The sequence below is a fragment of the Phragmites australis genome, chromosome 2 (genome assembly GCF_958298935.1).
Source record: "Phragmites australis chromosome 2, lpPhrAust1.1, whole genome shotgun sequence".
NCBI classification, from domain to species: domain Eukaryota; kingdom Viridiplantae; phylum Streptophyta; class Magnoliopsida; order Poales; family Poaceae; genus Phragmites; species Phragmites australis.
Window position 1 is genome coordinate 26510689 of NC_084922.1, and position 141707 is coordinate 26652395.

The 141707-nt window shown below is 42.2% G+C and overlaps 13 protein-coding genes and 3 pseudogenes across 18 annotated transcripts; 8 read left to right on the forward strand and 8 right to left on the reverse strand.

Moving 5' to 3' along the window:
- Positions 1 to 1778: 1778 nt before the first annotated feature.
- Positions 1779 to 5720, forward strand: LOC133905815 (uncharacterized). Of its 2 annotated transcripts, none has more exons than XM_062347583.1 (10): positions 1779 to 2123; positions 2218 to 2279; positions 2376 to 2519; positions 2888 to 2998; positions 3076 to 3271; positions 3948 to 4006; positions 4110 to 4162; positions 4226 to 4451; positions 5004 to 5112; positions 5203 to 5720. In XM_062347583.1, exons 1-10 carry the CDS (start codon positions 1856 to 1858, stop codon positions 5463 to 5465), a joined length of 1491 nt encoding a protein of 496 aa, XP_062203567.1. In that variant the 5' UTR covers positions 1779 to 1855; the 3' UTR covers positions 5466 to 5720. The 2 variants fall into 2 exon arrangements, with proteins under 2 accessions (XP_062203567.1, XP_062203576.1); XM_062347592.1 differs by having other exon boundaries at positions 1780 to 2123; positions 4229 to 4451.
- An 8307-nt stretch (positions 5721 to 14027) lies between these two features.
- Positions 14028 to 18365, reverse strand: LOC133905836 (cytokinin riboside 5'-monophosphate phosphoribohydrolase LOG-like). The gene is made up of 7 exons (XM_062347613.1): positions 17977 to 18365; positions 17381 to 17478; positions 16779 to 16809; positions 16048 to 16147; positions 15891 to 15961; positions 14974 to 15117; positions 14028 to 14881 (listed from the first exon to the last, which is right to left on the reverse strand). The coding sequence occupies exons 1-7, from the start codon at positions 18172 to 18174 to the stop codon at positions 14759 to 14761; spliced, it is 765 nt and encodes a 254-aa protein (XP_062203597.1). The 5' UTR covers positions 18175 to 18365; the 3' UTR covers positions 14028 to 14758.
- Positions 18366 to 38438: 20073 nt separating this feature from the next.
- Positions 38439 to 41515, reverse strand: LOC133905860 (protein PIGMENT DEFECTIVE 338, chloroplastic-like). Of its 4 annotated transcripts, none has more exons than XM_062347652.1 (8): positions 40822 to 41515; positions 40630 to 40704; positions 40482 to 40553; positions 40240 to 40320; positions 39650 to 39747; positions 39379 to 39504; positions 39182 to 39230; positions 38439 to 39066 (listed from the first exon to the last, which is right to left on the reverse strand). In XM_062347652.1, exons 1-8 carry the CDS (start codon positions 41428 to 41430, stop codon positions 38872 to 38874), a joined length of 1305 nt encoding a protein of 434 aa, XP_062203636.1. In that variant the 5' UTR covers positions 41431 to 41515; the 3' UTR covers positions 38439 to 38871. The 4 variants fall into 4 exon arrangements, with proteins under 4 accessions (XP_062203636.1, XP_062203629.1, XP_062203651.1 ...); XM_062347645.1 differs by having other exon boundaries at positions 38439 to 39069; XM_062347667.1 differs by having other exon boundaries at positions 38439 to 39069; positions 40630 to 40708; positions 40822 to 41360.
- A 202-nt stretch (positions 41516 to 41717) lies between these two features.
- On the forward strand, positions 41718 to 43467 carry LOC133905886 (uncharacterized). The gene is made up of 2 exons (XM_062347679.1): positions 41718 to 41936; positions 43119 to 43467. Exons 1-2 carry the CDS (start codon positions 41814 to 41816, stop codon positions 43227 to 43229), a joined length of 234 nt encoding a protein of 77 aa, XP_062203663.1. The 5' UTR covers positions 41718 to 41813; the 3' UTR covers positions 43230 to 43467.
- A 417-nt stretch (positions 43468 to 43884) lies between these two features.
- LOC133904481 (uncharacterized) lies at positions 43885 to 45191 on the forward strand (annotated as a pseudogene).
- A 496-nt stretch (positions 45192 to 45687) lies between these two features.
- On the reverse strand, positions 45688 to 46293 carry LOC133905895 (uncharacterized). Its single transcript, XM_062347690.1, has 3 exons — positions 46087 to 46293; positions 45889 to 46007; positions 45688 to 45799 (listed from the first exon to the last, which is right to left on the reverse strand). The coding sequence occupies exons 1-3, from the start codon at positions 46205 to 46207 to the stop codon at positions 45707 to 45709; spliced, it is 333 nt and encodes a 110-aa protein (XP_062203674.1). The 5' UTR covers positions 46208 to 46293; the 3' UTR covers positions 45688 to 45706.
- LOC133904489 (uncharacterized) lies at positions 46237 to 48279 on the reverse strand. The gene is made up of 3 exons (XM_062346001.1): positions 48172 to 48279; positions 46439 to 47938; positions 46237 to 46287 (listed from the first exon to the last, which is right to left on the reverse strand). The coding sequence occupies exons 1-3, from the start codon at positions 48277 to 48279 to the stop codon at positions 46237 to 46239; spliced, it is 1659 nt and encodes a 552-aa protein (XP_062201985.1).
- Positions 48280 to 48839: 560 nt separating this feature from the next.
- On the forward strand, positions 48840 to 53104 carry LOC133905902 (single myb histone 1-like). The gene is made up of 6 exons (XM_062347702.1): positions 48840 to 49283; positions 50122 to 50348; positions 51799 to 51883; positions 52037 to 52120; positions 52210 to 52539; positions 52635 to 53104. The coding sequence occupies exons 1-6, from the start codon at positions 49134 to 49136 to the stop codon at positions 52650 to 52652; spliced, it is 894 nt and encodes a 297-aa protein (XP_062203686.1). The 5' UTR covers positions 48840 to 49133; the 3' UTR covers positions 52653 to 53104.
- A 1963-nt stretch (positions 53105 to 55067) lies between these two features.
- LOC133904506 (uncharacterized) lies at positions 55068 to 56144 on the reverse strand (annotated as a pseudogene).
- Positions 56145 to 57095: 951 nt separating this feature from the next.
- On the reverse strand, positions 57096 to 59460 carry LOC133905917 (pentatricopeptide repeat-containing protein At4g16835, mitochondrial-like). Its single transcript, XM_062347729.1, has one exon. The coding sequence runs from the start codon at positions 59218 to 59220 to the stop codon at positions 57610 to 57612; it is 1611 nt and encodes a 536-aa protein (XP_062203713.1). The 5' UTR covers positions 59221 to 59460; the 3' UTR covers positions 57096 to 57609.
- A 1862-nt stretch (positions 59461 to 61322) lies between these two features.
- On the reverse strand, positions 61323 to 63673 carry LOC133905934 (uncharacterized). Its single transcript, XM_062347747.1, has 3 exons — positions 63404 to 63673; positions 62465 to 62545; positions 61323 to 62046 (listed from the first exon to the last, which is right to left on the reverse strand). Exons 1-3 carry the CDS (start codon positions 63563 to 63565, stop codon positions 61678 to 61680), a joined length of 612 nt encoding a protein of 203 aa, XP_062203731.1. The 5' UTR covers positions 63566 to 63673; the 3' UTR covers positions 61323 to 61677.
- Positions 63674 to 89444: 25771 nt separating this feature from the next.
- LOC133905946 (uncharacterized) lies at positions 89445 to 91934 on the forward strand. 2 transcript variants are annotated; one of them, XM_062347768.1, is made up of 3 exons: positions 89445 to 89682; positions 89916 to 90549; positions 91457 to 91934. In XM_062347768.1, the coding sequence occupies exons 2-3, from the start codon at positions 89996 to 89998 to the stop codon at positions 91524 to 91526; spliced, it is 624 nt and encodes a 207-aa protein (XP_062203752.1). In that variant the 5' UTR covers positions 89445 to 89682; positions 89916 to 89995; the 3' UTR covers positions 91527 to 91934. The 2 variants fall into 2 exon arrangements, with proteins under 2 accessions (XP_062203752.1, XP_062203758.1); XM_062347774.1 differs by having other exon boundaries at positions 89921 to 90549.
- Positions 91935 to 92911: 977 nt separating this feature from the next.
- LOC133905959 (light-harvesting complex-like protein OHP2, chloroplastic) lies at positions 92912 to 94432 on the forward strand. Its single transcript, XM_062347782.1, has 2 exons — positions 92912 to 93580; positions 94138 to 94432. Exons 1-2 carry the CDS (start codon positions 93144 to 93146, stop codon positions 94250 to 94252), a joined length of 552 nt encoding a protein of 183 aa, XP_062203766.1. The 5' UTR covers positions 92912 to 93143; the 3' UTR covers positions 94253 to 94432.
- An 11175-nt stretch (positions 94433 to 105607) lies between these two features.
- Positions 105608 to 110385, forward strand: LOC133904514 (acid phosphatase 1-like). The gene is made up of 4 exons (XM_062346012.1): positions 105608 to 105830; positions 108124 to 108490; positions 108719 to 108883; positions 110370 to 110385. Exons 1-4 carry the CDS (start codon positions 105608 to 105610, stop codon positions 110383 to 110385), a joined length of 771 nt encoding a protein of 256 aa, XP_062201996.1.
- An 18683-nt stretch (positions 110386 to 129068) lies between these two features.
- Positions 129069 to 131574, reverse strand: LOC133909965 (uncharacterized; annotated as a pseudogene).
- Positions 131575 to 136077: 4503 nt separating this feature from the next.
- LOC133905975 (serine/threonine-protein kinase AFC3-like) lies at positions 136078 to 140852 on the forward strand. Its single transcript, XM_062347795.1, has 12 exons — positions 136078 to 136252; positions 136329 to 136419; positions 136859 to 136885; positions 136977 to 137130; positions 137213 to 137261; positions 137551 to 137665; positions 137791 to 137882; positions 137983 to 138130; positions 138668 to 138732; positions 138808 to 138905; positions 139500 to 139605; positions 140392 to 140852. Exons 1-12 carry the CDS (start codon positions 136178 to 136180, stop codon positions 140527 to 140529), a joined length of 1158 nt encoding a protein of 385 aa, XP_062203779.1. The 5' UTR covers positions 136078 to 136177; the 3' UTR covers positions 140530 to 140852.
- The last annotated feature ends 855 nt before the right edge of the window (positions 140853 to 141707 follow it).

Sequence of the window (141707 nt, forward strand, 5' to 3'; positions counted from 1 at the left end):
ACATCGGACGACAGCGCGACCGCGTCATCATCGGCGGTTGGCCACGAATCCCTCATGGCCACCATGACCGCCAACCTCCTAGTCGTGGCCGGCTGTGGCGGTGTCCAGGGCCACACCCTCTTCTTTGACGCCCTTGTGCAGCTCATCCTGTCGCGCTTCTACCTCCAGGCCACCGACGAGGACTGCCCTAGTACCAGGGTCTCTCCAAGTTTGCCAAGGCGGCCATGAAGACCCAGTCCCGCACCAACCTCAAGGCCGCCTGCCGCGAACGCCTCGAGGTAAGACGGCTCGGGGTAGGCTCGCGGGTACCGGATCCATGAGGTCAAGGAGACCGTGGTAATTCGCCGCCTCTGGTGAGCTTCTCTTCTCTTTTTTCACTCCAGCAGCATTAGCAAGCTCTCCTCTCACCCCTCACAACAGCTCAAGACCCTTGGGAAGGCACTCAGCATACAGCTCCGCCATTGTCACTGCCACCTGAGCTCCACCTAACCGTCGCCAGCTCAACTCCGACCACCCCAAATACCCCAGAGAGCACGGTGAGCATCCTCAGTGTCTTCTCTAGCTTTCCCGGCCCTCTTGTTACCCTCTCCGAACCCCCAATGGTATGACGCCGTGTATAGCACCTTCGTCACCCATCTTCTCCATCACCGGCCACTAGCAGAGCTACACTAACCGAGCCATACCCCCGGACAGCTTCCCCACACCTTACTAAACCTCCCCGATAGCACCAAGTCCAGGAACAACGGCTCCCAACGCATTCTCATGGAGAATCGCTGCCACATCCAACTCTGATGAGCTTGTCCCTCCACTCTGGTCAACACCCACGAAGATGGAGCCACAATGGAGACAAGGACGAGGTGCCCACCACTCCCACGATGGAGACGAGGACGAGGTACCGTACCATGTGTCGTCGCCCACTCACCGCAGAGCACCTGCCGGAGCCGTCCCCTAAGGAGCTGCTCATGGTGGACGTGTACCTGACCCCGTCGAGCGGCGGGGGACCGGAGGAGGTGGTGGAGTGGTGAATCGTGGCATGCGAGCCCTTGCCCTTGCCCTTGCTATCGGACGAGGAGCTCGACGTCGAGGGGGAGCTCCACGCAGAATGGAGCCCGGCGAGGAGCATCAATGCAGCACCTGCACACTTGTCGTTGGGGGCATCACCGGTGTGGAGAGGTTGGCGGTAGAGGGTGTACTCGTCGTGGACAGGAGCTCGGCGCGCGGGGGAGATCGAGAGCGGAGGGGAGCTTGGCATGGAGGGCGACCTTACCACGGAGGGGAGCTCAGAGCTGAGGGCGGGCTCACCGCGGAAGGGAGCTGGGTGTGGAGGGCGACCTCACCGTGGATGGGATCTCAACACGGAGGGTGAGCTCGCCACGAACGGGATCTCACAGACGGGGAGCTAGACGTTGAGGGGGAGCTCCGCGCAGAATGGAGCTCGACGAGGAGTACCCGCGTACTCGCCGTCACCCCCAACCTTTTCTTATCTCACCGTTGGAACAAAGGGAAAGGGGAACATGGAAGGTGATGAGTGTGTTGTCTATGTGGATGTCATATTAAAAAAATTAAAACGCTTGGATGCCATATCAGCGCCACCTAAGACAAAATTGGATTCAAAACCACGCGGGGAAAAAAAATCCGGTTTAGATAGTTGAGGGAGCAACAATATTTGGTTTTACAATTGAGAGGTGAAAAACGAACTCGTGCTGATCTTTCTTTCTGGGCCAGACCAATTGGGCCGTTCACTGGCCCGAACAAAACCCACGCATCCTTCTCCTCCTTCGCCTCCCGCTCCGGCCCAATCCGCTCACACTACACCTCTCTCGGTGTCTCTATCTCTCACCTCACCGCCGTCGAGATGCTTCGGAGCCCAGCCGCCGCCCTGCTCCGCCGCCTCGCCCCTCGCATCTCGGGCGGCGGAGCCACTCGCCGGCGCCTCCCTCCTCCCATCGCCCCGTTCCTTCTCGCCCGCTTCTCGTCCGCCCCGACCACCTCCTCTTCCTCGTCGCCTCCGTCCTCCGCGGCTGACCGCGACGAGGAGGCGCAGGACGGCGAGCTCGCCAAAGGAGATTCCGGTGCCCGACTCAGCATCTCCGTCGATCGCTCCGGCCTCTACAACCCCCTAGGTCCGCTCCCCATCTGTCTCTTTCACACCCACGACACGCGCACAAGTGTCTGGGTTTAGGGTTTCTGATGGTCGGAGTTGCGTCTATGCGGCAGAGCACTCGCACGAACCGTCGTCGGACTCGGAGCTCGTCAAGCACCTCAAGAGTATCATAAAGGTGTGTGCTTGACTGCTTTTATTTCTCTGTTACTATCTGTTGCTCACAATGCGGAAATGTGACTTGGCCATTTTGATGTGATTGTGGTGGTCTTAGTTTCGGAGTGGGCCGATCAGCATAGCCGAGTACATGGAGGAGGTGCTAACGAACCCACAGTCTGGGTTCTACATCAATCGCGACGTGTTTGGCGAATCGGGGGATTTCATCACCTCGCCGGAGGTCAGCCAGATGTTCGGAGAGGTAACTGGCGCTCACTAACCGATTGCTCTGTCAACAGGAATATCGCAGTGTGCTGTATTTGGCAACTTAATCACAATGTAGTAACTCATTATGTGTTTCAAGTAATAACAATGCAACCATAAGATGTATGCTATTTTTAAGTCAACAAGATGCTGGTGGGATCAATGAACTGATTGTGCTGCTATTGCATTTTTTGTTTATTGTATTACTTGAATTACCGACATTGATAGTCTTATATAGTGTATTGTTCTTCTAAACTCTACAGTAGATGTTGTAAAAACACTGAATCGTTTACATGATTATTCGTCTTGTGCTACAAAGTGCTAGATGAGAGCAAGTGAGCAACTAATGATGTTTATTCATCTCAGATGATTGGTGTATGGGCGATGTGCCTCTGGCAGCAAATGGGAGAGCCCGAGAAGGTGAATTTGATCGAGCTTGGCCCAGGACGAGGAACCCTCTTGGCTGATTTGCTTCGTGTATGGTTTCTTGCTTGCTTCTATCATCTATTAAATTTCCACTGTCTTGTTCTTAGTGGATGTCTCCATTTCAACAGGGCTCAGCAAAGTTTGTTAATTTCACTAAGGCACTCGACATTAACTTGGTTGAGTGCAGCCCTACATTGCAAAAGGTGCAGTATAATACTCTGAAATGTGAAGATAAACCTATTGGTGATAGCAAAAGAACAGTTAGCAAGCTTTGTGGAGCCCCAGTTTGTTGGCATGCTTCCCTCGAACAGGTTCCTTCAGGATGTATGATGTTCTTTTCATTTAGAACTTTCATTTTTTAAATTAATAATATCTATACTAGAATTCTGATTATTATCGTAAGCACTTGTATAATCAAATTTTACATTGCCATTCATCTTAAAGTATATTAGGTGAAAGCTTTGAGGCCATTAACCACATCAGATTAGGGAAAATTGTATGATTTGATTATTTCATTGAGGTACAGAATGTGCCATCATATATAGCATGGAGCGAGAATATGGGTTTATGGATCTGCAGTTTGCTTTTCTGGGGATTCATTGGCCACAATAGTTATTGGCATCAACTACTCAACTTACTGTGAAACTTTGTAGGGGTGAAAGGGAATAAGACTTAAAACCCCACACCTGTAATTAAGGTAGAGTTGAGATTCAAATCCAGGTGTTGGTACACCCTGGGACTGGTGACTGGTCTCAAAGCACCTATCTTGACATTGCTTATCTGCTGGTTTAGTTACTTTATGCATGGAAAAAGGAAAATGCATAATATTTAACCTGCTGATATAAGCTCCTTAATTTAAGTATTGGACACTTTTCCATATTTTTTTGCAGTTTTGAAACTGTTTACCTTCATTTATTTGGCTTTCTTTGAGTTCATTTGTTTTAAAACTTTTTATCGGGGTTTATTATGTTTCTCTTAACTGTAGCTGTCTTCTCTGCAGCACCAACCATAATTATTGCACATGAATTCTATGATGCCTTGCCAATCCATCAATTTCAGGTTTGTTTCGTGGTTATTTATACTTAAGATCTTATGGCACTTGTCCACTCACCAAACTGAGTATTTTGCAGTCATTCCACTGAATAATCATTTTTCTATGCAGAAAGCATCACGTGGCTGGTGTGAAAAGATGGTGGATCTTGCAGAAGATTCCTCGTAAGTTTTACCAATTGTGTTTGTGTTCTAACCTTAAGGAAATGTGTAATGCTTACTTTGCAGCAGGTTTCGCTTTGTTCTATCTCCACAGCCTACAGCTTCTTTAATTTTCCTCTCCAAGCGTTGTGGATGGGCTAGTTCTGAGGAACTTGAGAAGGTTGAACATATTGAAGTCTGCCCCAAAGCAATGGAGCTTACTGAACAAATCGCAGATAGAATTAGTTCAGATGGTGGAGGCGCTCTTATTATTGACTATGGCAAAAACGGAATAGTCTCTGATAGTCTCCAGGTTTGGATTTTAAAATCATTTCACTATACCTGACGTGAACTCGAAATGATGTTGACTGTTTAGTGCCTCTGTAACATAAATTCCTGAAGTACAAATGTACAATAGCTAGTCTTTGTTGATTTCATAGACACATACTCTCTAGAGTCACAAAAGAGTGATGTTTTGGTATACGTGCAGTAAGTTAAGTTTTGCTACAATATCTCTCTGAATATTTATATTGGATACATGAAAACTGATATTTTGAAGATTTTTCTTGAAACGTACTCCCACAATACTATAATTTTATTAGGTTTTGTAAATATAATACATTAGCAATTAATGATCAGAGTTGTGCTTTGGGGTGTCGATGCCCAAAACCCCACTCATTTGTGACAGGAAGGAGTGGTACAAAAAATCACATCCTTATTGTGTTCATTATTTGGTTAACATGTGACATGCTACACAGGGAGTTACATTCATTGAGAGTTTCTTTTTGCCGTATCTTATATGATAACAATAGCCTACTATCCTGGATGCATAGCTTGGGCACTAAGCTAACTATAATGCATGCAGGCAATCCGCAAACACAAGTTTGTCCACATATTAGATGACCCTGGCTCTGCTGATCTGAGTGCCTATGTTGATTTTGCTTCAATCAGGCACTCTGCTCTGGAAGCTTCAGGTTTGCACTAGCATTATTAACTCCTACTGCTTATACTTTTCATGGTAAGACTAACATTTCTTACATACGATTTTATTGCGATTTGTGCAGATGATATCTCGGTCCATGGGCCAATAACTCAATCCCAGTTACTGGGTTCTCTTGGTATCAACTTCAGGGTGGAAGCTCTTTTGCAGAATTCCACCGAGGAGCAGGCTGAATCTCTGAGAACCGGCTACTGGCGTCTAGTTGGCGATGGGGAAGCCCCATTCTGGGAAGGTCCTGATGACCAGATCCCTATTGGCATGGGCACTAGGTACTTGGCCATGGCCATTGTCAACAAGAAGCAGGGTGCCCCTGTTCCGTTCGAGTGAAAAACAGTAATATCTTTCCTTGGGTAGTCTATTCACTAGTAAAAATAACTGGACTGTCTTGTAACTCTTGTTGCATTGTTGAGGAATTTTGACGACAGTCCAGAGAAGGGCGATTTTTGGCTCAACTTTGTTGTAATACACACGATATATTGACTCATCAACTCGTGTCTTACTTTTTTTAAGTGAAGATGTGTTCTACCTACTGGATGGAAAGAATTCGTTGTGTTGACCTCTAATCATTATAATGTTTTCTCTTGGCAAAATGTGTAGCTGTACGTCAGCTTCTGTGCAGCCTTGAGAGAGAAACGTTGTTCATTGTAACGCCTGCAGAGTCAGCCCGTTTAGATGGTATGGTGACCTTTGTTTTGTTACTTTCCTGTTGCTTGTTCTCCTGGTCTCCAAAGGGGATATATATTAGCATTGATTGACCATTTTACCAGTGCAACGCGGCAGCTTAGCTTGCCTTATACTATCAGTTTTTTTAGGACTGACTTATACTATCATTTGAGTAAAGCATCCAGCATCTGTCAATGCATATCACCAACCAGTTCAAGCCATCAAGTCAAAACATGTATCTGTGTTCACTTCAAAGTCAGAATTTTTCCAGTCAATTTAGTACTGTATTTATTCGATACTAACTATGCATACTCTTTGACATTCTGAAACGAAAGCTGCCGTAAAATAAAAAATTACATGTAGACCTTTATTGTCACTGGATAGTCCACCAACTATTACCGAACGATTACTGACTGATACATGCAGTTGATCTCTTCAACCAGCAGGCAGCAGCGGTCGGAATCCATCTACACGGAGCTTGTCGCCGGTAAGATGGAAAGTGGACACGGCAATAATTTGACAACGCAGATAAAGGGAAAGAGAACTGAACGTCCACGGGCGAAAAGAGCGTCCACTGAACCATCACCAGAAATGATATTTTGTGCAGCACGTCGTGAGGCATGACTTCAGTGACCATTGTTCGCTTAAACAACGTCCTCCACCCCCGTGTGAGGCCGGCCCCGCGAAACCGCCACATTCCTTCCTTTCACATCCCTAACTAGACTAATGTCATAATTGGTAATATCGTCATCCTGACAGGTGTAGCCCGATACATTTATATATATATATTGCGATTATATATATATATAAACTAGTCTGTACTCTCGGAGTACGTACTTCCTACTATGATATACTACATAAATAAATTGTATATACTCTTTTGTCACTATATGTATATTTATATACGTATTTTAAGATACTCAAATATGAACTACATAAAAAAAATAGAAAAGAAGTCCATCAATTTTATTAGATTTTGATAATACCTTTGTATTTGTACATAAAATGCAATACACTCAAAAAAATATGTGCAAACTATCTAAAAACTATACATACCACTTGTATGATGTTATATACTCACATGCTCCATGTACATACCATTTATCACACGAGATACTCCCTATATAATGAAATACGTATGTGAAAGTATATACACCCAAGAGTACCAAATATGCTTCATATACATGTGTGTGTGTGTGTGTGTGTGTGTGTGTGTGTGTGTGTGTGTGTGTGTTTGTGTGTGTGTGCGCGCGCGTGCGTGTGCAAGCTACTGGACCTGATTTCGGCAGACCATTCACACAGGTGTTGTGCATCTACGCCCCAGCCACGACGAGACGAGGCGAGCTAGCACGCGCATGTTCTCTTAGTCCTCTCATTCACACATGCTAAATAGATGGAGGAGACAATTTCTTATAGTTGGTCTACCTCCACCTCAACTAGTAAGATGGGACTAAAAGATACACCCCCACCTTTACATAGTTGGGTATTTAAGATTTATTTGAAATTTTCTCAAATATATTAGGCTAAGCCCATATATCTAACAATGAATACCCCACTGGAGACCAGACGGAAATTCGAGATTGAAAATCTCTTCATAGGGCGTGCATGTGCATCAAACTTGTAATTAAAAAAAGTAAGTCAAAAAATGTTGGGAAAAATGCAACCCCCCCAAAGTCAATCTGGTTTTAAGATTCTCCCCCAGAAGTTGTTTTGTTGCAAAGGGCCACCCACAAATTCGGCCCGTTCTGAATTGTACCCCTGCGAGAACGTGTTTTGCTTCTCTGGCCCATTTCCGATGACGTCGACGTGGGGCTTGCCATAGCAGCCGGGCTCGGTCCGACGTGGAGCTGGTTAAGTCACACCTCCTTTTGAGCTTGACGTGCTTGGTTGCTTTATTCGTCGAGCCCGTCTCTGTCCGTCGAGTGCGAGAGGCAAACAGCAGGAGGAAGCGAAGGGATGGCATCGGCGACATCGGCTCCAATTGAGGTTTCCAGTGAGAAGTGACTTAAGGTTCAAGCCAGGTAAGCTGCCATTGTTGCTCGGTTCCTTGCTGCTTATGTCTTGTAGGGTTAATTGAACATGATGAGTTACCTTGTTCTGGGTATATATTCAGGTACACTTGCAAGTGATGGTCACATGAACCAAAAAAGCATGGATATGGTTAATTGAACATGATGACTTACCTTGTTCTGGGTATATGTTCAGGTACATGAGTAGCAGAATTGCATGTGATGGTCACATGAACCAAAAAAAGCATGTTCGGTACAAATTCATACATATACATATCCATCTTGGTGCAAACATATACTATAGGACATAGAACAAAAGAAGGCCAGCCAATGTCGTCCCTTCGCTTCCTCCTGTTGTTCGCCTCTCGCACTCAACGGACGGAGACGAGCTCGACGAACAAAGCGACCGAGTGTGTCGAGCTCGAAAGGAGATGCAACTTAACCAGCTCCACGCTGGATCGAGCCCGGCTAGGCTGCCATGGCGAGCCCCACATCCACGTTGGCAGAAATGGGTCGGAGAAGCAAAACACGTGCGCACAGGGGTGCAGTTGTAGCGAACATGGTCCTTTTAGAGCATGTATGTGATTTTGGTGATTAATGACACCATAGTCAATAAAACTAACGTGTTTGCCAAGTATATGCCATAGTATGTCGCATGGATGCAATACATGAAGAAGTCACTGCAGCCGGGACAAAGATTGATTGAATTGGAGAAGTTCTAGGAAAAATGTACACACTAGATGATCCGGTGTAGAGGTAATTATACACTCAGGAGTGTTTTCCCGGGTATTTTGTACACGTCAGATGGTCTGGCAATATGAAGTTGTGCACGCTGGAGCATTTTAGAAGAAGGAGTTCAAGTGTTCCACACGCTGGATGGTTCGGCGCATAAAATTGTACACACCGGAGGTTTCACAGGAGCATTTTACAAAAGATTTTCCTTCGTCCCAATAGAGACCGAATTACACATGCCGGATGGTCCGATGATGGCATCGGAGAAATTGCCGGAGGATTAATGACTAGTGACAGCTGGCATCGATAGGCTGCGAGGGTGGACCACACACCAAATGGTCCGGTGTTCAGAGAAGCTACACGCCAGAACATCTGGCGTTAAGAAATAAATGAGTTTGAGTGGGTTTCAACGGCTAGTTTTTGTTGCTGTACACACCAGATGGTCCGGTGTTTGTACTGCTGTTGACACCAAATTATCTAGTGTGCACAGTCTTTTGTGATCATTGGAGCAACGACTAGTTCACGAGTTCAAAGCTCTAAATACCCCCACTCGGCCATTTGAGTGTGCTGGAGTCCAAAGAAACTCACAACACTTGAGAAAACATCCAAGCCACTAAAGTGCTAAAAGTGATCATCCAAGGTAATTAAGTACAAGATTAGGGAGTGATTAGTGCTAATAAGTCTAGAAAGAGTTGTGTCTAAGCATTGCTGCCTATAAAGGTGATCAAGAAGTGATCCTAACTTGTACCAAGTAGTACGCCGGCACCTTGGAGTCTTGGTGACTCGCCGGCACCGTGAGCCTTGGTGGCTCATACTTGTTGACCCTCTGACTTGGTGTGGAGCGGCGGTAAGACTCTTATACGGGGACGCGGAGACCCTTTCCTTGGTAGCTCAAGCTCCAAAGTGAAGACGACGGCAATTCAATGCTTTAGCAAAGAATATCTTTTTATCATCTCTAAGCATCGATGCATTCAATCGAGTATATTATCTCACCAATGCACATGATATTTGGACTAACCTCATTGAAATACATGAAGGCACAAAGGATGTGCCTAATGAGAAATATCATGTGCTAGTCTCTAAACTCAATAGCATTAAACAACTTGCTCATGAAAGTGCTAATGACATGTACTTACATTTGAATATTCTTGTCAATGAGATCAATAGGTTAGGTTTAACGTCAATTAGAGATGTTCAAGTAGTGAGAAAAATATTTCAAGCTCTTCTTTCAAAGTACAAGTTAATTATCTCCATCATCTATGACAACAACGACATTTGCAAGATGACTCCAAACTAAGTTCTCGGTAAAAGTACCGCACATGAGATGATCATGAACATGGAGATTGAAGTTTCGTCCTCATCTAGTGCTAAGAACATTGCCCTCACAAGCAAGAAAGCTCCATGTCTACACATGCAAGAGAACATGAGAAGGCAAGAGTAAGAGTCAAGCTCAAACGAAGATGAGGGAGATGAAGATGAAGAGAGCGATGAAAAAGATGAGAAAAACACCTCAAGTGAGAAAGAAATAGATCCTAAGATCACCAAGTTTATCTCAAGATTAGAGAAGGACCTCAAGAGAATCAACACCAAGATTAATTATCTGATCTCCACGAAAGATTTGGTCAACACAATTGATCATATCAAGAAGGAGAAGAAGACCAAGAACAAGAGGAAAACAAGGGGAAGAGGCAAAATATTTGCAAGAATATGAAGATAGGTGAGTGAAGATAAAGATTCAAGCTTAAGTGATGAGAGCTTCATCATCCGCTCCTTTAAGAGAAGCTCTTCCTCAAGATCGTCATCACGCAAGCCATCATCACACAAGTCTCTTATGGCCAAAGGTATAGAAAACGATGAAAGTGATGATGAATCCGATGAGGACTTCTTGAATTGATCAATGAGCAACAAATGACCTTAAAGAAACAAGCTAAAGAACTTAAGAACTTCAATGCCCTTAATGACATTCATGCTTCTTTTATTTCTAATTATAAATAATTATTGAGCGAATTTGGATTACTAAACAAGGAGCATGAAGAGCTTAAGGCAAAATTTGAGGACATCGAATCTCAATCTAAGGTCCTTTTGAAGCAATCCACCTCTCTCTTTAATTTCAATTCTAATGTAAATGCTTCCACTTTTCGTGATGATTTGAATGATCTATCGAGCTCACCCCTTTGCAATGAGACATATGTTGAGAATATTGTTGTAGAATTATGTAATGATCTCATTGCACAAGAAAATAATGAGCTCAAACAAGAAGTGGAGAAGCTCAAGACTTAGCAAGATTAAAGAGTAGGAATCATGTCTAACATCCTCAAGATAATCATGACAATATAGTGAACAAGCTTGTGGAGGGGTCCACCATGACATACTTCAAGTGTCATCAAGAATGCCACAAGTCCATCCAATACAAAAAAGTCAAGAAGGAGGCTAAGGAGAAAAAGAAGATGATAAACTTCTGAAACAAGACCTTCAACATCTACACTAAGCCTAACTACAAGATCAAGACCAAGAATAACCACTACAAGCTCAAGAAGAAGGACAATAGCAAAGTTATTGCACACATGGTTGGGATAAAGGAACAGAGGTGAAATTAACCTATTTGGGTGCCTAAGGAAGTCATCACTAACATGAAGGGGCTCCAATCAATTTGGGTTCAAAATAAGACTTAAGTTCACAGGTTGACTCGGGGGATTTGGAGATTTGGCGCACAAAATAAAGTGAGGGTTCATGCAAAGAAGCCAAATATACAAGATTGGGCATATTGATAAATACCCCCATCCAAAGGTAAAAGAGGTAATGATAGCTACAATTTTTTTCATGCATTTTGTGTTGCATCTAGTACTTTTGTCTTATTTAGGATTGCATATGCATATTTCATATATTTGCAATATATGGTGTAGGTTTTTCATATAGCAGGTTGCTTGTATTTCTCTCTAACCCATGAGCAACCTACATGGTTTATTAGTTGTAGGTTTTTTACATGGCATATTTCTACAATTGATATTTTTTATGTGTCATGAGTCCAATCTATAAGATAAATTTACTATTGTTATCAATAACATGTGCATTTCTCTCACAAGTATTTGACACTTGTATGCACACATTTAGGGGAGCATATCTTATGGGTTATGATTTTAAGACTAACATGTATTGCAAGTGATATCTTTTATAGTCTCATAAAATAATATACAAGTTCCCGGGTGTATGCACTGCTTATTTGTCATTTGGTATAATTGTCGTTTCATTCGTATATTTAAGCTATTTCTATGCATAATATGGCTTAAACTTCCTATCTCTACATATTGTCTAGTTGTGCATATGTTTTACTCTCATCATATGTATGCATATACATAGGGCGAGTGCAAACCATATTATGTGATTTTCTTGAATTGTGATCCATATGTTTTCATTTTAAATTATATCCGCATTGCTTATTTCAATTGCATTCCTATAGTTGGTATGCATACTTATGGTTGGTATCATTCTTTTCAATTGGATTCCTGCAAGTGGTATCATCTTATTGGATCATGGTTCATGAAGATCTCTCCCGTATGCTCTAATATTTCCCTTGAGTTCAATATGTGTTTATAGCCTTTTTTTTATATTGTTCACAAAGGGAGAGAATTTTAATGACTAAAGCAAGTTCAAGTTGCATGATGCAAGATTGTTGACAAAGTGAAGGGAGAAACATAATACAAAAAGCACGTTTTGAAGGATTACAAGTGATATCAAGGCAAGAAGCGCGCAAAGCAAATAGTTCTTGCATGGGTCGATCAAAGGAGATAGTAACGATGGAGAAAGGAGAGGAATTTTCTCCATGACGTTCATAACATGTTTGTCAAGTATATATTTGTCAAATACATGAAGAAGCCACCGCAGCCGAGATAAAGATTGATTGAATTGGAGAACTCCTATGAAAAATGTACACACCGAATGGTCCGGTGTAGAGGCAATTGGACATGTTCGGAGTGTTTTCCCGGGTGTTTTGTACACATCGGATGGTCTGACAATATAAAGTTGTGCACGCCAAAGCATTCCAGAAGGAGTTCAAGTGTTCCACATGCCGGATGGTCCAGCGAATGAAGTTGTGCACACCGGAAGTTTCGCCGGAGTATTTTCCAAAAAGTTTTCCTTCGGCCCAATAGAGATCAAATAACACACGCCATATGGTCCGGCGATGGCATTGGAGGAATCGTCAGAGGATTAACAGCTAGTAACAGCTGGCATCAATAGGCTGCGAGGGTGGACCACACACCGGATGGTCCGGTGTTCACTAGGTTCCAATGGCTAGTTTTTGCTGCTGTACATGCTGGATGGTCCGGTGTTTGTACTGCTGTTGATGTTGGATCATCCGGTGTTCAGAGTCTTTTGTGACCGTTGGAGCAACTACAGTTCGCGGGTTTGGGACTATAAATACCCCCTACTCGGTCATTTAAGTGTACTGGAGTCCAAAGAAACTCATATACACTTGAGAAGACATGGAAGCCACCAAAGTACTAAAAGTGATCATCCAAAGTAATTAAGTACAAGATTAGGGAGTGATTAGTGTTAATAGGCCTAGAGAGAATTGTGTCGTGTTGTTGCTACTTAGAGAGGGGATTAAGAAGTGATCCTACCCTATACCAAGTGCTACGCCAGCATCTTAGAGTCTTGGTGATTCTACCTTGTACCAAGTTGTACCAAGTGCTAAAGTGATCCTACTTGATCTTAGTACCGTGAGCCTTGGTGGCTCATACTTGTTGACCCTCTGACTTGGTGTGGATGTGTGGTAAGACTCTTGTACAGGGACGCGGATACCCTTGTCTTGGTGGCTCAAGCTTCAAAGTGAAGACGACGATAAGTGACCGGAGGAGAGGCCTGTAGTGAGGCATTGACTTAGTGGCTCGGTGGCTCAACCTACTTGAGGCCTAGGTGGCTCAAGGGCTGTGACCGGGAGCTATAGCCTAGATGGCTGCTCCAACGTGAACTATGAGTGACGTTTATACCATAGATACCACGGGATAAAAATCTATTATGCTGAATTTGCTCTCTCTACTTTAGTCATGTTTCTGCATTTACATAGCTGCAATCTTCTTTTGCATGTTTACCTTTTTAAGTAGTTTGCTAGGATTGACTATAAATTGTAAAAAAAATTAACGGTGAAGAAGACACACTAGATTAACTTAGAGCACATTTAGATAGAAATCGATATAGGTTTATCTTGTGAAGTTTTTGGAGCCGATTAATTTTAAGTGTCCTAATTCACCTCCGTTTTTAGGATGTCATCGATCCCTTTAGCAGTTCAACTGAGCTGAATTTGTGAGTGATCATTTGTATCGATCCCTTCAGCGGTTCAACTGAGCCGAATTTGTGAGTGATCATTTGTAAAAAAATAACTTCGGGGAGAATCTCAAAACCAGTCTAACTTTTAAGGGGTTTTGTATTTTTCAAAAAAAAAAAGTTTCTCATGGGTGCGTGAGATGCTACTCGTTGTTGATGGGATTTGATCCCACGATACCTACCTAATGTACCCACTCTAACCAGCTCTGCATCTCACTAATAGGAGGGTGGGCCCACATATAGAGATCCAAATTCATCACATTCCTTTCCATTGCGCTCTTTTGATTTCCCCTCGTTCGGGGAACACCGGACCGGCAATCTCGCCTTTGGAAGACCGCAGCCGGGGTCCAAATCCAGGGTGCCATCTTTGTCGCCGTGGCGAGACCCACCCGTGTCCTCCTGCTGACACCCCTGGACGTCAGATTCCAATCCCATCCATTGCCCGCGACAGGGACGCTCAAACCGCACCCAGAAACACAGGCAAGGAAGGGAGCAGATCAAGCCCTACTCGTACATCATGCTGCATAGAGCTCAGCACAGGTTTGAGATTGAACCCATCCGTCCATTGATCCACGTTTCATCCACACGTGCGAGCAATCTACTCCAACAATTCAGAAACATGGCCCTGCTGCTAGACTACAGGCGTCCTAATACGACATACCCTGAATATACATCCCTTCTGCTTCTAGAAGCAAAAGAACAGCATGACAGAGAAAGGCACTGCTAGGTAAGTGCTAACAGTGTTGCACCAAAAGAACAGCTGACAGGCGGAGCAATGAGTACAACAGATCAGCACGGGCGAGCTAGGTGTCCCATCCTTCGCTCAATTTGTTAGATGCTACTACTTGAGCTGGCTGTCGGTCAGAATCTGGTTAAGGTAGGCGAGGCGACGGATCAGGACGAAGCGATCCCGGGCTCGAGCTCAGGCGCAAAGCTGTGCTGCTGCTGCTGCGGCTGCGGCGGCGGCGGCACCTGATCCTCCCACACCAAACCGACCTCGTACTCTGGAACACACTCCTGCGAATCACACATGTAGGTTCGATCTAAGCAGTGACAAACTGCGAACCGCATGGGTCAGTCAGAATAGGAACCAAAGGCTGGGATTTTACCTCAAGCTTCCGGACAAGCTCCTTTGCTGTAGGAGCTGAAATGATGATGCGCCGCGCGTCCTCTTTTATGAAGCCTTCATTGACAGCCATGTCGATGAAGGACAGGAACGGATCGTAGAACCCATCCACGTTCAGGAGACCAACCTGGTAAATATTTACAGTTAGTTAGGCACAAAATTCCTCGAGGTACATAGTTAATAGTTAAAGAAAAATAATTTCCTATAATTTTTCCACGACAACGCGTGGAAATATTATAAGAATATAGAATTCGAAATCGTCGATGCTTAGAAACTTATTCCTTAACAAAAAAAGATCCATGTACGAACAATAATCCCAGTTCATATAATACTTGCAACACTTTATCAATGTGGTTGGGGCCATCAAGCTCCAATAATAAAGGGTGACGTATCAAAGTAGATAACTACTGGATCAATGTTCAAATCTTATCTATTTATCATTTCTGGATCGCTGAGCAGTTATTTAGAAAAGTTGCCAACTACACATTCCTTTACGAATGCGAACTTGCGAAGTTTGACTGGTACAAGATCCTCCAGAGATCACCCTATTAGCTGTGTTGGAATATTCATAAGGTATTAAGTGTTTCTTATTCACGCAGCGTATAAACAACAGAGAGCGCAGATTGCATGCCCCCCAAAATATGTTCTAATTAACAGCTGTGGATGGTAATTCAATAGTTATTATTTGCACATCCGAAACCCCAGCCATTCACATGGGTGCACCGTGCACAAGATCACAATATCTCTAATCTAACGACTTTGTGATAAACAAGCTGGCTACAGAATTGCTACGACAAAAAGAATTCTGAAATTGGAGGCACTACACATGATCCTAAATTATTGCGCGCGCGTGAGTAAGCTCTGACTTTGATCCAACAAGGTATCAGAATTAGTTGTTACCGGTTTCTTATGGATTCCTAGTTGAGCCCAGGTGATGACCTCAAGCAATTCCTCCAGAGTCCCATAGCCGCCTGTAACGCAAGGGAGCGTGTCAAAATTTGCATCCTAGAACTGTTGGTTCACGAGAAATATTTGTGGAGTAACTAAATAATCATACCAGGTAATGCTATGAAAGCATCAGCAAATCGAGCCATCTCGGCCTTCCTCTCATGCATGCCGGAGACAGCTCTTACTTCCCCAACAGGCTCACCAGTTACCTGCAGAAGCAGAAACTTGGATACTAAGCATCTGACACTATCTCACATACTTAAATACTCTACTGAAATTAGAAATGCGTTACTAATCGATGGATAGATATGAATAAATGGATGTTCAGGTAAGTCAATGTATGAGACGAAGAATGGTGATCGATGAGCTCATCCTTCTTATTAGAACACAACAAAGACCAGTTCCATGTAATGCACTAGTCAAAGCCAACCGATAAAGACGATTCACGCAGGACTAAATCTACTTTCAACATAAAAAAGTACAAGTGAAATGCAAGAAGTAATGATCATAACCAATTACTACGTGCAAATCCAGTAAAACTTCAGAACAAGCGAGTGCAATACTAGTACAATTAAACCTCAAGCATTCAATCTATTTAAGGGGAGCATGCACTGTTGTTGGAACAGAGGCCTTAGATTCATGTGATGGATGTAAATGCGTCGTGTCCCGCTACGCAACATGTTACATGTCATCTTGTTATTTATTGGTGCTTCTCTGTTGTTCAATCAGATGCAAGCCATGAACAAAGACAACACGAAAGGAGCTAGACATGCATTCCAAAGACAGCAGTAGTAGTACACAGCAGCAATCAAATGCAAGTTTCCAGCACAAGAGGCTCACTTCTCTGGGCATCAAGGATATTGGGATGACCCTGTCAAGAAGAGGGGAAACAGAAAGAAACATCAGTTTCTAGCATGAAGCAGTCAAACAGGTAGAAGCACCAGGCCATGGCCTTTCCCATGCCTGGAAACTGGCAAGCCAGGGCAAGCTCAGGCTAGGCACAGCACAGCTAGAGTCTAGAGAGGGGGGGGGGGGAGACTGGACTGGACTGGACCAAATAACCACTGCACAATAATTGAGGCGGAGAAGAGAGAAGCATTGGTCTCTTGCAACTCAATGCACATTTGGAGCATGCAAACAAGTAGCCTTTTTGAAACAAGGCCGAAGGTACTTCCACTCCTGTGAAGAAGGCCAAATGCATTCAAAATGCCTCCCGCTGAGAGATGAAATGATACAACAGGAGATTCACTCAACGCCTACCCAGGGGCCAGGGCCACTGCTGCGGCAATCAAAAGCTGTCATTTTCATACAAGAAGGTGCAGGAAGCATGCACTCACTGAAAGAGCACCCATCAAAGCGGAGAGCACCTGGCATGCATTGCACACAACAAGTTGTCTAGAGAGAGAGAGGGAGAGATAGAGAGAGGATGCGCAGTTGCTCACCCAATCACATGGCGCCCTCCATCATGAACTGCATGAGAGACCAGCCCCATGAGGCCAATGGATCCTCCCCCGTAGACCAGGTCTATGCCCCTCTCCACCTGCACCAGAAGAATGAAAAGCTCATCGCCAACATTTTCATCAAAAACCACAGAAAATGCGAGGATTTGTTTTAAAAATGAGATTTTAGTACAAGAAAGACGCAAAGATTGTTCATTTGGGGAGGCAAGTGAGGTCACGTTAGGAAAGTCCAAAACGGCAAAGAATCCCGGCCCCTTTCGGCTCCCCGGCTGGCGAGCAGCCGAGCCAGGCTTGCCGCGTGCCAGCCGTGAGCCGTATGCATGATCACGCAAGGACGCAGCGTGCGCCACGGGCGCAGCTCTCAGCAGCAGCAGCAAGCGGCGGCGGCAGACGCAACGCGAAGGCACAATCATGCGGAGCAAGAGAAACAAAAGGGGTAGCAGAAAGGCGCGAGATTGATCTGGAACCACACCGGGCGGCCACTCCCCCAAAAAGATTGGAATTTTACGGGGTTCCGGGCTTCCGGCGCGTAAAGGCGGGATTTTTTTTTGTTGGGGGGAGGGGGTCCGGTCACGTACGAGCTCCTTGCCGAGCTCGACGGCGGCGTCCTGGTAGCTCGGCTTCCGGCCCTTGGCGCTGCCGCAGTACACGCAGATCCGGCGGAACCGGGACCGCCTCTCGCCGCCGCTCCCCGCCTGCACGGCGGCAGCTTCTCCCGCCTCGGCCGCTCTGGCGCCGCCACCGCTCTTCTCCGCCACAGCCGCCTCCATTGCCATCGCCGCGGCCGCTGTCGACCTGGGGTGTGGAGCTAGCTGGCAACTGCCGACGTCCAACGAGGTGGCGCCGGGAGAGGAGTGCGATGCTGGGGTTCTTTTGGGTAGGTGGGCGCGTGGGCTAGCGAGAGGGAGGGTAGGAGGGGAAATCGCGAGTGCTTCGACGACTGAGATTGGAGGGAGCAAGTGCAAGGGAGGCTTGGCGTCAATTTATAGTGTGCTTCGGAGTTGAACGGCAGGGGGCTGGGTTGGCGGGTCCAACATTTCCGTGGGGCCCGAGGGGTGTTTTCCCCCTTTATTTATTTTTCTGAACCAAGATTTTCCTTTTCTTTATTTATTTATCTACCTGCGTGTATAAATTGTACGGTCGTGTTTGGAATAGCGGATTTCCAAAGGATCTTGGAATAATTTGTACAGCTTTTCTGCAAAATTTCTACGGTGATTTTTGTGATCCGAACAGACCTAAAGTATGATTTTTTTTAAAGTCACTAAAGCTTTTCAAAGCCACAAAGCGGTTGGTTATATTAAAAGAGTAGTTGAGTTGACTTAGTTTATATGAAAAAAACATATTAAAAACCATACAAAGTGCACGGTTTTTTAAAGAAAAACGTTAAAAACCTTGACGACAAAAGAAGACGACCAACTATGACGACTCATCATTATACACCCATAACCCACAAACGGCGGAATCCGACATGAGTCATCGTTGTCAGGCTTATCACAAAAGCGACAAAGCAACTCCGACATCTCAGAACGGACATCAGCCTCAAACACCACGAGAACACACCCGGACACATAGCAAGCACTAAGATACTCACGAGAAAGAGCTTGTTGCATGTCATCGTTGTCAAGCTTTGCCGCATCCCACGACGAAGTAGCTCCGAAATCGCATAACAAACACCTCCAACCCGTGCCAGACGTCCACTGTGAAGCAAGATGCAGCTTCGAGGGGGCAAAGGCCTCGTCAAACATCGTAGCTGTCGGTGACATGGGAACCGGGGGTCCTCGAGTCCCGAGACCAGGACAGCAGAATGCCACGTGGCGCCTTCCCTCGGGGACCATCTCCCCGAGGCCTGAAAAGACCTAGTTCCGGGAGGGGTACTCGGGGCCATAAACAGTGGTCCCCGAGTACCTGTAGTTCCTCGAGGACCCGAGAAGACACAGTTCTAAGAGGGGTGCTCGGAGCCATGAACAGTGGTCCCCGAATACCCGTAGTTCCCCAAGGACCCGAGAAGAGTTAGTTCCGGGAGGGGTGCTCGGGGTCATGAACAGTGATCCCCGAGTACCTGGAGTTCCCCAAGGACCGAGAAGAGGCATATCCGGGAAAGGGCGCTTGGGGCTATGAATAATAGTCCCCGAGGACCCAGAGTTCCTCGAGGACCTGAGAAACCCCTTTGCCGGTGAACCCCACATGAGCTCAACGATGATGTGTCAATTGGTAAGAGACCCGATGCTGCATTTAAGAGGGAGCGTGGTCCGTCACTTCCAACCACTCCCCCCACACCTATCGTACTGAGTACGTCAGTCCCTGCCACCGCCTAGCAGGAAGGCGTGGGGACATTTAATGCGACGGGTCCCTTCGCACGTCACCCTGCGGGGCCCATAAAAGAAACGGCTTGGAGATATCGTTGCTGGGCTCGAGGCATATCGCCTGCCCCCTGCTGTGTCAGACCTGCTCTGACCGAACAGGCATGCAGGGTTGTTCGGTGGCTGCCTGGTGGGCCCCCCTGCACTTGCTAAAATTGGCGTAATGAGCGACAGGACCGGTCGAAGGCGCATTTTCAACCCCCTGTAATATCAAACTGCAATCTCATGATGGTTGCTTTCCATTTATGGCTCAGGGGAACTTGTGCCCTCCTTTTTGGGCACGCCAAGCCTCCCCTGATAGGATAAAATGGGGTGCATTCCGGAGAAGGACAAGTTTTTTAGACGGCAGAACAAGTCTGAAGCCCGACGAACAAGTCTCAGAAGTTATAGCTCACAGCTGAAGGTCGGAGAGATTGGCACTTGAAGACCGAAGCTCTAGACTTAGACAAAAAAAACCTTGTAACACAAGAGATCCAGAGAGAGGCATTCCAAGAGCATTAATAGCATACACACGAGTAGGGTATTACGCTCCGTGCGACCCGAACCTGTCTAAAATCCCTTGAGCATTTATTCTCACTAGCAGACGATCATCCGTCCCGCCTACATCTCACATATTCGCATTAAATCCACGTACAAGATAGATTCAGAATCACCCCCGGCCGAATCTCAAAGGGGGTCCCTTAAGATCCCCGCTTGCGGTGTTCACCCACCGACAGTAGCCCTACAACAGCCCAGCTATCAAAAGCAATGCGGATCTCCAAGGCGATGCCTTCAGGAAGGAAGTGACGTTGAAGACGCCACCATCATCCATCTAGAAAATGGACAGGATTTTCACCCAGAGAAAAAAAAGCATAGGAAGAGTGGTGGAGGCACCAGGACAGCGCCCCTACGAGGGAGAGCGACGCCTGCGTCGCCGCTGTCAACAACAGCGAAAAATAGGGTTAGGCTCTCGCTCGTATCCTTCCCATCCTCCTACAGACCTCGCAGCGACGAGTACCCCACATGGCTGTACAGCCACGGCAATGGCGCCATAGAGAGCGATACATAGGCTTGCGACACATCTTCACACCCTGCATCGCCACCCGAAGCCCACTACGCAGGGCCCTACCCCCAAGAAGCTCAGAGAGCCAATCGCACACTTCATCATCGCCGTCACAACTCTGTCGACTCGCTCGATGTCGTCTCATCATGCAGAGAGCGCTACGCAGCAAGAGCCATCGCCGCCGTGCCCCCACGAGGCCGCCGCGGCACATATCAGCGTGCCTCTGTCACAACGGCCATCATGTCGCACCTCTGCAGCTTCCGTGCCGCCGCACCACTTCATCTCATTGGCCGCGCCCGCCGCGACGCGTCGAGCCTCCATGCCCAAATGCGCTGCTCATGTAAGAGGCGATTTGGAGTATTTGATTCTGGGATTTGGAGCAAGAGGGGATTTTGCATTTATAAATTTCTTGATAATATTTTGGATGTGCTTAGAAGCGAAATCTAGACCGCCTCAAAAGAGAAAAGGTGAACTCTAGACGAATTGTTTCTTTTGTACACATGAATCGGTAGGATTTCTGAGGGGGGGGGGGGGACACGACTTGGAAGATTCCTTCAATATGACAGGACATTTCATCCATGTGCTAAAAAAAATCTCTCTCATCTGTCTCTGGATGCGCGGTCAAATCAGTATCTTTGGGGTCAAAATCGAGCCGTCACGGACATTAACCGTGAGATAACGGGTGCCACGTCAGCGACAACAGAATAGGAGCATACTAGTGTGCAATATTCCCCCTACTGGCAAGCAAGCTGGTCTGCTGGTGAACATAGCTAGGATGAACGTTCAAACACGCGTTGCACATGGAAAAACACACTGGAAAATTAAATGGAATTCCAGCGGTAGCTAAGGCAAAAAATTACACGGATGTCAAAATTTAGAGCAGCAGCGAATCAGCGGTGGCAAAATTCTTGCCACAGGGAAGCTAAAAATACAACATCGTTCACAAGAGGAGATTGAATAGAGAAACGTAGGAATGAAAATATCATGACATTTGGAATTGCAAGGACTTGAGTCGTTTGGTATGTATTCGGATCCTCCATTGTTTAAGCAGGTCAAATCTGGTTTTAAGAAATCTAGGATGAATCGTAGATTGATTAAGAATATTTAGTCGATTGATCTATTTTTAATTTTAAATAAAAAATAAATATTTAAACTACTTTATTTTAATATATAAATTTCAGATTTAATATGTAGAGATACTGAAACCGTTAACAAATCTCGTGCTAATAGTGAAAGTACTGGATAATTTATCTCGTACTTATAACACTATTGCAATATGTTGAAATTTTCTTGTTCATAGCCTATAACATCGCTGTCGATGAAGGTAATTAGCTCTCATTCGGATGTTAGAATTACAACACTCGTAGTCGTAGACGATGGTGACGAAGATTCTAAACTTATTGATGAAGAAACTCGACCAAATTTTTTCCCCCATATTATCTTCTTATTAGTTGTGGTGCTAATGGAGACCGTTACAAGCCAACTCCGACATACCAGTGTGCAATAGAGTAGGAGATACCGGATGTCACGTCAGCAACAACAGAATAGGAGCATACTAGTGTGCAATATTTCCCCTACTGGCAAGCAAGCTCGTCTGCTGGTGAACATAGCTAGGATGAACGTTCAAACACGCATCGCACATGGAAAAACACACTGGAAATTTAAATGGAATTCCACTGCTTTCTTAGTTTAGCTCAGGAGAATACGTTCATCCAAAGGAAATTGGCGCTATCTCTTCATCGGCAGCTACGGCAAAAAATTACACGGATGTCAAATTTTACAGCAGCAGCGAATCAGCGGTGGCAAATTTCTTGCCACAGGGAAGCTAAAAATGCAACATCGTTCACAAGAGGAGCTTGAACAGAGAAACGTAGGAATGAAATATCATGACATTTGGAATTGCAAGGACTTGGGTAATTTGGTATGGATTTGGATCCTCGATTCTTTTAGAGCCGGTCATATTCAGTTTTAAGAAATCCATATTAATTGGAGATGGATCGAGGATATTTGATTGAGTTATCTATTTTTTATTTTAAATATTTAAACTGCTTTATTTTATTATACAAACTTTATATTTAATATAGATCTTTGGATCTGAAGCTATATCAAATGAGGCCCTAACATTGCGATAAGTATAAAAAACTTACAGCAAGTCTCCTTTCGGTCACATCCTCCGCGGAAAAACTGAATCGATAGAAGCTATAAGGTCTTGAGAACCATTCCTTTTCTCTGGATTCCTTCCCTCCTTTCGGATCCAAAAGTCCCTAGGCCCTTTTCCAAACAGAGGATTTTTGGACTATGGAAATTTTTCTACAGGGTCATTTTCAGAACAAAGGAATGCTAAGCAAAAATTCATTTGAGATATTACAAGAACTGCTGGGGCGAGGCCTAATGGACAAGGTTTGCACGACATGCTTCTTTTCACGGCACTAATTAAGAAAAAATTGCTGGTGTTATCATAATTCCATCCAGATGGGTGGCTGCATGGAACATGATAATCCAAAAATTACAAGAATAGAAAAAGGCTTTGAATAGAATATCATGTCATTTGGAATCATGTTTACGAGTCTTTAAATGTCACACGCAAGAAGCTCAAGAACCCCATAGGTAAAAGGAGAGAAAATTGTAAGTTAAGACATTCTGTTTGTTTTTGTATTTCCTCCTAGTTCTCCATGGAAGAACCCAACTCACTGCATAAATATTTACGAGAGTTTTTAAGTGCCCGAGTTTTTGAAATTTATTTTCATAAATGGCTTCCTAGATTTCTTTGCTTTAGGATTGAGATCCTCCAAAATTCCGATGCTTTCCGTTTGTCCCAAATTAAAGGCGGTGGACGAACAAAAGGGTATATACTGGAGTATATCATTGCTTGGTTTTGATACGGCAATTGCCATATCTTGTTTAATCTGGTATAAGCTCAGCTGAGTTGTCACCAGACGGTATGCACTTAGTTATAACTGATTACGAGGCAGAGCTGCTGTTTACGTGTCGCGCTACACGCTTATGACACGGCCCCTGATAAAATTTCTCCCAGAGTTTACTTGCGAATTATATATTTGGCTTGATGACAAATTGTTAAATTTCCTCGAGGATCATCAGCACAAATTAAATATTAATCTGTTTGCTCCCCACCTTCGATCCGTCATCACCGGAAAGTCTTACCTATCTCACCTGACATACAAGATCTGTACTAAGATGCAAGTTGATAATCAATAGATAATTTTATATCACTATTTAGTTTATTTTTTCTTAACTTAGCTAGCGGGAGTGAATTTTCAATTTATTTATTTTTCAGTTTTGAGTCGATCCAGTGACTAAAAATACAAAACTTACCTCCCTAATCAGTACTCCTCGATTAATTTAGCATCATTTCTTAATTGGTGCCCAGGTTTATCTAATTGGAGATCACAAGGTACCTGTATGCACACTAGCTACCGCCGATTGGCTGGTTGATAACATCAGCAATTCGGAACACTTGACCGTTGTTGCATTAGAATAAGCTGCTCATGAATCTTCTTCCTTGTGCAACACTTGTCGTCTGATTGAGAAGGCAACTGGGGCACACGACGTCACCTATTACGATCGAATCCAAGAGATGAGCTCACACAAGTATTAGTAGTAAAACTAGCTAGGAGGGATACGAATGCCCCGGTTAAAAGTAAGTGATGTTTTACACATCGACAAGGCCCGCGATTAAGATGCAAATTTGACCACTGGTTTCTATTTCAATGTATTTATACCAACCAGTAAATCGTAATATTACGAGCAAATTTCTCTAGACAAATAGATTAAAAATCATCTGATCACTTAAAAAAGGAGCTTTAATTTTTGCCACTGCCTTAGCTTTTATTGGAGGTCAGATGAAGACTAGCTCCATCTTCAAAGCACAACCGGTAAAGTTACAAGAGCTAGGTATCTAACCCTCGACTCGTTGGCTCGCAGTTTCGCACCCCTTAAGCTTACCAAACGAACATTCGCTCATTTATGGTGACAATTAGTAAGTAACTACGTATCCACAAGGCAGTTGAATAAGGCATGTGCACATTATACAAAAGGGCATGTTGTTGCACTAGTCCACTGCTGCTACTAATCTAAAGTTGCATACCACATAGGTTGCAAGTACACATATGCTTAATACTCTATAGTGTGGCATTACCTTCGAGTTGGTAGCATCCATGACCGGGTGCTTTCAGCTATGCTCCACCACAGCCTCTTCCATTTTTTTTCGCTCTTCCAAATCGTTTGCTTCTCCATTTGAGGCAAAGATTCCCAACAGATGTGTATAAGTAGAAATATTTGTTTGTTGTTTGGAGGCTTCCAACTCCACCGACTAAATCCATGTAGAGATATGGGATTATGCTCCTCTGTTCTTCACGGGTCAAAAGGGCACAGCACAGGTCTGCAGATCTTTGCATCCAACTGGTGCAATCTGTGGCTAATCAAGAGGCGACGTGTGGATAGGAGCGAGCAAATCTTGCTTCGAACAAGTCCATGCAATTAAGTAATCATTGCTTGATTGAATCCTTTAGCCCTTTAGTTAATGTTGATATACAGGTGGAATTTAGAGCTTGATGAAGCAACACTTTTGTACAGATTTCAAGCGGAATGACGTTTCTCTGAGAATGGCTATAATTTCTGTATAAAACTTGGTGATTTTTGTTTTCGTGCTCCTAACGAGCTACGTGTACGGCACAAGAAATGCAAGGCCACGCGCACTTGTACGCACATAACTTAGCACAGCAACTACTAGATTTGAATGGGTTGTAGTTTCCTCCCCTCAAGTGAATTCTCTAGAGAAAAGAATCAGATGGATCGATGCGGAGAAACGGTAGTACAAGATGGGGTAGAGGCCGACTCCAGCGGACACCGTATCGAGTGCTATAAAGACGGATGCAGATCAGAGATGACTCAAAACGTGTCCTAGTAGATACCGTATCGAGTGCTATAGGGATACGAAGATGACTGTGGAGGCCGTAGCTAGAGGAGGCCGTATCACTATACGATGGAGTGAGGCCGTATCACTATACAATGGAGTGAACAGAGAATGATTGAGGGTTCGATAAAAGATGAAAAATAATTGAAGCTAAGAAATATAGCAGTTGTTGAAGATAAAAAAAATAAATAGTACTATAATAATATTGCATGATACTATAATAGTATTATAAAAAATAATTTTTTTAAGTATCTGCTGGGATGGCCTGAGCTCTCTAGCTATTTGTTATTTTTCTACAATGATGACGGTTCTTAGGCGTGGCCTAAACTCTAAATTCTAAACAGCACGAGCTCACATGCTTTTGACCGGGAAGAGAACGAATGAAATTCCACAGAGCTTTGTTAATTGTATATGCAAATGGCATGGCAAGAGATGGATCGATCGATCCATCGTTTTCTTGTTATGTGCATGCTTGTTGGCACGTTCATTCCCATCGAAACCACGCAAAAAATGTGACTCCTTCCTCGAGGGCAAAGGGCATGAATTTCCCCCGTTTAATACGGGACAAGAAAAATCCCCCAATCAACTAACGGACGCATGAATTTCACAGGAAACAGACATTGTGATTAACAGCTCGAAGGAACTTCCAAACCGTGAGGACTCAACGATTGGCTCCCGGAGCTGCTACTTGGATCTTTCTAGACCGGCTACTAGATTATATCATCGTTGCGAATAAATATAAAGCTCGGTGACAACGCTTCTAATTAAAGCCAAGCTAACAATATTTAAGCGTCCATTCTAGATCTCTAGTAAAATCGCGCCGTGAGAAAATACGGTTAAAAAAAAAGAATATACATAGCCGCATCGCGTGGCATCACCCTTGCCCCCACCGTGTTGACGAAACCACTTTTTTCTCGGCGGCGACAGCCTCGTTCATTCGTCCCGTCGTTTTCTTCCGAGAGCCACTGCTCTCCCCTGTGCCCGTGTTAGTTTTCGGTGTGAACCTAAGCGCCATTTACTTCTGTCGATCGGGAGAGCTCGGAGGATGACACAGCAGTTATTAAGTCCATCTGAAACTTTAAAAAATAAACTAAATATTTACTCCATCTAATTACGTTAAAGAAGAAAATGACTATGTAATGATCTAAAATTACCAATTAGAACCGATCGGTTTGTTTCCAGAGGAGGAGAGGAGTGGGTGAAGTCCGCGTCACGCCGAGCCCCGACCGAGCGCCGTCGCGTTGGAGGCGGCCCCAGTCAGCTGCTCCCTTCCTTTCACACCCATGGCCACGACGTCCCGGTGAGGGCCTCCCGAGTCCCGACCGACTTACGTCACCCGGGGCACGTGCCTCGACGAGGGGCGCCGAGACGTGAAGGCGACGCCGCTCGCGCGCTTTGTTTACACGGGGCCGTGACAGCCGACAACGACACATCGCCGATGTGTCTACCGGGAGGCGAACTCTCGAGGGCGGCGCGCGCGGCGGCCTGCGAGCTGCATGCGCGTGTGCTGGTAGATGGCGCCCGGGATGGAGGAGCAGACGGATCAACGTCGTGCCCTGCGATCTCTGCAGTCTGCACCAGGACTTTCTTCGTGCGCTTTTGTCCTCTCTCTCCATTTGGTTTGCCGAACTGACCGATGCAGTACGTACTACTCGACTCAGGTCTTGTTTGGGCTTCAGTTTTTAAGTTTTTTTAAAAACTATGTTTTTAGTTTGTTTAAAAAGTTGTTTTTGAAAATAATTTATTGATTTTTATAATAATTTTTTAGCTTCTTAGACATAATTTATCAAAAAAACGTCTCTCAACGAGCTTCTTAACTTTAGTTTATTTTTCTCAAAAACAGACTTCTGATTTCTCCAAAACTCACATATACCAAATTCCGTTTTTTTGACTTCTAATTTCTAGTTTTTGATAGTTATAGAAGCAGAAGAATCATAATCGGAAACAGAAAATTAAATTGGCCTCAGGAACGTGCAGGAGCTGGGCACAGTGGGCTGGCTAGTACTATGCTCTGCGTCCATGTCGTCGTACCCACAACGGAATGAGCTCACTTGTTGCAGCAGTACATGCTCATGTGAGTGCTACTGTTTGTTGGCGGCTGTAATCACTGCTTATTTAGTGGCCAACGCTACGGCACATTGATTGATGTAAGTTAGCTAGAGCCTCCTCTCTTCTCCCCGGTACCCCTTATTTCACATGTCTAGGATGTAAAACTTCCATCCAATTGTAATGGTATACGTTTGACCAAAACCTTCATGTTTGACAAAAAAAAGAAAGTAAGGTCTTAATCTCACCCTTTCCTCATTAGTCTACCCTAATCATATTCCTTTCATTTCATTTTCTTTCCGATTCCTTTCTCTGTTCTCATTCCTTTTATTTCCTCTCATCTCCAACAGCTTCCCTTCGAGGGGAATCGCGAAGGGAACGGAGAGAGAATTCCGTCCTGAAGGGAATGACCCTGGGAATCTCGTCCTGAAAGGAATAATCCTGGGAATCCCGTCGTGAAGAAAACCGTAAAGGGAAACCGTTGAAAGCGCTGAAGGGAACAGGAATCCCTTCACGACGAAAATCTGAGCCGCGAAAGGAACCTATTGAGTTTGGTCTTAAAACATAATTCGCCTAACAAAAACGGCTTGACTGTAGAGGAAAATTTAATTCACTTCCCCTGCCCGTGCCTTCGATCCGAAGTACATGAGGTCTGCAAATTTGAGGAGGATGCAGCATTAGAGAAACTCTAGGCCTCTTGGGCTTGTTCAGTCACAAACTGTCCACTAACAAGTGTCAGAGCAGGGCGGTCATGTTATGCATCAGACGAGATGTAATGAAAAGGCAAAAAAAAGCATCAGATGTGATCGAAAGCCATCGATCATTCTCTCCTGAGTACTCCTAGCAGAGACGGTACCACTGATAACTGTTTGGACAGGAACGTTGCTCCTCTGATGAAAGAACGGATACTCACTGTCTCACTCCACCAAGCAGGGACGAGACGAGCCATGCATGATCTTGTCTCATTAAACCGCCGCGCAACTGCCGAATAGCAGCGTCACTACGTACGTGCATGCGTGTTTCCAAGAACACCAGCAGTGCAAAGGCAAGATTCAGCCGAAGTTGTAATCTTTAGATTTGCTTTGGGAAGAGAGAAACGAAATAACTTGTCAGTGTACACCAGTACTACTGCACTCTTGCTTTGCTTCACTCCTTGCCTTCCCAAATCTGAACTCAGCAGTAGGAAATGAATTCTCGTGGTCGGGAAACGCCTCCGGGAATGCGATTATTTAGAGATTTGAGGTCCTGTTTGGTAGAGCTCTGGAGTTGATTCTGTTTCGGAATCACTCTCAGTGTTGCCAAACGGATTGGTCGGGGAGTGATTCCGCTCGGGAATCACTTCCCGTTTTATATGGCGAGATGAGAGCTGAAAGAACTAGCTTCCACCTGATTTCCGACTGATTCTTCTTAATTTCAACATAATATCCTCTCAGAAATCACTTCCACCACTAGCATACCAAACAATTTTATAAACAGAATCACTCTCACCCTATTTCTACTACAGAATCACTCTCACCACAGAATCAGAACTCTATCAAACGACCCTTGAATGCAAGGTCTAAGTTTCAAAATAATTTTTTTACTAGCAGTACAAAGTTTCACAAGCGATAAAGCTCATCTCCCATTAAATAAATATCCATCTATTCATGTGAAGTACTAGTTACATAAGTACGAATATCACATGGATTCTCTGGAATTTCCCTCGTACGCATCCCAGATTGAAAATGGGTGCCGCATGATTTCTTTATTTTTTTTTAAGCCAAGCCATCTAAAACTCTGAGGAGATCCGTTTCCATTTCTCCATGCTCAGTGATCACAGGCTTGCCTGCCAGAGACACGAGCCCTCTTCCTCTCTGGTCCTATGAATGAAACTGTTAGCACACGCTAAGGATGAAGGTGATAGCAGGAGATAGTCTAGGAGGGAGGAGGTTCCATTCAGCTCTTCGGCGACCGAAGCCGTGGACAAGTAGCTTGCAGAGGAGGAAGGAGGAGTCAGTACAATATTCTTACAGCCTCTTTCCTCTCTGGTTCATCTCACGCTCAAATGGCGTCTCGTTTGCTCACCCGTGCCCTCACTCATGGGTTGAGCCTACACACACATTACATAGTCACTTAGGCCCATAGACTCTTGGGTTGGCCCGGCTGATCCTCTTGCTTGTTTGATGCCGCGTCTCAGTCATCTATGTTCCCTCGTCAGCTGTTGGCAGATGGGTAATAGGGTGGCTGACACTTCCCTGATCTTGACGGCCTGCTTGTCCCCAAGCATGTGCGTAGGGGAAGAAGAGCTTCTGTGTCCTCCCACTAGAGATTGGGACACTGATTTATCGTCCCGTCGAATAATGTGACGCTGCAGCACCACCTTAGGAACCTAAAACTGCACAAATTTGTCAGGTGATGTAGTATGTACCTTGTGATTGCCGATAACCTTATTGAGCTACGATATATGGAACACTAGATGTATTGAGGATGAAGATGACAGCTCTAATTTGTAAACAACGACACCTATTTTCTCTAGAATCCGAAAATGTCCATAATATTTAAAGGATAATTTTTGACAAGCTTTGATCAAAGAGACTGAATATATGGATGTAATTTGAGGAACACCAAATCATCCACCTCAAAGACAAGATCAATTCTCTTCTTATCGGCTTGCTTTTCATTCTCTCCTAGGCTCTAGCTAGATATTGTTGAATAACAAATTGCATGCTTTGTCTGTGAGATAAACACTGATTGAGTTCTAGTCAGGTACAAACCAGGGAGGCATCAATACCAAAATGTCTAGGCTTATGGCCATGTAACACCTCAAATGGGGAGTGATTGATAGCAGAATGATGACTTGTGTTATACCAATATTTAGAGAGACGAAACCATTACTCCAATGAGAAGGGTATGTGTGCACAAAACATCACATAAATGTCTCAATGCATTGATTCACACTCTCAGTTTGGCTACCAGACTGAGGATGGTAGGAAGAGCTCATGTGCAGTTGGACATCAGCCAATTTAAAGAGTTCTCATCAAAATTTTCTTGTAAAATTTGGTCTCTATCAGATATTATAGCACAAAGCAGGCCATGTAGTTTGTAAACATTGTTGATAAATGCATGAGCAACAGTAGAAACTGTGATGGGATGCAGCAATGGAATGAAATGATCATATTTGGAAAAATTATCAACTATTACCATAATGCAATTTGTTGAACCAGAATGAGGTAAACCCTCAATAACATCCATTGATATTGTGTGCTAAGCACCTGCAGGTACTAGTAAAGGCTCCAACAGACCAGGATATTTAGACCTATCTGATTTGGCTTGTGGCATGTAAGACAAGATTGTACAAAAGTGTGAGTAGTTGTTTTCATACCTTTCCAAGCAAAGAGATGCTTCAATTTCCTATAAGTGACAGGAAATCCTAAATGCCATCCCACTGCAGAATTATGCATGGCTGACAGGATTTGGTTCTACAGCTAAGTGTTGTTTCCAAGCCAAATTCTGTTCTAATACCTCAAGAGGTCATCCTTATAAGTGAAATGAGGCACACCATTAGTATCTAGAGCTAATGAAGCTATCAACTGTTGTGCTTTAGGATCCTAGTCATATCCAGCAGCTACCATAGTTAACCAAGTTGGATGGCAAGAAGATATACTCATGAGTTGTACTGCAAGCCAATCGGCTTCGTAAAGACCTTATGCTACCAATGAGTATGGAGCCTTTGATATGTGAGGTGTGTGTATGAAGCCTTTGATATATGAGGTGTGTTAAATTTTTTCTGATCAGTGAAAATTGTGAACTCAGCTAGCTGCAAGTTTGATCTCCATTGTTCAACTGCTACAAAATGGCCAAATATGCTTTCTCATAAGTTGAGTCCACTTATTTTTAGCTCCAATGCTTTGCTAATGAAAGCCACTGGGTGCCCAGCTTGCAGCAAAACAGCTTCTATCCCTTTATCACTGGCATCAAATTCGATTTCGAACTGCTTGCTGAAATCTGGAAGAATTAGTACAAGAGCATCTACCAATGCTTGTTTGAGTGTACTAAAGGCTATCTGATGAACAGATGTCCAGTGAAATAAAGAGTTCTTTTTTGAGTAATTCAGTAAGATATTTACTAATAATGGAAAAGTGTTTGACAAACTTTCTATAGTAACCTGCTAACCCTAGAAAACTTCTTAACTGTTTAACATTGCAAAGAGTGGCCTAGTGCTTGATTGCATCAATTTTGCAGGAATATGTTGTCACACCATTTTCAGAGATAACATAGCCTAGATATGCAATGCTTCTCTGAGCAAAAGAGCATTAGAGAGTTTCACTTGCCACTGGTCTTTAGATAATAGCTGGAAGACTAGTTTGAGGTGGGTAATGTGATCCTCTAAAGTTCTACTGTAAATCAAGATGTCATCAAAGAAAACAATGACACATTTTCTGAGTAATGGTGCTAGAGTGGTGTTCATAGGTCCTTGAAAGGTGTTTGGTGTTCCAGAAAGTCCAAATGCTATTACTCTAAATTCAAAATGGCCTGAATGTGTCTGAAAAGTAGTTTTATATTCCTCACCTGATGCCAACCTGACTAGGTGATAGCCTGCCCTATGATCTAGCTTAGAAAACCAACTGATAATGCTAATTCGTCCAATAATTCATCTATCATTGGAATTGGATATTTTCCTTTGATGGTTAGAGCATTGAGATGCCTATAATCCATACAAAAGCACCATGATTCATCTTTTTTCTTGACTAATAAGACAGATGAAGAGAAGGCACTAGTGCTAGGTTGAATTATGCCAGACTGAAGCATTTCTAAAACCTGCTTCTCTATCTCATCTTTCAAGGCAGGGCATATCTATAAGGTCTTACATTTACAGGTATTGCACCAGGAATTAATGGTATGCGATGATCACACTGCCTACTTGGAGGTAATGTAGATAAGTTAGCAAAGACTGAAGAAAATTCAGGCAATTGTCTAGGTTGGTTGGTTGGGCAGAAGTGTCTTGGTCACTTGATATGTGAAATAGCTCAATTAATGTGCATTCTGGAACATAAAGTAATAAGCCTTGCAGAATAATAAAAGAGCCATGGTAAGGAATAGACATCCATTTCTGCCTACAATTCACTTTCATGGGAGAGAATGCTTCCGACCAATCCATGCCTACTATTAGGTCATATGTATGCAATGGTATTGCTTTCAATGTGGAATGAAACTTGTATCCTTGCAGGAACCAGTCAACATGTTGCAATTTAGAGATGCACTCGATAACCCCACAATTAGCAGCTTGCACTTGTATTAGACAAGAAACAGGAGATACCCGTTGAGAAGAGATGTTATGATAGTACTAATGAAGGAATGAGAACTTCCAGAATCAATTAAGACTAACATGTTAGAATTCTAAATGGTGCCTCTTAGCTTCAGAATACAGGAGGCTTCCTTACCGGACAGTGCTGCATCAGAAATGGCCATAACCCGATGCTGTTCACTATCAGTAATCACATGTACTTCTGAATGTGCATCTTTATATGTAGGAAAAAGCTCTAGAATATCCTATAGAGCATGGAGTTGGATAGTAGGATAACATTTATGCTCCCTATTCCATCTCTCCCCACATGTGTGACAAAGACCCTTGGCCTTGCAGTAGGCTCTAAGATTGGCTATCTTCTCCTCAACTGATAAGTTTCTTGTGTATTCAGAGGCCTTCTTGTCTTCATATAGTCCTGAACACCGTGACAGGTTGCTACTCAGCGGTAGAGGTAACGGATGCGGACCTCTCTGTATAGCCTTGGGTGTAGAGAAATCCGGCTTGTGATAATCCTTCTTGCGTACAGTATTGACCACTTCTTCCTACAGAGATGCAAGCACACAAGCAGTATCGAGGTTGCTTGGACACTGAACTAACACAATGGATTTAATATCATCCCTCAACCCATCTATGAATCTCATAGTGTAATTGTCGGTGACATAGGAACCAGGGGTCTCCAAGTCCCGAGGCCAGGACAGCAGTCTGCCACGTGGCGCCCTTCCTCGGGGATTATCTTCCCGAGGTTCGAGAAGACCAAGTTCCGGGAGAGGGTGCTCGGGGCCATGAACAGTGGTTCCTGAGTACCCGAGTTCCCCGATGACCCGAGAAGACCCAATTCTGGGAGAGGGTGCTCGGGGCCATGAGCAGTGGTCCCCAAGCACCCAAGTTCCCCGATGACAAAAGAAGATAAAGTCCCGGGAGAGAGTGCTCGGGGTCATGAACAGTGGTCCCCGAGCACCTGAGTTCCCCGATGGCAAGTGAAGTCACAGTACCGGAAGAGGGTGCTCGGGGCCATGAACAATGGTCCCCGAGCACCCAAGTTCCCCGAGGACCTGAGCAGTACAATACCGGGAGAGGGTGCTCGGGACCGCGAGCTGTGGACCCCGAGCACCCAAGTTCCCCGAGGACCAAGAGAAGGGCATATCCGGGAGAGTGCTCGGGTCTGCGAACAGTAGCCCCCGAGCACTCACAGTTCCCCGAGGGCCTGAGAAGTCCTTCGCCGGTGGTCCCCACAAGGGCTCAGCGGTGAGGTGTCAGTTGGTGAAAGGCCCGATACTGCATTTAAGAGGGCGCGTGGCCTGTCATTTCTAACCACTCTCCCCACGCCTGTTGTCAGTCCCTGCCATAGACTGGCAGGGAGGCGTGGGGGCATTTAATGCACGGGTCCCATCGTGCGTCATCTGGCACGTATCGGGATAACGTCGCAAAGCTCGAGGCACACCGCCTGCCGCCCTGCTGTGTCAGGCCTGCTCTGACCGGGCGGGCACGCGGGGCTGCTCGGTGGCTGCCCGGTGGGCCTGCCCCGCAGCGCCCGTTGAAAAGCGGAATGATGACGAACAAGACCGAACGGGGGCGCGTTTTCAACCCTCCACGTCACCTCACGCAGCAGCCCATGATGGTTGCTTTCCATTTATGGCGCCTTGGAACTCGCGTCATACTTTCTGGGCACGCTACCACCTCGACGGGTTTATAAGCGGGGCGGGCTCCCCGGAGAAGGAGGACCAAGTCTGGACATCGGATACACCCGCAGAATCGACGACAAACATCGAAGCACGGAACACATCGGCGAGTCTCGAAGAACAAGGAGCACGAAGCTCTAGACTTAGACAGATATTCTTGTAACCCAGCAGATCCTGAGAGAGACATTCTCAGAGCATTTATAGCATACACACAGGAGTAGGGTGTTACGCTCAGTGCGGCCCGAACCTGTCTAAAAATCCCAGAGCATTTACTCCTTCCTGTATCCGATCATTTCACCTCCACCTGCATCTCATTTACTCCCATTTATTTCACCTATGAAGCGGATTCAGAATCATCCCCCCGGCCGAATCTCAAAGGGGGTCCCTCCCGATCCCCGCTTGAGGAGTTCACCCTCCGACAGTAATATCAAGGATCAGTGATAGATTCATAAGCGGTGAGCTGATCAACAAGTTCATAAAACTGTTCAATGTATTCTGCAACTGAACTCACTTGCTTAATGTGAAATAATTGTCTAATCAAACTATCATGTTGATCCCTATCGAATCGTTCAAGCATCATGTTACAAAATTAATCCCACCAATATGACGAATGCGGCGTTCTACTAACTGAAGCCAACGTGCTGCCGCACCCGTGAAATGCATGGAGGACACTTTGATCCAAATATCCGGTGTGACAGTGTATAGTTCGAAATAATCCTCCCAACACGACTTCCAAAGTTCAGGATTACTACCATCAAACGCAAGAAGGTGGATCTTAGGGATTTTGCTAGGATTATGTGGTGAGCTGATCTAAGGGATGTGTGAGGAGCGACTACCCATGCAACCAACCAAATGCAACTCATCACAATAATGCTTAGGATGAGGGAGATCATGCATACCTTTGATCGGGAGATGAGAGAGGGTGGTAACACACCCAAACCCACACTCCTGGTGTTGTGCATCACAGCGGTGCCCACCGGGGCTGATGGTTGTGAACTCGATAGGTGGTGACGCCGTAGCCGCCTTTGGTGTTGCAAGCAGGCTCAGTGAAGGCGAATCATGCTCGAGCAGCACCTGTTCCATATGCTTGCGAAGCACGCTGATCTCCATCTTTAGATTGCTGACTATCGTGTTGATCTAAGGCTTCCAAGCCCTCCATTGAGTCTAGATTCTCCTCCAATTGCTTGAATCTGTCCTCATGCTTCTGATCGGAGTCTGTGATATGTTTCTCTAGCGATTGCTTGAGGGCCTTCAGCTCGTCAATGATGAGCTTGGTGTTAGGATCAATGGCGCCTAATTTCCGTTGGAATCTCGTGCAGTGATCGTGCGGATCTAGATCGGCCACAGGACGGTGTCTCTGATACTAGGATGTTATCACACTCTAAGGATGAAGGAGATAGGAGGAGATAGTCTAGGAGGGAGGTTCCATTCAGCTCTCCGGTGTCCGGAGCTGTGGACGAGTAGCTTGCAGAGGAGGAAGAAGGAGTCAGTACAATATTCTTACATCCTGTCTCTTCTCCGGTTCATCTCGCACTCAAATACCATCTCGCTTGCTCACTTGTGGCCTTTGAGCCCACACACACATTACACAACCACTTAGGACTATAGACTCTTGGGTTGGCCCGACTGGTCCTCTTGCTCGCCTGATGCCGTGCCTTAGGGTGTGTTTGGTTGGATGGATGAACCTAAATGGGATATGGTGATCTAGCTTTTTGTGGTGTTTGGTTAGGTGGATGGGGTGGATGAGGTGCCATTGAGGATTATTCCCTAATATATTGGATGAGCTGATTCGAGCGAAATAGTCGGACAGAGCCATCCAGGTTCGCATGCTCGTTCGTGGTTGCTTGTTCGTGCTTGTCTATTATGTATTCCTTGTTTTTATTTAATTCTTGATTTTATTTGGAAGTATAAAAGTGATCTAAAAATTCTAAACATTTTCATGAGCAAACTAGAGCTTACTAGAAACACATTTTAATTGGTTTAATACAAAAATTCTGATCCAATATTTAATTAAAATACTCCAAAGAAGCCTACTTTTATAACTTCTAGTAATTTTTAATGCCTTAAATAAATTCTTAAAAATATGTAAAAAATCACTAATATTCTTTTCATGTGATGCACTAATTTATAAAAAATATTTCCAATCCTAGATTATTTGGTGAAAAAGTAAGTTCTTTTGTAATGCTCTATTTATATGTATTTTTTTCATGGGATATTCTCTTTTTAATTGAATTTAAATTTAAATTTTTTTAAACATACACAAATTCATCCAAATATTTATACAATGTATATAAATATGAATGACTCATCATATCTACCCTAATCTCACTAACCAAACAAAAATCTGACTCATCATATCTACTCTAATCTCACTAACCAAACAAAAATCTGACTCATCTATTCACTCTAATCTTATCACAAAACAGAAAATTAGCTTATCTCATTTATCCCAACTAAATAAAAAATTTAATCATTCTAAAAAAACATAGATGGTACTATTCCATATAACCTCGCTCTCCTCTCGTCAGCTGTTGGCGGATGGGTAACAGGGTGCTGACAGAAATGGCCAGCATGCATTGCATTGCATTGCACCCTGGTAGGCTACGCCTTGTCCTAGGCTACTCCGATCCGTGCTTGTTGGAAGTCGACTAGAAGAGGGTGAACTGTGAAGAAAGAGAACGATCATTCCCAGGTAGAGAGAGGTAGCCCGTAGCCTAGCTGCGCATGCATGCAGGGGAGCGCTGCCTGCGTAAATGCTTGGGGTCGGATTTGACCGCACGCAAGCCGCGAATCCATGATTGATTTTTCCCGAGTTGACTCTGCTCTAGGCTCCAGCAGGGACGGAGTGCAGTGGCAGACTGGCAGTCCACTCGCACTCGCCTCTGCAGACTGCAGCATCCTTCTCGGCTTCTCCTAGGAGCTCAAGTCTAAAAATACCCCTATTGCGAAAAACCTGCGAAATCTTGCGTTCCAAACGAACGCAAAGCGTAGAACGATAACCATGTTGAGAGATGGAAATTCACGGTAGTAGCTGCAAAGACACCGAAGGCGGTATTCATCAGGGATAGTGTATGTTTACAGTCGTAACTTGGGAATTCAGGCACTATTCTACATGTTTCTGCACATAGCCACATGTTGTAGCGCTCAGAAGGCAGGAGCAAACGCATCTGCAATCTGCAGTGATTTCATCTCCCTCCTCGAGGGACAAGTACGAAAATCCGCAGGCGCAGAGGGCAGCAAGTACCCACGCACAAGGAGACATTCCCTCACTCACGACTCCAATTACTCTCTACTGACTCACTACTGTAATCTCACGAAAGATACTCTGCACCAGGGTTTACTCGGACCTGACGTCGTGACTGGCCTGGCTGGCACAACGTTCAGATACTCCCTCGAGCCTTCAACTCCTGCAAGACGGTTGCTACTGCGACTCGACTCGGGTCATCACACTACTTCCGAATTCGGAAACAAGTTGATGGCTTGATGGCTTGATGCTACCTTACATATTTCAGCAAAATTCATGGATTATATTTGTACACTTGTGTTGTAGTTGGCTTGCTTACTTCAAGCAGAGTTTTGACCCATTTATAGAAATGAGAGGGTGATGAAGCTACGACCAAATAGTACATTCTCTCCAGGAAGCTACAAGTAATGCATTTTAATTTAGAGATCAACATTTTTGCAGCTGCAGTGCAATTTAGCAGCAAGACAATTCTTTTCATGACAGGTCACCGGTGGGATAAGTATGCCGACCTGAATAACTAAGATCAAGCGTCTATCTCCCGTTTCCAGGATACAGTGATCAGGTACATGAGCATGCAGCCCTAGCAGAAAGAGAGGGAACAACACAGATTACAACAGCATCACAAGAGAGCACAACAGAAACTGGGAAAGCGAGACAATTCTGTTTGCCGAGATTTCCTTTTTCTTGTCATCGGTCTGGGTTATGGGAGCTGCCACTGCAATCACCACGAACTGCTGCTTCTTCAGGTCGTCTAGCGATGGTTCCGCTACATATGCTTAATATATAGATGCTGTCACCTGTTTTGTAACCTTTGTTGTCGCATTTTTCAACAGGATGCAAATTTTTGTCACAATATGCAGTGGGTGAGATGTACAGAAGCTGCATCTATGTTCCATTGCTGTCGTCACCAGGTTTGCTATGCTGCAGAAATTTGAACCATTTCCAGTTTGCATATAGTGTAGCTTCGTCATCAAATGGAATTGTTCCTCCTGGAAGGCCATCATCTAACTTAGTGTTCTGAGAAATAACTGGAAGTTGCTCCCTGTATCTCTTTGCCATCTCCTCAGCTTCTGAGAACACCTTCTGCATCAGCATAATACAAATCGTGCTAAGAAAAAAATTCATTGAAGGAGACAAATTTGTCAAAGAAGAGGCGAAATATATAACTAGACTAGAGTGCAACTCAGCATCTCACCGCTTTGTCAGAAAGAAACAAACCAGGTGCACTCTCGAGGTATCCTATGCTGTTGATAAAGTAGCAAGATAAAAGTTCAGTACTCTACCATATCTGGTGTATAAAGAATTTTTTCAGTCAATTCGGAACCATTTTATAACAGCTTCAACAGTTAGTTCACATCTGAATAGAGCCAATGATAGTGAGGTCAGGTGTACCTGAGGGCAATTTTGTCCGGGACATTTGACTTGATCACGAGAACTTTCACCTCATCATCTATCTTCAGGATGTCACATGCTGACAAAACACGGCCTCGACTAATGTTGGAGATGTGCAATAATCCACTGCAAATTAGTATTGCGTAGACTATTACTTGCTATCCTTCGTGAAATAAAGACACTTTTTATCTTATGCATGATTGAACATTCTACGAAAAATATGAATGAATCAAAATCAACAACTGAAAAGCTTGCGGGTTCCGACTCGTACCATCTGTTTGTCCCAGCTATCCTAACTTGTGCACCATATGGAAAAATCTTGCGAACAGTCCCTTGTAGGAGAGTTCCTTCTTTAAGATAAGTCATTTCCTGATGATCAGGAGTTCAATAAATCAGTACACTCATTGTTTTGAAATTTTCGGCAGTGTTAGTAGCTTGCAGTCAAATAGCAATTTCTTTTGAAGAAGCAGTAAAATGGAAATGAACTTGCTATGTCTACTCATACATCACATGTAATCTAAGGAAAAGTAACTAATATCGTGGGGGGCAAGAAGGAATAGACTGTGCTATTGATTTATAGTACAGAAAATGCAATGTCAAGAAACGAAAATATCGTTGACGTTTTGTTCAAGCCTGATGGCGTTCAGTACACAGCCTCAACCGATAAAGCGCAACAAATAAATGACAAATTTCCATGTATAGAATTTAATGCGTCTCACCATCCTTGATGACAAATTTCGATTGGTATATTTGGTACTTGATCGTTGCAATGTGTAAATACATGTAATCTGTAAATTTATAAACAAAGTGTAGTTATAGGATTATAGCTTATGAACACAAGTCAGTGTGCTAACTGCTAACCCATGCTTTCTTTTCACTTATTATCAGGTCATTAGTTTCTTCATTGAGCCTTGTAATGCACACACCTATGCTGCGGCCAACCTGTATGCCAAGAAGCGACAAAATGACGTCAGCCAACATAATCACGAGATGTAACTAAATATAAATGTCACAATCTCTTTCAATTCTTATAACCATGTAAAAATAATGGAACGATGTTCTGGGTATGAACAGAACTAATAACCCAACCCAATGTTCCTTACTTTGTTTTTCAAGTCTGCAAACGTACTTATCCTATCCATGAGCTCAAATTTAGGAAGGAATCCTCTCAGCCCCTGAAATGAAGTTAGCCTAAATGTTACTGATCATTGGATTCACCAACAAAAAAGATGGGGGGAAATTCTTCCTTGCCTCAATTCTTGTGAGTAGACCCCCGGTGTTCCACTGGTAAATTTTAACCTCAATTGGCTCGTCATGTTGCATAATCTGTCTGACAAAATTAAACAAACGAATCATTGCATTAACGCCTGGAATCTCTCAACATATCTTCTCGGCCACAGCAATGACAGGTGGGAGGGCAAAAGGAAACTGCGAGGACTAAACCTGCCTGGCGCGGTGCCACGCGAGGCGCCGGAAGAGCCGCCGCGCCGACAGCAGCGGCCTCCCGCTGAGCGTCCGGCCAAGCACCTCCGCGAACACCACCGTACCGGGCGCCACCAGCGCCCTGCTCCCGCGCTTCTGCTTCCGGACCGCCTCCTCCTCGTCCACGTCGGGGCTCGCCACGACGCCCACGCTCCCCGGCCGAGGCGCAGCCGCTCCCGCCGCCGGTTCAGCGCCGGCGCGGTGGAGCGGGAGGAGCTCCTTGGCGAGGAGCGTGGCGAGGCGGTCGGCGCCGACGGCGACGTCGAGACGCGCCTCGGTGCCGGAGACCACGACCCCGACCACGAAATCCCCCGGCTTGGGGTCGTAGCGCTCGCCTCCTCCTCCGCCGGAGGCATCCTCGCCCTGTCCGGGGGTAGCGTTAAGGAGGCGGACGAAGCCAGCGGCGAGCGTGTCGTCGAGGCGCTTGGACCTGGCGAGCGCGACAGGCTGTGCCCGCGCTCGGGCCTGGACCGGGGTCTGCATTGGAACCACGGCTCTGGCCACGGGGAGGATGGGCTGCGGCCTGGAGGGGGGAGAGAGGAGGCCGCGCGGCGTCGCCGGCGCCGGCATCTCGTCAGCGGCAGGCGGTGCGGCCGTCGCGTTGGGGCGGGTCACTTTATCCGCGTAATATTTTCGACGTCTTTATCTCGAAACGGAAAACATTTTCGGCTGGGAAGGAGATCCTCTGACCTAACGTCATGGTGACGTGATCGCTGACATGTGGACCAACTGTTGATGGGCCCATATGTCAGTGACGACGTCACCTTTGGGCTGGGCCGAATGCTCTAGGGCCCATGTGAGCTCCACTTCGTACGAGCTCATTAAGAGGGCAGGTGCGCTGCTCGCCAAGCCCAGATAGATACCCAGGAGCGAATCGTGGGCTGTGAAAACTGTCGTCGTCTTCGTCTCCGACGAGCAACGCGGCGAGGAGAGGGAGGGAGAGGGAGAGCGGGATGGGGTATCTGTGGCGGGTGCGGCTGTCGTCGTTCGCGGCCGGCGCAGCGACGGCGTCGGCGGCGGGGTCCTTCCTCCTCTACAAGGACCACCTCCTCGCCCGCTCCACCATCGCCCGACAGGTGCGTCCCCAATCCATCCCCCGGTCCTCCATCTAGCCATTTTTGTTGCATGCGATTGTCTCCGCTAATCTGGCTAAAATCGCCCCGGTTTCCTTCGCATCCGGTTCTAGTTTCGCTAGTTTACTCGCCTCGGGTTGGCTCCCTAGGGCGTTCTCACGCACCGTGATCTGGTCCGCCCGTGGCGTCCCGGGGTAACCACCAATTAGGTGATGTTGAGTTTTCTCCCTTGTCTAATCCTTGATCAAAATGCTGCATTTTTGCTTCCCACAATCGAAACAAACGAACTGCGGGCCACGGCCTCGTGAAGGGAAATGTGGGTTGTGATTGATTTCCTGTATGGGCTTATCCACGAGCTGGAGCCTGGAGCTCTTCGCACTGATATCTTCTTGCGGGAAAATTAATTTGAAGTTACTGAAAAAGATTCCTCTCAATGAACATGTTATAGAACTGTACATTTCCGTGCTTGATTACGCAGTTGGAACGATATCCACAATTCGCCCTGATGCATTGAGAGGTTGTATAAATTGGGTTATTCCCTTTCTATTGTGATATAGCTATTTCGTGCAACGTGTATGACGCAATACTTTCCACTTCATTAGTCTCATCGAGGCATTCTGTCGTCCGTATCTCCTTAAACTGCATATCGTTTCCTGCTAAATAAGACTAACTATTTATGAATCCCAGTTCAGAGATATCAAATTATGAATCCCGTTTCAGAGATAGCATGGTAGCCTCAGCATAACACTGTGTGTATCTTGAATCTGACCATTGCACTCGCTAATGAGATTAATTGGACTCCGTCTACATTCTTTACACCCTGGTGCATTGCATAAGTTGGGTAAACTGGGTACCTATGATTTCAGAATGGCAGTTGAACTTGAACTTACTTTTGCTCTTATAGTCTTATCTATGTATAAATACATAAAAGTAAAATTAACCAATCTATTTATAATTTTGTGAAATTGATTCTGTTATGGAGTAGTTCTTGTTCCTGTGATGTTTCTGCTTGGTTCATGATATTGCGACCTCATGATGAACTAGCCATTTGTATCTATGTTGTGGATTTTGAGACATAGGATTGAACCATTATGAGGGTACTTCAACATAATGTTTTGAAAAGGACTACTTGTTGATTTTGTTTGCATTCGACTAGTGGCTAAGGTTTGATGTGCTTACTTCCAGGTGGAGGACATTAAGGAAACTTCTAAAAAGCATTTTGAAGCCCTAAACCAGAGGATATCAGCACTGGAAAGTAGACAAGAATCAGGATCTACTAAAGAAGCATCAGATTAGTTCAGAGTTGGGCTTACATTATGGTTACATCTGCCCATGTGTTCTTTATTGCTGCATGTGGTATAATTGCAGCATATTAAGCTGTACTATTGTAATGTTGAAATTTCTGTGAACCCTCAATTTGAGTTGCTTTACACTTTTGTATGGCCATGTCATCTTCTTGAGATGGACAAAGATCAAATAAATACATTTTTCTCATTACAATAAGTTATGAGACATGTGGGAACTATCTTCCATTATATGTTATCATTTGATATAGCAAAATTGCGGACAGTTATTCATTTGTGCATTTCTTTTGAGCGTTTCAGCGATTTTCTTGTGGATGTTACTCAAACATTGGTTACTGATGCGCATGTGTTGAGGTGATTCCATGAACTTCTATACAATTGTATTCAATGTGACTGGTGAGATTATATCTTCTAAGTCCTGTTTATAGGTCATAGAGGAAATCATGTCATACTATTTCTTGTAATAACTCTTTAAACTTGTGCTGATATTCAACTTTCAGTGGCTGTTGTGAATTGAAGAGGATTATAAGCTCACACCATCCGTTGTGCAGTGTCATCCTGCGGACTGAGGGTTCTCTTACCAATTGCGGCATGGGTGAGAAGATGATAAGGGAGTGATCTGGCATCTTCATTGGGATGGTGCGGAAATGGCCGCTGGTCAGCCATGTTTGCTGCTGCAATGGGAGAGAAATTGGTTTCTAAAGTATGGTGAGAACATATCTGCAGCACCGGAGGCATTCGCAGATCATTTTGGAGGATGGTAGCAGACTAGTTGGTGGATAACTATGTTTTCAAGGGCTTCAAAGGTATGCCCTACCCTGGAAAACACTTTTGTCAGTCAGCGAAATGCCATCCATTGTGCATATCTACCGGTAAGTCTCCATCGTGACATTCACAGCTGTAGTTTGAATGGAACTCTCCTTTTCCCTACCTTATCAGCTTTTGTAGTGTTTGATTATTGATTACTAATTCATATACATCATCCACCCTGTCAAGGCATAATTTTCAACCATCTTCAGAAGCACTAGTAGTAGTAAGAAATTAGTTCATACTGCATAGACTATTAGACTTAGGAAGCAAGGAACTATGACAAGCAGAATGAAGTCAGCAGTGTCGTTATTCCAACACAGCATGATCTATTATTCTTAGACGGTTGCAGTTAATGGGACGCCATGGTGAGGTTGCCATCTTGTTCACGTCACTACCTTCACCAGCACTGCTACTTTTTCAGATCTAACAGCCACAAGGACTCAGGGTGGACAGTGGTCCATTCCTCCCTGATAGAGATTCTCCAAGCTCGCGGTGCTCACCGCTCACCACCGTCTCGCCTGGGATGTCAGCACCGGCAATGGCCAGGCCACGATCGGTGTAAGCGCTCCAAGTCTCCAACTCATTCTTCTCCTGTAAACCAGTACCTACAGCTCCAAGTCTCCAACTCCTCCTCCTGTAAACCAGTACCTACAGTGCGGCAGTGACATGGTTAGCGCGTCGTGCAGGTCGCAGAGCACTACGACAGTGTGCTGGCCACGGACGCGACGTGAACGCGGAGCAGCTGTGGTGTGCCGCGCCGCACCCGAGAGTTCAGTACCTGCACACCCCCGACGCCACGCCACGCCCCGCCCCGCCCGGGGATGACCTCGTCGTGGCGTTTGGCGGCGATAGCTGCGTCGACCTCATCTCAGTGGCCGAGGCAGTGCACTGGTTCGACCTCCCGGCGTTCTACGGTGTCGCCCACCAGGTCCTGCAGCGGCCCGGCGGGGTGATGGCGGTCTGGGGCTGCAAGTACAGCATCAGCCCCGTGGAGGACATGATGGCGCGCTTCCTCCACACCACCCTGCCTCACTGGGACTCCCGGGCTCGGTAGAACACCGTGACAACCATAGTTGTTACGGCGGCGTGGCGTGGCGCGGCGATCCACCACCTTCACAACTTTACAGCGATATGACGCGTGGCGTGACGAATAGCAATATAAATGTAGCACAAAAGATAAATAGCAATATAAATATAGCACAAAAGACATAGCACTCTCTCATCAATCATCATTCAAAGTTTCAAATATCTCATCTCTCAAAAGTCATCTAATGCAAACTCATCGAAATCGTTTGAAGCATCCATATTCTCCGCATCATCTTCAATAACATCCATTGGTTTGTCACCAAAATCATCAACATCAACATCAACATCATCCACAATGATGTCTTCTTCCTCTCCATCCTCCTCATCATCTTCAACCACTCTTGCTTCTTCAACAACTCTTGATATATGTCTTGCACGACGAGTGTAGGTCCTAGGAAGGTTACGACATCGAAGCTCATGTGATGCACCAATTGCTTCATCAACTTGGTCCCATGTGATGTCCAAAGCACTAGAACATTAAGGTTGAGCCGTTAGATCAACCCATTCATTTTTCCAATCAAAGTCTTCCATAACCAAAGGATCATAGTTTTTACCCGCTTCCTCACGGCATTTTTAGAACCTACTAGTCATTTTCCGGTTGTAGGCAACATAAACCAAATTATTCAACCTTTTATGCTCTAGCCGGTTTCTCTTCTTTGTATGAATCTACAAGCAACCATAAAAGCAAGCAAAGTTAACAAAAATGTATTATTAATTTTGCTAATTGAAATGTGAAACTTGAGTACTTCACTTACAAATTCAAAAGTGCTCCAATTACTCTCACAACCAGATGATGAAGCACAAAGACTAACAATACGCTTAGCAAATCTTTGTAAGTCAATAGATCGACCACCATACGCACGCCACCAATCAACTAAATTAACAATAAACATGCATATATTACGGGTTAAGCTGTAAATAATATGCTGTAATTAAAATTTCAAATCACTTACGAGCGTTCTTTGACTTCATAGTTTGGAGGGCCATACAATTCTTGAAGATGCCTCCACGTTGATCTTCGTAGAGTATGGATTGTTCTTCAATTTTGTTTCGAATGGTCTCATCTTCCATCATTCGTGCAAGCACATCATTGAAACAACCCCTTAGGTGCCCAACATATTCATCATTCTCCTTTTGGATGGTATAGAATTTTCCTGGGTTCAAAAAGCCATAGAGTGGGATGTCCATTTGCCTATCCCAACGACCCTCAATAATTTGTAAGATATTATTGAGCAAGCTTCTCTTGTTTTCAGTACAGAAGGCAGCCTTTATCCTCTCTTTTGCATGATTCATGAGAGAAGCAACCTCTGGCATGGCAGGCCTCTCATCACCATCAACCACCCTCAACACAATGATAAGTGGTAGAGAAGCTCTAAGGCAATCCTCAACAGAGTTCCAAAATTCCCTAGAAAGCACAATATCATACACTTTTTTCCCGGCCTCTGTCTTTGCTAGTTTGCAACTCGTCCAATCATCAGAGGGATATCTCAGTGCATCTCTATGCTTGTGCAAACTTTGTAAGGTGAGAAATGTGGTAGCAAACCGAGTTGCTGCTGGTCTCACAAGATCCCTACCACCTGTCTTCTCCCTCATTGCACTAAGAAGTCTTCCATACCTATAGATGAAAGTAGTGACATGACGGGCACGTGAGATAGGCTTCTTGAATGCCTTCAACTTTCCAACATCTTCCAACATAAGATCCAAGCAATGTGCAGCACAAGGTGTCCAATAAAGCGTAGGAAACCTCTCCATGAGAAGCTTGCCCGCTGCCTTATAGTTAGCCCCATTGTCAGTGACAACTTGCACAACTTTATCAACGCTAATGTCGCTTATTCTCTTCTCTAACAAATCAGCTAGCATCACTTGATCATGAACTTCACTTGATGCATCAATCGACTCTAAGAAGAAAGTCCCATTTGGACTATTGACTAGAAAATTGATCAAATGGTGCCCTCTCCTATCCATCCATCTATCTGATATTAATGTGCAACCATATTGCTTCCATGCATCCTCATGCCTCTTCCTCAAATCATCTGTTTCCTTAACAACCTTCTCGAGTAATGGCTTCCTAAGCTCATGGTAGGATGGAGGCTTGTACCCAGAACCATATTGTGCAGTGGCCTCTATAGCAATCTCAAATTGCCTAGAATTTGCGGCATTGAATGGTATGCCACACTCATAAAAGAACCTGGCCCACTCCAAGTTGACAGCATCTCTTTCTTCTTTTGTCCTTATGCTAGCTTGGATACTGATCTGAGAAGGACCCTTCGAATGTCTTTCTTCCACAACCTCTTTTGGAGTTCTCCTAAGCATTGAACCGACTGACTTTGTGTTGGGCTCTTTTGGTGCTATGAACTTCAAAAAGCTAGATTGTTTCCTTTTGGCAGCTGTCCCTGAACTAAGATGCACAATACTTCTAGAAGCATCTTGGGACTCCTCTGTCACATCAAGCACATCATCATCTTCTCTTTGAAGCTCTCCACCATCATCAAGCAGAAGTGGTCTCTTCTTGCCCTTCAAAGCAGCTTGCATCTCCTGAGCAATAGCTGGTGTGGTTTTAGCACACTTCAGAATATCTCCATAACCACCTACAAGATGCTCCTTGAGCCTTGTAATTCCTCCATTTACAGTTCTATCACATAAGCAACACTGCAAGAGATCTCTATTACCAATAGTCGGCCAAAATGCATATTTCCATCCAGGATCATTTGACCTTCCCGGCTTGCGCTTTGGATCAGTCTTTGGATCATAATTTGATGCGGCGTCCGAGGCCTCCGCACTTCTAGTCCCTTGAGTAGCCATATTCTGAAAAAAAGTGACAACAACTTAGTTTGATTGTTTTTTCCTAATTAAATTGGTATTTAACTTTGAATCTTGATTGTTTTTTTCTAATTACATTGGTATTTGAATGTAATTGTAATCTTGACTGTACAAAATACTAGTTTTCTATTTTTTTCTTTACACTTCAGTACGTAGCAATATCCTATGGATGTGTTTGGATGGGTGGCTCAGTTCGCATGCATCTGTCGATGCAGTACGCTCACGCAGAAGTTTGTTTGGATGTTTGGATCAGCGTTCGAGGCCTGCACCCGTCCATGCAGCTGCATCCATCCAGCCAGGCTTGGGGAAACGTCGGAATCAGCCATTTCCGTCGGGCATGGCTAGGGAGATACAAAATATTGTGTATACGAATTTTTTTTATTTAACTTTTGATTTTATTTAAAGGTCCAAAATTCTAAATATTTTCGTGAACAAATTAGAGATCACTAACAACTCATTTTAATTAGTTTGATCTGAAAAGCTCAAGTTAATATTTAATTAAAATTCTCCAAAAACATAAAAAATTCACTAATATTTTTATCCAGTGATGTACTAATTTATAAAAATATTTTCAACCTAGATTATTTGGTAAAAAAGTGAGTTTCTTTGTATTACAATATATACTCATGCAGACAACCAAATACAATCTCTTCTCAACCAGACTAAACACATGCAACCAACCAAACAAATCCTACTATATCTTTTCAACCTATCTCAACTCAACCTATAAAACTCATACAATCGTATTAAGACATACGAACAACCAAACATGCCCTGACTGTTCGTGGTTAGAACTAGCGGCTAAGTCATGCAGTCCTTAGGTTGCAGCAGGGATTGCACCGGATCTCCGTTCTCCGTCCAACTCGGGCCAAGCCATCTCTGTCTCGCTCTATACAAATTAACCTCGTCCACCTCCAAAGCTGGCTTCCTCCTCAGTCCTCCTCCCCCTTCTCCATCTCATGCCTCCACCATCCTCCCCTAGAACCCTCGCCCCTCCTCTAATCCACCTCTCTCCGATCGCCCCCTGACCCGCCGCGCCAGATCCTCCCCGGAATTCCACGCGGAATTCCGGTTCGGATCGAATTGCCCCCGATCAAGTACGAACGCCTACCTGAGGCGGGGAATCCTCGGGCGGGGGGGGGGGGGAGGGGGTGTTTCTTGATTCCTTTTTAGTGCCGCGATGGGAGCGCCGAAGCAGCGGTGGACGCCGGAGGAGGAAGCCGCGCTCAAGGCCGGCGTGGCCAAACACGGGCCGGGCAAGTGGCGCACCATCCTCCGGGACCCTGAGTTCAGTGCGCTCCTGCGCCTCCGCTCCAATGTTGACCTCAAGGTTGGTTGGCGCGCGCGACTCAATCCTCCGTTTTGCTCGGATCGGTGGGTAGGGTCGGCGTTTTTTGTGAATTTTTGGCAGTGGGTTTTGCCGATCAGCGACGGGCGGGTAGGAAGGAAATCTCGAGTCTTTGGGTTCAAAGGTTGCGGTTTTGGACGGCCTGGGAAGCCGGGCGTGTTCCTAGTGTTGTTTTAGATCGGGATTTTAGGTGGTTGTGGTTGCGATTGCCTTGTAGGATTTGTTCTTGAGATAATTGTTACTATTTTGGTCGGATCAGCGAGAGTGATCTCTCTCTTTGGGACAGTGGTGATGGAACTTCTTGCCATTTTGATGTTTCAAAAGCTACCATCATAGCCATGGGTTGCCTTCTCCCTTTTTTCCACTCCACATTGAGATCTTGTTCATCTTGGTGTTAGTTAGGTCTTGAAGATTGCTTCGGAAGTCACTTCCACTATGCCCAATTGAAGGAGTTGGATTCTAGGTTGTAGAGTGGTTTTCTCGTTGGGTGCTACTGTGCTAGTGACCTTGATACATTGCTGAAAGTTGTGCTGTTAGATGAAAGAAAAATCATTTTAGATGGAACAAACGATCAAATGCCACGTTTTGTTGTTTTTCATCAATTCGCTACTGATAATGTAGAATTGAAATGTATCCTATGAGCTCATGCTATATTTTTCTTAGAGCTAGGCTCGTGCCTTAACTAGGATTTGTTTTGTAATTTAATGCTAAACGTTGTACACCAATTGTATTGAGTCTCCAAGAGTTTTTTTAAAAATGTTTTTGTATATCATCAAGTACAAATGAATCTTATTGTGATTGGTATGGTCTGATTGTGTAGGACAAGTGGCGCAACTTGAGCGTCACTGCTGGAGGTTATGGGTCTAGGGAGAAGGCGAGAATGGCATTGAAGAAAGGCAGGCGTGTGCCTAAGGTTACTGCTGAGCCAATGGATGTTGATGCAAATGATATGGATGATGATCATAATGCCATCATTGATGCAAAACCATTAGCAATGGCTGTGGAACCCTTGCAGCTTGAGAGCAGTTCAGAGAAGTCAGTTGCTAGGTTAGTAGACTCGGTGCAAATATTTTATCAAAGCTGCTTCATATGCACTTTACAAGTAATCTGCATGATTGATTGCCCAGGCTTGCTTTTGGTGAGTATATTTTTTGAATATATTATAGTGCTATTTGATACCTCCCATTCTAATTGGAACTAGCTGAACACTGAAATTCAGAAGTTTATTTTTATGGAAATTATTTTCAAACCATATTAGGCTAGCTGAATCATCTTTACCAAAAACCAATGTAGGGCTTTGTGCGCTGTTGTATTTTGGACAGGCTAGCATGATTATGATTATGTCTATACTAACATTTGCATCGTTCAAGCGTATCAGAGGGACAAAATAAAAGGAAAGATGCAAATAGCTATATTGTGGCAAATGAAATGCATATTCTGTATCATATGCGTTAACCTGCATAATTTTCATTGGATAAATCAGTTTGATTATGAGTTATCTCTCTCTTGACTGGATTAATTACTAAAAGGTTTATTGTGTCCTGCTATTGCTACAATTTTTTAGTAAAAATGATAGATGACTATTTACATAACATATATTGTACAGTGGCCTTGCTTTTGAGGTGATGGCAGTACAAATGGATAATTATATGAAGAACCCTTACATGAGAAGATGGAAACCTGTATGGTCAACATATAATAACAACAGGAAACTATGCACATGCATACGTTGGACCGTTATGATCAGTGCAATAAACAACTGTGAATTATGTGCATGTAGACATCACAACATTCTCAAACAGAAATCAGATTAATAAATGTTGACCTGACCAATCTTTTACTATACCAGTTGGGCAATGGGATTTCAAGTTAGAACGTTATTAAAATGTATTGAATAACTAACTATTATATCTTCCTGTGTGTAATACACAATGCATGGCCGTTGATCTGCTCAGGGAAGCTATACTAAATACGGTATTTGATGTGTCCTCATGTGGTAGATCCGTAGATGGATAATCTGTGCTGCATAGCAATTTTAATATATTTGCCCTCTATATGCTATACTTGAGATGTTCTGGTGGTGGCGTAACTTGTTCGTATGGTGGATGATGTAGGTCTAGAACACACTTCTCCATTTTTTTTTAAAAAAAACTAGTTGTCGGAACTTGGAATGTACAGTTGACACAGATACATCCCCTTCATTCCATACCTTAGACAGCACTGAACCTGATGTTCAATTCTGTACATGTTTTAGTTGTCTTGCTATAAAAGTCAATATTTTTGTACAATATACATGTTTGATAGTACATCGTGACACATGCTCGTTATTTTTTGTTTATATAATTGAGGTTACGTCTCTATTCAGAAATTGAAATCCACATTGCTTTGTGCATTTTACTAAAATTATTACTCTCCAACTCAATGCGTTCAGCATACTGCTTTTCTTGATGCTTGGTCATCCAGTGTGATTTTTAATGTACGTCTGTAATTTTTGCAGGCTTGATGACCTGATATTGGAAGCTATAAAGAAGCTTAAGGAGCCTTCTGGGTCTAATAAGACGGCCATTGCTGCCTATATCGAGGTAAATGGCTACCAACTTATAATGTATTCGCTTGTTTCCTTTTTATGTTATTTGTTTTGCTGTACATCAGTTTTGTCATGCTATTTCCTTTTTGTGATAATCCTTTTTACCTTTTTTTTTTTGGTCTCTAACGTGAATTATCTGTATGTTTAGGAGCAATACTGGCCACCTGCTGATTTTCAGCGCCTACTGTCTACAAAATTGAAGGCATTGGTTTCTTCTGAAAAATTGATGAAGGTCACCCCCCCCCCTACCTCTCAATATATGATCAAAAGGGTGGCAGAGGCAGACTTAAAAGTTGGTTACTATTTTAATTGTGATTGTAGGTAAACCAGAAGTACAGAATTGCACCAAGTTCACCTTCCTTAGGCGGAAAGAGCACCAAGGTGTATTACTCTGAAGAGATGAACGGAGAAAATAATGTTAAACAGCTAACTAAGCCTCAAGTGGATGCTGAACTGGAGAAGATGAAAGGCATGACTAAGGAAGAGGCAGCAGCATTTGCTGCCAAGGCAGTTGCCGAGGCAGAAGTAGCCATCGCAGAAGCTGAGGAGGCTGCAAGGGTTGCAGAGGCTGCAGAAACTGATGCTGAAGCTGCAAAGGCTTTTCTTGAAACTGTCACGTCGACAATGAAAAACAGAAATGCTGCTTCTATGGTAGAGTGCACACATTCTTTGTTACAACATTTATGAGATGAGTGATATTTGCCTGTAGATAAACCCTACAGCTGACAACACTTCGATAAATGCAGATGCTTCGAGCTTGCTGATCCTCTCTACCGATGCCATCATATGGTTTTAGTCAGTAGAACTTGTTATGACAACACCGGTGTTCTGCTGCAAAGCTTTTGTTCCGATAGATGAGTTTCTTGTATAGCCTTATAGATCAAGATGCTTCAATGGGTGGGGTTTCAACATCTTGCTGCTGGTCCTGACTGCTGTGCTAGCCAATCAACAGTATAATAATAACACGAATGATCGGGAAAGAAGTCTTCATTTTTTTTTCCTTCCCCCATTGTGTTGCTTTGTAATTAAACTCTAGCCCTTTTCCTTTAGAAATTATGTCGTCAAATAGAACTGTAGTGGAAAGAAAATGTCGGAAAGCTGCTTTAGTTATGCAAATTGCTGTGATAAGATATTTCTAGATATGATGATTTGATGACAGCATGTACCATTATATATAATTCGCACCTCTGCTGGGTTTTTAATACTTTTAGGTATATTCTCGGTATGATTGCCAGTTACTGTGCGTAGGACATGGATAGTCTCTAGTTAATTACCCATACGTTGAACTGAGACAAAGAAAAATGTATTCGAAGTTGGTTCACATGACAATAAGTTTACATTCATGCGAATGAAAAACCAATAAGATACGAGATCAAATCTTCAAACCACTTTATAAAAAATAGTTAATTGCCCGTACGTTGCAACAGGATAATAAAAATGCATTCAAACCAATAGGTCAGGAGACCAAATCTTCAAGCTATTTTATAAGAAATTTTAAATTCTGGTTTTAGATAGCCACAATAGAGATCTACATTGATAGGTATTACATCCCAATATTCCATATCAACCCTTACTAATAACACTTTATAAGAAATTGACAAACAATATAATATACAACTTCTCAAATGTCATACATATCAAAAGGTATTCAAGGATTCAGATCATTATACAAATGCATTAAGAAATAGGTATATACAGAACCAGATAACAAACATTATGAGCAATAGGAGAAAATTTTATGTAACCTTAATGCTGCATATCACCAGAAATACGTGCCTCTTTTATTTTGCATTGATGGATAAGGATAACATCCTGAGCACTCAGGCCTAGCTTATAAGGAGCGCCAATGCAATATCTTTTAAGAAAATGAAAGTCATGCAGCCACGATTCCAAACCTTTTTGAAATGGAAAGTGTATTAAAATTCATCATTGTTGCTTAGTAGTACAAACAATCAATCTTCCTATACTATGAATAAAAAACACATTAGTAGCAATAACAGTCAGGTAAGCATCGAACTTAATAATTTTAAAGTTTCACTTTGTGCACCTCATCTGATTCGACCCCTGTAGCAACAACTCTGCTCCTTCCTAGATTATTCATATCTTTAGTACAGAGAACCGCGTATCACTGCTAACCTCTTTCTCTTCTATGTTGTCTTCATAGTCAATCGCATCACCAAGGCCTTCTCCCTTCCACTTCCATCGATAGCCTTAAATTAACCATAAATAAAAATAGGTAGAATATCATGTATATAAGTTCATGAATATTATAGAGCCTTCTGAAAATTATTCTAAGAGTGTGGATAGAAAAACTAATATTATACATGTCATTACAGAGTGCAATGATAAATATTAGGTCTATCAATTCATACACTTCACATGCAATATCTTGTGAATATCACCTCTGAAAAGTCTAACACACCTCAGCAGTGTTGTTGTCTTCATCCATCTAGGTGAGGTTATAAACTTCATCCAAAAGAAAACCCTGCTATAAAATAGATGGTTGATTAATTTATGCCATATGATACATACTGAACTAAATGCTCTCTCATTGTGACGAGAATAAAACAGGCATAGGAAGGCTGATGCAAGAAATTGTTTAGTTACAGAAAAAATAGTATAATTCCTATGAAATCCTATAGGAGTTATAAAAATATTGTAAGCGTTCTCATGCAAAAATGGTGAAAATCGTATAGAACTTATTTTATCATCATTGAAATTACTGAAAATTAATTATAAGAAGGGATCGGATAGAGAGGCCAAGACCAATATGTTTTCCCTGAGATATAATGAGATAAAATAGTTGAAGGGCTCCATGGGAGGGATCCATCGACTCCTTGGTTCTCGCCAACCAAAAGAGCATCTGCAAGAAAAAATCCAAACGTATCAGGAATTTGGTGCCAGCATAGTACCATGGCATACAAAAATCTAAAAATCATATGAGTTGGCCTGTCCCGTACTTCAATTCCTTAATATTCCTACTACTCTGGTTCATCTTTTGGCATTCTGCAAACAATCATCTCAGACTATGGATGCTAGCAATAGGAATATTAAGAAAGCGAAGCTTTCATCCAGCTATCGGCACCAGCTTAAACAAAAATTCAGAACCCACCAAGGTAGTTTCAATTTACTAAGTAAACACAATTATGGGACTTGGCATTATTTCAAGAACTTGTAGTTCAAGTAGATTTATAAATTACAACAGAGCACAAAGAATTACAATATCTACAGAAAACATTGATTTATTCAAAAAAAGGTGCTATGAGTGGTATATGTACCTCAATTGCAGAGATCATTTTAGAACCCTAGAAATCCATTGTCTCCTTCCACTCATATAATCCTTCAAGCATAACAGGTTCTGAGTTTAGCTCCTAAAAAAGGTTACTTAACAACTTAGTATAAGAAACACCTAATTACCACCCATGATACATGGCATATGCTAGTTTCTAGAATTTGACATCACACAGAAAAAATCACGTAGAAATCACAAACCTTGAAGCGGGTACTCGCGGGACAAGGACCCACTTGCCACATGTACAGCCATTTCGAGTCCGGTCCTTTAGGGGTGGCTGACTGAAACTCTTTGGGCATACTCTTGATCTTCTTTTGCATGTCCTTGTCCACGAAGATGCGAGGAACCTCAACACCTTTGGGTGTCACTCCAATGGTCCAACCTTCTCATGAACAAGCATCAACAAAAGCCATCATTAGTTCAGGTTTTTTACCACACATTGAGCATAATCTTAATATATGAGAATGTGTCTGAGCATAATCTTATATTGAGCATAATCTTATTATTTGCGAATTCGTATTGCAACTGATCACATTGGTGTGGTCTAGATCTAGCAAAAGTGGTGTTCATCCCAACATCATGATTCAGCTTTTAGAGCCGTCCAAATTCCTAAACTTAAACCTCCGATCCCATCAAACCGCATGGTGAATTTGCCTCACAAACACAACATGAAGGGGAGGGGACGATGGTGCAGGTACCTAGTAGTAGAGGTGGGGGCGTTCCTCGAGGCGCTTCGCGTTGGCGGATCAGGCGAAGTAGTGTTCGACGACATCGAGGAAGCGGTTGTTGTTGGTGGCGGAGTAGCACGAGTCCTTCACCAAAAGCTCCCATTGTCCCACTGGCTGGCACTCACCATTGCGCACAGCGCACGCAACACCTCTTCATCCGTCGGCGCAACGGTCGGGTCGCCCGCGACCCCAAGGTACAGCACGTGCCCCAATTGACGATAGTTCGGATTCCACATGGTGATCCTGCCTGAAGAAAAATTGGAGACGGTCGATGGCCACCGCGCCAGCGTGGAGATCTAGCCAGGGTAGCGCAATGGGAGACAGATCCACCACCAAACGTGCAAAGGGTAGCGGCAGCTTGGAGGGCTGGAGTGAGGGTGACCTTGATAACGACTCCATGGAGTAGATCGGGGTAGAGGAAGGCGGGGGAGAGTTGGACGGAGTAGGCTATAGCGAAGGAGATCTGGCCGCGTTGTCGAGCGTGGAGTAGCGGGGGCCGCACGGAGGAGTGGCGCTCCGATGCGGGCGCAGAAGCGGGGTCACGACCCAGAGTCGGGGGAGGCGGTTCTCAGGCGTGGAGCCAGCGAGTAGGGGACCTTGAGTGTGATAGGGAGGTCGACGGCCACAGGCGACGCCGGTCGTTAGCGGTAGGACGAGGAACCCTAGCCCCTCTCGCCAGGACCATTAGGAGCAGAATGGGGAGCGCATGCGTGCGATGCGAGGAGGGTGGGCATTCTGTTTTGCATGATTTGGGATGGGACCACCTGTCAGCATTGAGGAAGGAGGAGGGAGAGGCAGGACGTCCTGTCTGGTCTTATAACGATAACTACGTCTTTTTTAATTAGTAGAGATTAACATAAATTTAATAAAATTATAACGACATACTATACCTGTGATCAAACAATGCCATCTTAGACATGCAGGCTGTCGAACTTCCAAAATTTTGACTCTCGATATATTTTAAATTTAAGTATAAAAAATCATATATGTAGATTTGTTGTGTATATACTATTGATTACAATAGAAATCAGTGGTCCGTTGCATTTTAGTTGTGTATATACTTTTAATCATGAATGTATAATATTATTATTATTGGAAAAAAATTAATCTTTATGTATATTAATAATGAAAGTTTTAAAGCTTATTTGCTCCTATGCTAGGACAACATCTATTTAATTCACATCACATATCCGAAGAATGATTTCCACGACTCACGATCAGGCATTATGCCTTTTTACAGACTATTTATTCTATACAGCTTCTCGTCCAAATATTGATGTAGTTCATTCCTTCCTGGCATCCCCTTTTATGTAAATCTATGGTCACGAAAAAAGAAAATGTGAATGTAACTGCTTGCTAATAACCACTGCGCTGCCCGTGGTCTCCCCAATAGTATTTCCATGTTTCAAGGGACCTTATTATCAAATCTCATTTTGATGAGAATGCTTCAGCCGGTTCATCTTGTTCTGATTTTACTCACTGATTCACCGTAGCAGATTGCCTGAATTAATGTTTCTGAACGCTTCTGTAGCCTATCTCTTGTCATCATCCGATATTCCGATTCGCTTCATGGATCGAAGCCTCTCATTATGACTAGCACAGCTTTGCAAATCGCAAGCTTTGATGCAGATTCTTGGCAGGCCAAAGCTGAAGAAACAGAAGCAAGTTTGCTTAGGGCATGAACTGAAGGGTCTTTGAGGTTCAGAAACTCAAAGTCACCCAGCTGCACCCAGGAGTGTGATTGACACTCTTCTCGTTCCCATACGGTGGCTCACTAGACTCGCCGCCTCCTCTGCAGCCCTGCACCAGTCTCTTGTAGTTCCCACCGCCGTCGGGATGCGCCGCTTTTAGCTCCTGGGCCACAATGCTCCCCAGGACGCTGTTCTTGTGAGCCAGGCAGGAATGCAGAAGAGTAGACCACGCCACTGCGTTTGGCGTGAACGGCATGCTCCGGAGCAGGTCATACGCCTTTTCCAGCCTCCCTGCACGGCCCAGAAGATCAATGGCGCTGATGTAGTGGTCAAGCGTCCGTTCCACGCAGTGCTTCTCGGTCATGGCGTCGAAGTAGCCCAGCCCCTCCGTGACCAGCCCCGCGTGGCTGCAGGATGTCAAGATGACGATGAAGGTGTTGCCATTGTACATCTTCTGTTCCAGCGCACGCTCTGCGACCGCCAGGGCTTGCCTCCCAAGGCCGTTCTGGCCAAGCCCTTGTATCACCGTGTTCCATGATATGACGTCTCTGACCGTCATTTCGTCGAACGCCTGCTCCAGATCAAATGTCGCGCCACAGCTGCTGTACATGCTGATCAGAGAATTGCAGACGAAGACGTTACTCTGACAGAGGCCGTCCTTGACAGTTCGCGCATGGACTTGCCTCCCAAGCTCGAGCAAGGCCAGAACTGAGCAGATGTGCAGAGCTGTTGTGTATATTGACGCGTTCAGCTTGCCATTGCCATCACAGTGGCTATCCAATCTGACCAGATCAATGAAAAGGTGGAGTGCGTCTTCTCCACGGCGATTCTCTGATAAGCGGTGTATGATGATATTCCATGAGAATACATCCCTTTTCCTCATCATTCTGAAGAGATCAAAAGCCCTGTTGATCAGGTTATGCCGAGAGTATCCATCCATCATGATGTTCCAAGAGCAGATGTCCCTGTACTGCATCTCGTAGAACACCTTCTCCGCATCCGACAGTGAGCCCAGTTTCGCGTGTGCATCAATCAAGGCATTCCACACGAAGCAATCTCTGTTCTCCTCGTCCAAGAGCTTGAAGATGACTGCATGGAGCTGCAACGCCATGGTAAGCGACTGGATTCCGACGCAGGCCTTGAGCAGCGAGCTGAACGTGTGGGCGTTCGGCAGCATCTTGCGCGCAAAGAGCTCGCCATAGAGCGCCACGAAAAGCTCCAACGCCCTGTCAGGCTCGCCGTTCCGGACATGGCACGACACCATGGCTGTCCAGGTGAAGACGTTGTGCTGATCAAGCGGCAGCTCGTCGAAGAGACCGCGCGCCCTGGCGGCCGCCCCGGCGTGGGAGAGGCCCCCGATCATGGTGGTGTAGGAGGTGGCGTTTCTCCTGGGCATCTCCCGGAAGAAGGAGAACGCCCAGTCGGTGCGGCCGGCGTCGACGAGCGCGGCCAGCGCGGCGTTCCAGGCGACCTGGTTCTTCACGGGCATTGCCTCGAACATGTCGAGGGCCTTCTCGGCCTGCCCCGCCTTGCCCGCCTCGCTGACTTCAATGGTCCTCCAGGCCAAGCGAGACCGATGCGGCAGCTCCTGAACTGCTTTGGCGAGCGTCCGCGACGCCATGTTCCGGCGACGCCGCCAGCGGCGGCCCGCGACTTCCGAGGCAGATCGATGGCTGTTCTCCGGCGGGATGAATGCGGAGACGAATTGAGGAATGTCACGTGTGGACGTGTGGTCTCCAGCTTTTTGCTGCTAGGCCCTCAAGTTCTTGTAATTTGCACAAATGGAAGTACTCCGGGGTTCCCTCGCTTCACAAACGAAAAAAGTAAAGGAAAATACGTTTCCTAGTGTTAGACACGCCATTGCGAGCTTTCACCGTTACATGTGATTAGTGCTTGCCACTCGTCTGGTGCAGATATCGTCATAACGTCTCTTAGAGTAGCAATCCTCTTCTCATAAGTAGGACAACGGTAGTGTTTACCATTTTAAGGTAGTGTTTGGTTAGTTATATAAAGTTTTGAATGAAATAATATAAATAGGTTGTGTAATTAGATGTATGAGATGGTATAAAAATATGTTTGATTAGATGTTATGGATGACATGAGAACGTATTTAGTTGCTTAAAAGTTATGTATTATATCCATGTATAACTTAATTATTTTATAAAAATAATAATTGTTATATTTGTTATTATCAATGAACTATGTTAATTAGTACTAATCATTATAATTATAGTTAATCATAACTTAAGTTATCAATAATCATCACTAAATACGCATAATAATAATTAGTCATGATTAATAATATCTAATTGTAACTAATATTTAACTAAAAATCCTTAATAACCACCGATAGTCACTAATTATCACAAATCATAAGTGATTAGTAGAGTTGACATAATTTGTATGGGATCGGTCGGCCAATTTTTTTAATGGGATGGTACATGATATTGAGAAATATTTATTCTCAGAACATGTATCATTTTGTCCTGAATGAGATGATACGGTTCATACAACCAAATACAGTAACATGAATATATCCAAATCATCATGTACATATACCATCTCATTCAAGAAACCAAACACTACTAAACTTAAGAGAACGAGGTGAATCTAAAAGGGGCAACTCTCATCAGTTGTCTTAAATCCTAAAAATTTCAATCACTTCAATATTATCCATTAGATTAGAATCCAACAACTCAGGTTGTCCTCTCTCTCTACCCTGGTAACTCACCTAAACACTACCCCTCCCCACCCCTTCCCTCGCCCCGCACCTCCTCTCCAACCTTGTCGGCACCGAGGAAGCCCACCCGTTACAGCCTCCTCGTCCCCCTACAGCCGCCCAAAGCGGCTACCGATGCTGAGGCGATGTTGGAGCCACCAACCGCCTCTCTCTTCGCCCCACCTCCAACTCCCTTTGTCTCTTCCTCAACTCATGGTGCCAGTGTCCAAAATATCAATCCTCACGAGTCATGGTGCAAGGAGCGCCATCAAGTTTAGATGATAAATCTAAGCACCTCGCCAAAATAATATTACTCCCTCCGGTCATAAATACTTGCCACTTTTAACTTTTTATGATCTTTCATGTACAATTTTGATTATTATTTTTTATTAAAATATAGTTGTAATATATAATAAAAATATAATATTATGAAATCATTTTTTAGATAAATCTACACATGTATTTTTTATATTTTTATATTAAATATTTTAGAAACTATTGTCGATCAAAATTTTAAAAATTTAACTAAATTATAGTCAAAACGATAAATATTTATGATAGAAGAAAGTACAACATGTAAAAAGACTAAACTTTTTGCACAACATTGCCCATGAGAAAACGCAACAGTTTTGAAGTTTACAACACAGCAGCATTACAACATCCGCACATGGACCAAAAGCGGATGACGATCGATTTTTGTTACTACAGCCATACACACTACCCTCTAAACGCGGTAAAAAAATATCTCACATCAGACTTTATCCAGAGAACGTGCTCCGATCCCGTTCCAACGGGATAGCAGTGAGCTTAAGTTCAGACTTTCAGAGAGGTTTCATCAAAAAGAATAACTCTCAAGTTTCAGAGAGGTTCCACACAAGCCTCAAGTTTCAGAAAAAATCCACACAAACCTCCTCAAGTTTCAGAGAGGTTTCACACAAGAAGCCTCGAGTTTCATTGAGCCTCTATCAAGTTGTAGAAATGTTTCATCGCAGTTCCCAGAGAAGTTTAATCCAAGTTTCAGGAAGTTTTATTTGACTTCCTCTATCAGTATATATCACAATGCAATTTTCATTTACATTCAGAATCTTGAACTCACGAACACACTGGGGAATAAAGCATGCCTGATGGAGCCCACCCAGATACATAAATTTCTCTCCAAACTTCAACACCAATAGCTTAAAGAAAAGAGAATCACCTGATGGGCGACTACAACACTGCATAGAAGGCGAGCTTTAGGGAAAATACAGAGCATACGAGAGAGAGAGAGAGAGAGAGAGAGAGAGAGAGAGAAGGAAAAAAAATGTAGTCAACACTGGTATATGATGCTGCCTGATTGCGGACGCAACATCTCACCACAAATCACTGGTAGAAGTCGTTCCCGGTGCTGTCTGAAACCATGTCCATAGAGGTGTCGTTGGAGCTTGTGGCATTGGTCTCCCGATTTGCCCCTGCTGAGTTTGCTTCTGTGTGCCTGCCTCCATTGCCAGAACCTTGAGTCAAGTGATAGTTCTGGAGACTCTGGCGCACCGGGCTTGATAGGGCATTTGAGAATATTGTGTTCTTTGACTGGTCACTGAGACTGGATCTAGGAGCAGACCCAGCTGTTGTTTGGCCATATAAACCAGTTGCGGGTGGAACAACTGAGTTTGTAAACGGATTTGTAATCTGAGGATGCAGATGTACTCTTGGGGAGACATGTGCATCAGTACCTCCATAGTCCATCTCATGCTATAAAAGAAAACAAGAGTATGTCAACATTATGATTGGCCTACAAATTTAATGAGTGCAAGAAATCTTAATACTCAATGCAACAGGCATAATGGTAACGAGATGTCCATAGGTAGTTATTTCTAAAGTTCATACTTCATAATGTTTCACCAAACACAACTTAAGACCCCACTCTTATCTAATTCCCGAAATGACAAGTCCATTGCTGAACGTAACTCCTGTAGAGTATGAATTGTATCTTGTATGTTCAGAAATCCTGATTCTAATCAAGGAGATCCATATAAGTATAGATGCAAGTAAAAGATATTTTTGCAATCAAATCAAGTGTTTCTTCTCCGCAAAAGTAAGGCAGCTCATAGTTAAAGCATGTTCTCAGGAAAGGAGGAAGGCCATAGACTTCGAGGTTTCAAGGATAGACCTGGATATGAGACATTATATCAGCTACAGTGAGCCGCTCCTCTTCCTCATGCTTCCTCAAAATCCACTGGTAGAGCTTTTCCTGCATCATTAAGCTTGAATTTAGCAAAGTACATTTTCAGACAAATAATCCATAAGAAAACATAACATAACAAATGTAAGGTCTAATATTTAGCAGGCAAGACAACACGGGACAAAGGTTTAAGTGATATGAATATCACAAATTAAAATACAGATTCTTCAATGACAAAATATTTATCATGATCTAAGAATGGTGAATGCTTACATATGTTGTCCTGAAGGACATCAACTAACTCCAGTATCAAATTATGTATACTTACCTATCCTTGTAGTCACTATACCTTACAAATTCTGTAAAAGAGAAAAGACAGATCGAACAAAACTTCTTATTCCACTAATCTCAAGTCCCAATGGATACTACACTATTGCAATACAAAGTTACTTGGGGCAAAAAAATACCAAAAAACACATAACATGAACACCTTGAAAAGGAGTCCTACATTGCATAATTTAGTTGTGACATAGATGTGAATGACCTACTCTCTCCTCTCAAGATGGGTTACCTATCAAGAACGGTACACCGGCAGTGCGACACTACACAATAAACACAGAATTGAGACTGCCCCAACCGTCATTTCTTCTTCTAAGCTTCTGCGCGCCGAATCCGGAATCCTACACCCGAATACGGATGGATGGCTAGATCCAACCTATTCACCTCGCCCGTCAAACCCAGCAGACGGCAAAGCTCTACCCTTATTGCCAAATCAAAACTAGAATCGGAATTCGCAGGCGGGGCCAATCGAATTCCCCACCCCACCACCGACCGACCGAACGACCGAAGAGAGGGGGTAGGCAGGGGGAGGGATTAGGGAGGGGTGTGCAATAGGATAGGAGAGGGGGACGGTGTAGTTGGACGCACGAGGGCGTGGCGCTCGCCGGCCTGGAAGGAGAGCTTCTGCTGGGCCATGGCCTGGGTGTAGAGTTGGGAGAGGGAGTTGGCGGCGCCGCAGAAGGTGGAGTAGAGCGTGCGGTCGGCCTCGTCCAGCCGCGGCGCGGCGTCCGTCTTCCTCTTCCGGGCCATCGCCGCCGCCGGAGATGGAGGTGGGCCCCGTCGAATCGGGGAGGAGGGTTTCCCGATTGCTTGCGCTTGCAATTCGCTTCCCTTTTTATTTTACTAGTCAGTTAGCTGTGTGTTGCAACGGGACAATAAAAATATATTAGAAGGTGATTCACATGATAAAAAAATTATATTTATGCCAATAAAAAACCAATAAGTCAAGAGATCAAATCTTCAAACTACTTTAAAAGAAATAGTTAACTGTTCATGTGTTACAGCGAGACAACAATAATGCATTTAGAATTCACATGACAATGAGATTACATTCATACGAATGAAAAATTAATAGGTCACGAGATCAAATCTTCAAGCTATTTTATAAGAAATTTCAAATTCTGATTTTGGATAGCCACAATAGAGATCTATATTGATAGGTATTACATCACAATTTCCCATATCAATCCTTACTAATACGGTAATGCTCCTTGTCTTATGTCCAGTATAGGGAAAAAATCGGACGCTGGTTCTTGAGTGCAGCCCACCTCAAGTGAAGGAAAACGCCCACAAGTTTGCATTATCTGTCAACGTGAAATATTGCATGGGCTCACCTGCCTGCTCGTGGTCTCACTCGCGGATCGTATGATAAGTGCACTCGTCCGCTCGTAGGTTCGCTCGCCATGCGTCTACGTTTCCAGAGCCTCTTGCGTATCTTTGTTGGCGATGTTGCAGGAATGTATTTTGTTGTTGCAATACATATTTTTTTATTTATTGTAGCAATAGTTTCTCCCAACCATGGGTGACAACGAAAGTCCAACGGTACGGTGTCACGGCAACAGTGCTGCCCATCGTGTGATCCAGACCGGAACTTTCAATCGGGAAGGCTGAAACTTCTGGTTCTTGCAGGAAGGTTTCAGTTCGATTTACACATGAGGTGCTCAGTGTTTGGCGTGATAACTTTTCGCGTCAACACAATCCCTAGGTGTCTGGTGGCTCCATCCATTCTTGGATTTGGTACGATAGCCAGTCTTGGCCAAGAAAAAATTGTAGGAGCAGGATGCAACGAGCTCGTGTAAAAATGTCCAAATGGGATCGTGCCTACTGAAAGTGCCTAGAGGGGGGGGGGGGGGTGAATAGGCTTTTCTGAAAATTAAAACTAAAAATAGCGGATTAAAACTGCCGGATATTCCGGTAAAGGCCGGATACTCCGGTATGGTCCGGAGTATCCGGTCTAGTCCGGAGTCTCCGGCCTGAAGGGGATTTTCAGAATAAATGTGAACTAAAGATAACAGCTAGAGTCTAAGAATTACACTAGGTCTACTAGATATCACAAAGCTAGAATAACACTTAATACTAGCAAGATTGTCACTAGAGCAATTTAAATGACAAGTCACCGAATTCACACGATAAAGTAAATTGCGCAAATAAGAACACGTGAATTTATCCCGGAGTTCGGCCACCTCACAAAGAAGTGCCTATGTCTCCGTTGATGAGCTCACAAAGAGCCAGGTCTTTTCCAACTCCATCCTCTTCTAGCGACCACCAAGATCAAGCTAGAAATTCTTACTCAATTCGAAGATGTTTACAAACTTCCCGAGGCACACCACAAGTTTTGGGTGCTCTTCGGGTGACTCCTTTCCTTCTAGAAGCCCAAAGCTTCAAGAGAGATGATTGCAGTAGATGCTCGATGAAGAACTCAATGCTCAAGTAGCTTGAACCCTCTTCAAACACAAACTCTCAAATTTTTGCAAACTTTATACTAGAGGTGGTTGGAGGAGCTTTGAATGCTCTTAAAGTGCTCAAGAGGTCTCAAGTTTACCAGCCACAGTAAGCCCTAAATGCTATGGAGAGAGGGGGCATTTATAGCACTCTTTCACAAACTAGCCGTTACTGTTTTTGTCAGAGCTTACCGGAGTATCCGGTGTACACCGGAGTCTCCGGTCCTAAATTCAAAAACGGCGTCAGAACGGTCACCGAACGTGTCAGAACTAGCCGTTACAGTTCTGTTGAATTACCGGAGTCTCCGGTGAACACCGGAGTCTCCGGTCCTGACAGTCTTTCCAAAAAGATTAAGTCCAGAGACCAGCCGGACCCTCCGGCCTCTCCAGGTACCGGAGTATCCGGTAAACACCGGAGACTCTGGTCTTTCTTTTCTTTTATCAAAAAGATTAAACGCTAACCGAAAGTCTCTACCGGAGTCTCCTTCGGAGACTCCGGTTAACTCTAAACATTTACCGGAGTATCCGGTGAACACCGGAGACTCCGGTCCCCCCTTTTAATTACAAAAGCAAATACTTAACAGAGACTCTCTGGCGGAGTCTCCCTCGGAGACTCCGGTCTGTTAACCCTTAAAATACCGGAGTATCCGGTGAACACCGGAGACTCCGGCCTTTTTCCAAAAAGAATAAACCGTAACCGAGACTCTCTGCCGGAGGCTACCTCGGAGACTCCGGCTGAATCACTGAGTACCGGAGTATCCGGTGAACACCGAAGACTCCGGACTCAGTGAAGATTTTCAGAAAGAGTTCTGTGTCCGTGAGTGAATGTGTCTCTCAACAGGGTGATTCTAAAGGATCTCTTGAGCATTGAGACACTAACCAAGCAATCAAATCCATCCTTCTAAAAAGGCGTCTATCCTAGACTCAATTTCAAAAATAAAAGAATGTAAACCCTATCTAGTACCCTTCGTTGATTCTTCATTTGTTTCGGCGGGCGTCAAACGTCATTTATCTTCACAACTAATGCTTAAACCTGTTCATCACTCGAAAAACATGTTAGATCTTTAATCGTTTTGTCATCAATAAGCCAAAACCCACTTAGGGGGCCTAAATGCACTTTCAATCTCCCCCTTTTTGGTGATTGATGACAACCCGATTAAAGCATACACAAAGATATATAAAATAAGATTTTGAATTCTAGAAGATATGGTGAGCTCTCCCTAAATGTGTACATTGGTTTAAACGGAGTTATACACAAATGCACATATTTGAGATTTTAAATTCACATGAGCTCCCCCTATATCCTAGAATCCGTGGGATACAATTTTATGATAAGACATGGAACACACAAAACTTAAGAAAGTACGACAATCATCACACTAACATAAAAGGTCTTACAAATTAAGCGACACAAAGTTCATCACAAACAATAGTCCAATTGTCCAACAACGATAGAAATATTAAATAGAGTCCAAAGCTAAGGAAACTAAGGAAATGGATAACTATCTCTCCCCCTTTGGCATCAAACACCAAAAAGAGAGAGCCTACTCGCTGCTGCCATCTTCATCATCATCTTCTTCTTCTTCATCATCTCCTTCGGAGTTGTTGCCAGAGGCGCCGTCATAGGAGTCATCTTGTGCTTGTTGTTGAGAACTCTCGGCAGTAGCTTGGGCTTCATCATACCATGCCCTAGGGTTCTCAACCTCAACTGGTGCACTCTCCGCTTCATCTGACTCAATAGGAGAGCAAGGTGGCTGGAGGTTCATGTATGTGTACATTTGTTTCTGACGTATCTCATTTTCTTTAAGCGAGCACCTTGATCCTTGATTTGAGTGGCATTATGGGTGCAAATCTTGAAGATTGCTTTGAGAGCGCTCTTGATGAATGATGACCCTCAAGGAGGAGCACGTCTCGAGGCAAACTGTCTCGAGCTAGGAGGAGCACGAGGAGGTGATGGAGATGGGGAGGGAGCTCGTATGTTCAGGGGCCTCATCCTATAGGGTTCATGCTTAATCTCCTTCATAAAAGTCTTCTTGGATACCTTCTCAATGATAAACATTAGATAAGGAGCATATCCACAGCTTTTGATTGGCGACTTGGATGTAAAGACAATTTCTTCCCAAAGAAAGTGCGCCACGCTGAAAGGAGCATGATCATTGGACATGGCTGCAAGGAGATTTCTGGATATACTCTGAACTGTTGTTGCATCTCCGCTCTTGGGCGCCAAGGTGAGTCGAAATAGGGAGTTTAAACAATGATAAAAAGGCCTCATCCCTGTAAGCTTTCCGAACTCAACTCGTCCATGATTCAGATACATGAACCCAATTTCTTCCAAGGTCAGCTGATTCTCATTGTGAATTTGATCTTTGGAAGTATCTCTAGCATCAAGATGAAAATAGTGAGCAAAGCCTCTGAAGCTAATTCTGTATTTGACTCCCTCTATCATCCCGTGCATAATGGGATTTTCATATCCCTCAAACTACACTGTAGCATAGAATTGTGCAATAACTTCCTCGCACCAATCATACTTGAAAGCCATAATATTTTTTACCTTCTTGCTCTCACAAGCTGCTATTACTTCAGTGAACACAGGGTCGTTTTTCCTGGCCATATAGTCCCAATCAATCCATTGCATGGGACTAATAGGCTTTTTCTTTTCTAAGATCACTGTCTCATAGAAGTCTGCCTAAAAATCATTCTAGAAGCGATAATCTGCAACATTCTTCTCATAATCATACGGGTTGTTCAACCTTTCACTAACAACCCTGGAAACATGCTTCATGTAGTTCACTGTCTATTTTGGAGTATCAATGACACAAGCAGTTCTCCGAGGTCTATGAAGTTTCAAGGGTCCAATAACTTCATCGGTCTGCTCTTTTGCATCATCCTCGGATTCAGACGAGTGTTCTTGAGCAACACCTTTGCCCCTCTCTTTCCTAGAGGGCATTCCTCCTTGTCCTCTTCCTGCTGTCACTTTAGCTAGACCCTTTCCCCTTCCACTTTCTCGGCCTCTCATAGCTTGAGTTTTGGTCCTGCATACGGTCACAATGTCTCTCTCATGATGTTGAGTGGCTCCTCCTTCTTCAATGTGGATGCCTCTGCCTGAGACTACTTTGCGGACTCTTTCACCGCTAGCGTGATCACTTCCACTATCTTCCGAGCGTGCCGGAGCTCTTGTTTCTTGAACACGAGGGTCACTTCTTTGTTTCTTTTTGCTTTCGAAAGTATGACCCTTCTCAAAACGATCTCCGGCCATTGCAAGAACACCTAGGAGATATGGAATGAACAAAGGATATGAGGAACAAAAGATTGGACAGATTCTGCTGGAAAATCAGGCTGATACCGGAGTATCCGGTGTATACCGGATACTCTGGTCGGCCCCGAAAAGTCCCCAAAAATCCTAGGGTTTGGAAGATTTGGCCGACTAGAGATGAAATAAGTTTGGGGAAGTGTTCTAGGAGGTACTAGGAACTATTTTACCAAGGAAAAACAACTCTAGACAAGGGCATCGAGAGATCAGAAAGATTGTTGAAAAAGATACCTTTTGAGCTCAAATCCTCCGGGGATCTTGATGAATAGGAATCTCCGGAGGTTCCGGCCTTCAATCCAAGTGAAAAAAAGTAGCAAAACTTGTAGATCCTTGGTTGCTTCTCAAAAATCGCCGGAGAAGAAGCTATTGGGAGAGAGGACTTGTGAATGGATGAGGAAAGAGAACTGTTCGGGCTGGGGAAATATATAGGATTCTGGAAACACCGAAGACTCCGGTGTAGACTGGAGACTCCGGTGGACATCGGAGACTCCGGTCCTGACACTTTTACGGTCCTGACACTTGTACCGGAGACTCCGGTGAAGACCGAACTATCCGGTAACTGGAAACAGGACAGGAATCAGCTGGAGCTGTGAACAGTGTCAGGTCCGGATACTCCGGTGAACACCGGACATTCCGGGACCTGAACTGTCACAGAAAGATTTAGAGCTGAAATTCGGGGAGAAGTTTTTCCGGGGAGAAAGATGTTGGATAAGAGGACTAATTTGCTAAATGTGATCAGCCAACAAGCATCATTACATAACTATGATCACAAATTGTAAATTATGATCGAGAGATCAAAGAGCCAAACAATTTTGAGAAAATCACTCAAAAATGCAGTTTTCGCAAGCTTTTAACTAAGAAAGCTATAAATCTATAACAAGCAAACGTATGCAATAGTTCAAGCCACGTTCCGAGAATCTAGGATATTTAATTCACTTCTCAACTCGCAAAACCTTTGCTCATCTAGTGGTTTGGTGAGGATATCGGCTAATTATCTTTCGGTCCTCACATGGCGAATGTCAATATCCCCTTTTGTTGCATGATCTCTCAAGAAATGATGTCTAATGTCTATGTGCTTGGTTCTTGAGTGTTGCACGAGATTGTTGGCTATTTTGATGGCACTCTCATTATCACACAAAAGTGGAATTTTGGAAGTTTTGTGGCCATAGTCTCTTAGAGTTTGCTTCATCCATAGAAGTTGAGCACAACAAGCTCCCGCGGCAACATATTCGGCTTCGACGGTGGATAGAGCTACGGAATTTTGTTTCTTGGATGACCATGACACTAAGGACCTACCCAATAATTGGCAAGTTCCCGAAGTGCTTTTTCTATCCACTTTGCAACCGGTATAATCAGAGTCCGAATAGCCGATAAGGTCGAAGGATGACCCTTTTGGATACCATAAGCCAAGGTATGGAGTATGAACTAAATATCGAAGAATCCTCTTGAAATCTTTGGGAGCGGCTTGAAATCTTGCACACATGCACACACTAAGCATGATATCGGGCCTAGATGCACATAAGTAAAGCAAAGATCCTATCATGGAACGATATACCTTTTGATCCACGCTTTTGCCTTCTCCATTGAGATCAAGATGTCCATTAGTTTGCATGGCGTCTTGATTGGTTTGGCATTCTCCATGTTAAACTTCTTGAGCATGTCTTTGATATACTTGGTTTGGCAAATGAAGGTTCCTTATTTGAGTTGCTTGATTTGAAATCCGAGAAAGAACTTCAATTCTCCCATCATGGACATCTCAAACCTCCTTGTCATGATCCTACTAAAGTCTTCACAAAATTGTTGATTAGTAGAACCAAATATAATGTCATCGACATATATTTGGCAAACAAATAAATCATTATCAACATTCTTAGTAAAAAGAGTAGAGTCGGCTTTGCCTATTTCAAAGCCCTTTTTGACAAGAAAATTTCTAAGGCATTCATACCATGCTCTAGGAGCTTGCTTTAACCCATAGAGCGCCTTATGGAGTCTAAAAACATGTTCGGGATGCTTGGGATCTTCAAAGCCGGGCAGTTGCTCCACATACACCAATTCGGAAATTGGTCCATTTAGAAATGCGCTCTTCACATCCATTTGATATAACTTAAAATCATGGTGAGTAGCATAGGCTAATAAAATATGAATTGACTCTAGCCTAGCTACGGGAGCGTATGTCTCACCAAAATCCAAACCTTCGATTTGAATAAACCCTTGAGCAACCAAGCGAGCTTTGTTCCTTGTTACTGTCCCATTTTCATCTTGTTTGTTGCGGAAAACCCATTTTGTCCCAATCATATTTTGTTTTGGCCTTTCCACCAAAGACCAAACTTCATTTCTTTTGAAGTTGTTCAATTCTTCTTGCATAGCCATTACCCAATCCGGATCATCAAGCGCTTCTTCTACCTTCAAAGGTTCCAAAGAGGAAACAAAAGAGTAAAATTCACAAAATTTTGCAACTCTTGAACGAGTAGTTACCTCCTTTTGTATATCACCAAGGATGTTGTCCACGGGGTGATCTCTTTAGATACTTTGATGAACGCGTGGGTGTGGCACTTGTGATTGATGTTGAATGTCTTCCACTTCATCATCCAAAAAATTATTTGGGTCTTCACAGTCTTGATGTTGGTCTTGTGGTCTTTTGTCGTCTTGATCTTGTGTTGATGTTGATGGTTCAACTTGCATTGATGAAGATGGTTGATCTTGATCATTTTGAGCTTCTTGAGTCTTTAGTTGTTCTAAGGGCTTGATTTCTCCAATTGCCATCTTCTTAATTGCTTCCCTTGGTATTTCTTCGTCACCTAGCACATTAGTATCAACTTGCTCCACTTGGGAGCCATTAGATTCATCAAATGTTACGTCTCTCGCAATTTTAACACACCCGGTGGTTTTGTTGAAAATGCGGTAGGCGTAGGCATTTGATCCATAACCAAGCATAAACCCTTTATCTACTTTTGGAGCAAATTTTGAACTTCTAGCTTTCTTGTTTAAAATAAAGCATTTGCTACCAAAGACCTTAAAGTAGGAAACGTTGGGCTTGTTACCGGTTAAAAGCTCATATGAAGTCTTGTTCAACAACTTGTGTAAATACAACCGGTTGATGGCGTGGCATGCGGTGTTGATTGCTTCCGTCCAAAATTGATCCGATACATTGTATTCATCAAGCATTGTTCTTGCGGACTCAATTAACGTTCTATTCTTTCTCTCGACTACTCCATTTTATTGAGGAGAGTAGGGAGCCGAGAACTCATGCTTGATTCCTTCTTCATCAAGAAACTCTTCAACTTGTATGTTCTTGAACTCGCTTTCATTGTCGCTTCTTACTCTCTTGATCTTCACTTCGAACTCATTTTGGGCTCTTCTTACAAACTTCTTGAAAATGGCTTGAGTTTCGCTTTTATCATGCAAGAAGAATACCCATGTGAAACGTGAAAAATCATCAACAATAACTAAGCCATATTTGTTACCTCCGATACTTATGTAAGTGATTGGCCCAAATAAGTCCATGTGGAGGAGTTTCAATGGTCTTGTAGTGGTCATCACATTTTTCAAGGGATGAGATGCTCCAACTTGCTTTCCCGCTTGACAAGCACTACAAATTATATCTTTCTCAAAAGACACATTTGTTAGTCCTAGGATGTGTTCGCCCTTTTGAAGTTTAGACAAATTCCTTATACCAACATGAGCAAGTCGGCGATGCCAAAGTCAACCCATGCTAGACTTAGCCATCAAGCAAGTTTTAGGCTTCACTTCATCCGTTGAAAAATCAACAAGATATAGTTTACCCTTCAACTTGCCGATGAAGGCTATTGAGGCGTCCTCCCTTCTAGAGACAATCACACCCTCATTTGTAAAAAGACAATTATAACCTATTTCATATAATTGAGATACGGATAATAAATTGTAATTAAGAGATTTGACTAACAAGACATTTGAAATAGAATGATCATTTGATATGGCAAATTTATCTAGGCCCATTACCTCTCCTTTTCCATTATCGCCAAAAATGATGTTTTCATGAGGTCCTCCATTTTCTTCAAAGGAAGAAAACATACTCTTTTCTCCGGTCATGTGATTTGTACATCCACTATCAAGGACCCAACTTGATCCACCGGAGGAGTATGCCTACAAAACAAAGTTATGCCTTTATTTTAGGTACCCAAATTTGTTTGGGTCCTTTAGCGTTAGTCACAAGCATTTTTGGCACCCACACATTCCTTTTAACAATTCTATCTCTTGTGCGGGGGCCAACATAAAGAGCAACTACTTTACCACGGTGGTCTCTCTTTAGCATATATGAGGCATAAAAGGAACATTGGGGAGCATGAGCCTTTGGTTGCCGTGTTTGAGCCGTGTGATTAACTTGTTTGCCTCCTTTGATAAACTTGAAGCATTCCACTCCATTCAATAGCACACGATCATTTGGCTTGCTCGTGTATTGGTCAAATCCAAGACCTCTCTTTTGCTTGTTGTCTTTGGCTTGGATAGTCTTGTAAAGTGCATCATTTGACTTATAGGTTTTGATGCACCCATATTTGACCAAATCATTTAGCCTCTCATTTTCCTTTTGTAATGCTTGCAAGGATTCAATATTAGTTGTACAAGTATTTATATCAAGGTTGGAACAACGAGAGCATCCATTGCTAGTAGATGCACTAGATAGTAAATTTGCTTCATTAGAGTTGGATGAACCTCTCTTAAGAATATCAATTTATGTTTCAAGAGTTTTATAATTTTCATCTAAACAAGATAATTTCTCTTGATGTAAGAAATTGTTACTCTTAAGGTCGGCAATTGAGGAATTGGCTAAGTCATAATCTTTAGACAATTTCTCAATTTTTTCCTTCTCTTTAGCAAAAAGCTCCTCGAGTTCAAGGTTTCTCTCTTTTTCAAGGATGAGAAAATCTTCTTGTCTCTCGAGGGTCTCTTCATGACTATCTATTGTATCCATTAGCTCCTTAATTTTAGCCATAATATTTTTATTCAAACCTTTGAACAAGTTATCACAATCACTATCATACTCACTATCACTATCTAAAAGCTTGGAATGAGATTTTACCTTGCGGCTTTTAGCCATGAAGCATTTTGGGGAGTCGTCATCATCATCACTCATTAAGAGTGATTTTCTTAGTGTAGGCTCATGAATAGCAATGGTGGCGACTCCTTCATCATCGGAGTTGGAGTCGGAGTCGGAGTTTGAATCCTACTCTTCTCCAATGTGTGCTTGACCCGAATACTTTTTCTTGTACATCTTGTTCTTGTCCTTCTTGTATGACTTGACTTTATTGTCTTCTTTGTCCTTTCCTTTTTTCTTGTTTGGACAATCGGCTATAAAGTGACCAACTTCGCCACATTCATAGCATGCCCTTCTTGATGTTCTCTTTTTAGGCATGTCTCTCTTGTATTTTGAATAGCCTCCTTTTCTCATGAATTTCTTGAACCTTTTCACAAAGAAAGCCATTTCTTCGTCTTCGGAGCTTTCATCTTCACTTGTGCTTGATTCTTGGACTTGCTTGCTTTTGCTTGCCTTGAGTGCAATTTCTTTATGCCTTGAGGTTGAGCTTTGTTTTGCATGAATCTTCACTTCATTTGCTTCTTCTTCCATGAGCTCATGAGCAAGAATCCTTCGAAGCACATCGCTTGGTGTGAGCCTCTTGTAGTCCCTTCTCTCTCGGAGGAGCGTCACCAAAGTGGGATTTCTAGGAGCAAATGCTCTAAGTAATCTCTTCACCACTTTGTGATCATCAATGTCCTCACTTCCGAGCCCTCTTAACTTGTTCACAAACACCATCATCCGATCATACATTGCTTGAGGAGTTTCATGATCCTCCATCACAAATCTTCCTAGCTTTCCCTCAAGCAACTCTATTTTAGATTCCCTCACACTTGTAGTCCCTTCATGAGCAACTTGAAGTGTGTCCCAAATTTGCTTAGCTTCCTCAAGTCCATCAACTTTATTGAATTCCTCCGGACTCAAGGCACTAAGCAACACACTTGTGGCTTGAGCATTGCGATGCATATTTTGTTCTTCACTTGAGGTGAGCTCTTGGTTTTCATCCGGCAGCTCAAAACCTGTGCAAACAATCTTCCAAATACTTGGATGAAGAGAGATTAAATGCATTTTCATTTTCTGCCTCCAAGCGGCATAATGTGTACCATCGAAGAATGGTGCACGCCCGAAAGGCACGGAAATGTAATTGCTTGAAGAATTCAAACGATCATAATTGAAAGGAATTTCACTTCCCTTTCCTTTACCATTACCATCATCACTCCTTGATGGATCATCTTTGAAACCCCGGACTTCCGGATGTCGACATAATGATTCCCTCCAAGCGGTGAAGCTTTGTAGGAGGTTAGGCTCTGGTACCAATTGAAAGTGCCTAGAGGGGGGGGGGGGTGAATAGGCTTTTCTGAAAATTAAAACTAAAAACAGCGGATTAAAACTGCCGGATATTCCGGTGAAGGCTGGATACTCCGGTATGGTCCGGAGTATCCGGTCTAGTCCAGAGTCTCCGGCCTGAAGGGGATTTTCAGAATAAATGTGAACTAAAGATAACAGCTAGAGTCTAAGAATTACACTAGGTCTACTAGATATCACAAAGCTAGAATAACACTTAATACTAGCAAGATTGTCACTAGAGCAATTTAAATGACAAGTCACCGAATTCACACGATAAAGTAAATTGCGCAAATAAGAACATGTGAATTTATCCCGGAGTTCGGCCACCTCACAAAGAAGTGCCTACGTCTCCGTTGAGGAGCTCACAAAGAGCCGAGTCTTTTCCAACCCCATCCTCTTCTAGCGACCACCAAGATCAAGCTAGAAATTCTTACTCAATTCAAAGATGTTTACAAACTTCCCGAGGCACACCACAAGTTTTGGGTGCTCTTCGGGCGACTCCTTTCCTTCTAGAAGCCCAAAGCTTCAAGAGAGATTATTGCAGTAGATGCTCGATGAAGAACTCAATGCTCAAGTGGTTTGAACCCTCTTCAAACACAAACTCTCAAATTTTTGCAAACTTTACACTAGAGGTGGTTGGAGGAGCTTTGAATGCTCTTAAAGTGCTCAAGAGGTCTCAAGTTTACCAGCCACAGTAAGCCCTAAATGCTATGGAGAGAGGGGGCATTTATAGCACTCTTTCACAAATTAGCCGTTACTGTTTTTGTCAGAGCTTACCGGAGTATCCGGTTTACACCGGTGTCTCTGGTCCTAAATTCAAAAACGGCGTCAGAATGGTCACCGAACGTGTCAGAACTAGCCGTTACAGTTCTGTTGAATTACCGGAGTCTCCGGTGAACACCGGAGTCTCCGGTCCTGACAGTCTTTCCAAAAAGATTAAGTCCAGAGACCAGCCGGACCCTCCGGCCTCTCCAGGTACCGGAGTATCCGGTAAACACCGGAGACTCCGGTCTTTCTTTTCTTTTATCAAAAAGATTAAACGCTAACCGAATGTCTCTCCGGTGAACACCGGAGACTCCGGTCCCCCTTTTTAATTAAAAAAACAAATACTTAACAGAGACTCTCTGGCGGAGTCTCCCTCGGAGACTCCGATCTGTTAACCCTTAAAATACCGGAGTATCCGGTGAACACCGGAGACTCCGGCCTTTTTCCAAAAAGAATAAATCGTAACCGAGACTCTCTGCCGGAGGCTACCTCGGAGACTCCGGCTGAATCACTGAGTACCAGAGTATCTGGTGAACACCGAAGACTCCGGACTCAGTGAAGATTTTCAGAAAGAGTTCTGTGTCCGTGAGTGAATGTGTCTCTCAACAGGGTGGTTCTAAAGGATCTCTTGAGCATTGAGACACTAACTAAGCAATCAAATCCATCCTTCTAAAAAGGCGTCTATCCTAGACTCAATTTCAAAAATAAAAGAATGTAAACCCTATCTAGTACCCTTCGTTGATTCTTCATTTGTTTCGGCAGGCGTCAAACGTCATTTATCTTCACAACTAATGCTTAAACTTGTTCATCACTCGAAAAGCATGTTAGATCTTTAATTGTTTTGTCAGCAGTAAACCAAAACCCACTTAGGGGGCCTAGATGCACTTTCACCTACTGAGCTGGCCCGAAGCACGACACTGTAGACACGACCCAACCACAGCTCATATGGCATGGCCTAGCGGGCACGCCTAGGCCGGCTGTAGCCGTTGTGTGTGGGCCCGGCACGCGGGGCATGCAAAGGCACGGACAGCACGCAGGGGCACGCGGGTTTAATGGTTAAACGGGCCTTTAACCTATTAGACCCAGTATTTTTGAATTTTGTAACCGTTTTGTGACCATTTGAGCTCTAAAAAATTGCAAAAATTACTAGTGTTCACCTATAAATAATAGATCACCCTGGCCTTCTATTGTACACCAGCAACATCATTTGCTCTCTTGTTTCCTCCTTTCATTCTTGTTTCAAAGTTCTTGAGAATTAGCGATAATTTGGCAAAATTAGTTTGAATTATTACCAAAAATCCGAGCAATTCCAAAACCGTCATCCTACTATCTTGACGTTGAAGAAATACGACCCCTTTGGTACCAGTGTTGCAGGTTATAATGTTCCCGATGGTGAACCTCCGGTTGGTTCACATGCAGGTGATGCAGCAACACCTCCATCATCAGGCTCTACAAGTGCACACGTATCAGCAAGCACTAGCTCTAAAAGATCAAGAGCTAGTACTTTCGAAGTTTGGCAAGACTTTGAAATGTTCTACAGAGAGGAAGTTGGGATAAGTGTCAGGTATGTTAGGTGTTATATTTGCAAACATGAATTATCTGCAAAGCCCTCAGGTGGAACGGGACATTTGAAGAGGCACGCCACAACTTGCAAGCAAAAGAGTGGAGCAGCCATGAAGCAGAAGTTGCTGCAGTACAACCCCGCAGGCTCTGTTTGTCATTGGGAGTATGACTCTGCCAATGCTCGAAAAGAGTTATGCTGCTTCATTGCAAGAGCAGATCTACCACTCAACAGTGGTGAGTCTCCTGCATTTGAAGATTACATTAAGCAAGCTCATAATCCTAGGTTCATGCATGTTTCTAGACAGATAACTAGTAGGGATATAGTAAAATACTACAATACGTGTCGTAGCAAGCTTAAAGAAATGTTACAAGCATGTACATTTTCAGTTGCTTTGACCTCGGACATATGGGCAAGTAAGGCTAGAGAGGATTATCTTAGTGTTGTTGCTCATTTTGTTAATAATGATTGAGAATTAGAAAAGAAAATAATAGGTTTCAGGTTGATTGACAGCGCGCATACCGATAAAAATATTGCTGAAAAAATATCTCAAGTAGTTGAAGACTTTTGTCTCACAAATAAAATATTTTCTATCACTTTAGATAATACCAGTGCAAACTCTAGAACCATGAATATTCTTACTGCGTTGTTTAGTACATATGCAGAATCTTTATTGTCACATCAACGATGTGCTTGTCACATTATTAATCTTATAGTAAAATCCGGTTTAAAGAGGTTATCGTACTGCCTAGACGATTTTCATACTGCAATATCTTTTGTAAATTCATCTAACCAACGAATTGCAGCTTATAAGCAATATTGTGTTGCAATGGACTTGCGTCCACGTAAGTTTGCTGTGGACATGCCGGTAAGATGGAACTCTATTTCCTTGATGCTCAAAAATATTATACCATATAAGAGCACATTTGGTGTGTTTATTCATACACACTATCATCAGCATTGGGTCAAACTTCACTCACAGAAGCACATTGGTATGTTGCCGAAAGGATACTAGAGTTTCTTGAATTTTTTTATGATTTAACTGTGAGTTTATCAGGAATTGATTATCCAATATCTTGTTTAGTAGTGTATAATATTGTTGAAATTGCTACTCATTTAAACATGTGTGAAAATGACAATCTTCTAAGAGATTGTGTAGTTTCTATGAAATCTAAATTTTTAAAATATTGGAAAGAAACTCCTTTATTGTATGCATTTGCCTTTATTTTAGATTCTAGAGCTAAAATCGCAGGTTTTTTTTAGAGTTCTCACAATTCTAGGTGATGTTCTTGGCTATGATTATTCTACTTATTATACTAATATTCGTTCTAAGTTATTTGTTGTTTATAGTAAGTATGAAACAAAGTATGTCAAAATTCGCTTGCAACGACATCCACTAGGACCTACAACAAGTAAGAAGACGACGACGTGGGGACAAATATTTGGTGGAGGTTCTTCATCAAGAAGTTCAGACTCTTCGTCACGATCGTCTACGACTACGAGCATTGGAATTCCAACATCCGGAGGGGAGCTAACTACCTTCATCGACAGCGACGTTATCAGCCATGAACAAGAAAATTTCAACATATTGCAATGGTGCCATGAGCATAAGACGAACTATCCAGTGCTTTCATGTTAGCACGAGATTTGTTAATGGTTCTTGTATCTATAGTTTCTTCTGAGGCTGTCTTCAGTCTTAATGGAAGGATAATCGATGAAAGAAGAACAAATCTCATAAGTGAGATGGTGGAAATACTCATTATAGTAAAAGACTGGGAACAAGTTGAATCGCGAATGCAACACACTGCAAAGAACACTGAGCTTGAAGCTTCATTCAAAAATTTGTATCTAGATGTTGTTGATACTTGAGAACGTGTAATTTCCAATTTTTTTAGCTAGGTTTTACTCTTTTTTCCTTTGCTAGAAAGTTTTTAATGAGGCAACCTATCAATTAAGCTTATTTTTAGAATTAATTATGTGTCCCTATTATTTCTGAATTTTTTTATTTTTTTTATTTTTTTAAAGCGACCTGGGACCCGCCACCCACCTTTCTTCTTGGCCTATAAATAGCCACTATTCGTGTATGCCAAACTCCTACTGATCCAAACTCCAAAGTCACTTGCCCACTTCAACAAATCAATTCTATTATTTCTATATTTCCAATTTTCCATTCATGGATCAATAAAGGTTGTAATCTTTTTTTCTTCTTCTAGTAGAAAGGTTTTTAACAAGGCAATCAATCAATAAAGTTTATTTTATTTATTTTTTTATATTTTTTTGATTTTTTAGAATTTTGTAACTATTAATTTTTATTTTTTTCCTATTTTCGAAGTGCTGCTCGGCTGATGTGCCCAACCGTGCCGTTCGGGCTGCCCGTGCCTCTGGGCTGCCCACGCCAGCCGTGCCGTCAGGCCACAATCATGCCCGTGCCGGCTCAGCACGGCACAGTGGATGATGGGTCGTGCTGTAGGTCGAGGGGGCGGCATGCGGGTCGGCACGGCACAACCTGTAATAGTACCTGGGTCGCCCGGGCCGGACCGGCCCGAACAGCCCATTTGGCCATCTCTGAGCTCGAGGTCGTGGGATGAACCCCGGAGCATCCCCATGAATTCTCATGTGCCACATTCTGAGTAGGCATGTTGTAACAATGTTTTCGACTTGTTCCAATAGGTTTTTGATATTTGAGCACCCTCCTTCAGATCTGTATGTTGTAGATGTTGCTTGATGCAGATGTTTCAGCTTCTGTTCTTAGATGATGCAAGTACTATTTTCTAATGATGTCAGTTATATTTTGAAATGTTGTAATGTTGCATAATCCTAAATTTGTTTATTTGAGATCTTTGAATTATATTTCAATATGTTGCACCAATGTTACTTTTATGTTTCATTAGTTATTCTGAAATGTTGCAGCAATATTTTCTATTTGTTGCAATCTCTTTTGTTTTTGGCACTTGTTGCACTAAGCTTTTTAGTATGTTGCAAGGACCATTTGTTTCTTGTTGCACTGCCAAATGTTATTGTTTCAGTGGGAGGGTTGCGCCATCTATTTGAGACCATTTGTATATGTTAGCTATTAGTGGTGAACTCTTGATTTTGTTCACATCTTACTGCAATTTTTGCAACGGGGTGGCCTAGGATGTCAACCTTAACGTGGGGTGCTGCAATTTTTGCGATTGGTTTTGTTGCCTCATGAGAAAAAAAAAAGGCGGATCGAGATGAATGTTGCGTGAAACATCTCCATATGTTGCGGTGGGAGATTTTTGGTCATGATCGGACGACACAAAAACTGTCAATGCAGTTCAATCAGACGGTATAATATGCGTCCGATGCTAGCGTCTGGCCGAACGTTCGGGCGCTAGCAAAGCCCATACTAATAACACTTTATAAGAAATTGACAAACAACATAATATACAACTTCTCAAATGTCATACATATCAAAAGGTATTTAAGGATCCAGATCATTATACAAATGGACTAAGAAAATAGGTATATACAGAACCAGATAACAAACATTACGAGCAGTAGAACAAAATTTTATATAACCTTAATGCTGCAGCTCACCAAAAATATGCACCTCTTCTATTTTGCATTGATCGATTAGGATAACATCCTGAGCACCCAGGTCTAGCTTTTGAGGAGCGCTAATACAATGCAGTATCTTTTACGGAAATGAAAGCCATGCAGCCACGAGTCCAAACCTGTTTTGAAATGGAAAGTTTATCAAAATTTATCAGTTATTGCTTAGTAGTACAAACAATCGATCTACCTATACTATCAATAAAAAACACATCAGTAGCAATAACAATTAGGTAAGCATCGAATTGAATAATTTTAAAGCTTCACTTTGTGCACCTCATCTGATTCGACCCCTGTAGCAACAACTATGCTCCTTCCTGGATTATTCATATCTTTAATATAGAGAATCGCGTATCACTACTAACCTCTTTCTCTTCCATGTTGTCTTCATAGTCAATCGCATCACCAAGGCCTTCTCCTTTCCACTTTCATCGATAGCCCTAAATTAACCATATATAGAAATAGGTAGAATATCATGTATACATGTCTATAAATATTATGATCCTTCTAGAAATTATTCCAAGAGTGTGGATAGAAAAACTAAGATTATACATATCATTACAGAGTACAATGATAAATATTAGGCCTCTCAATTCATATGCTTCACATACAATGACTTGTTAATATCACATCTCAAAAGTCTAACACGCCTCTGCAATGCTGTTGTCGCCATCCATCTAGGTGAGGTTATGGACTTCATCTAAAAGAAAACCTTGCTATAAAATAGATGGTTGATTAATTTATGCCATACGAAATCCTATATGAGTTATGAAAAAATGTAAGCTGAAAATTAATTATAAGAAGGGATAGGATAGAGAGGCCAAGACCAACATATTTTCCCTGAGATCTAATGAGATAAAATAGTTGACAGGCTCCATGGGCGGGATCCATCGACTCCTTGGTTCTCGCCAACCAAAAGAGCATGTGCAAGATAAAATCCAAACGCATCAGGAATTTGGTGCCAGCACAATACCATGGCATACAAAAATCAGAAAATCATATGAGTTGGCATACTCGGTACTTCAATTCCTTAATATTCCTATTGCTCTGGTTCATCTTTTAGCATTCTGGAAGCAATCATCTCAGACTGTGGATGCTAGCAATAGGAACATTAAGAAAGTGAAGTATTCATCCAGCTATCGGCACCAGCTTAAACTGAACTTCAGAACCCACCAAGGTAGTTTCAATTTACTAAGTAAACATAATTATGGGACTTGACATTATTTCAAAAACTTACAGTTCAAGTAGATTTATAAATTACAACAGAACACAAAGAATTACAATATCTGCAGCAAACATTGATTTATTCAGAAAAAGGTGCTAGGAGTGGTATATGTATCTCAATTGCAGAGATCATTTTAAAACCTCAGGAATCCATTGTCTCCTTCTACTCAGATAATTCTTGAAGCATAACAGGTTTTGAGTTCAGCTCCTAAGCAAGGTTACTTAATAGCTCAGTATAAGGAACACCTACTTACCACGCATGATACATGGCATATGCTAGTTTCTAGAATTTGACATCACACAGAAAAAACCACATAGAAATCACAAACCTTGAAGCGAGTACTCGCGGAACAAGGACCCACTCACCACATGTACAACCATTTAGGGTCCGATCCTTTAAGGGTGGCTGGCTGAAACTCTTCGGGCATACTCCTAATCTTTTCCTACATGTCCTTGTTAGAGGAACCTCAACACCTTTGGGTGTCACTCCAACGGTCCAACCTTCTCATGAACAAGCATCAACAAAAGCCATCATTAGTTCAGGTTTTTTACCACACATTAAGCATAATCTTAATATATGAGAATGTGTCTGAGCATAATCTTACATTGAGCATAATCTTATTATTTGCGAATTCGTATTGCAACCGATCACATTGGTGTGGTCTAGATCCAGCAAAAATGGTGTTCATCCCAGCATCGTGATTCAGCTTTTAGAGCCGTCCAAATTCCTAAACTTAAATCCTAAACTTAAACCTCCGATCCCATCAAATCGCATGAAAGAGTGGCGCTCCGATGCGGGCGCAGAAGCAGGGCCACGGCCCAGAGCGGGGGAGGTGGTTTGCAGGTGTGCAGGTCAGCGAGTAGGGGACCTTGAGCAAGATGGGGAGGTCAGCGACCCCTAGCAGCGCCGACCGGTGGCGGCGAGACGAGGAACTGTAGCCGTCTCTTGCCAGGACCATCAGGAGCCGAACGGGGAGCGCATGCGTGCGATGCGAGAAGGACGAGCGTTTTGTTCTGCGTGATTTAGGGTGGGACCACCTGTCAGTATAGAGGAAGGGGGAAGGAGAGGCAGGATGTCTTATCTGGTCTTGAAATGACTACTATATCTTTTTTATATAGTAGAGATAGAGATAGTGATTTTCTGCTCGTGGTTCTGTTCGGTGCTGCTTCAAATCGAATTTCGTGGCGTCTTGGTTCACGCGGCCAGACCACGTCGACCTGTGGATGGAACGGGACGGGATTGTCTTGCGCCCACCATGTGTGTCACTTGCCTCATTGATCCTGGTCAGCTGAGTCCATTAACCTGCATTGGCATAGCTTCTTCTTTTTTAATTGGAACACTTGATCCCATTAACCGAGATGCACGACGGCAAGATCGCCGACAACAGCAGAAATTAGCATCCGCTGGCATAGCTTCTAATTCATCTATCTAAAAAAGGTCAAAGTGGTACCAAACGATAGGATAGTACTTCCCAAAATGATTTGTTACTACCCAAAATGATCCTGGTCATCTTCTTTGTACCCACACTAGAAATTTCTATTAAGGTGCGTTTGGTTCGAGAGTAATATTATATGGGATAATTTCATCTCTGTTTTTTTATAGGATGATTCGATTTTCTGTTTGGTTGGTGAAATTAGAGTGAACATGATGAATCAGTTTTCTGTTTAGTTAGATAGATAGAATGTGCTCAGTGGTTATGATGACCGTTGGTGAACTTATCACCTTGAACATATATTGCATTGATATCTTACTTTCTGACAGTTACAGAATAGAGAATTCTCTTCTTTTTTTCTTGAGCATTGTCCAGCAAGGCTACTTAGAAAATCCTCTTGATAAATAGTTAGCTATTGGTGTATTTCTGAATATTTAATTTGAACATACGAAAATGAATATGCAGATTAACCTTGAATATTATCATCACAATATCACTATTTTATTAAGTAAATTTTGAGGGTGCTCATAGCCAGTACATGTAACCAGGCGAAACGTGGACATGATCACTGTGAATCTGTGATGTTCAGCTACAACTCTGTAAGCACCTGCTGGACTAGTCTGGTCTCACTACTAGGCTACCAGCTGATGAGCTGACCATGGGAGCCTGCAAATGCAGAAGCCAAAGCTTGCTGAACAAACGAACAAATGCAACCACCACGCTGAACAAACGAACAGATGTGCAGGAATATTTTCGTTTTTTTTGAACAAATGCAACAATGTCAGCAGGGCTACACGTAACCCTTTGCCCTCCTTGATCAGGTGATTGAGCATGGCACCAAAATAAGCAATGAGGCATTCGAATCAGAGATAAAGAAAATAAGCAATGAGGCAATGATGCTTTGGGATGTCAACATTGGCATCAGTAGTGTATGCATTACAGAATTAGCATGTTTAACAAGTCTGGCCATCAAATCGGCACATATTTAGCAAGTCTGACCATCAGTATTGCTCTTCAATCTGCTCCTCTCCTTGTGCCTGGATCTCTTCATTTGCACTTACACAGTACCTAGTGAAACCCAAAAGGTCATTTGGTCAGGTAGACTTGTATCAGAAGAACAAAGATTGTACTCTGAAGAGAATCAGAGGAGAAGAGACAATATTTGGAAAAGATAACCTTCAATGCTTGAAAAAGAAAAGGCAATGTTTCCCTTCTCCTAATTTTGTAGCTTTTCTTTTTAAAAAAATCCTAATTCTAGAGCTTGCACAACTGATTAAGCCGCATTGCATTCCCCGATGGCCCTCAATCGAGCTCCCATTTCCCTGACCGACAACAGAACAGCCTAATAATCCCAGCAAATCAATGCATCCCCAAGAAACAAACAAAGCTCAAAGCGAGTAAAAACTGCTCCAAATCCAACATAATTTAGGGCGTGCACATCACAATTGGCCCATCCCAGAATCGCTCCATTGGACCAACCAAATCACTACATTGCATTTCCAATTCCTGAACAGAGCATAGCGCCATCTCACTGTCTCCAAACAAAAACAGCCCAAATCCCAACAAGACCGAGGTTATGTATTATTTTCTTTGATCAATGCTAGCGGTTGATACCATAAATTCACCTCAATATAAACCTCCTCATAAACATCTCATGACAGCCACAATATCCCATACCACAACCTTTCGAAACTCTACGATGATGTCTAATGGAACATTAAATGTGCTCATGTCCGAGAGCGCGATTATTCAAATAGATTTTAACTCTGCGGAGGTGCACATTTTTACCCATATGATACGAGACTACCGTTCATACAACCCGTCGGATGCAAGAGGTGATTCACGTGACAACCTTTCACATCCCATCACAAATGTTTGTTCTCATGCCCATGCATGTGGAGACTACCTAGATCCACTCTCGGGCATCCCTAGGAGCCTCTTCAAGTTCAGTCACTCTTATCACGGGCGCACAAAGTCAAATGAGTGTGACGATTTATAGTACTTAGCTTATCTTTACCATATTCGGATATATGGACATACGAAAATGTGTTTAAAGCCAAAGGCATCAACAATCGGTGCTTAATCAACTCAAACGGGCCTATGAAAACCGGGACTCCTTTCCTGCTCTAAGTCTCGTATCATTATCTTTCCCATCATCCATAACTGAACATAACCATGATTGTGAAAGTAGGCCCTATAGCTCGCGAACATTGGTGACAATCCACCATTTGACTTCTACCGCTGACCTAAAGTAAGCAATAATAGCATTAATTTTATTTTTAGACCTCTACCACAATATATCCATGTTACAAGGATCCCCATCGAGTAAAGTATACTAGGAAGGGTCATGCATATCAAGTAGGTTCTACCCAAACTCAAAACCAACATACACAACCTTAAACATGCATCTACGACATACAAGTATATTAGCAATTTAATCACCATAAAATTCACCAAAATAAAATAGGATCAATATGCATAGTTGCTTGCCTTGAGTCACAGTTGCTTCCTTTACCCCTCAGTTTCAACCATGTCGCTCTTCTATACATCTTGCTATAAACGAATGAAATGGTGCACAAAAATAGAAATGATGCTATGAATGCAAATGCGTATGAGAACACATGAAAAATGGATGAGGCATAGCCTATTGAGTTATGAATATAGTGCAACAAGAATCAACTCAATTGGAGTTCATTTACTCATATGTATTAACATTTTAGTGAAGGTTGGTCCTAAATGGCAGCTTGCTGTCTTTAGTGCTTTAAAAACCATACAGCTTAAATGTTAACTCATGTTAAGGATAATAATTATGTGCAAAACACTATTTTTATTGTGTATGTAATATCATAAGAGAATTTTGACACGTGGTTTCATCTCAATTACATTTTTATTAATTGCTCTAGAAAATCTATAAGTTTGACAAGCCTAGAGAAAATAAACCATGCAAAGCCCTATACTTAAGCAATTACATGTGTAAAAGCTTTTTTACTATACATAGCATATCATCAGGAAACTAGTCAAGTTGATTTCACAATTTTTAGATTTAGAATGAATTAAACAAGTTATAGATAAATGAATATTTCGGAGAATGTAGACAACTATTTCATGAGTATATCTAACTTTAACATGTAGAGCATGGCATAATAAAACCAACAAAGTTGGATTCACTATTTTAGGAGATTTATTTGTTTTTCTGTGATTTATACAAGATTCAGCCAATTTTCAATTAGCAATAATTAGTTTCTACCATTTCCTAATATATTCGAAAATACCAAAACCTAATTACCTTTTATACCTAGATCTGTCTAGCGGTATCCTTGACGTGTGGGACTAGGGCCCACGTTCCACCAGTCAAACTTGTTGACCAAGGCCCACGTCCAGTGGCTCTGCACTCGTCGACATCGACTTCAAAAATATTACTTACATAGTATTTTTTTTTTCAATTTCTACCTCTTTGCAATGTACTAAGCTAATTTTCTTATGTCAAAAATCTGTTTCTCTACACAATTTTACACAATTTAATCAAATTTGACCAAAGAGGAGTAAGAACAATTTTACACAGTTTCTACCCATTGTTTGATGTAAGGACGAAATTAATACATGACTTGTCGCGTCAGAAATGGATTGCGCGAATCCCCCTCTCCGCTCGTCTTAGGAAGCTTGTTTTCCACCAGGTGCCCACTGCTAGACAAATCCCCACGTTAATCACAAAAGGACAACACATGTTGCTTTCATGATGACATTACCGCGCAAAAGTTTGATGTAATTGCTTTGAATTAGCGTATCTTTTTCATCGAGTGTCCGTTTGCACCATTGTTCTTTGCAACGAGCTTAATAAAATTAGATCTATATTGCATATGTTTTGAAGTTATTTACGTGTACTAAAAACTAACGTATTAAACGTTATATTAAAGCTTCCACATAAATTACTACCATGTACTTATAAAAGTTACTATAAAAAATATTCATTAAAATTATCGAAGAAGAAGATATTAACTTGATAGTAAGCTATTGTTAGTAGCTTTTATGGTTGCTAGTAGTAATTTTTGTGGAACATAAGTATCAACTTACATGAAGGATCAAGCTGATAGTGAGATTGTGTAGCAACTTATGTAGAGACCACGTAGCAACCTAGTTTTTATGGTTGCAATTTATGTATATACTATATCACAACTTATGCTGAATGCATGATAGCAACTTATCTTGAGATCATGTATGTAAAAACTATGTAGCAATTTATGTTGTCTGTCTGGTAGCAACTTATGTAGAGACTATATAGCAAATTATGCCAAATGCATGGTAGCAACTTATATAGAGACCGTGTGACAGCTTATGTAGAGGTATATGAACTTTAAATTGCTACTTATGGTAGCATCTTAAGTGAAGACTGTATAGCAATTTATGTGGATACTTTGTTAGGAAGTTTATACATAAGTTGCTAGTACCATTATATATAAGTTGTCAGTATATATAAAAAATGATTCCAAAACATATGCAGTATGAGTCTTATTTTGTAGATATTGTTGTAGGAAACATAGTGATACAAACGGAATTAAAAACGGACACAAGATGTGAGAGTTATCATCATTTAAAGTAATTGAGACAAACTAATTCGATAGTTTAACTTAGTGCCCACCTCACCCACAACTCTCACTAAAAAGAGCCCATCTCACCCAGGTGACCACCCTGACCTCAGCCCTCTAGGCCCAAGTCACGATAGAAAGGGACTGATTAATTTTCAGCTGATTAAAAACGTCATTTCATTCAGTCGATGTTTGTAGCCGCCTGATCGGGATCAAACGATCCAGCGATCGTCTTCTTCCTCAGCAAACAGGCTGACAGTTTCTCTCTTGCGTGCGCAGTCAACGCTCACCCCCCTTCCTGCCCGTCTTCTCCCATCCCTGGAGGTGTTCCCGCCGCCGGGTGCACCACCTTCACCCCCACTGCGCTAAAATGGCTTTGCCAGTGCTCTCAACGAGGCTCTCCCACCCTAGCCCCGCCCACCGGTCATCGCCTCACCGCTCCGCCTCCACCGCTAGCTCGATCTGTTTCTCGTGACCCTCCCTCTCAGCTTAGGGTTCATCGGAAGACCTAGCAACCCTGAACCCCTAACTCCTGTAGCCCTGTGACGCTAACCACTGCGTTCACACTAACTGAAGGATCGTGCGCTAACCACTGTGTTCACACTAACTGAAGGATCGTGCGCTAACCACTGTGTTCACACTAACTGAAGGATCGTGCAATTTCAGTGAACTGAGGAGGAGGAAATACGTAAAAAAATGCTCACCTCCCTAGCCTATGCGTGGGCATCACCCAGGTCGTTCACTCGCAGCCGAGCGCGATCACCCAGGTCGTTCACTCGCAGACTTAGCTGCACCAGCTCATGTTGTGGTTGCATCTTTGAATCTCTCTTACGTTTGCTTCTACTGGTCCATTTCTTATAGCATCAGTCTAGAACAACTAAGTATAAGCCAATTTAATCATGTTTTAACTCTTAAAAATGCAGCCGCAAAAACAGAAAACTCTCCAAAGGCATTTCGAAATGTATCATGAACCGTCAAAGGCTCCATAGACTTGAAAACGAGACATCTTTGAAGCTTTCACTTGCATAAGCTGTTCAGATATGTCTTGTGGGCATCAAACAAAAACAAAGACGCATGCAACATCTTATGAAACGAATAGCCGCCATTTTTAAGAGCAGCTAGCTGAACAAAAATATTATCTTTAGGCAAAATATACGTATAAGTAAGTTTTATTTAAATACGGTTTTGGAGCCGAGCCAACCCGATAGCCTGAGGCCTGAGCCCAGCTCAACCAGAGCCCAAAAAACCAGGCCGGGCCGAGCTGCCCGTGAACACCTCTGCGCGGTTCAACCGTCGAACCCAACTGGTTCACAGCCTGTTGACCATCGAGTCCACACTCCACGCTCCAGCTCCACAGAGTGACAGAGCACACCATTCCTTCCCCAGCTTTTGTAGGCTCTCTCCGCTCTCCGCCCTCCGCGCCGAACGACGCCTCGATCCAGATCCAGCCATCGCTCGGCCGCCGCGGCTGCGCCTCCCTTCCTTCTCCCGCGGGCGTCCGCGTCGTCCCCACCCGCCCCTGGGCTGGCTCGGAACGGAGATCCAGGGGGACCTGGGTTGATTCCGTCTTTTTCTCGGTAAGGAAGCAAGCAGCCGTAGCCTTCTTGTACGGATCGTTAGTTTTTGTAATGCAGAATCTTTTCTTGCTCCGAGCCCTCAAATCCAAGAACTTTTGCGGCGGATATCCCGATCCGTCCAATATCTTGCGGATTTGTTTGCTGCGCGGTAGAATACGAATAGCAGTTTACTTGTAAAAAAGAACGGGGTCGTCAGTCGTGCATGCTGAATATGATGTAACTTTTCGTTGCAGGATAGCAAGCTAGCCAATGGAGAGGTAGTTTGTTAGGCTGGGCACAAGATTTGTTCATGGTGCCTGGATGAGCAGTGGAGATGCTACTGGCTGTGGAAGGAGGAGGGTTCTTCTCATCGTCAGCTTCAGGGTACAGCCATGGCCTCGCTCTCTTGCTGCTTGGACGGAAAGGTGAGGATAAGCCTGTCAAAGGGTCTCCGTGGAACCAGTACCGGCTGGTCGATCGGGAGGTCGAGCAGGTGTACCATCTGGCCTCCGGCAAGGATCAGGCTCCTGGGAAATGCGCTCCCTTTGTCTGCTTCGGTTGCACAGCTACTGGCCTTGAGGGGGCGTCTCCTCCGAAAGCAGGTTCAAGCAATGCATTGGGGAGCTCACTGGAAGAAGCATCTAGTTCAGCAAACAAGAAGTTGACCACTAATGGTTCCATCACTGGTAATGAGAGAAGAGGCTGTCTTAAGAGCAACTCCAAAAGGGATTCTTTGGAGCACTGTATAGTAGGAATGAGTGAGGGTGAAGAACCGCGTGAGTCATTGGAAGAGGTGCAGACCTTGAAGGCTGGTATGGAACGGAGGAAAGTTCAGTGGACTGATACATGTGGAAAGGATCTTTTTGAGATCAGAGAGTTTGAAACAAGGTATGGCTTGAATATTCTAATTTCCCTGTACCTCATTGTGTCCCCAGAAAATATATCTTGTTCGTGATTATTGACATAGATTGTAGAAACAGTCTTTTACCTTTTGACACTTGCATAAATGATTCAAATCTTTAACTAAAGTTGAGTCCAAGAGAAGAGCTAATAAACATCGCATCATCTCAAGTATTTTGGGCCATCTGATATGGAACCAATGAGGCAAAATGCATCTATAAAGTTTAGAGTATGAACCCTACCACAAAGTATGAGTATCCTCTTTTAAAGACTAAGCTCCACTATAAACCTAGAACCTCCTAGCATTCTTTTATATAGACTCCAAGCTCCACCATAAGGCATAAGCTCTCTCTCTCTCTCTCTCTCTCTCTCTCTCTCTCTCTCTCTCTCTCTCTCTCTCTCTATGCATATATACTTTAAAGACAAGTCTACATACTGAAATTAAACATATATTTGTTAACTGTTTTATATTGCAAACCCGCTGTGATGCATGGGGTTTACCTCTAGTTTTAGCTCAATGAAGAAGCAGTTGTACCGTCAAATCAATGTGGTGTTTATCTTGGTTGGGTTTAATATTGGTTGCTATTAGATGTCAACAGTGTGAAGACTAGGAATAGCTGCATCCTTGTTTTGATTTGTGCTTATTTATTTGTTAGACGAGTCCCCTCCAAGTTAATTAACATTAATGGTTTATTTGCATGTCAAAATTGTCAGGTCAATTTTACTGTTTCCTAACTTTTAGGTCTCGAAGCCTGTTAGTTTCTTAAGGTGCAGCCTGTATTTTTAACATGGGTGCAACGAGTGTATAGGTGTATTCTGCATTCTTGAATTGTTCTACTTTTAGCGTTGTTGTAGATGTAATATAATCTGATTGCTGAGGTTTACGTTTCCACAGCGATGAAGGGTTGTCAGATGATGAAGGGGATAACGATGGTTTCAGGAAATGTGAGTGCGTGATTCAGTAGACTTCATGTCTGTACATTAAGCTTGACGGAAACAGTGCTTCATGGGAGGCTGGAGTTCTTGTGGGCGGCAATTGGCATATGGTTGCACTTGTGACATCTTCTCAGAAACCAGAATGATCTTTGATGGTTGGAACGAAGCAAACAGGGATGACTTGATATCTTGGTTAGTTATTTGTTTGGTGCTTGTGTCTAGCAAACACGGTCGGGTTACAGTTTTGATGCCCACCTGTATTATATCAAGATTTGACTCCTTTGTTTCTTTTTCCATCTTTCTTTTTTTCTCCCCTGGCTTTCCTTAGTGTTCTGATACCACCTGTATTCATGACTGTTGTACCATATGAGGCTGTCCTGATACTGTTGTCAGGGATGTTGGATTCCTGGCTTCCTGCTATTCTTGTTTTCTTTTGCTCTTGACGTGTTGAGCTATGGTTTGTTGGCATTTTCGTTCAAGTTGTTAAAAGTTGATGTCTTGATGCATAAGAGTGACGCTACAAATGGACCAATTTTTTTTGTCTGTTTTACTCACGGTATTGTGTTCCATGTGAGCTTGATCTTCTCGCAACAATTTCGATTTGCTTCTCGAAAATTCAATAAGATTGGTTCTCCAGCAATTTATGGGAAAAATGTTTGTTTGTAGCCAAATTAGAATATAGCGATTCAGTTTTGAATCTTAAACTGGTGATGGCGTGAACGAAACAATCCACCAACCTATTTATCGTAAGGTACTAAATAAAATAGCATGACTTGCAGTGTCAAAAGGAGAAAAAAAGGAGTATCCGCATATTTGTATGGGAAAACTGGAAAGTTACTGAGAAGCTGAATGCAGTGATCTTTTTAAAAGAACACTCAAATAATTACATGATAGGAAGCTATATTCTATGTCTTTGTAGGATCAAAATAACATACGCAGGATATGAAAAACAAGACCATTTGTGCAAAAATTCTCTTTACAAGCACGTTTGTTCTTAAAATCTTGCAATGCTATAAAACTTGTCGTGCATGCAACTGTTCTTTTTCTTCACAATATTTGGAAACTGTAATGCCTTTGTTTTCACACCTTTTCAATAACTACCCGCTAAGCACTAGACATATGACTTAAGAAAATCATATTTCAGCAGCATATTTATCTGCTGTGATGCGAAACAGCAGCAGTGCACAGTCCACCCCATGCAAGTCTGTAAAATCATGAGCTTCCAAGTGATGGCGCGTCATGATCTTCTAACTTTAATATTATCATAATTTTGTCACTGATATATAGAGCCGACGACTTATAGCTCTATATTTCAGTGACAAAATCCAGTGACTCATGACCCCAACAGTCGCAACATGTTGCAGGGGATCAGTAGGTGAGCAGAATGTCTGAATGTGCTGCGCCCATGTCGAGTCCCTGCAAACCTCACAAACTGTTTGACAACACGCAAAATTAGGCTCTTCGACGCCTCTGTTCAGAGAAGAGGAAGCTTGGCGCCCACCACACGCTCTTATCCACAACGAGAGTCTGGGTGTGTCCAAACCTTCTCCACGCGTTCCTTCCTTCCCTCCCTTCCTCTCTCCAGTTCATAGCTTCCAAGAAACAAAGGAGCCAGTCAGCTCTTGCAAAGCTCAAGCGACGCAACAATGTCTTTGGCCCCGTCCATCCCTTCCATCAAGGTGAAGGTGGGGGCTGTCACGCCTCACCACCGTGCGTGCCGGTCGTTCGCGGTGATCAGGAGCTCCAAGGCGGAGGGGCCCATCCGGAGACCCGTGGCGCCCCCGCTGTCGCCGCCGCCGCCCAAGACGCCAGCTCTGTCCACCCCTCCGACCCTGTCACAGCCGCCGACTCCGGTGAAGCCGGCCGCCCCTCCGTCGTCGTTGGCGCCTCCGGAACGGAAGCCAGTTGAGGCCGCAGCCCCGGCAGCAGCAGTGCAGAGGCCGGTGGCCGGGGCTGTGACGCTGGAGTACCAGAGGAAGGTGGCCAAAGAGCTGCAGGACTACTTCAAGCAGAAGAAGTTGGAGGAGGCCGACCAGGGGCCATTCTTTGGGTTCTTGCCAAAGAATGAGATTTCCAATGGAAGGTATGGTTGCCCTGCAAGATGCATCAAATTTTTGAACCACAATTTATTTTTCTATGAAGTATGGTTGGAAGGATTTCTCTTATTAGAATAAGTTTTTAAAGTTTTTTTTTAACTAGGAATTTTTATGAACCTACTAACTAAACTAGACTCTGTACAAGCAGAATGATCATGGCCTAATTTTGTCACAAGCAGCATGCTCCTTAAGCAATGAATGAATCAAACAAATGCAGTTGAGATTGAGTTCGTAATCAGTTTAGTTGCGAATTGTGATGTTTCTTAGTTATTAGGAACAAGGACCTATTTCTTTAATGGAACGGCCTGCCGTTTCCTTTCGGGAAAAAAGGAACAAGGACCTAGTGAGCAGTGAAGTTACTGTGAACTTCCATGTTCATTTCACCTTTATGTGGTTACTAAATAACCCATGAGGCTACAAATAACTACGAATCCACACAAGCATGCTAAAAATGTAGGATTAGTATATTTATGATTCAGTATGTTGAAATATGTTAAGATTGATTGTTCCGATGTGTTGATCCAGACTGTGAAAAATCTCGCAGATGGGCTATGTTTGGGTTTGCAGTAGGGATGCTAACGGAGTATGCGACAGGCTCGGATTTTGTTCAGCAAATGAAGATCCTTCTCTCCAATTTTGGAATTGTGGACTTGGATTGATGGCGGACATTTGGTGTTATCGTTTTGTATAAGTCTTTCAAGTATATTGTACCTTAATTGATCTTGCATATAGAAAAATCAATCTTGCACGCTGTTTTAACTTATAACTTGGTTCCATTTGTGCTGTCCTGTGAGCTTTGATGAACACAAAAGTCATTTTCCAGTTTTCTTATTTGCTTATTTACCTGGATTGGCCCATGGAGGACAGTATGGTGGTATTATTACGACTTACTGAGTTACAGTGCATGATAAAAGGGTTTACTACTCTAATGTACGATTACAAAGTGCCAATCACAGTATAACCTTCTCAGCTATATAACAATTCACGCAGTTTGAGCTCAAACTCACATGAGTCTGCTGAGCAATACTGAGCTAGATGAACATTGCAGGAAAATGACCCAGGATAGTACGGTGACATAATCTATTGAACACTTTGCAGGCATGGAAAGTAGTGGCTTGGGAATAGGAGTATTAGTCATAAGGAACAAAAGTAGCTATCCGGGCAGATAACAAATATTATGTTGTTGTTACCTAATGTAGAGTGTGCTATCCATGGACTGTCATGAAAAGATAACAGCTATAAATCATCAAGTTCTAGATTTCCAGCTCATGATTTCTAAATTTTTCTGAAGTTCCATATGAGTCTGGACATCACAGCAAGCCCTATCAATAACTTCAATGTTCATGTTAGATGCTAGAATAAATTAAGGCCAGATAAATACAATAGTAAACTTTAAGCATTTGACAGATGCAATGATTGCTTTGCAAATTCCTTGGGATAAGGGAAAAAGGAATAATAGTTGCCAACAGTATAGTTATCAAATGGTAAATTCATAATCTGAAGACAAACTATAACAGTATTCCTTAGGCTAACTATAACTGTATTTTTGAACAGAAACATTTATCTCAAATCTGAATATTAAGAAACCCTGTACCTGGCAATGTGGTACTATGGCCAGAGAAGTTAAGAACTGTTGCCAGAACCAACCTTAATAACGAGTTATCAATAATCGCCACAAGAACACTTCCCATCCTCAAAATGATGAAATCGGATATAATCCCTTAAAAATGATTTGCCGGCCAACAATCCGAGAAATGTATCTGAAGGTTGTGTGACAATCTCCGCAAACCCGGAGGTTCTTCATGATTCTTATAGGGCCACCTGAGGAGGAACGAGTTAGAACAAAGGCAACAGCAAGCTTTTCACTATGATAGCTCAACAACTCCTCTTAGTTTTCTTCTTCAAGATCATACAAGGCGTATTCTGTCAGGGGAACATAACCAGCATTCCTTATATTATGTATCAAAAAATTCAGCTTTTCATATATTTCTTTGGTGTTTGGATGCGATCTATCTCCAGCGACAAAAGTATGAACTCCATCACCTAGGGTTACCTAACTGCGACCAGCCTCTTTTTTCACTGCCACTTGCCTCATTGTAGCTCGGGCTCTGGCTGTATCTTCCCACATTCCTGTGACTGCATGAAAGTTAGATGCAAGAACATAGTTTACAGGATTTTGAGGCTCTAATTCCAAAAGCATCCTTAAAGCTTCTCTTCCCAGATCAATCTTAAACCCGTCTTTTGATTGTCGACAAGCAACTAAAACAGTCCTCCATATGAGAGCATTTGGTTTCATTGGCATTCTTTTTATGTACTCTTTTATTTTGTCAAGCTTGCCTCGACCGAGAAGGTCTATAACACAATAATAATGTTCAATCTGAGGTAGTATACCATGACCTCCCATCGTTCCAAAATACTCTAAACCTCTTTCCACCAATCCAGCATGACTACAGGCAGATATGACACTGACAAAGGTGACATGGTCTGGACTTTCTCTGCTGCGCTGCATTTCTTCAAATATCTCAAGGGCTTTCCTTCCAAGGCCATGTCTTACATAACCAGAAATCATAGAGTTCCATGAGAACTCATTTCTCTGAGTCATGGAATTGAAAACCTTTGTGAAAGGACAATGATATTGTCTAGAGGGGGGAGTGTAAGATCATGTGATGAAAAATTAGTTTGATAGAGTAAAGTGATTTAGCATAATGACATTTGGTTGATGTTCATGAGGTTCTAAGATATGCTTGGATAGCATAGTTGTTTTGATGCGCTATCATTAGTTGGGTATACTTATGTTAGCGTGTTGGTTTTACTTGGAGTTTGCGTGGTGTTGCGTGAACTGATCTTGAGTCAAGTTGGGAAGGACTTGTGCTCGTACTCGGTTGTTGGTTGATTCATGTGCAGGTTTTGCTCGAAGCCAAACGTGGTCGATGATGGATCGACGAACTAAGTTCAAGGAGGAACTGAGGTTCGATGACTAGGTTCAGGAGGAACTGAAGTCGTGGTGATCGAGGATGTCATGCGGGACGTTCGAGCTGAGAAACAATGCATATGGAGACAAGACTTCGCGATGGACGCTGGAGGCAATCTGATCGTAAGAGGACGTGAAGACTAATTCGTATTCAAGTCAGAGCAGGCATGAGGGAGTCGTGTGGTGGCTGGACTGAAGACAAAAGTTAGTGTCGGAGACGGACTTTGAGTTGGTTACGTATATGCATGTATGCATGGGAGATGTGTATGCATGATTACATACGACTTGTTGGCTAATTAGCTTAATTAGCGGAAGTTGTTTGTCCTCTTGTGATTAGAGGAGGATAGAGATCAGATTGAATACGACAGGGAGTTTTAGTTCGATTCGGTCATGTTTGTGCGTGTGGCTACCCTATAAATAGAGAGGTCTGTTGTATTGGGTAGAAGAGCGTAGAACAGGGCAGTACAACGCAGCAGAGAGATAGAGAAACTCGAGAGAGAACTGTTTTGGGATTTCGTGAAAATCCTTGTTGGATGATTTGGAGAGGCATCTTGTAAACTCATCTATGCAATGAAAATCAAGTTTCATAAGTTGATAAGTTGCTGATTCGAAATTTTCTCTCTGTTCTATATTCTGTATGCTCGGTTTTGGTTTTCAGTTAATTTCATGTGTCTATGAAGTTTCATCTTGTTTTAATTTATCCAAAACCTTGCTAGAATATCTAGTGTTTGATCTGAGAAAATTTTGAGTGGATTTGGTTTGTTCCCGAGTAGCTTTTTGTTAACTCGACTAGGTTTTGATCTACTCGATACTAGTTGACACAGTCTGTTTTGATCAGGAATAACTTTTGATCTACATATCCAATTTACTTAATACTTGTTTGGTTAGTTTCGTACTTTAATCTAGTTTCCGCTGACCAAATTTGAGAGCAATCTGATCAGCATATCTTTCTATACATCATTTTTACTAGAGCTTGTGTATTCTGTTTCGAGTGGAATACCGAGTATAAATCGAGTTTTAATCGAGTTTCGATTTGTTGAGCTAATATTTGAATTTGGTTTCCGCAATCATTCACCCCCCCCTCTGATTGAGTATTTTGCGCATATTCGATCCTATAGGGAGTAAATAGGCGATTTTACGAAAATTCATCCCTTTTACCGTTGGTCTAAACTTGTAGTGAAAAATAGACTAACAAAATTTTCACAAGTGAAAAACCTAAATACGTTAGGCTCAACTAGTGCATAATCACTCTAAATAAGTGTAAAAGTTACAATCCTATGGTGACAAAGATTATTTAAAACTAGCATTAGATATGCAAGAAAACTGTAGTTAAAAATCCTAAAACACTGTTTATCGGATACTCCAAGTTCAGAGCTTATTGTACAGTATCCGGGTTAAATCCGAAACTTCCGAGTTCAGAAGAGAATGAATGTGAAACTAAAATTAAAGTATGTCTAAAGAGTTCTAGCTCAAACTAAATAAAGTTATGTGTTCCAAGTGATAATTCCAAGTAGATCCATAGAAAACCTACAATCAATTTTGCACGAACATGTAAATTGAGCAATATGTATAAATATTGAGCCAGAACTCAAGAACAAGGAAACAAGAGAAGACATGTGATTTGTTTCCCGAAGTTCGGACACCTCCTCTAGAGGTTCCTACATCTCCGTTGAGAGGCTCGGTCACACTTGAGTAGGGTCTCTCTCAACTATTTCCCTCTCCAAGCTCAGTCACATTTGAGCTTGGCTTCCACTCTTGATTTCTTTCCTTGCGGAGGTAAAATCGAAACCTTTAAAAACTTCTCGCGGCACACCACAACCTTGGGTGCTCGTCGACGACGTCTAGCTGCCTAGAAGTCAAAGCTCCAAGAGTAACAAACGCTTCGCGAATTTCTTGCCAATGAACTTGAGTGCTCAAGATGGGATTTAGCTCACATGCACTCGATCTTTTAATCTCTCAACCCAACTTATTTTTCTTGTCAAATCACACACTAGGTTGGAGTGGGAAGGAGTTCTTCAGGCTCTAGAAGGTTTTTCTTTCGTGCTCAAGCAGCAGCAAACAAGGATGGGGTGAGGGGTTGTTTATACCATTCTATCAAAAACTAGCTATTACATAGCTTTTTTAACCGACCCGGAGTATTTGGATCAACCCAAAGTATCTGGGTTGGCACTTGAACACGTAACCGAGAACCCTAACGGAAGTATAACTCAAAGGGTCCAAACAATTACCAGAACCTAGAGTCTATAGGTCAACCCAGAGTATCCGGGTGAAATACTTAGGCCCTAACAAACCACCTAGCTCGGAGCTAAACCCAGAGACGAGTCAACCCGGAGTATCCGGGTCAGCCCGGAATGTCCGAGTTCAGCATAGCTGATCCTCTGAAGACGGTGATAACTTTTGATCCCGAACTCCGATTTTGACGATTTTGGACTCTACGGAAAACTTATTCAGAGGGCTACACATCCCAACTGAATTCTTGACCCCAAACACATAGTAAAAAAATTGGAACACTTTGAAACCTAATTTGGACACTTCCACACTTTTCGCACTAGATTCCTAAAGCGAACTCTCACTTTGGGTTGATTAGAAACTCTTAAGCACCGAGACACAACAAATAGCTCACGTTGCATCTCTCTTAATAGTGCGCCAAACTCAAATTCAGATGTAAAACTCGTTAGAACCAATTTGAACATTTTAATACCTTCAAGTACCGCTTCTTTCTTTCAAACCTTAAGAGTTACCAACTTTTATATCGTATTCACTTCATCTCTTCTTGATTCTTCATGTGATCAATGCGAATCACCCATAACTTCCCATGAACTCGTATGGTATTGGTGCAAATCCTTCACTCGCTCTTCACCACCGCCTTAGTCCTTCGACGCCAAGCTATTTGCTTGCCGTTCATCATCGGATGGTCCATCGTAACCAAGTCTTACTTGCACTTCACCATTTTGCCGTAGAAAACCATTATGTATCTGACATCTTTAATAAATTCATTTTATCATATATGATGTCCAATCTTATTCTTCGCTCTTACATATAGAATATCTCAATTCAACTCATGTCTTCTTAAGAAACCAAACCCTAACTCATTCTTAAGCACAAAGCATATGGGTTAGTCCATTAAAACTCAATTGATAACTTTATACTTTTAGTCACTCAGTCTCTACAAGTGACTTAACATTCACGCTTATCGACAATTTTATATGAGCTTTTCTTTCTTCTTATGAGCATCACTAAAAATTTATTCATCTTGATGCAAATATCTCCTCCATGCATCATCTATGAAACAATTTACTAACAAACTCAACAACATTGTTAGTCTATAGATATTATCATTAATTATCAAAACTATATCTAAAGACTAGATGCACTCTAACTTTGAAGCATAATCCACCCTTCCGCACTTGAGTACATATCAACAAGAGTGCTCGCAACCACAACATCAGATTCCAAGTGGGACCTAATACCAAAAGCATGCGTTTCCATTCCACGCTCCAATGCTGCCACAGAGGCACATGCGTTTAGTATTGTGGAGAAAGTGCAGCAATCCATCATTTGGTCACTGTGTACCATAAGCCAAACACAGTCCATAGCCTCCTGTAGATGGTCATTGCAAATGTACCCAGAAATCATAGAATTCCATGAGACGGCATCCCTTCTGCCAGACGTTTTAGAAAGCAGATGCTCAGAGGAATCCATGTCTCCTGATTTTGCATAGCACGATATGAGTGCATTATCTTCTGTAACGCCATGCTTCAGCACCACCGCATGAACTTGCTTCCCCAATTCAAGAATAGATAATGGAGATAAAGCAGCCAGTAGGTTTACAAATGTTACTTTATTTGGGGTCAAATCACTCATCATATTGGAGAAAACTTCCACAGATTCAGAAATAGGAGCTTGTGAATTGACCATGACCCCCATCATAGAGTTCCAAGAAACTTCATCATGTTTAGACATAGAGCTGAAAACCTTCCAGCACTCTGAGATGGCTCCACATTCTCCATACATTTTAACCAGGCATTTGAAACAGAAGTATCTAAATCTAGCCCCCACTTAATAGCATCACAATGCACTTGCTGACCTGCAACTAAAAGTCTCAAACCTGCACAGGAACTCAAGCCACTGATTGCTGCAAAGTTTGATGGCCTATGGAACCTTATCTCATCAGACAGTAATGCATCATTGCTTCTTCACAATTACTGTTCTGATGAAGAGCTGAGATGATGGTGTTCCATGAAATCATATCCCTTGCTTCCATTAGCTGAAAAACTTTAGAGGCGTTATCGATGGCATCACATTTCACATACATATTAACCAAACCATTACTAACAGTGATTTTCAGATCAGTAAGTCCAGTTCTGAGTATATTGTTGGCTTTTTCACCAGGATCGAACAACCACGAAGAACACAAATATATAAAAGAACGACGAGATTTTTCTCAACACACGCTGCTACTTTATTTCTCACGCACGCACACTTTATAATTCACAGACACGACTCTTTTTTCACGGCACCTCTCTCTTCTTCGGGGCACATTATAGGGTGCCCCTCTCCCTTCATTATATAGAGGCCAAATATTAGACTCCTAATCCTACTCCGATGCAATCCTATTTCTACTCGAACTCTAATCCTACTCCAACTCTCTACTTTGATATGAACTCTCCTACATACCAAAACTAAACCTACTATAAAACAAGATTAATTTCGAACACATATGCCCGTGGACTTCCCTACCTTTCCTCAACCTTTCTTCAGATACGGAATATTCAGCTATTGCACTGAGCAGCACAACATATGTATCTGCGTTGACAATAACAGAATCCCTTGTCCCCACGAAAATCTCTACCGCTTCTTCACCACAGCGCTGCTTGACCAACCCCACCATCAATCCATTCAACGTAACTGCATTTCTCTCTTTCAAACCGAGGAAAATGTCCTTTGAAAACACCCGTTCGAAAAACCTCTGAAGAGTTGGTAGCTTTTCTTTTTTCCTTTGAATTTTTACGGTTGTACTTAGTACGTACTACAAAAACGTTTCATTTAATTTGTCCACACGGAACTTTAACAGAAATTTCTCTCAACATTTCTTTTTTTGGGGGGAAATAAGTTGTTTTCACATGACAAGCTTTGATTTTGTTTAGGTCGAATAGTGCGACTACTATGCGAGACGCTGCCAGGATATCACACTTAACGCCAATACAGCCAACCACATGTCTTGATGTTAGCCAGCACTTAGCTAGCCCTATAATTTTTCTTAAGAGTGTACATGTAGGACACACATCCTATTTACACCACCCACGTCCATGGATACATGTCTTCTACACATGCTTCGATAGATTAAAGGACTTTAAATTCTTAATACGCGAGAAACATATAATACCACTTGTAAGCTAGCCCTAGATGAGACGGTCTTGTAGCTAGCCGGCCGGGGCTGACATATATAGTGACGTTGAGATGAATCAATGGAGCTTAGCGGTTGACAGGAAGTTTGACAAATGGACATAGTTGATCGAGACATTAACTTGGACACTCATGCATTTTGGAGTCAATACCTCGGTCGACATATTCAGAGATGGCGCCTCAAGTAATAAGCTGATTTCAAGCGCACTTAATTATATTACGAATGTCAATCGGCTAGTCGTCGTAGGATCAAGATCGACGGCCATTAATTAATCAGTAACGAGGTAGCTAGGTAACAAGTGATTCGATCGTGGTTAACACTAATGAGGTGTGTGTATATATGGCAAGTCTATTCTATCTCTAGGGCCAAAGTAGTTCAATATTGTGTTATCCTCGGTTATTGTTGTCACTTTTGTGCCACACTTAAGTTACATTTAAGAAAATAATCAATTATGACGATACACATAGTTGAGATACAATCATATGATAAAAAGTCAGTTACGATCATAACTATACTATTTTTAGATTGTAACAGGGGGTGTGCGCAGAGGTGAATAAGTTACGATCACATGACAAAAGTGCATAATTACGACTAGAGAAGGTACTGAGTTATGATCATATATATTTGTAGCAACTGAACTATATTGTGGATCGTAACTATACTGCTTTTTGGATCGTAACTGGGGTTATGCGCAGAGGTAGACAAGTTACGATCACATGACAAAATATATATAATTACAACTATAGAAGGTACCGAGTTATAACCATATGTACTTATAGTAACTGACTTATCTTATGGATCGCAGCTATTCTGCTTTTGAGATTGTAACTGGGATGGGCACAGAGGTAAACTACGTTGCGCCTAGACACATAATAGAAATACAATATATATACGTTGCACCTAGTGTTTGGATAACCCTCTAAATTTTAAAACCGTTTATTTAACCCTCGAACTTTATTTTTCTCGATAGTTTTGCTGACGTGGCGGTGGTTTCACTGATGTGGTATCCTACGATGTCATTTTCGCTGACATAGCAATGCACACGTGGAAAGTAGGCCCACATATAATCTTTTTCTCATTCACCCCTCTCATATCTTCCTCTCTCCCTTCAGTCGGCCTCTCTTTACCTCTCCTCCCTCCGATCAGCATCTCTCAGTCTTTCTCTCCCTCCCGCTGGCCTCTCTCTCTCCCTCCAATCACCCTTTCTCTTAGGTCGGATGACTCAGCCCATATACGACATGCTCCACCAGTGCCCAAGCTAACTCGGTTCCAAAACGCTAGAGAGATGACGTGGTAGCCACGTGGTAAAAAATATGTGACGTAGCAGCCACATTATCAAAAACGCTATTGCAAACCACTCCAGGAAGTTATGTGATTCGATATTTAAAGTTCGAGGGTTAATAAATTGTTTTAAACACTACTGCAGAAATGATTTAGTAGGATGCAAGATTATCACAAACGACTCTAAATAAGAACTGTCTATGATAATGATGAGACCCCTCCAGAGGTGATGGAACGCTTTTATTACAGACAGTTCCTATTAGAAATTGTTTGTATTAGTATTATAGATGACTCGTATTTGTAGCCGTTCCAATATCATAGACGGCTCCAAATACGATCCGTCTGTAATATTAATATAGACAACTCGTATTTAGAGCCGTTTGTAAGAAAACGAATATCATAGATAACTCCAAACATGAGTCGTGAGTCGTCCGTAAAATTAATACAGACAACTTCAAACACAAGATGTCTGAGAAAATAGCCAGTGAGAGGTGGAACATTTTAGTACAGACGGCTCCAAACATAAAACCTTCTGTACTATTAGAACAATACATCATCTCCTACCTCCGGATCGAAGCAGAACAGTGGCAGCCAAACAATGCGCAACTTTTGGAGGGAGAGGGAGATTTTGACAAAAAAATTTGTTAGATTTCGGTGAAAACTTGAAGATTTATTGGCATTTGTTACTCCAAAGTAGGTATTATGTTCTATTTTTGTTTAGATGGTCTAGATTTTGGTTTGGAGAGCTAGCTAAATGTAGATCTAGATCTAGATTTTTTATATAATAACATAGTTTTGTTCTATTCATTAGATGATGTAGATTTGTGTTCTAATTTAATCTTGAGATATCAACTATATATACATCTAAACTTAGATTTTTTTTTTCATGATGATCTAAGAATATATTAGTTTTTCGAGGTATATATGAAGCCCAAAGTATAGATGAATGTTTAATTATATGTTACTATAAATGGCTAGCTTTAATCTAGTGTCGTAGATAAACTTTAGATTTTTGGTATATAAACATAAAATTATCAATAACTATAGTATTTAACGATAAGTTTTGAATTAATGTTTGCCCTTATTTTTAGGTATTCATGTATATAATATAACTGTAATCATTAATTATTTTTGAATTAATTGTCATTTGTATGGTTCATTCATGTATGCATGCATGGTAGCTCTATTTTTTGACGAAAAGTTTGGTTGCTCTCTTTTATTAGGTTAATTTGACATTAATTTACTTTGTAAATTGTCGATGGATCGTGGCTGGATGTACGGTTCTCGTACGAACCAAGGGTACCTTGATGGTGTGATGGCTTTTCTGGTAACTGTCGAGGAGGTTCGATTGGAGAAGGGTGTTAAATTTATATATTGTCTTTGTTGCGATTGTAGAAATGAAAGATCCTTTCTTAGACAAAACACAGCCCAAGCGCACTTGATTATTAAGGGCTTAAAACCGGACTACACGTGTTGGACCAAACATGGTAAAGAGCAGAATGTGTTACATAAAGACATTAGTATCGTCGAAGAACCTGAAGTCAACGTAAGAAGCGAAGATGACGAGGAATTTGGTGCATGTGCCTCACTTGGACAGACAAGGGTCAGGATAACCTACCCAAACTGGAAGGTTGTGCCGTAGAGTGAGAAAAGCTTCTTGTGAAAAACAATTGAAGCCTAATTTAACTTCCCTGAAGGATGCTCCTTGGAGTACGTGAAAAGACAGGCAATAGCCAAGATGACCAAGGTGTGAAACACCTTTAAGAGCGAGTTGTATAATACATATGTGAAGCAGGATCTCATCCCCAATAATATTGCTTATGGGTACTTGACGGATCAATAGGCAGAGTTTGTGGCGAGGTACCAGTCTGAGGAATTTCAACAGCAGAGTCCGGCTAACAAGGTGCGCCAGTCACACAACAAGCACCCACACAGGCTCGGCACTAGTGGGTATGCACGCAAGGAGTTGGACTAGGACAAGGAGGATGAGCAGGAAGCTCGGAAGAACCGCTCCACACTATTTTCACAGATCCCGAAGAGGTGGGCCCAGAACTGGTTCCCAGGAAGGGCCGTACGCTCGGCCAATGGTTTCGCCATCTCCAGGAAGCAGAAACCGAGCAAGTGGCTCAAAGAATCTTGCAACTTACGAAAGAATCCACTCAAGGATCATTCCAGCCATCTCGGAAAAAAGATATACTAACCTCGGCTCTGGGGAACAAAGAGCACCCGGGTCACACACGTGGCATAGGTGTTTCCGTTCCATGGAAGTTGGGATTCCCTAACAATGTAGATTCATATAGGAGCCGAAGGAGAAACAAAACTAAGCGCGAAGCAGCCGAACATGAATGGATAAGAATGGAGATTGTCGCTGAGGTTGAAGCAAGTATGAAAGAACATATGGATATGCTTGCCAAAATGATGGAACAACAGGTCGAGGGGCGAATACGGGTAATGAGGCAGCAGGATGCATCCATGACACTTGAATCTCCATCGGCTTGGCACCAGAGTGCATCTGCACCAGATAATGATCCAGATAACATGCTCGTTCATCATGACTTCCCTATCGGTGAATTTGAAGGTGACCCCCCCCCCTAGCGATGACATTCCAAAAGAGGTGCCTAGCGAGAGATACCTCATCGATGACATAGAGGTGGCCACCAAGTGCAAGCTCTTACTGCCCACTATTCTTGGCTCCGATAACATCATTGAGGTTGGCACGGGCTTGGTGTGGCAGGGAGTAGACAATCCACGAACTCCCGCTAGAGCCTGGTTGCACTAGGGTGTTAGTGGACATTGTATACATGAATTGCACGTCCCTCTCACTTCCTATTTCCATAGAGGACGACGTCAAGACACTTGGGGAGGCCGTCCACTCCTTCATCCAGTGGCCAAAGAAGTTCATAATACTGGTTGCTCCTTCACCACCTCTATAGTCTATGTCTCCAGTACGTGACGACATCAACTTCTCTTTTCATCATGCTCCGCCGAATGTCATATCTCCTTTTACACCACATGAGCAACAACAATTGTCCAGCAAAACTGGCTAACAGTCCACCAAAACGGCACCTCTTGGAAAGCGCAGTGCCAGCAAACAAAAGGACAAGAGCAAGGAGGTAGAAGAAGAACCTTTATCAAACACCTAAGTGGCAGGCCAGTCATTACTAAGCAAGAAAGCATTAAAGCAATTGGGCTGGGCAAGTATGATTCTGCACAACCTATACATGAAGAGGTTCCATGAGGAGAAATATTTTTCTCCTTGTTTCAGTGCTAAGTACCAGCGACAATATTTCCTAAAACCAGCTGGATCCTTCCTCGTGACCTTCGAGGATTTATTCCTCCTCTACCATCTTGACAAGCTGGACATAGGTCTAGTAAGATGCTAGACACTGTAAGTGTTACTAATCACGGTCTATACTTAATGAACCGTCTAACTCATTAATGTTACTCTTATATGTAGACTTATGAGTCAAGAAACCAAGAGAGAGAATCCAAGAATTGAATTCATTAACCCATAGGTCGTATGTGAGTCAACAGTCACTTGATCTCTAGAAGAGACCGAAAAATACGTTGCAGAGGCCATTGTCGCTCTCTGTGGATCGAAGGACCTTATTCTTCTACCGTACAACTATCGAGACCATTAGATACTAGTTTGTATCTATACACACAATCAACACTGCATATACTTTGACTCGATGTACTACGATCTAGATAGGTATTCAGATCTGACAGATTTGTTGACAAGGACATTCACGAAGTATGTTTCGATGGGCGGGATTATACAAAGAGATAAACTCTCGGCGACCCACCAACATAAGTTCCCGGTAATAATTCCTCTAGCGCACATCAATTTACCATTATAATATGCATTCCATAGAACTAAATGTACTGTACACAAATTTCTGCAGTGTCACAAGTAGCCGCAAGGCACCAACCTCTATGGGTTCTATATTACTCAGTATATGCTGCAAATCGTTGTCTCTAGTCCACCAGTATATCCGTTGGTTAGTGTAATTATAGTATATTAAAATATATTTTTCATCGTTATGCCTAACTATTTTAATTTTCTTTTACAGATATATAAATTTCCTACAAATAATCTCGTGAAGGACAATCTCATGTATCTCTCCTATTTAAAAAAAGAGTAAGGCGTGTTCCGTCCGCACATAATATTCCTCCACCGATGCCGATTCCTCTGCCATCGTCGTCTCTGATCTCTGTTCGTTCCCGATCGGACGCCCGTGCCCGCGCTCCGCACGCCCGCGCGACCGCCCACCCCTCTCTCCCCGATTCCCCGTCCTCGGCTTCTCTGCCCGCGCCCATCGCGATACACAGCACGCCACGCTCTCGAAATCGCCGCCCCTATCCCCATCCTCATTGCCCCTCGCCCCATCCGCATCTGTCGCCCCGGCTTCCTCGCCGTCGTGTGGTCCCAAGGAGGAGAGCCTGCTGCCGCCAACCCCGCCCCTGACTTCTCCGCGCAGCCCGCCCGCCGCCTTCTCTGCCCCCCCCCCCCCCCCGCCCCCCCTCGGCGAACCACAGCGCCCTAACCGCAGCTGCCAGCTCTACCCTCCAGCTTCTCTACGCCCCCTATAAGTACACTCGCGTCGAGGGAAACACCACGGCAGCCTCGGCGAGTACATCCTCTGGCCACCTCGCGAGGTGAGTAGCACTAGGCGACATCGAAGGTGGCGGTGAGTCGGAGCGGGGCCGCACAGTGGATTGGGGATGGGCTTGGCTTTACCTAAGCAGTTGGATTTGACGGGATCCGCCCAGATCTCACGTGTGCCCATGCCGCCGCCAAGTCCTATGCCGTTGTTGCCACCCACACTGAGATCAAGGACCTCAGCGTCGCCAAGCTTGACCTTGAGGAGAAGTAGCAGCACGCGGAAGAGGCAGAGCAGGCACCTTCGAGGAGGCGGACGCGGCGCAGCAGCACCTCCTACCACACCCGCTCGTCATCGAGATCCCGACATCGGCGACGACATGGGAGGCGAACAACGAGGGGTTGGAGGAGGTGTCGTCGGATGTGCGGTGCGCGAGCTGGAGGCTGGCGGCGGATGCCAACAACTTGGTGCCGTGGAAGGCCGTTCCGGTGGAGTGCGCGACACACGTGCGGGACTACGTCACGGGGGTCGCCTACCGCTTTGACCTGGAGCCCATCGGGGATGACGCATGGGTGTTCGACGTCAACAAGACGCTGCTCTCCAACCTGCCCTACTACGTCAAGAACGGATACGGGTGAACGCCCCTGTTGCCTTGCGCATCCCCATGTAGAAAAATGGTAGAAAATTCTAATTTGTTAGGCATCAGTTTGATTGTGCAATCAATCCTTGTTTGGTACATGCTATCGAAAAATGGCAAAACTTTAGGCAGGAAACGGGGAAAAAAAAAGTTAGGCATGAATTACTCAATTGAAATGGTCTCACATGTGGTTTTTTATTTCAAAATGGCAGGCTTGAACTGCAGGGGGGAGGCGCCGGCGATCCCCTCTAGCTTGAAGCTGTACAAGGAGGTTCATGATCTTGGGTTCAAGACCTTCCTGCTCACCGGCCGAAGCGAGGCGCACCAGGGCGTCACAGTGGACAACCTGAACAAAGAGTGTTTCCATGATTCGGACAAGCTCATACGGAGGTATACCTCGCACATTGCAACATTTAGCTACCATTTGCCAAGGACGCGAATTATGGTGAAATCTTGGGTGCTATTTATTATCTGCCTAACCTGACTTGTTATTGTCCGTTCTAAGAAAAGTATCACTTTACTCTAAAATATTTCATTAGTTTGGCTTTTTCTTCCAAATATTTTATCTGGTCTCTGGTGTTCTTCATGGCATGTGACATTATCTACCATAGATTAGCTAATGGTAGTTAAGGGTCAAAATCCCTTTGATGTATGCTGAAATTGACCCCCCCCCCCCCTCCAAAAAAAAAGAACGCTGAATTTGGCATCTTCGTCTCTGCTCCCCTCGTCCAATGGCCTCCTTGTGACCTACTTAGGTATGATCCATCAGCAAAGGTACTCATCCCAGTTGCTTTTGCTGTTTGCCACTTGTTCTGTTCGCGTCCGCCATGTGCTTGATCAAATGCCTCGATGAAGAATATCACGCACATATACATAGCTTCCTTTTTGCCACGCTAGCGATTGCACTTTATGATTTTCCACCCTCTCGACCTTGCTAATCCAGTAGTTTGGTCCACAGCTCGAGAGCAATGTATATCTTCATTGCCCACCTCAAACGTAGCTGTCATTGACAAACGAAGGTTCTTGTGCAATGTACAATACATATGCATCTTGATTCCACTAAATAACTGGTGCAATGTTACCAACAGGCATCATCATAGGCCAATGGTATGCACAACTGTACACTCTACCCTGCAGACTGTTTTGTTTGTCCGATTAGCTTTTATGATTTCCATAGTTAAGGATACTGTATTGGTTTTAGCAAGAAATCCTACTGTTACAAGTACATCGACAGGAATGTCTACCATTAGGAGCTAATGTGAATGGAAGTTCGATGACAACATCGTGATCCTGCAACCAGCATTGCTGTGATCAGTAACCGGTGCTTGCTCAGGAGGTCACCCCCGCTCTGAAGAACGCTATTTAAGCTATCCTTGACTTGCTGTAGTGCGGCAAAGGGAGGGCTCCAGTGTAGGCTATGCAGGGTGACAAGCAGTTAGCCAATCCAAAAGATCAAAAATTGCTGTGGAAAAAGTGGGCCTTTTCATATCTTATTTTTTCAGATTACAAACACAGTAAATACACAAGGATTGGCAATCCTAGCTATGTTTTTCTTTAAGGTTGCCAAATTCTTATGTGACAATCTTTATGGTGGCAGATGATTGATATTTCCTTTTATTGCAACTAATGGATCAAGTTAATACATAGGTCAAGTTTTGATCCCCTGTCCGAAGGTGGGTAGAGTTTCATCTGTTTGCGGCAGGAATTCTGGGAGCCAAGAGGAGCACCAATGCCATTTTGGAGGAGTTTGTTATTCTTCCTTATGGCTCAAAAGATCGCTATGGTAGTCCTCGTGCATGCTGCTCTTGTTGAGATTTATTGAAGAAGTCCAATTCTGATTGACGATTGTTAGCAATTGACATCTTCTGTGCTGCAGATATCTTGCCGTGTGACTTCATGGTGAGTACTGTAGAGTACTGTGTAGTTACTTCCCATGTTTTCCCTGAATATGCAGAGCAAAGTTTACTTCCTATTTGAGATTTGTGCAAACCCGGAAGCACATGTGAGTGATATCTGGTTGGAGGGTTCTTGGCATATTTCTCTCCAAAGATATTTTAGTGATACGGAATTAAGAGAGTGGGCAAGTTTGATGGCAAGGCTTGCTACGATCAACATTTCCTTAGAAGAGGACATGGTAATCTGGGCCTTCAAAAATAATGGGCAGTTTTCTACTCTATCCACCATCCTTATATAGCTCTACAGATTTTAGAGGGTATATTAATAGTCAGATGAAGTAGGCTTGGAACATTACGGCACCTTTCAAGGTGCGGATTTTCATTTGGCAGGCATATCATGGCAAAATTTAGTCTGTAGCGCAAGTGCAAAAATACAATGGCCCATGAAAGACAGTGTGTTATATGGTTAGCTTGAGGACGCAGATTATATTATCCTTCATTGCTACTTAGCAACATTTCTATGGGCTTGTGTTCAGGAAGTTTTCGGCACCATATACTTCCAGCTGTTACTCCAATGAACATATACGGGTAACTTGTTTTGAACATCACTAGAAGCAATAAGTAATAAGTATGTTTATCTAACATAGAGTTTACAATTCATTCTGTCGTAGATATTTATCTGGTTACTTCATTTTGCAATTCGTGTGCGCATGGAATGGTAAAAAGCTACACACGTCAATCTGCACGATGAGCATATTACTTTATCGCACCGTCGTATGTACATTTCAAGTTGCAATACTATACTTTAGACATGATATATATTTACATTTACATATATATGATGCATGTGCAGGATGGCCCAGCACTGAGGAGGCACTTTTTGATCAGCCTATTGACGTACGATGGGAATTTACTTCAATATGTAATACCTGCATGTGTACGAGAATATCTTAGCTGCATCATGGGCAATACGATTTGAAAGAGATAGTTGTGAGAATAAATATATTTTTATGGACTTATTTATTTGTACTCAAAGTTGAGTCATAGTTGTATTTGTAATCCAAGTTGTAAGCTTTATCTGAAAACAGTTTTGTTATTTGTCATGTGGCAATCCCCTGTGCAATGAGATGAGAACTAACGATGTTTCTTGACAATTGGTGTGTTATTGATGACTTGATGTGAGAGCGATTTGCTTTTTTGGTTGTTTCTCTGTTGGTGTGCTGAAATCGGTGATGTGTCATTGTAGCTGATGCCGATTGATGAATTAGATCAGATTGATTTCATGCTTTAGTTTCTAAGTAGAGTATGTGATTCAAATGCCTAAATATGCCGCCTTTACCATTCTACAAGTCTCTACCGTTTCTTTGCTCATCTATGAACCAATTACATTTATGTGCTCTTATATGTAATTTGTTCTTGATCTGTTAGCGATATTATTTTTTGTTATATTCATGTTAGATAAGAAATCAAGAGTCATGACATTGTCTTAATATTTAATCTTAAATATCATAGAGCACTATTTCTCTATGAATTAAATGTTACCTTTAGTATCAATGTTTTGTTTTCTTCATGTGAAAAGTAAAACAATATTGTGTGTGAGATTTAGGAACCATTGCAATGTAGAGGTGTCAGATTTAGGATCTATTGCAACGCACGGATATTATACTATAAAGTATTAATAGCCATACCATATTTCTCTTGTCTTATGTTATTTTATAATATAAAGTATTTATAGCGGGTAATACTATCGTGCGTTATGTTATTTTGAATATATTTCACATGATCAGATATATTACCTTATAAAAAAATTTAGCGTCCGCTGCAACGCACGGGCAGATAACTAGTATTTAAAAATAGCTCATACATTTCATACTTGCGAAGATCATAAAGGGGAGCGACGAATTTCATAATCATGACAACTTTAGGAGCTAAGGTTTGTAATCTCAATAGAACCTGATTATTTCAATATATTGAAAATACTTGCATCTTGCAGTCTATTGATGTATTATACCTTTATGGCTAATAATATAGAGAATGAATCAAATAAACTTATTACTTCCTTTTAATTTAGTGTGCTAAAGCTAATTTGTTGGTTTATATATTGTTAGGTATGAGATTGACTCAAGAATAAAGAATGAAGAATGTTTTGTAATATTGTGAGGATTTATAATATTGATATTTTATTTCTGTTTATGTGTATAACTTTGTGACATTGAATGAAGATGTTTGATTGTTGTGTGTATGATATGTATATGTTGTTCGATCTGTTGTTGTTTGAACACAAATGATCTGTGAATAATTTGTTGTTGACATGGCAATTTATATTCAGTAATATATGAATATAGTGTTGTATAAATACGCAGTACAGACGGTTCTACGTCTACAACAGTCTGTACAAATGCGCAGTATAGATGGGTTGAAACTGGAGCCGTCTGTATTAAACAATGTTTAGCTTGAAACTTAGAGCCGTCTGCGATAATCTCTAGTACAGATGGTCCGTTATTGAAGCTGTCTGTACTATTCCTATATTACAGGCGGTTTGAAACTTAGAGCCATCTATGATAATCTATAGTACTGTATAAATCTGATTTGTACAAATTCTTTTTCACAGATGGTTAAAAAAGCGCTCACACCGATGTTACGAACCATTTATACAAATGAATTCTGTAGTAGTGGAAGTTTGAGGATTATCTAGACACTGAAAATAGTTCAGAAAAATAATTTGCATATTTCTATATATATGTATGTATATTCTTGATCAAGTACTAATAATGGTTGGCGCCCGCTGCATCGAGAAGAAATGTGCAGCAGTCTCTTCTGAAAAAGCAAAGGCAGAGAAGATGCAGCATGCATAGAAAGACCAGATGTCCAGATCCGGTCCTGTAATTGCACTCAATAAAAACCATGCATTTCGGTCGTCCCGTCGGTCAAGCCGAAATGTACGTGCGTGCGTATACTGAGATCCGAACGAGAAAACCGTGTGTCGCACCTTGATTGGTCCGTTTCTGCCGTCCGATCGCTAGCTTATGACAACCCGGGTGCACGTACGTACGTATGCAGCTACGACGTACAGGGTAAAAATACAAAATTAGATAATATACACGATCGTATTTATCGAAATAGACAACATATCGTCGTATTTACAATTTTAACATTCATATTCGGCACGGTATTTTCGGTGTACGGTGTACCGAAAGTCAATTTTCGGTAAACGAGGTGCCGAATACGAATGCTAAAATTGTAAATACGATGATATGTTATCTATTTCGGTAAATACGGTCGTGTATGTTATCTAATTTTGTATTTTTGCCGACGTACAGTAGTTGGTTTGCACGTATTGATAGGTGATGATCCGTCACTAATATTTAGTCATTAGTGATAGATCGTAACTGTGACCCGTGAAACATCTAGGTCTCTAGCTCATGTTTTGGTAATTAATAATAATATATATTTTATGAACTAATATGTTTGAATAAGTTATAAAAAAAGTTAGTTACAAAGATATTGCGGAGCTAGAAAATGCATAAATAAAAAATATGAAGAATGGTCAGCTCAAAGCAAATGTATAATTATAGGGTATTTTCTTTTGCCGGTAAAATGAGATTAGAGAAAAAATTAACCGGATTGATATGATAAGTGTCGTACTATAAAGAAGGGTTGATGTGCGTCTACTTAAGATATCTATAATACCACAATTGCTCAAACTTGTATTTTATATAGAGTGGAAAATTTAGTTTCAGAGAAATTTCGGTGTCATCCGTTAAGTAATTTACTTTATATAATTTATCTTTCTAGAATATAAATTATTGTATGTCACCCTAGGATTGCAAACTTTGACATAGATTTTAGTTGTTTTCATATTGTTCTAATGATTTTTATTTTGTTTTCGCAAGTTTCGTTGATCAATTAGCAATTAGTCTAAAAATCGTCTATTCACCTCCCTCTAGTCGGTATCCTAGATCTTACAAATGGTATCAAAGCCTAGGACTCCTTTTTATCGTGGATTTAACCATCCTGGAGTAGAATTGTGGCTAGTGACGCTCATGTCAATGTGGGAAAACCTCCGTTTTTTGAGGGATCAAACTACGCCTATTGGAAGGCTAGAATGACTGTTTATCTTAAGGCTATGAGCGGTAGTTTATGGAATATAGTGAATAAGGATTATGCAATTATTGATCCCACTAATTTTACCGATGTAGATAGGAAGAATACTCTTACAAATGCTCAAGTTATGAATGTTTTTTTATGGTGCTTTAGATATTAATGAGTTTAATCGCATTTGCAAACTTGAGACCGCTCATAAAATTTGAGAAATGCTCCAAAAGATTCATGAGGACACATGGTCAATGATGTAAAACTTTTTGTTTATAAAGAGCAATTTGAGAAACTTACTATGTTGCAAAACGAAAGCATCGAAGAAATATTCAATCATTTAAACAACATAATAAATAAGTTCAAGGGGCTTGGCATGAATGTTTCCTATGTTGATTTTTATCATAAATTTTTTAGAGCTTTGCCTAACAAATATTACACGATTACGACTTTACTTGTAAGGTCAAATTTGAATGATACAACTCTAATATAAATTTTGAGTGAAATTCTCACTCATGATGTTTTCAAGAAGTCAAAAAAAAAATTCATGATGATGCTACCAATGCCAAGAAAAAGAAAGTTGCATTCAAAATTCAATCATCAAGAGACAAAGATGATCATGAAGAAAATGATGAAGAAGATGAAGAAGATGAGTAAATGGCTCTCTTTGTGAGAAGATTTAAGAAATTTATGAAGAAGAAGAGATATTAAGATGGATACAGCAAGAGGGGAAATCTTCCAAAGAGAATCCCTTTAAAGAAAGAAAATGCTTTGAATATGGTGAGAAGGGACACATTACCACAAATTGCAAGAACAAAGAAGAAAAATATTCCAAGAAGAAGAAAAAGAGTGATGGCAAGAAGATATTCAAAAATACTTTAAAAAGAAGAAAGATGGTCAAACATGCTATGTTGAGTGGGATTCGGATGCAAGCTCAAACTCCGACTCCGATGATTAGAAGCCATCTTAAAAGGATCTTGCTGGTGTAGCCATCAAGGAAGCACCTTCACTCTTCTTCGCTCCTCATTGTCTTATGGCAAAGGGTGACTTTAAGGTAACCTACAAGTCCGATGGGAGACATTGAGTGCTAGATAGTGGATGCACTCAACACATGACTGGAAATTAAAGGATGTTCACTTTCTATGAGCAGTGATGGATTGGAATATGACAAAATCACATTTAGAGAAAATAGAAAAGGAACGGTAAAAGGGTTAGGTAAAATTTCTATATCAAATGATTTATCTATCTCAAATATTTTACTAGTTAATCTCTAAATTTCAATTTGTTCTCCGTTGCTCAATTATGTGATCTTGATCTTTCATGCACTTTTTCTCCAAATGATATGATAATATTTAGCACAAAGGAAAATAATGTAGTTTTCAAAGGTTTTAGATATGGTAATCTTTATCTAGTTGATTTCTCTTCTAATGATGCAAGCATAAGCACATGTTTATTTACAAAGTCATCAAAAGATTGACTTTGGCATATAAGGCTTGGTCATGTTGGTTTGAATCAACTAAATCGTTTGTTAAAGCATGATCTAGTTGTAGGATTGAAGGATATAAAATTTGAGAAGAACAAGCTATATAGTGCTTATAGAGCCAGAAAGCAAGTGGAAAATTCACATCTATACAAAAGTTCCATATCAACCTCAAGACCTTTGAAATTATTACACATTGATTTATTTGGTCTTACTACATATGTAAGTATTGGAGGTAATAGCTATTATCTTGTCATTGTTGATATTTTTTTTAGATTTATTTAGGTATTCTTTTTACATGATAATACTATTGTATTTAATACCTTCAAAAGCTTTGCTAAAAGGGCCGAAAATGAATTTGAGAAGTGACAATGGCTCCGAATTAAAGAACACAAAGGTTGAGGATTTTTTTAAGAAAAAGGGTATCAAATATGAATTCTCGGCCAAATACACTCCGGAGAAAAATAGAGTAGTTGAAAGGAAGAATCAGTCTCTTATTGATATGGCAAGATCAATGCTTTCGGAATATGATGTTTCGGATAATTTTTGGGCCGATGCTATCAACACCGCTTGCCATTCATCAAATAGATTGTATTGTCACCGATTATTGAAAAAGACTCCATATGAACTTTTTTAGAAAACTAAACATCTCATATTTTTGGGTGTTCGGACGCAAATACTATATTCTAAAGAAAGGTACTCGTTTATCAAAATTATAAAGAAAATGTGATGAAGGTTTCTTACTTGGTTATTTTTCTAATAGTAAAGCTTAACATGTCTACAACCAAAATTCCAGTTTGGTAGAAAAGACACGTGATATTGAATTTGATGAAACTAATGGTTCTCAAGAAGAGCAAATTTTTTTGGATGATGTAGGTAATGAAGGTTTGAGAAGTGCTATCAAGAATAGGTCAATAGGTGATATCAAGCCAAAAGAGGAAAATGAATAAGAGGATGATCCATCTACCTTAAACATGCATTTCATATAGAGTAAAAAATTTAGTTTGAGAGAAACCAAGGAAATTCCTATCTTTGGGATGTTTCTGAGTTCTAACGGTCTGACCGCCGGAGAAGCCGGTCTAACCACTGTATAAAACCTCCTCGATGCTGAGTAGAACCCAGTCTCGGTCTAACCGGCGGAGAAGCCGGTCTGACCGCTGTATAAAACCTCCTCGATGATGAGTAGAACTCAGTCTCGGTCTGACCGAAGGTTGTGCCGGTCTGACCACCAAACGAACAGAGGGATTTGGACCCTCTGGTTTGGCTAGCAGTCTGACTTTCAGCTTGGCCAGTCTGATCGCCCTAGGAACATAGAGTTTTAGCACTTTGTTCCCTGCTCACAGTCTGACCGTGAGGGGTCACGGTCTGACCGCCAGCTGTGTGTCAGGGTCATCATGACACTTTCTATGGCCGTTGTAAAGGCAGCGGTCCAACCGCCAGGTGTCAGGGTCATAGAACTGTCTTTTCAACAGCAACGGTCACATCGTTGAGTGTGGGATATAAATAAGAGATTGGCTGGTTCAAGGAATATAAGCTAGCATTTCATTACAACCTTTTGAGCTCTTACCTTACTTCTCTCCCTCTCTTGGCTTAGTGATAGCATCTTTGAGAGTGTGGGAGCATCTAATGCATAATTTTTAAGAGTTTGAGCATTGAGACACTAGTGATCTTTCAAGCAAGCTTCATCAACTTGTTATTCTTGGAGGTTGCCGCCTCCTAAACTACTTGAAGGTTATCGCGTTATTGAGCCCATCAAAGAAAATTGTGAAGGAGCCATAGCTGTGCTTGTGAGAGGTTTGAGCACGCCTTACAGGAGCGGCGAAGTACTACACTAGTGGAATCGAGGTATTGAGTAGTTCTTATTCTATTCCGGCTTAAGATCAAATTGCTCGATGTAAGCCATTGCTCATGTGAGAATTAGATACTTGATAGAGAAGTGGTTTAAAACTTGAACTCACCTCAACGTGGATTAGGGGTGATCGGCAAATTACCGATACCACGGATAAATTTCGTATGTCATCTGTTAAGCAATTTACTTTCATGCAATTTACTTTATAAAATATAAATTGTTGCATGTCACCCTAGGATTGCAAACATTGACATAGCTTTTAGTTGTTTTTATATTGCTCTAGTGACCTTTAGTTTGTTTTTGTAAGTTTTGTTGACCACTTAGCAATTAGTCTAAAAAACCACCTATTCACCCCCTTCTAGTCGATATCCTAGATCCTACAACCCGTCACTATTGACTGAACATTAGTGACGGATTGTAAACTTGATCTGTCACTAATGACCGATAAACATTTTTCGTATTTTCTTATAGAAAAAAGTAAAAAAAAAATCACTCGAATCATCCCAATGCAGGCCCACCCAATATATCTTACAAGTCACGTTTTTTCACATTATTTTCAAGTTTGTGTTCCTTGGAATCGAACCCGCGACCTCCTCCTCTCATTTATAACCACCTTACCACCTCTGCTATCACGTAGTCGTAATAGAAAAGATATTTTATTCCTTTAACCTTCTTTGCCAAATGTCATTAGCGATGTGTCATAAACATGACCTGTCACTAATGACTAACTTCGCCATATTTTGTTGAGAGGTATAATTTGTTAGGTGACCCGGAGTGTATTCGGTAAAATAGGCATAACTTTTGTATACAGATTTCGATTTCGACATTTTTTAATTCTTCAAACATCTAAAAAAAGTTATATCCGTTTCTCCCCTACTTTATCGGGCTTGAAGAATTTTTTTAGGCAAAAAACTGCTTGGAAGATTAAGTTCTCGCTCCCGGAAGTTTCTGCACCGTTTTTGAAACGCATGTTTATGTCCATAGCCGCCACACTTTACATCAAACTTGAGCAGAAATGTACAATAGTATCTGTTCTAGTGTTACTGAGGTGAGAAAAAAATAAGAGAAAAATAAAATAAAATAAAATAAAAATATTTGCGAATATCATCATTAGTGATTGGAGTTGGTCATTAGTGACGGATTACAAGTTGACCCGTTACTAATAACTGGCATAGGACTGCCCATCACTAATGAGTGAATAATTAGTTACGGATCAAATTATGACCTGTCACTAGTGACTGACCTAAGACGACCCGTCACTGATGACCTTATCATTAGTGATGAATCATAACTTGATTTAATTACTGGCCTAGGACTACTGTTACTGACGACCTTATCATTAGTGACGGATCATAACTTGATTCATCACTAATTATGATCTAGAACGACCCGTCACTGATGATTTAGTCATTAGTGATGAGTCATAACTTGACATATCATTATTATCATCAGTAACGGATCATGTTATAACGCATCACTAATGACCACTCATTAGTGAGATCTATATTGGTCCCGATCAAAAGGAACATTAGTGATGTGTTCTTGTTAGACCCATCACTAATATGATGTCTCGTTTGCTGGTTTCTTATGTAGTGATACATACCTGTACGTACACGATCTTGTCTGCATGGTATATACTAGTGCATGCAGCACGAAACAATAGACCGCGTCCACACGTACGTATACTATACGTACGCGGGCAAACGACGCACGCAGATCGACCGATCGATCGTCTCGATCAGCTGGCTACGAGCGCCTCCCGCCAACTTTGACACCCTAGGCGAAGTCTACCCGGTCGGTGCATGTCTCGGCCGTCGCCGGCCGGCCTCGATCTGCAGGTATAAATACACGAGCACACCGCTACGACGATCGGCACACCGAGTGATCGATAGAGCTATATTGTTTCAGAACTTCAGCAGACGCTTCGAGAGAGAGAGAGAGAGATAGCCATTTCCAGCAGCAGGTGGTGCATGCGTGCGTGATCGAGGTCGAGATCATGAGTTCGCTGACGGCGAGGCTGACCCTGCTGGCTTACCTGCTGCTCGCGACGCTTCTGCACCCCTGCCTCTGCCACGCAACGGCGGCGGCGGCGGCGGCGGCTGCCCCGGCCGCCGGCGGCAACAGCTGGAGAATGGATCGTGAGTTCTTCTAGTTAAATTGAGATGTCCTCCTCCCTCCTCAAAGGATAACACAAAGAATATAATATATATTCACTTTTGGCTTTTTTTTTCTTTCTTTTCTGGTTGAGTGCAGCAAAGGCGATCGACCAGGGAGTTGCCGGTGTAGTACTCTGGCCGTGAGCACCGTCGGATCGAGCAGATCCCGTCCTCAGGGCTGCTATGGTAACGGGTTTTCTTATCCACTCAGAACCCAATTAAAAATGATTTATTTAATTTTAGCAGAAATATAGACGGAGATCGGTGACCTATTTTGTTGGATGGAATCGATTGCAGTCGACCATCGGTGATTCCGCCTGGCGTCGTTCCTGGTGCTCCCTCCCACGTGCGGCGGCCGCTCCATGGCCGTGTCATCCAGCGACTGGTGACTTCGGTGGCGTATATTGGAGATAGCGAACGCATCATCTTCCCCCGGAACCGGTTCCTGTATAGTCGCCAGTACAACTGCAACTTAAGAAGTCGCACTAGCGACCGTCGGATGCGAAGCAGACTGTCAAGGTTCCACGCAGAATACTGTAGCAGCACTGTAGTAAGAATACTGTGCCAAACTTACTGTACCAGTTGGTAATTCATCTGTATCGTTCATCACGGAAACGGGCGACCGAGGATCGGTGCAGTCGTAACTTGCAATTGCAGTCGACTGCACCGGATCCCCCATCTTCAACACCAATAGTGGCACCGACTAACATAAGAGCATCAGGAAGTGGAATTGCAGGTATGATTGAGATGAACTCCACCCTATTTATTTGATCTCGCGAGCCATTTATTGATATATGTTCCCAGTTTTTCCTGTTGCGCAGATTGGAGACCCCACGAGAGGAGGGTTTGATTCCGATCTGTTTCATTTTGGGCAGACAGCGGCCGTGTCCGACGTCCACGATGTGCAGTTGTGCACAGCGAAGAGTATGTTCCTCATCTTCCATCTTTTCAGATCCAATTTGTTTCTTTCTGATCCAGTTTCTAATTTCCCGTGCGTAAAGAGCCTTCCTCGATTCCGGTTTAACCTTCAGCAAGACAGATCGAAGAAACTTGGAGGAGTATATGATTTCGCTGGTTGACTGAATGGGCATCTAATGTTACCGTTTCTGCAGTTTGAAAGTCGTTTTCTTCTTACAGAAGTGGAAAATGGCGTGGGATTATCTTCTTGCTGATAGAAATAGTCGATTTCGCCTTCGCAGTGCATTGGTATTCCAGTAATCAGTCTATTCCTTGCCCCCAATTTTTCCTGTTACGTTATCTTGGATTTAATTTAGAGATCCATGACAATTTGGCATGAATCTGCACCTAGAAGAAACACATGTCACATGTTTGATTACGGTTATTGAACATACTTTTCATACTCCCCAGTCTATATACAACTTATCAGGATTAGACCTCATTTCCCAGTAATTCTTTTACATGTGCCTTAATTAGGAATCATGTAGATCTTGTGTCCATAGGAGCATGCGATCGACAGAAGAAAAATATTAACACTTGGGGTATGTTAATTTTGTGCTGGATACATTGGGTTTGAGTTGTAACTAATCGATTTTGTGCTTCCCTTTGGTTATCGGAAATATACTCTTCTCTTCGTCACCTTTGTTCTTAACCAATTAATCAGTACTAAGTAATAATTATGTTCTTACAGAGTTCATATGTGCTGTCTTCAACATGCAATCAGAAGAGGGCGTGACACGCTGCTGTTTGATGAAATGTAGGTACGTGAGGGTCTTGAATTCTTGATACATCCAATCAGGAGAGGCTTATGGTTGCTGTCAGTGCTGTGCGACGCAAATGCATGTCATGGCATCCTGTGGATTTTTTTCCCACATATGCTGCATCCAAGGCTTCAAGACCACATTGCCATATTTATTTGCCTAGTGCGCATCAAGGTTCACAAATGCGTTTGGTGCTCGAAAACTAGCCGTCCGTGGTTACCAAAAAATTATAGTTATCATGAAAACCGGGCAAAATTCGGTAAGAATTTGGATAAATTTATTTGATCAAATTTGCAAATTTGGTGAGAGTTCAGACTGAATCGAAGAATCGGTAACCGGTTGGTTTACACCGGTTACCGACCGCATTTTACGATTTATTGATCGATTTTAACGCATACCGAACTGACATAAATTCAAACGAATTGGTCGAAAATCGACCGCATTACAGCAATAACTGACCGCATTGTTTGAATTTCGACGAAGTTGAACGAAAATCACAAAAAAATCACAAAAAATCACAAAAAAATAGGAAAAAATATGGCTTGAGATTTGCTATGTTTTATTTAATCAGGAAACAAATTGGCATGACTTTTGCTATATTTGTACATTTTCAAGGAAATAAATATATACTAATAGCAATACGAGCATGATCATATAATTGTTTCATCGAATATATGCATATATTACATAAGTAACACATCAAATTAGTAAATATGTTGAATTATCCATACAAAAGCTAGAAACACCATCACATACCATCCATCAATACTTACCAAAGTGATGATCAATATTTAAAATGTAGTTTAAATAGTATCCACGCCACTTGCAAACTACAAGATGTAAAAAATTAGTACAATATCATGGTATGCAAATAAATTAGTTGTAGAAAGTAAATTATCATCATATTCAGTACCACTAGCTTCTAAGGGGGGTAATTAAATTCAGTTGTATTGTACTCCTCGGTGAACACGAGCATTATCCATCATATAGATAATAACTTTGTCTTAAACTCTACCCAAGTTTGTCTTGTCCATACAGAAGTGGTTGACCATTGTCCTTGTAATATGGCATAAAATTAGAATCTTACTACTCATATACCCATTGAATAAGAGGATCTGACTAAGCATTGGGGACAGGATAGTGATCACTCACCCTATTTATGTGTTTCTTTTACTGCAGCAACAAAGAATGCGTTATCCGCCCTTGTACCAGGAATACTTGAAGTGTGAAAAAATTAGTACAATGCCAAACCAATAGCTAGCTACCTTTGCATTCTTTCCCTTCGCAGTCCATGACCCAGTGTCAATCCTCTGCTGCACAGGGGCTTTTGGCTATAACAACATTGTAATCCCTAACGCTTGGTGGTGGCTTCTTGGTTGAAGATGCTCTCCTAAGTATCATCTTTAACATATTACCTCATCTGACACTTCCACTACTACCTCCATGCTCGTATGACTCACCTGCTCTCCTCCTCCCTAGACTGAGCCATGGCACGCTGCATCTATTCCTTTTCCGTCTTCTCATTATCGCTTGTCAAATCTATCTGAACTCTTACTGACTCTTGCATCTAAAGCCTCTCCTCAGACGTTCCCTTCCTCTTATCTCTTGCCCTATACAGCTCACGCCTGAAGTAATCACGCACATCTGGAGGTACCCTATCACAATGTACAACATTCAATCCATACCCTGCCAAATGTTCTTTCAACCTTATGGCACCACCACATTTCTTTTCCTTATTGCAGTAATTGCACCTAAACCCCGATGCCAAATTATCCCCGTACTGTCACACCACATCTCTACCCGCCATCGATTACTGCAAAATAATATACATCATCCTATTGGCACTCCACAAATTCCAACAACGAGTAAACATTAAGCCAAACTAAGTACTAAATGCTAATCAACGCTATCAAACACTAATCAACCCTAACAACTTAAAAACGAACCCTAACCGACACTAACTAGTTTGTATATATTGTTAATCATGCATAAATATCTCAAGAAACAATTAACTTCATCAAAATTAACTACCCTTGCCACTACAACGTATTAACCGAACTGACGACCTTCTAAGCACGCATATCGACCGAATCGAGTGAAAAATCTCTAGAGTTTTAACGGTTGTCAATTGAATCAAGCGAAAAATCAGTTGGTCATCAGCGCTGCCTCTGCGGTTGATAACCGCTTCTTCTTAGTCGGTAACTGATCCTTATCGCTCAGTAAGAGCTTCTTCTCACTCAAGATTTGTGCTGTCTCCGTCGGATTTGTACAGCATGCGGTGGATCTGTACGGCCGGGCAAGGAGGGTGGAGGTTTTTGCTGTGGAACGAAACTGGGGAACTGAGCGTGGAGGAGGAGACCTCCTATGCCTTATCCCATTGAGGTGGGCCGAAACTAGCCATTTGTATTATGCATTCGGCCTATTTCGGTCTTTTTCTATTTTTTTGGCATTTTTTTGAATTCTCAATGTTTAAGCACGTATTTCGTGCTGCAAACGATATTTTTTTTAATTTTTTTTTTCACATATAGTCTTAAAATTGCCTCTAGTTTTTTATGGATTTTTATTTTTTAAAATTTGATTGGAATTTTTTGAATTCAAATTCGGTAACCATTCGTATTATGAAACCAGAGCGGAGTGGTAAAGAGCGGTTATCATGATTTTTAAGAGGTAACCGTCACATTTTTTGAACCTCGGTGCCAATCAGAGTTTGCTACTGCACCTACGGGAAAGCACCGATGATGCAGTACTTATGGAGCATACAAATACGTAGTACCTGCATTAGTTCAAATCTACTAGTCCTGACATTTTAGCTTCAAAAATAGTATTTATACTACTTTGCGGCAAGTATATACTACTTTATGGGTAGTATATACTCCTTTCTAAAAATTAGTATGTACTACTTTGTGAGAGGAATATCCTTTCGGAAACATATAGTACTATGTGAGAAGTATGATACTACTTTATCACAAACATATACTCATATTTTTCTAAAAAAGAAATAATATTTGTATGTTTAAGGTGCATAAAAAGTGATATACTCCTCTCCAATGTAGTATATACTCTTTTTCCTTTGTTTCGATGTATTAAAAGCGACAACTTTTTTCTTCATATACATTATAATAGAATAGATCATCCGTATCGCCACATTAATATCGGTTAGGTATAAACCGGCACTAATGAAGTATCAGTGTCGGTTCGTAATATTTTGAACTCGATCAACGGTTGAACCAGGTTAAACCGTCACTAATACTCATTATCAGTGACAGTTCTAGTTACCAACGACACTGATATTTCAGTGTCGGTTTATAAATCTGGACCGGCACTGATATAAATTTAGATCCAAAATTTAACTTCAATAAGCTTTTAATCGCAAGCCTCTCCAGCTCTCCTGTCTCCTTTGCGCCATACGCCCCTCTCTCATCCTCTCTCACTGCGATCCCCTTTGTCTCCTCCGTCTCTCAAACTCTCCTCTCATCTCCTCTCTCCTCAGGCCGAATCGCTCCATATCCACAGAAGACATCGTTCGGGCTTCCCGCCTCCTCGACAACAAGATTCGCGTCCTCAAAGCATGCAACCCTAGATCCGTGCGCTGCCCCTCCAGCATAGGCGCAGGCTCGCGCGGCTCTTCTAGGCTCCACGGATCTGCGCGCCGACCTGCACCACATCGGCCCGCGTCTCAGCTGTTACGGCACGCCGCGCAGGAGCTACGAGCAGAGGTTGGTTTAGGGCCTGTTTGTTTCAACTGGAGATTCTGAAAAGTAATTTATAGAAGCTGGATTGTGAAAAGCTGGATTGTGAAAAGCTGGATTGTGAAAAGCTTTTAGATTGTAGATTCTAAAAAACTTTGATGGACAGTTTAGTAAAATAGACTTTCACAATCTATCAAAAGCTGAGAAAAATCAGTTTCTCAGATTCCCACAATCCAACCAGCAGATTTTAAAAAGCTATAACCAAAAGCTGTCTGTTTATTTCAGCTTCGGATTGTAAAAACTAAAAGTCACGATCTAAAACTGAAAGTCACAATCCAAAGTTGAAACAAATAGACCCTTAGTTGTCTCCTTATCCTCGTGCGATTAAACTAGTAGCAGTAGACAGTAGGTGCGTCAACACAAGCTTCAGATCTAGAGGCATCTATCTGAAACTTATCTCTTTAGCTTCTGATTTTTGCGCAAAAAGATGGAATTTTTATTCCTAGTTCCTTTCTCTCCTGTGCATGGATGTGTCATGAAAGCGTTCCTATAAGGACTAAGCTCGTTTAGTTATTGATTGTGTCATAATCAGAGGCTGTTGGCCTTGTTCGGTTTTGGTGACTTCAGGAGCAACAAATTGGGGATTGGGTAACCAATGGCAGCAGCAACAAATGTCCAATTCTCTGGGTGTGGTTAACTACTGAAGCAAAAAAAAAATCGGTGTTCTATGCATCGACATGAATAGAGTAGCTATTGAAGCAAATTTTTCTTTGCAGTATACTGCCAAATTCGCATGATGTATAGCTCTGTTGCTAGTTATCCTTCGTGCTATATCATATTGTTTTCGATCTTTCAATATATATCAGTTCCGAGTAATCATGATTATTTATACTTTTTAAAAAAAAATAGCAACACTGTCGGCTCGTAAATAAAATCAACACCGATAGTTCGAATATCAGTGTTGTTTCTTTGTTATCGACACTAAAAATCTATAACTATCTGTGTTGATTTAAAATAAAAACCATCACTGATAATTTTTTAAGTCGACAATAATAACCCTTTAGTAGTGGTAGTACGTGGTCCTTCGATTTCCCGTGTAGCATATACTAGCACCGTATGTTAATTGCAGCAATCATAAACTAACGTGACTTTGAAGTATAATAGTTTTTTAATGTGCATATACTGTTTTCATTCGTTCGAAAGAAATTTAATCACGAAAGAAATGGATCGTACCTTAGAACTCCAACATTTGAAAGAGGGCACAGGGCCACGTATGCCACAACAGACACCTAGCACTATTATTGAATACCTGATCAGAGGCAGATTTAGGCTATAACAGGTTAGGTTTCAGCTTGAACCATGGGTCTAAATTACTCTTGTATTTACTATAAAAATAGTAATTTTTTTAAGTTTAATCTAAATTTAAATAGGCTAGCCTGGGACTTAGCCCAAGGCTAGTTCCGTCCCTGTACCTGATAAGGTGGGAGTATATATTCTGAGAGTAAAAAATGTATCATATATAAGGTGGGAGTATATATATGCATGTACGATGTGCACCACTTATATTGGCCAACGAATATGGGTGCCATCATATTAATTTTGGACCACAAAACACACGATAAAAATGTTTTTATTTGTCTATTGGTCGATTGAACGACCAATCAACATGGATAACTAGAGTTTTCTCCCTTGCAAAAAAAGTTCTCTCGTTCCCATCAAATTTGCCATTCCTGAATGAGTGATCTCTGTTATCCCCGTTCCTTAATCCAACTTGTCTCCCTTGTCCCCAGCTAACAGCATCGAAACATGCATGTTCAATTTTATAAACCAGAAGAAATTTTATAGACAATTGCTGCCATTTTTCTAATCTTTTCATTATGCCAGAAAATTAATGAATTTAATATAGGGAAGAAAAAAAAATCATGTTTTGACACCACAGAAACAACTGCTTTGGTGGGAGCCGGGAAGGTTTGTTGACGTTAAGGGTGCATTTGTTTGGAAGGCGAGGTTAGATGAGACAATACTATCTTTGTATTTTCAGATGAGATGATCTAATTTTTTCTTTAGTTGATATGGATGGGATGAAATAGTTTTCTATTTAGTTCGTGGGATTAGAGTGAATATGATGAACCAATTTTTTATTTCATTAGATATATTGGATAAGTTGAGTTAGTTATGATGATCTTTTGATGAACTTGCCTCTTGATTATGCAATATTTGGATGAATTTGCGCATATTTGAATTCGTTTGAATTCAAATTGAATTAAAAAGAGAATATCACATGAAATAATAAAAATGCATATAAATAGAGCATTGCAAAGGAACTCACTTTTTCATCGAATAACCTAGGGTTCGAAATAATTTTAGAAATTATTACGCCACATGAGATGGATATTAGTGATTTTTTTCAGATTTTTGAGAATTTCTTTAAAGCCTTAAAAAATCACTAGAATTTCTAGGAGTAGCCCTCTTTGGAGATTTTTTTTAAAAATCTACAAATGATATTGAGGTGAATCCTTTTAAAATGGATTCATCATGAATTATAGAACCTATAAAAATAGTTTTGTTATTTTTGGAGTAAGACAACCCTACTATCCAAATAGAGAAAAATAATGAAAAAATTTAGAAGCAGATGAATAGTGTTCATCCGCTCGGGCTCTTCCTGCTATTTTTTGGATCGGACCATTCCGAATATAAAGGAATATTTCATGGAGTTGGATGATTTTGTTCAGACTAAGTTCTCGAACTAAATATCTAGAAGAGTATTATTTATCTTAGATGGGATGATCTTATTCACCATCGTACAACATACTAAACGAATCCTAAGAAACCAGAAACCGTTCGATTCTTAATCGACCAATAGACGTGCAATCATTACACAAACACACACAAATGGAACACCAATGTAGAGAGGAGTCTTCGGGACTCTACCTTCATTAATCTTGATTATTTATTCTCTACAATTACAAGTTTGTGTATGGCAACGGAAGAGGATGCTAGCTCGCCTAGCTGGTTGCTTCTGAGTGGCTGGCTCACCCTCTCCCTTGTCATTCTAGGGTCTGTTTGGTTTAGAGGGCAAGGTGAGATGGGTTATGGCCATCCCTGTTTTTAGGGATTGGATGATCCTAATTTTTTGTTTAGTTGGAAGGATGGGATGAGCCAATTTTTTGTTTGGTTAGATGGATAAATGGTGGATGGTATGATCTCATTTTTTGTTTGGATAGATAGATGAGGATGAACAAGCTGGATATGAGTACCTCTTTCAAATGTTGGTGAGGTTACCTTCATTATGGCCACTGAAGCAGATTTCATGATGGCCAAGCAGATTTCTTCATTGGAGCCTGGGATTAACTTGGTGCTGCCTCATTGATGGAATGAGGAACACATATAATAGTAGTATGAAAGTAACAGCTATACCATGTAAAAGAAATTGACATAGACAGGTATCTCACGCCCTGAAATGTGGCTTCCTAAGGTGAATTACTGGAAAATAGAACGTCTAAATTCTGTAACAAAATCAAAAGGTTTATGCAACTTTGAAGTGCTAACTGGTTTTTACATCACATGCCATAAGTAGCAGTCTATAATTATACATATATAATTATACCACAATGTATTGTTTTATGTGGTACAAGTCAAAAGTATGCATACAAGTCTGCATGCAATTAACCCATAGTGCATTGTTTAATGGGTACAAGCCAAAAGTAGGGAGACAACCCTCACATAATCAAAGAATGTCTAACATCCAGGAAACTTGTCACTAATGAACATAGCAACCCAATTTAACTTGTGGTTGAATGGCAGCTTGTTGAAAGCTCTAGCCATGTGAGGGTTGGCAACCAGATAAGCATAGTAGAAAGATATGTGTGTCTCATTGAAACTTGGAAGGCTATTCAAGTTGTCAAATAAATCTTCAGGTACATCCTTATCCGCGGTACCGGCCTTCACTATAGCATTGGCAAGCTTGTCACCAACAGATTTGAATGCAGCAATCAGTCCGTCCTCTTCACCATCAACTATCTTGGCTCTTTTGGGCTTGCTGGCAGATGAGGATGCCCCATTATCTTCAGGAGTGGTAGGAACACCATTTCTATCACCCTCTTCATTTTCAGTTTCAACATCTTCGGTACCTAGAGCCTCATTTCACCCCTTTGCATACCGTCCTGTAGCCATGGTGTTCCCAAAGATGGTAACCATGTTATCATAGTGCTCAAGAGGTTTGTTCAAGTACTCAGCACCAGATTTATGATCCTAGAAATGATAAGACCAATTAGTAGACAAAACATGTAGACACATTATTAATATGAAAAGACCCATTTGCACAAAGAATAGAGTACAGCAAAGATTGTAACATGTTTCAGTATAGCATCACTAGAAAACAAAGTAGTTGATGCACAAAAGAAAATTTGTTGTAAGGATACCTTGACATAGTCTGTATAGTGCTCATGGTCAAGAGTAATAATAAAATTATTTTCACCCCAACCAGTAGCACTCAATTTTCTAAGCCTGTTTATCTTTACATAATTTCGCTGCCTTGTTCTCAAATGATTTTTAATCTGCTCTCCACTAAGCCTAGTCTTAAAATGATTATTCACAGCCCTAGCACGCATATTGAGATGAACTTTCTTGAAGCCAGTTCCCCAATGTACTCTTGTTGTCCCTCAGACTCCATTTCCTACCATATATTAAAAGAAATTGCAGCATAAAATTTATTGACAAATACATTTCAGCAAGACACAAATGAAATTCATCAATCAATTTGTTCATACAAATACATTTCAGCAATCCACTTGTCCATACAAATACATTTCAGCAAGCTACAGAGACATAGTAGAACTACATATTAGTTTCCATAGTGGTTTTGACGGTCTTCCCACATTTGATCTGCAATTCCCTGCCTAAAATTAACCATAAATGCATGTTCACTTGCTTGCCCAGTTGACGATGTAGCATGGTTATGACTTGGCCAATTAGATTCTTGTATGATTAGCTCATCACCCCCATCTTGTATAACCCAGTTATGAACAATGCAACAAGTTACAACAATGTCTACTTGAGTTCGAAATGGGAAGAATGGAGTGGCAGCATCAAGAATTTTGAACCTCCTCTTGAGTGACCCAAATGCACGCTCTACCGTAACATGAAGAGCCGAGTGCCTAAGGTTGAACAATTCCTTCTCATTTTGCACTGGATTATTCCCCCATTCATTCAAATGGTACCGAACAACACGAAAAGGGGGCAAAAACCCGGGTTTGGCTCCATATCCAGCATCAACTAGGTAGAATTTGCCTAACAAATGATGGACAAGTGGGTCACATTGCTACATATCAACAAATGGCATGCAGAAATTGAGCTACAAAATAAATCTTACCTTGTGGTACACGAAGGCCATTTTCACGTTCTAAAGCATCTCTTAATACTAGAGCGCCATGTGTTGTCCCCTCCCAACCAGCCAAGACATAAGTGAACCGAAGATCAAAATCTACGTCTACCATTATATTTTGAGTGGCATGAGACTTCCTACCACGAAAGCAAGGCTCCATATCCTTAGAAACAGAGGCTCGTACATGCGTGCCATCAATAGCTCCAATACAATCATATTTTATGTTCAATACAAGCCATAAAAGATTAGGGAACATACGGTCTTATATAACTAAAAAATTAGAAAATGAAATAGGGTTGAACCTCACACCTTAAAATAAGGATCCCACATTGGATTCCCTGATATTTTGGTTGGAGTGTCCAATGAAGGTGGTCTAATAAGTTCATCTCGTAGCTCACCAACAACATGAAGTACTTTATTGAAATAATGGCTAACTGTTTCACCGGATCTACCAAAATTAGTGCCAACTAACGTATTTCTAAGGTTATGTCCCACTGTATTTAAAAACATTGCTACCTACTGCTCAACACACACATGAATAGTATCTTGAAGCAACCCACGATCCCTAAAAAGTGTACAATACCAGAAGAAACATCCTCTACTAAGTCTAAGCATATTTACACAAGTTGTATCATTCCTCTATATTTTTGTGTTCAAGTACTCAATTCTGATCCTATCTCTTTCTTCTATTGGCCCATAGGTAATAGGTTCTCTCCTTGCACCCCTTTTTCCTTTTCTAGACTCAATAACTATGGCCATCATCGACATCAACATATGTGCTGCAGCACCATAAATTAAAAGCTTGGTCCTCTTATCCATCTACAATGCACAGACAAATCACATATGTTCACATCAATTAGGCTACACATGAGTTTATGTTGTACGAACCGAGAAAAAAATCCATTATAGTAGGATGCGTTTCAGCACCAATTTATGATGAGGTAACCCATACAGGATGCAGGAAAAAAAGATTTACATATAGATTACAATAAAATTAGATTTTTAATCTATACCCTACAAGTAATCTTAACAAATCAGGAAGTAACCCATCCATGTTTATGCATCAATTAGTCTATAGTCACCTAAAATTTACCACACTCTACAACCAATTTGGGCAGAAGACAATGCACAATGGACATAAATCGTTATAAGAATGACAGTGGATAGAAAAAATCATTGGTCTCTATGGTCTGAAAAGAGTATACTAACATACAAGAGGAAATTTGGACGCAAATATTGGTATTTTCGTTAGGCGCATAAACACCGGTAGCACTTCGCCCTTCCACACAACATCACGGATCACAGGAAGCCACCAAACTCTTGAGTACAATGCAAAAATATTCATGGCCCCCTAATCTGCCAAGGCCTGCTATCTAGCATGCCAAATCACGAAGTCCTAAAACTGACCTAGGCCCTGATTTTACCATCCAATCGAGATAGGGTTTCATACCTTGGGCACAAGCCGATCTGCTGAGGTTGTGAAGCGTGGTGGGGTGAGCCGAAGATGAAGAGGGAGGAGGACGCGGGGACGAGGTCGTTCTGCGCCTCTGGCTTCGTCTCCACCCGAAGCAGTTTTAGCTGCCGGCTTCGCTCCCCCAGATGCACGTGGTCGAGGACAAAGGAGGGCCGAGGGTGGAGGAGGGTACAGGTGACGGAGGGAGGAGGGAGGAGCCGCCTGGATGGATAAGGGAGAAGGTCGCCGGTCGCCACCTCCTGGTTCCCCTGGCGCCCACCTGTGTGCTCCGCCTCTGTTCTGGGAGAAAGGAACAGGAGGTGAGGAACTGTGGGAGAGGTGAGGAACTGTGTGCGACGCCTTTGTTCTAGAAAAAGAAGGTGACTGCAACGGGCCGTCGGGCTCACGAGGAGCGCGGAGGGACGGGGGCCACGCGGTTCGCCAATTTTTTCCGGCTCCGTCTGCCCTGAATCTTATGGCATATTCGGTGTTGGTGGCCATCCCATCCTTACTCGCCCTCAAACTAAACACTAGCAAATATGGGACGGCCATCTCCCATCCCTGCATATCCATTGAACCAAACACACGCCTATAGTCATCTAGAGGGGGGTATTTCGATAATTTTACCAAAAAGACAAACAGTATCATATACTCTATCCGGTTATAAATATATGTTGTTTTTAAAATATGTGAGGAACCGTCCAAACCGTATTCTAATTAATCATTAAATCGATCATTTACTTAATCACGACTTCAACGATTAATCAGAATACCGCTCGGTAGTCCCGGCACGTGTTTTGTGTCCAGAATCGGAACACATGCCTTATCAACATATAGCATCACAACAAAGCTTAAGAAAGAGCGAGTAATTAAATATTATATTACAAGTCTTTAAACATGCAGTTGTTTTCACAATTTACATCAAAAGGAAATAACCACTACGCAGCGGAAGAAAACTATACAACAAAATGATATGGAGCCACATGCCCTTAGGCTCTATACCAAAACACTGAGTTCAGAGTAGAGTGTGCTACTCCTGCCCGCCACCCTGATCGGCAGGCACAAAGTAGCTGAACACCGCCTCTTCCTCACCGACCTGTGAACCTGCATCAACTTAAGGGTAGCACCTTGAGTACGAAGGCACTCGCAAGTCTTACACAATATAGAGCACATATACATAGCTCGACTCCAAGAATCATGCATTAGCTAGTAGCAAGGATTAAACATGCGGTTAAGTGAATTAAAGCGGTAAGTAACCTAGACATATGTGTGTGCAACTAACTTAACCAACATATATGAAACTACCCTGCACCACCAACTGAACATAAGTAAATGTAATCAACATGTGTATCAAAAATATAACAAGTATCAACTCTGACAACTCCCACATAGCCACCATGTCCATACCACCACCACAAACCCGAACCACAAATCCACAACAAACCTCTACGACCGATACGGATGAAACAATAGCATGCTCATGACCGAGAGCGCGGCAGTTCAAACTGTTTATACACCCTGCAGGGGGATACTCCTGGACCCACACGACACGAGGACCATTCAGCTTGTACCACCAGCCAAAGTGCACACAAGGGGGTACTCGTGACAACCTTTCCCAACCAGCCCCAACCGTGTGGGATATGCATCGCTCGGCGCGGCGATACTAGAACTACTCCCGGAGCAAACTAGTACCGCTTACAAACCCACCTGCTCACACCGTCGATGTTCACGCCCACAAAGCCACAGTTGCGAAAGTATTCGGCTCGTCTTACCATTAGATCGGCATATGGTGAGTAAGGTAAGTGCTAAAGCCAACGGTACCGACAGACGGCCTTAAACAATGCAAACGGTCTATAGTGCTCGGGTTTCCTCTCCTGACCTGCCCCCAGGACTTTCCTCCGAGGCAGACGGAAAACACCGTCGTTCAATAGTAATCCCTATACTCGCGAACAACGGAAAACACCGTCGTTCAAATTCTACCGAAAGACCTAAGCATTGCTAAGCATGTATATCGTACTCGTACCTAGACATAACACCATCTCTAAGCTACAAGGAAATTACTTCAACAATTGACCAAGGTAGAAAGATGCACTCAGCATAGGTTCTACCCAAGGGTACCCGACATATGCATACATACATAAACATATTCATCAATTGAGACTTCCAAATTTGACATGGGTGAAATATGTTAGTTACTTGCCTTGATGCACTGGCTCAGAAAGGTGGGGTGCCTCCGGACCGCCCTCGCTCGTCAGGATCGTCGGATTGGCGTTCTCTAAAAAGAATAACGCGTGCAATGCCATGAGTATAGATGAAATACAACAATACATGTCATAAGATGCGCAAAACATGAATTGTCTAAGTGGTTTCACAATTTTCGGAGATGATATTGATTATCGGTGATTTAAACAAGCAGAAACACATTTAATTAACTCATCAATTGTTAAAAGTATTTTATTGAGTTCCAACACTTTTAACACGTAGTTCATACTCATACGAAGCTAACGCAACTGGTCTCATGTTGTTTGGAGTTCGGATGAATTAATTATGAATTTTACAAGCCTCTACACGCTTGATGAATAGTAACTGCGGACCCTCCGCACTTTTATGCGGAACCTCCGCATTTTTTTCGGACTATCCGCACTGCGGAACCTCCGAAAAATTGTCCGGAGATGGACTTTCCAGAACTTCCCCTATTTAGGGCAAAATTTTGCCAAATCGATTTGCGATCTTCTCCAACCCAAAAGGGGATACATTTGGGAGAGTTTAGAGAGTCTAGAACTCACTTAACCACCTAGCAACTCAATCCCTAAATCAAATCTCATCTAAAATCCTCTCTTTTCTTCTAAACCTCAAGAACGCTTGATTTCTCAAAAAGCGATCCAAAATCCAAACTGACCGTCCAAATGCAAGTTCATGCCATGGGAAGCCTAGGAGACTCACCAAGGATACTTTTGCCCCGCTTTGCGACCTTCGGGAAGAAGCGAAACGCTCAGGACGAAGAAGAACTCTGGTGCTCCAAGTGTTTCAGCCTAGAACACCTAAAATGATCAAAACCGGCTCGAATCCTTCGGGAAAACGAAAACGAATTGGACGGATGGGTAGCTCTCGAGCGTGTGGTCGCGTGGGTACCACATACGCACCTCGGCTTCGCTTGTAGTGGCGGGAACCAAGGGGAAAAGGGAGAGCTAGAGAGAGAGGTGGGAGAGTGAGAGTGGGGGCTCCTCTGTGGTGTGGCCGGTTGGAAAGAGAGAGAGGAGCATGTGGGGAGTGAGGGAGGAGAGAGAGGGTGGGCTGCCCCCTTTTGAGTGAGAGAGATATTTCCTTCATGTGAGCTTCACAAGTTAGAGAAAAAGTTCAATTTTGCTTCTAATTCAATTCTCTCTTCAATTTTCTTTTCGCTCACTTCGTTAATCCAAATTGAGTGCTATTGTGCTCTAAAAATCCCAAAAAATTTTATATCACGATTTAATTCCTTAGGGGCATCTAATCACATAACTGCAGCTCAAATTCCAATCAGACGATTGAAAGCGATCCAAATTCGAATATGACTCAAATGACACATGTTTAATATTAAACACGCAATTACGGATTTCGGGACGTGACAAAATATTTGATCAAAAATTTTAAATTTGGACTAACAAAAACAGTGATTAAAATTATACATTAAAAATCATATCTTACCTTAAACGACATGTGTGTGTATATATATATATATATATGACCGGAATACGTGATAACAGTTGGCTTGGGCCTGAGCCCAAAGCCAGCTTTAGCCCTGACGGCCCTCAAAATAGAAACAGCTCGAGCCCTGACCCGTCCACCGCCGGCACATCCTGCCTCCCGCAGTCCCGCTGACTTCCATCTGGGCCCAGCCCGGCACGCTTCCCCGCCCCCCACCCGCACCACCCTGGCCTCGCTTCTCCCCTTAGGGTTTCCCTCTCTCTCCTCCCAATCGGATCTAGAGCCATGGAATCGCGGTCGCGGAAGCGCACGCGCCAAGCGTATGACGGCGCCGCCGCGCCGCCACCGGAGCGGGAAGTGGTAGGGCCGCTTTGCTCTTGGGTAGTCGCGGATTTGGGGTTGTGCTGATGTGGATTTGGCCGCGCTGTGGACGCAGGTACCGAGGGGCGGCGCGTCGCCGCCGTGGAGAGAGGACGACCGCGACGGCCACTACGTGTTCGATCTCGGCGAGAACTTGACCCGACGATGTGAGCACCCGACTCCGTTGAGCTCGTACGCTGATGATAGCATTTAGTTGTCTGTAATACTTTGTGATCAGTGGCGACGTGTGTTTGTTAATTTGGTTTAATATGCTTTTCGATTGGTCTGAGTCTACTTTTAGCTTTTCTGTTGTCCTATCATGAATCCAAATTTCTTCTCCCACAATCGCGGAAACAATTTGAACTGCTAGATCCCATGTGTAACGTGATTATTTCTGTTAGATGAAGGGGGCGAATGAAGCAGTATTCCCATTCTGATCTTCCATTTTTGTATTTGTAGTAGTAAACTTGATGTGTGCATGCATTTTGCTTAGTTCCCAGTATTTCTTGGAGTTAGGTTGAGCTGACACTTTAACTGTTGTGGGGTTTGGTATCTATTTTAGTTTTGTATGACTGTTTGTTGACAGTCTCCTTTTTCACCATGCAGATAAAATCTTAAGCAAAATGGGAGAAGGTTCGGGTTTTCTGCAATCATCGTCTTCTCTTGTGCTGGGTATCTTCGCTATTATTCTAATGAGGAGCACTACAAGTTGGGTTTTTCATAGGTACTTTTGGGCGTGTTTTGGAATGCTGGGATCGTGAAACACGCGAATATGTTGCCATAAAAGTTGTTCGGAGCATCCGCAAGTACCGAGATGCTGCTATGATTGAAATAGATGTGCTTAACCGCCTTGCGGAAAATGAGGGATACAGATCACTGTGAGTGTCTAAAAAACACTTTCTAATACATAATGTATTGCTTTTTATGTTTCTCACTTGATGATTACTCTTCATTGGCCAGCTGTGTCCAAATTCAAAGATGGTTTGACTATCGCAATCATATATGCATTGTAAGTACCAGCTTCCATTCACTTATGCTAGTTCTTCAAATCAGTTACAAATATGCACAATGCCTTGCATTCCTGTCTATGACTTGTTTGTTGATAATATTTATCTAATTAGTGCACCCAAGACCCTTTGTATAGAATGTAAGATCCAGCTGTACAAATTATAATAATTTACTTGTAGTTAGATTTTCATAACTGCAAAACCTTTGCTGTTTTTTACTCATGAAGGTTCCCTGATCTGGTGACAAGTTAAAGATGTTCTTTATTCAATGGGTATCAATGGTTTTGTCAGGTTTTTGAGAAGCTTGGGCCAAGCTTGTATGATTTTCTAAAGAGAAATAGATACCAACCTTTCCCTGTGGAACTTGTGCGGGAGTTTGGACGGCAACTGTTGGAATCTGTAGCATGTGTGTTAGTTATTGCTTGATTCTGCATATCAATTCCTAGCAAATTTGGCAGCTGCAGTTTCATTCTTCTCTTGCTGCAAAGGGGCAGGCTTGACCATCTTTTTGTTCTTTCTCTTTCAAAATAGATATGCATGAGTTACGCCTTATTCACACTGATCTGAAGCCAGAAAACATACTTCTTGTGTCTTCTGAGTATATGAAAGTTCCAAGTTCCAAGGTATCTAATTTTAGCCAGTTTTATAGTTATCATATTATGTTTTGCAACTAGGCATAAAATATTAGCAGTTTTTCTTGAATGATTGCTTGGGGTTGTACAGAAGAGTTCACAAGATGAGATGCATTTCAAGTTCTTGCCAAAGTCCAGTGCCATAAAGCTGATAGATTTTGGTAGTACCGCCTTTGATAATCAAGAACATAACTCGATTGTTTCTACGAGGCATTACAGGGCACCTGAAATTATCTTAGGTAAACCGGTTATTCTTAAAGGTTTGATTTCATTTTTATCTTGTTTGAGGTATAAGCTATAACTGAAAGTGAAGATTTCTGTGCCTAACACATGAAGTTCAATATCTTAGCAACCAAAGTCTTGGTTCATCCGCGTTCATACTCTTATTTACTTCCAAGTGACTCAACTTCCAAGTGCAATGTTTTCTGAATACATATTTAATTCTATGGTTTATGGTTGTGGCCCTAATGAGACCATAGGTTTTGTGGAAAATGACTGTATTTGGTTAGTGCTTATGTGCCTAATTTGGAAAGTTTATTTTTCTTATGTGGAAATCGTCCTGTATACATATGAGCCTGAAACCTGCACAATGCTCAAGTTTTGTTACTATGTTAATGAAATTGATTGGACTGACCTCTATGCTTATGTGCTGAACAAAAATTGATCTTTATTGTATTTCATTAATGGTTAGACCAACTGTCATGATGGTTAGGTTCTTTAGTTCTTATATAGATCTTTAGTTCTGAATCTGATGTTGTTGAGTATTTCTATTGCAGGCCTAGGCTGGAGTTTCCCATGTGATATTTGGAGTATTGGCTGTATTCTTGTTGAACTATGCTCAGTTAGATCGCTTCTCACAATTATGTTTATTCCAACACTAGTCTAGTAGATGTTTTCCTAACCATTAGCCTTTTAGGGGGAAGCATTGTTTCAGACACATGAGAACCTGGAGCACTTAGCAATGATGGAGAGGGTTTTGGGACCACTACCAGAGCACATGATACGAAAAGCCAGGTGTGTTTTTCTCACTCTTAGTTTGTTCATTTTCTCTTCCACACAGTTGAAGTAAATGAATATATGTTCAATTCGGATTTTGGGAAGCAAAGTCTCTGTATTTGCTTATTATTTTGCGTTTTATTATTTGTTCTTCTATATTTTATCAAATACAACTTTTCTCAAGCCTTTTAAGAAAGTGGCACGTTTGGTTCTGCCTGCAGAGCTGTATCTTTTACTTGTTCTAATCGGTACTTCATCAATAACAGAGTATCAGTTATACTTAAGTCATGTCAAATTCATCCTCTTTTGTTAGTTGTTTAATGCTCACTAGTAGTACTAGCTTGTGTGCCTTTTGTATTGCTTCCTTGGCTTTCATTAGGTAAATTTTGCATGCGTGTACTGCATATGATATATATTGCTTGTATGTTATGTCTCTTTTGCTAATGCTGCTTCACTACTAAAAAGGTTGAAATTTCTTCCATATCCTCTTATAAAGCTTTAGGGATATTGGGGCCTATGATGTCATCGGGAGTTAGCTTGTGATCTATGTTTTCTACATACTTTTTTTTATGTTCATTCATTGTACTGAGATATGTCACCTGGAATGTGCAGTTCTTCAGCTCAGAAATATTTTAGGAGAGGGACACGTCTAAATTGGCCGGAAGGTGCTATTTCAAGAGAAAGTATCAGAGCAGTGAGAAAACTTGATCGACTAAAGGTTTTGGTTCTCTCAATTGTGCATTTTTCGGCCATGGTTATTTGTCAACTAATTATGTTTCTGATTCTAAAATTTTAATGTACTTTTTCTTGTCCTTGGCCTCATTATCTTATTTCTAATTTGAAGGTTGACTGGGGGTTTAGTTAAGGTTGAAGTTAGGGTTTACAGTCGTAATTTGCAGTATTTATTAGGTATAGCTGTTTGCTATTTCTTCTAGTAAATTATTTTGGACATATAATAAAACATGTAAGTGTTAAAATTTCGTTTGGAGGACACTAATATGCTAATGCATATGGAAAGAAATTCCATCCTTCATGAAAGCCTTAGCAGATATGAAGGTTTTTTCTGAAGTGACAAATTTGACTTAACTTGTTATGTATCTGACTAGGACAGAAGCGCTGACACTTATGAAGAGATTAATAACAACTTATAAGAAAATAGACTTGATGACAATCTGCAACCAAGTCAAGTATAAAAGGGTAAATTTTCAAATGTCTAAAACAAGGGTATAGTTGAAGCTTTTGCAGAGCACTTAAATAAGTTCTCTAATTCTTAGTGCACGACTTAGTTTGGTTTGCATGTAGAGGACAAAAATAAGTGCAGGTTGTTTTTTCTGTTTCAAATTCAGTAAAACGGAATATTTTGCGCTAACTAATTAAAATTGCGAATGACTTGTGCATTTCATCTAAGATAATGTCAAGACACAAACTAGTGTGTGTGAAATGCTGTGAAAATATGATGAGGGTTCGACTTACAAATATGGAATATTATGGACTGGAACTTCAGGACTTGGTATCAAGGAATGCTGACCATTCAAGGGCAGCGCTGGCGGACTTGCTACATGGTCTTTTAAGATTTGAGCCATCAGAGCGCCTTACTGCCCAAGAAGCCCTAGACCATCCATTCTTCAGAAATCCAACATGACTGTTTGAACAGGCTGGACACTGCCCCTTCTAATATGTACGCTAAGGTCTCGAGAAGCAGTCAATATGAAACAGAAGGCCTTTTGCTAATCTGTACCATAAATTTCTGTAAGCTGAGCAATAAGGCTTGTGATAAAGCTGATGCTTCAGTCGCCCAATGTACCAATGTATTCTGTACATTAGCATTTGTTCTAGGGAGCTTAGTGTACCAGTTGGCGCATGTACATTGTTAGTTGGGATGTCCTGCGAGTTGCATCCCAATCCTCATGTTGTGATCACGCCACAGTGATTACAACAAGCATAGAGGCCATCCACTTGACTGTATCTGCCTTGTATCGCTTGACGTGTTGTTGAAAGTTCAGCACGGACGCCATATGGTTGTGACTTGTTGCATTCATATTCCATGTTGAAGGGTGCGGAAAGATATCTGCATCTTCTCTTGAAACTTCTGCAACCTTTGCAGCTGTTGGAAGGGCCTGGTTGCTTGGCTCTGGTTGTGCCTGTGCCTTGTGGTCTTCAATGGCAGAGGAGGCAGTTGTGCTGAACAACGTGCCTGCAATTTACATAGGTTGCTTGGAGAACAGCCGTCTTGCCAGAAACACAACATGTACGAGAGACCACGCCACGATACCATAAGCATAGGACTGAAACGATGCTAATCGCATAATTAGTGGACTTTGTTTAGGCGAAAGTCTACACGTGTGAGCCCACTACGACCTGAGCTAGCGTTAATCAGAAGCAATTAGGCACGTGTTCCACCCCGTAAAATTAATAATATTATGACCTAATCTACATCTATTTATATCTATACTTCTATATAATTTATCAGTTATGACAGATTTGGATAATCTTTATCATCCAGCCGTATTGATCAAACGGTCACCGTGCAAAGTTGAACCTTATTTGACTTTCATACCTAGACGTCTAATATTTGCTTTTTATATATTCTAAAAATACATTTAATCTTTCATTATTTACCTTCCATATCTAGAGGTCTAATATTTACATTCCGTACATTAAAAGATACATTCAATCTCTCATTATTTGTCTCATATACATTCATCATCAGGTTTCTCCAGATGGTGCGCTGTCTCTCACACTTCGCCTATTGTAAGACCCCTTTCTCGTGATCTCCTATGCCTCTACTGCAACAGAACAATATATCACTGTCGGCTCTAA

Coding starts and splice junctions, on each gene's coding strand:
- LOC133905815 (XM_062347583.1), top strand. CDS start 1,856: ATGCTTCGGAGCCCAGCCGCCGCCCTGCTCCGCCGCCTCGCCCCTCGC. Junction 2,124..2,217: donor CGGCCTCTACAACCCCCTAG/GTCCGCTCCCCA, acceptor TCTATGCGGCAG/AGCACTCGCACGAACCGTCG. Junction 5,113..5,202: donor CTCTGCTCTGGAAGCTTCAG/GTTTGCACTAGC, acceptor CGATTTGTGCAG/ATGATATCTCGGTCCATGGG.
- LOC133905836 (XM_062347613.1), bottom strand. CDS start 18,174: ATGGCAATGGAGGCGGCTGTGGCGGAGAAGAGCGGTGGCGGCGCCAGA. Junction 17,479..17,976: donor TCGAGCTCGGCAAGGAGCTC/GTACGTGACCGG, acceptor CTTCTGGTGCAG/GTGGAGAGGGGCATAGACCT. Junction 15,118..15,890: donor TAGGAATCCATAAGAAACCG/GTAACAACTAAT, acceptor AATATTTACCAG/GTTGGTCTCCTGAACGTGGA.
- LOC133905860 (XM_062347645.1), bottom strand. CDS start 41,430: ATGCCGGCGCCGGCGACGCCGCGCGGCCTCCTCTCTCCCCCCTCCAGG. Junction 40,554..40,629: donor GTCTACTCACAAGAATTGAG/GCAAGGAAGAAT, acceptor ACTTCATTTCAG/GGGCTGAGAGGATTCCTTCC. Junction 39,505..39,649: donor ATAGCTGGGACAAACAGATG/GTACGAGTCGGA, acceptor ACTAATTTGCAG/TGGATTATTGCACATCTCCA.
- LOC133905886 (XM_062347679.1), top strand. CDS start 41,814: ATGGGGTATCTGTGGCGGGTGCGGCTGTCGTCGTTCGCGGCCGGCGCA. Junction 41,937..43,118: donor GCTCCACCATCGCCCGACAG/GTGCGTCCCCAA, acceptor GCTTACTTCCAG/GTGGAGGACATTAAGGAAAC.
- LOC133905895 (XM_062347690.1), bottom strand. CDS start 46,207: ATGATGGAAGATGAGACCATTCGAAACAAAATTGAAGAACAATCCATA. Junction 46,008..46,086: donor TATGAAGTCAAAGAACGCTC/GTAAGTGATTTG, acceptor TTGTTAATTTAG/TTGATTGGTGGCGTGCGTAT. Junction 45,800..45,888: donor ATTGGAGCACTTTTGAATTT/GTAAGTGAAGTA, acceptor GGTTGCTTGTAG/ATTCATACAAAGAAGAGAAA.
- LOC133904489 (XM_062346001.1), bottom strand. CDS start 48,279: ATGGCTGATTCCGACGTTTCCCCAAGCCTGGCTGGATGGATGCAGCTG. Junction 47,939..48,171: donor AAACAAACTTCTGCGTGAGC/GTACTGCATCGA, acceptor ACTTTTTTTCAG/AATATGGCTACTCAAGGGAC. Junction 46,288..46,438: donor AGAGGCCTGCCATGCCAGAG/GTTGCTTCTCTC, acceptor TTTTGAACCCAG/GAAAATTCTATACCATCCAA.
- LOC133905902 (XM_062347702.1), top strand. CDS start 49,134: ATGGGAGCGCCGAAGCAGCGGTGGACGCCGGAGGAGGAAGCCGCGCTC. Junction 49,284..50,121: donor GCTCCAATGTTGACCTCAAG/GTTGGTTGGCGC, acceptor CTGATTGTGTAG/GACAAGTGGCGCAACTTGAG. Junction 51,884..52,036: donor CCATTGCTGCCTATATCGAG/GTAAATGGCTAC, acceptor CTGTATGTTTAG/GAGCAATACTGGCCACCTGC.
- LOC133905917 (XM_062347729.1), bottom strand. CDS start 59,220: ATGGCGTCGCGGACGCTCGCCAAAGCAGTTCAGGAGCTGCCGCATCGG.
- LOC133905934 (XM_062347747.1), bottom strand. CDS start 63,565: ATGGCCCGGAAGAGGAAGACGGACGCCGCGCCGCGGCTGGACGAGGCC. Junction 62,546..63,403: donor CCGGCGAGCGCCACGCCCTC/GTGCGTCCAACT, acceptor TTAATGATGCAG/GAAAAGCTCTACCAGTGGAT. Junction 62,047..62,464: donor ATATAATGTCTCATATCCAG/GTCTATCCTTGA, acceptor TTTCTTTTATAG/CATGAGATGGACTATGGAGG.
- LOC133905946 (XM_062347768.1), top strand. CDS start 89,996: ATGCTACTGGCTGTGGAAGGAGGAGGGTTCTTCTCATCGTCAGCTTCA. Junction 90,550..91,456: donor ATCAGAGAGTTTGAAACAAG/GTATGGCTTGAA, acceptor ACGTTTCCACAG/CGATGAAGGGTTGTCAGATG.
- LOC133905959 (XM_062347782.1), top strand. CDS start 93,144: ATGTCTTTGGCCCCGTCCATCCCTTCCATCAAGGTGAAGGTGGGGGCT. Junction 93,581..94,137: donor AATGAGATTTCCAATGGAAG/GTATGGTTGCCC, acceptor AAAATCTCGCAG/ATGGGCTATGTTTGGGTTTG.
- LOC133904514 (XM_062346012.1), top strand. CDS start 105,608: ATGGAGATTGTCGCTGAGGTTGAAGCAAGTATGAAAGAACATATGGAT. Junction 105,831..108,123: donor CCCTATCGGTGAATTTGAAG/GTGACCCCCCCC, acceptor GACCTTGAGGAG/AAGTAGCAGCACGCGGAAGA. Junction 108,491..108,718: donor TACGTCAAGAACGGATACGG/GTGAACGCCCCT, acceptor CTTGAACTGCAG/GGGGGAGGCGCCGGCGATCC.
- LOC133905975 (XM_062347795.1), top strand. CDS start 136,178: ATGGAATCGCGGTCGCGGAAGCGCACGCGCCAAGCGTATGACGGCGCC. Junction 136,253..136,328: donor CGCCACCGGAGCGGGAAGTG/GTAGGGCCGCTT, acceptor CTGTGGACGCAG/GTACCGAGGGGCGGCGCGTC. Junction 137,883..137,982: donor TGAAAGTTCCAAGTTCCAAG/GTATCTAATTTT, acceptor GGGGTTGTACAG/AAGAGTTCACAAGATGAGAT.